The sequence below is a fragment of the Ictalurus furcatus genome, chromosome 8 (assembly GCF_023375685.1).
Source record: "Ictalurus furcatus strain D&B chromosome 8, Billie_1.0, whole genome shotgun sequence".
Lineage (NCBI taxonomy): Eukaryota > Metazoa > Chordata > Actinopteri > Siluriformes > Ictaluridae > Ictalurus > Ictalurus furcatus.
In genome coordinates, this window is record NC_071262.1 from 19,098,488 (window position 1) to 19,227,796 (window position 129,309).

At 39.2% G+C, this 129,309-nt stretch overlaps 3 protein-coding genes across 3 annotated transcripts; 2 read left to right on the forward strand and 1 right to left on the reverse strand.

The window, feature by feature from the left end:
- The first annotated feature begins 23,564 nt into the window (after positions 1–23,564).
- chst1 (carbohydrate (keratan sulfate Gal-6) sulfotransferase 1) lies at positions 23,565–25,472 on the forward strand. The gene has a single exon (XM_053631306.1). The coding sequence runs from the start codon at positions 24,207–24,209 to the stop codon at positions 25,470–25,472; it is 1,266 nt and encodes a 421-aa protein (XP_053487281.1). The 5' UTR covers positions 23,565–24,206.
- A 1,812-nt stretch (positions 25,473–27,284) lies between these two features.
- zgc:101566 (Transmembrane protein 263-B-like) lies at positions 27,285–84,228 on the reverse strand. The gene is made up of 3 exons (XM_053631307.1): positions 84,059–84,228; positions 81,293–81,404; positions 27,285–30,299 (listed from the first exon to the last, which is right to left on the reverse strand). The coding sequence occupies exons 1-3, from the start codon at positions 84,062–84,064 to the stop codon at positions 30,019–30,021; spliced, it is 399 nt and encodes a 132-aa protein (XP_053487282.1). The 5' UTR covers positions 84,065–84,228; the 3' UTR covers positions 27,285–30,018.
- Positions 84,229–90,865: 6,637 nt separating this feature from the next.
- On the forward strand, positions 90,866–98,420 carry acte1 (actin, epsilon 1). Its single transcript, XM_053631308.1, has 9 exons — positions 90,866–90,971; positions 91,482–91,621; positions 92,661–92,789; positions 92,917–93,027; positions 94,117–94,201; positions 94,963–95,124; positions 95,529–95,720; positions 97,576–97,757; positions 98,106–98,420. Exons 2-9 carry the CDS (start codon positions 91,493–91,495, stop codon positions 98,247–98,249), a joined length of 1,134 nt encoding a protein of 377 aa, XP_053487283.1. The 5' UTR covers positions 90,866–90,971; positions 91,482–91,492; the 3' UTR covers positions 98,250–98,420.
- Positions 98,421–129,309: the final 30,889 nt, after the last annotated feature.

Below are 129,309 nucleotides of genomic sequence, written 5' to 3' on the forward strand. Positions count from 1 at the left end.
AATTGGCACTTTCTTACTGTTTCTACAGTTTCAGTCTTAATATCATCAAGACAAAGGAAATAATGATGTTTATAGCTGCTATAATGTAAGTAATAACACGAAATAACTTGTTTCAGAGAAAAAAAGTATTTTCTGCTTATAAATATTATAAATAGTTAACATAAATGTTATTAAAAAAAAGGTTAGTTATAAATAATGTATTACCATGTCACACAGTAAATGTGCGACCTTTTGCACAAAATATTACTTCAAAGTAGAAGTTTAAATGTGTTTTTATATCAGAAATGTCAGATGGAACCATAAAATTCTAGGGTCTAAAAATATTTATTAAATGTTCTCCTGTGGTTTCAGCATCTGCCGGCAACAAATTGTTTTGTCGGAAATTATTTAGAAGACATTTATATAAGATGTGAAAGGTCAAGAAACAGCACAAAATTGAAGCAAAGTAAGAAAAATACACAGAGAACAAGAGAATGGAAGATTTCGGTTAAGAAGCCTACTTAGCAGATGTGTGGATACACAATTAATTTACTGATGTTAAATTTGTTCATGAAGAGACAATTTAGTCATCTATCAAAATGTAACTCAGTGTGAGTTTAACTCAGCTGATTTTAGTGGAAAGTCTGTTGGCCACAATAATTAGCACAAAGGTGTTTTATTTCCTCCGCAGGGTACATGAGGAAAAAAGCGGAAGAGCGAAATAGCAGCCAAGTTAATGATGTGTCTGAACACAAGGAGTGAAGGAAGGTGAAGCATCCCAAACAATCTCTCTCTGTGTGTGTTGCATTGGTGCCAAGTTTCTGGCCTTTAATTCAGGAACTATTGTAGAGACCATTCTTCAGAGACTCCAGAACAAATACAGAGGGCGTGAGAGCTTTGCTAAGGAAGTCTGTGCAGTTCACCTCAGGCAAGTAAAATATAATACAACCATAACCTTCTGGACCAGATCTGTATTCTCCAGTCAGGATTCATCACCACATTGGAATACACTTGGACCTAATGAACAAGAACGGTGATGATTGGTTAGAGATTGCAGTGAATCAATCACAGTTAGAGCAACAGATGCCATCGTGATGCCTATGGCATCTGCAACACCCTCAGCATCCAACAGATGTCCTGACTAATCTATTATAAACAATTATCAGACTATAAGTCAGAAATTCACAAAGCCTCTTTAGAGATGTAAAGCCATGCCATGAACAACTCAGTACACCATAATTATTAACTTAATACAAAATACAGAAAGCTTAATCCGAGCTCATGTGAAAGTCGGAAATTCAAATCTGACAAGATAAAAAAAATAGAAAGCAGAATCAAGCACGAGAAATCAGGATGTAGGTTCGAAATGAATGGCTTGGTAATGAAACCCAGGTTACATCCCAAACACTAGTCATGTCTATTTAGTGAGTTATTTATTACTAGTTATTTAGACCATACTAGTTACTAGTTTTTATATCATTAGCCAATTTAGGAAAAGTCCAAAATATATAAATCCAAAATGGCTCCGATGAAGAGTACCCGAGATCATGGACTCGTGTTGATGATGACATACTGTACAAGTGCAGCACTTTTGATCAGCTGGTGCTGGTTGTTGTGCCTCACCCGTCTTCAAAGACATTGACCTCAGGGCAGCAGCAATTTGGTCAAATTAGGATGTGCTCCAAAATACTACAAGGCATAGAATCTGTTCTAAGAAAAGTCTTGGATGGCTCCATTTTATATATGTGTAGTGATCTGGAAAACTCTTTGAATTTTGGCAAACAGCCAAAAATCAAGGTTAACTAAAATTGGGCTCTGCCTATGACATGACATACTTTGATAAGTCATGTTTAAGACACCATAAATATATTGCACTAAAACAATGTGGAACTGTTTTTATTCAGGTTACTTTCGAACATTTCTAAACATGCCTTAGCGTCTTCCTGCAAATATCATATCAAGTGGAGCCAGTTTCCTCGCACAGCGAAGCTTAGCTAGCAGTGTTAGCACAGTGATTAAGACATTGGACAACTGGTCAGAAGATTGTGGATTCAAATATCAGCACTGCCAAGCTGCCACTGCTGGGCCCTTGAGCAAGGCCTTTAACCCCCAACTACTCAGTACTCTAAATGAAATCAATGTTAGTTGTTCCCCATAAGGGTGTCTACCAAATGCTGTAAATGTAAATGATGTTCTTGCCCCACAATCGGAACGAAATCTTTAAATGATATTTCCTCCCTATTCAATTTAAGCTCACTTTAAAAAATGCTAGAGTTAACACAGGCTGTTACACATATCTTTCATATTTATCTTTAGTAAATGCTTTATCCTGGTCAGGGTAGCGGTGGATCCGGAGCGTCTCCAGAGAACACTGGGCGCAGATTGGGAATACACCTTGGATGGGATGCCGGTCAATCACAGGGCACCATGCACACACTTTAACACCTAGGAACAATGTAGAGTAACCAATCCTCCTGGCATGTCCTTTGGGAGGTGGGAGGAAACCAGAGCACCCAGGGGACAACTTGTGAAACTTCACATAGTCAGTAAGCCAATCAGGATTGAACCACGGAGCTTGGACCACTCTGGAGCTGGGAGGATTTCATTTAAAATTGTGAAATGTTTTCCATCAGTCCATATACAGTATATCGATCCATTTTCCTTGCCGCTTAAATCTACACAGGGTTGTGAGGGAGCCTGGAGCCTATCATGGGGAACCGAAGCACAAGGTGGGGGACACCATGGACTGGGAGGAACTAGAGTACCTGGAGGAAATCCCCAAAGCACAGGGAGAACATGCAAACTCCACTCACACAGGGCGGAAGCGAGATTCAAATCCCCAACCCTGGAGGTGTGAGGTGGGCTTGCTAGCCACTAAGCAACCCCACCCCATTAAAGCTCAACGTGTTCATCTTGCTTTACTGTATCATGTACCTTTGACAGAAAAGAAACAGAAGATTCCATGTAGCCAAAACAGACAAACAAGGACAGTTTAATTGAAGTTAGTTAAACTTGGGCCTAAGCTTGATGATTACATGATTGTAGTGTTGAGAATTTCATACAATAGTGGAATGTTGTGGTTCAGGTAGTAGAGCGGGTTGTCCACTAATCGTAGGGTTGGCGGTTCGATTCCCGGCCCACATGACTCCACATGCCAAAGTGTCCTTGGGCAAGACACTGAACCCCAAGTTGCCCCCAATGGCAAGTTAGCTCCTTGCATGGCCGCTCTGCTACCATTGGTGTGTGAGTGTGTGTGTGAATGGGTGAATGAGATACAGTGTAAAGCGATTTGGATAAAAGCACTATATAAGTGCACCATTTACCATTTACAATAACAAATTGTATGGGCAGTGGGAGCTCAGTGGTTAAGACCTTGGACTACTGGTCAGAAGGTCAGAAGTTCAAATACCAGCACTGCACTGTTGGGCCCTTAGGCAAGGCCCTCAACTGCTCAGTTGTATAAACGAGATAAATGTAAGTCACTCTGGATAAGAGTGTCTGCAAAAAAATAAAAATAATAAAAAAAACAAAACAAAAAACAAATATTGAATAGGGCTGTTTTCGCATTGTTAGAACATATGAAATATGCATCTGTCTTTGTCCCTCAGCAATGATAAATTACCCTGACAGCATGAATTAGTAGTACATATTCAAAAATGATGTTAATTATAATCTAAATAATTGATTAGATGCATTAATTTAATGTGATGATGGAATCTTCTGGGATTTATACAAAAAAAAAGTTATGGCTAAAGTGAACACATATTTATCTGCAAGCATGCTGTACACAAGGCAAACAAATGTTTCAGCTCGGTAGCTTGCTTGCTGATCCCTGACCCAAACCAAAATGAAAGAGTTGTTTTTTTTTGTGTATTAGTGCTTGGTTATGGGCTCAGGGCTATGTCCCTGTGGTCTCTGAGCTCAGTGTGTGAACTCTCTGAGTGTCTGTGTGCTCATGCTGTGAAATATCGCAGCAAAACAAAGGGCTGAAACTACAGTGGGAAATATCCCAAGTCCTGAGGCAATACGCTTGTTGTTGGAAAGCAGTGGCAGGACTATAACAATATTATCTTACAGCTTGACTCCAATACACTTATATAATTTGTAGCAGTTGATTCCTGCTTTATGCTTGAGGGCTATGAGAAATGCATTGCACTCTTAGAGACATTATATTCTTATTAAGGTATTGTTATATTGTGCCGGTGGAATGAACAGAAATTTATTAATTTCTGTTCAAATGGAATGAGCAGAAATTCTCAGAAATTAAGTGTCATGACAATATACCAGCAGGCAATGAACTGATATTACACATGTGCTTTATAATAGGCTGGTTGTTGTGTGCCAGAGTTGTTTGTATGATAATTTGTCTTTTAGAAATTGCCAAATGACTCATTCTACTGTAGTGAGAAATATGAATACTTTCATAGTGAAGACAAACATAATTTAATGTATTCAGTGTCTACATTATATTCAGTATTTCCTTTATAAGAAATTATAATACTTTGTCTACATAAGAAAATGTCCAGTGTTGAAATAACATCTACATGGTCCTGTTTATATTACAATTATGATTATAATACCAGTGAAAAAATAAGGTATGAAATATGTGGCTGTGGCAGATATAGTATTGGTATATGATACAGTTATATTCAGTATAGCTATAGTATACGCACTAATTCTTCATTTCTGTGATGGTAATAAATTTGGGGAGTCTGGTATTTCATTCACCTTAGGTTGTAAGAAATGGGCCAGAGGTCTTGGAGTAAGTAAGGTGCTCAGTTGTACTGAAAACAAAAAGTCAATAAACTTCCTGTCACATGTTGATGAAGTGTTATAGATTTGTCATTCCAGCTTCTGGATATCAAGGCAGCTGTCTGCAATTTTAGACTTATAACTTTAGAGGCAGCTTATTTTAGATGCAGACTTGCTGAGACAGTAATTCAAAACAATCTTCACAAGGCAGTATTTATCCAGCTAATTTAACTAGCGCTTTCCATTCTGTTAGAAAGAGTAATGCATAATAGTTATAAAGAAGGCACAATAACTCTTTTCCCTTTCTGATACCGATATTGATACTGAAACCTTGAGTATCAGCTGATACCAATACCCATCCAATACTGTTTATTCTTATAGTGCTAAGATTTAATAATAATAAAAAAGAAGCACTTCACAGATAAAATCACTCTTTCACATTAAAAAGCACTTACACTGTAAATATAATAAATATAAATAACCAATCTGTTTATATATGAAATACACTTCTTCTCCAATTCCAATCTTTGAAATTTGTTACAGGATCTGCTATGTGATATGTTTTCTCCCATCTCTGATCCACCATTTTTGCTGGTATTGGCCCAATACCAATACTGGATATTGGATCAGTGGCATCTCTAAATGATACTTTACTTTTAAATCATTTTCAACATTTAATTGAAGAAAACGTTCATTTAAGCATTCATTAAAAACATGAGTTGTCTCATCAGAGGCAACAATATCTCAATTTACAAAGTTTTGTTCTTTGCTGTCATTGGAGCTCATTTATCAATCTTTTAGTAAAGTTGTGTGTAAACGAAAAGTTGTGCGTAAACGTAAACCGAAACAAACAGAAAATTTCCGCCAGATTTACAAAAGTGTCAGGCAGCAGATACGGACACAAGTGCATGCAAACAGCAGTTTTATTGTTCAAACCAGCAGACAAACCCCTGAATGTAAGACAAGAGTGTATACAATAATCACAATACTAAGGCTTGGTAACGACTCGCGAGAACCACGACGTGTATACGTCACGAAGAGAGTGCGTGTTGAAAGTCCTTATATACTGTGAGGCTGTAGTTGTGCACAGGTGGGAGTAATCAGTACAATGGCGAGCTTGAACGTGATAGTCTCTGCTGTTGTTGGGAGGTGTAGAGCATGGTGGCCATGTTTGTAGGCCGCATTGTACTCTGGGTAATGTTTCCAGTTATATCTAGAAAAAATATTTTCTCCGTACTTGTGTGTACGTATGTTGATAAATGCCAATTAACTCAACCATCAAGGTAAAGCCAGAAAAACAGAAATGGAAGTTATTTTGACTCACTACTACACCAATAAAAATATTTAACAGTATATAATATTAATAATAAAAAGTGATTGCTGGGGCATTTGTTTATGGCTTACAGCTATTACTTGCCAGAATTGTTGATTAGTTTTATGTCTTAATTTATTTAATGCCAATAATATAAAATCACCGGTTTTCACAAACTTTTCTCAATGCTACTCTTAGTCCCTGTCTTAATGAATGTTAGAACACAGACTCGGAGTAGGATGCAAGTGCAGATAAGTGTGTAGTTTTATTAAGCGAGAAGACAAATCCAAAGCATTAAGCAAAATCAGCACTGAAAAACAATCCAAAGTCGAGTGACCAGCAAACAGTGTATCCAAGGCAAAACAGTAATCCAAAACCAGGGAACAAATAACAACATAAACGACTTGGTAAACACAAAGGAAAGTGAGCAATTACTTCACAGTGAAGCTGTAACAAAAACAGGCTTAAAAAGGTGCACAGTGTTGAGTGTGTGATTGAAAACAGGTGTGTGTCTTTAGAAGTCAGGTGACTGTGAGTGTGGAAGTCTAGGTGTGTTTTTGGAATTGGAGTCTGGGGCGGCCATGTTTGTAGGCTGCTATGTGTGCTGGGAAATGGAGTTCGTGTTGCGGTTTAACCTAACAGTGAACTAGCATGAGGATGTGTTTTGGAAAGAGAATACAAAGCACTTATTTAACTCACTCTGGATAAAGGTGTCTGCTAAATGCTATAAATGTAATAAAAATAAACATTTTAAACTCGACAGTATTCCATAGGCTATATAAACGGGGCGGGCGGCTGTGGCTCAGGTGGTAGAACGGGTTGTCCACTAATCGTAGGATTGGTGGTTCAATTCCCGGCCCGCATGACTCCACATGCCGAAGTGTCCTTGGGCAAGTCACTGAACCCCAAGTTGCTCCTGATGGCAAGTTAGCACCTTGGATGGCAGCTCTGCTACCATTGGTGTGTGTGTGAATGGGTGAATGAGACACAGTGTAAAGTGCTTTGGATAAAAGCGCTATATAAGTGCGCCATTTACCATTTATAAAAGTGCAGTAATCCATGCAAATTATATGTCATATAATTATATTATATATAATATAATAGTTAGAATAGTTAGATTAGTTAGACTTTTTATGCGTAAATTTTCACACAGGAGTAGGATACTACCATTTGTCTGGCTTGTATATATATGCACTAATTCCTTATTTCTTTGATAGCAATACATTTGGTGTGTCTGGTATTTCAGCAATAGGTTGCAATACATTTAACATCTTTACTTGGTATCATGTTCACACTATTACAGGAGATTGCGTGTCCTGACGATGCATCCTCCATCTGTGACCAGGGAGGCAAGGGATCTAAATTGGCCTTGCTCTCTGGGTGGGAGGGATGGCATACTCTCTCTCCCATATCCTCAATCTTGGGTGATGTGAGCTCATCTATGCAGAAAAGGGTAGGTAGCACTTTCCTCCAATGCAACAAGAGCGGCAATTCAAAAAAGATGTGGTTGGCTGGCTTGGAGGAAACATGTCTTAGCCTTCACCCTCCATGGTTGGTAGCTGTAATAGAGCCGGCGGGTGGGTAGATACCAAATTGGGTAGAAAAGGAGGAACAACCTTGTCTTGTCCTACCTTGTCTGATCTCAGAAATTAATCAAGTTTGGGCCTGGTTAGTACTTGAATGGATGGATGACTGCCTGAGAATACCAAGAATGTAAGTTTGGCTCATCTCGCCTTCCAGACCCGCCTGATCTATCCTTATTATCTACTTCTGCTTGGAGCTTTCTGCACTTGTGACACACCTTTCTGCTGCTGTGGATGGTCCCACATGGATATCCTAAATATTGCACTTCCCGTAAAAAAATGTATAGCCTTGTTTCAGAGAATAATCTCGCCTGGGTGCTGTAGATTTGTACATAAGATCTGTTGTTATAAGCATAAAGACTGGCATGTGCTCTTATTCACAATCTGTTTATACTGAACATCCTCTTAACAGATTACTGTTTGTCTTTTTGCTGGATCATTGGATAATTTTGGTTAAATATATGTTGAATTAACATTTCCTATGTAATTAATGGTCATGTATGTGTGATGTTTGGGAAAAAAATGCAGTCACAAAAGTAATTGTGAAGGTTATTTGGTTCCTGTATTCTCAGAATGTAACTAATTGATTCATCCACTCTTGATTCCAGCTCCTCATATCAGTACTGTATATTGAGCCTGTTTTCTCACTGAGGCATGGCGTCATTATGGTCGTACAGCTTTTTTATGGTATCGCGGTCAATATGGCTTTTGAACTTTTCAATTAAGGGCAGAAGCATAAGGCTAGGACACCGATTGCTTTCCCTTGAAAGTGATTTGCTTGCTGTACGTTATTATTACAGGCCATAAGTGTCACACACATTAAGGCTTTGATGGCATTTGCTGAGAAATAATATTTCCTCGCTCTGTGTTTTATGCGTAAGTTGAGTGTGTTGATGGCTCCACTGGGTTAATTAGCAGCAGAGACAAGACTTCAATTTTAATTATCAAAGGCATTTAATTAAACCTTGACATGCCAAAGGCGAAGTCAGCGCCATCTAAAAATCTGCTGCTTCCCACAAAGCCAGCAGTCCAACTGATACTACCTATACAAAGGAAAGCACATTAACTTTGCAATACTTTCACTCAAGTGATATAATTTCTTTTGATTTTTGAAGCAATAAGGAGGTTTTTCTTTGGTCTTGATTGGGTTTATGACCCTTTTGCTTTTTCAGCTTTTTCTTAAGAACACCCTTGTTGCATTTGTGTTATATTTCCAGGCTTGAAAATGTAATCATAGTTGTTCTGTGAAATAAAACTGAAATATTAAACCATTTTAGTTCTGTAGTGACATTATCACAGTCAAGGTCGCTTTACAACTCAAACATGGATCAAATGATTTCTCTTTAGCTTTATTTCAACTATACGTCAGCAAAGAGTCCTTAAGAGATTCAACAGGAGGTTTATAACACTTCCGTAAAATCAACTACATTATCTGACATATAGCTTGAGGTCAATGTGTGCTTTGCATAACTCTGTCAGACTTGAGCTATGTTTGTTGATTTATTCAGAGCACTATGACAAATTTGCTAATTAGCCAATTAGCTGTAACATGCTATTGAATAAGCAACAATATCGCTAAGCTATGATCTTATCCTTTTCTAGCCTAAAGTTTTGTCTATGTACTAACAATGTGCACTTTCATCATAAGCAATGTGTTATTTCTATGCAAGTGTAGAATCGAGGAAGCTTGAGGAAAGAGATAATTACATTAGATAGCTAGACATTGCCTTGTGAAGATTGGTAGCTAACTTGTGAAGATCATTAGCCTGTTTATTACATGTCTCAACTCCTCAAACATCATTCATTCATTCATTCATTTTTCTTATGACCCAGGAAAAAGCTGAAGAAAAATGAATGAATTAATCAGTGAAGATTAAGGGGTTGAGAGAACGCTAAACAGGCTAACAATCATCACATGGCAGTGTTTAGCTATAAAAAGTAATTATCTCTTTATGTATGCAATAATATATCGAAATTTATATATATATATATATATATATATATATATATATATATATATAGAGAGAGAGAGAGAGAGAGAGAGAGAGAGAGAGAGAGACCCACATACATACATACACACGTATATACATAAACACAAATACATAAACATACATACATAGACATAAAAGAGTAGAGCAGGAACTACTGAGAGCTGGCAGTGCGATAATGTAGGGTGAATAGGTGCAACTTAAGTTTAGATTTAAACAATGAAAGAGTTGAACATTGAGGTATTGAGGCAAGGTGTTCCAGAGCTTGGGAGCAACAGCACTAAATGAAAGGTCACCCATAGAAGACATGGATGTGCGAGGAACAGAGAGAAGACCAGTATCAGAGGAACGGAGTGAGCGAGACGGGAGGTAGGGATGGAGAGGTTCAGAAAGATAGACAGGAGCAAGACCGTGCAGTGCTTTATATGTTCAAATGAGGAGCTTAAAGTGAATGCGGGTGGATATGGGAAGCCAGTGCAAATGGTACAGAACTGGGTTATGTGAGCAGATTTTTTAGTGTGAGTCAGTAACCGGGCTGCTGAGTTTTGCACATACTGTAGCTTATTTAGGGAACGTGATGAAAGACCAATGAACAGAGCATTGCAGTAATCTAAACGTGAGGTAATGAAAGCATGGACCAGGGTTTCAGCACCACAAAAGCTAAAAGAAGAATGGAGACAAGCAATATTATGGAGGTGAAAGAAGGCAGTTGTGGTTACAGATGAAATATAAGAACTAAAGTTTAATGATGAGTCCATGATAATGCCAAGGTTGCAAATAGTGTCAGATGGAAATAAGTCAGTGCCATCAATAGTCAGACAGAGGTCATTAACCTTATTTAGAGCAGAGCTTTGTTCCATTGATGAGGATTTCGGTCTTTGAACTGTTTAGTTTTAGGAAGTTAGCTGACATCCACTGTTTAATATCATAAGCAATAAGCAGGAAACACAAACAGACATATTCTCAAACAAACCGTAAAGCCGGTGAGCAGCGGCAGCCAAATCAAGGTTGCCATTGTGTCATTTGATGAGGAGAGATGAATAATTATATATTAGTTTCAACTAACATACCTCATTGACATTTATTTATTTATTTATTTTATCAAAAGCACTGATATGAACCAAAAAAAAAATCTCACGTGAAGTGAGTGATGTGACTAATTAGCCTAACTCCAACCTTTTATTTCATTAAAGATTATCTAAAGATTGGTTTAACCCTGACAATAAGGAGGCTGTTTATAGTAGCTTTGGAGGCAGCTTCCTATAGGATTACATGTAAAACATGCAAACACCCATAGCTAGGTAACAACAGCTGTGCTATCTCACTTACACTGTGTTACTTTGTTTTATTTAAGACTAATACAGTGTCTTGTGGTGGGGGCATGGTGGTTAAGTGGTTAGCATGTTTACCTCACATCTTGAGGGTTAGGGGCTTGAATCCATCCTCCTCCCTGTGTGCACAGAGCCTGCATGTTCTCCTCATGCTTTGGGGGTTTCCTCTGGGTACTCCAGTTTCCTCCCCCCAGTTCAAAGACATACGTTGTAGGCTGTGTGGCATTTCCAAATTGTTTGTATTGTGTGTGCGATTGAGCCGTAAAATGGGTTGGCAACCCATCCAGGGTGTCCCATGCGAGTTCTCTGGGAAACGAGTTCTCAAGGAAACGGCTCCCCTGTGACTGTGTGTAGGATAAGTGGTATGGAAAATGGATGGATGGATTGACATTATCTTGTTTTTCCTCCACATATGAATCTTTCTTCTCTGAGCTGAGGATGCAGAGCTCAATATACTATTTTATCTACTTCCCTAATTAGTTAATTATTTAAAATATACATACTGGCTTTAGAATATTCCATTTATTCCTCTGTTAACATTCTTACTCTTAAAAAGTCCTTTACATTTTTTAATAATCTGCATTCCTTTTGTGATAGTTGTTTTGGAATGAATCAGGTCAATAACCCCAGACCCTCTCCTGCTCTCTTGAACCTGCAGTTATTCCCTGCAGTATAATGGCTGCAACAATTTTTTTAATCAAGACCCCATCTTTGTAATTATTCCCCCACCATCTGCCTCCTCCTGTTTAGGATTCCGCCTGTGCACTCCCAAAATCACGCCACCATGCTCAGATGAGCGCACCATGTATTACAAGGCCCCACTTAACGCAATAGGCCATCCTCCCCCTCAGCAGGGGCACATGAGCAGCCCCCCCAATAACCCGAATCATAGTGCATACAAACTAGGAAATGGCTAATGTTCCTCTGCTCAGATACTCTGGGGGAGCCACTTATTCCTGACATGCCCTGTGCTCTGGGCTGCCATCCGCATCAGCGCCTCACGGCCCCTACAGCCCTTCTAACAGTGCCAATTGGAACAGGTCCACTAAAGACCTTCTGGCAATACATATGGCACAGTGGAGCAGGGCTGAGTGTTCAAGTTCTCAGAGATATCTCTGAGTGATATTTGGTGGAATCTGGAGTGGTTTTTAATGGAATAATTAAAAAATTATAAATCAGGAAACACACAGAACAATGGCTGACGTTACCAACTGACACAAATGACTTGGCATGACTTGATACAAGTCCATTTGCCAGACAACTTTAGCCAAAAGTAAATTAAAAGTGATGCAGAATCCAATCCAAATACAGAGTTAAATAGTTGAACATTTGCTCAACGTCTAGTCATGGCCTTAAAGGAAAACTCCACCCTGAAACACATTAAAAATGTTTATAATGAAATATTTGCAACGTGCTTAGTGTGTCCAATGCTAATTTGTTGGTTGGTGCTGTATTTTCACCATTCTCGTGAGAAATTGCCGATCGTCTGCCACATTGCTAGTGCAGTAGGACTGGAGTTTAATCTCAGAAAAAACACTAATCTCAAACAGAATGGACAACAGCCATGTTTTGCTGTTAGCTCTTAAAAAGAAAAGAGCAAGAGCTTCTTTTATCCCTCACCATTTTCCATATTAATGAGAAATCCAACACAGAAGTAGTGGAGACACCAAACACTGGAATCAAAGTCCCAAATGCAATGCAGCTAGTTAGCGGTCTACAAACATTTTTTGAAACTTGATCTGTTTGAGCATCTCTGTATGCTGTGATGAAGTGAAGGTTAAATCCCACTACACCACAGGTAGTGAAACGGCATTGTGGGTAATGTAAGAAACTGTTAACCGAAGTTAGAATGAGTCAACATGTCAATGAAAGAGGTTTTGAAGAAAAAAAAAAAACTAACAAAAAAATATCATGAGATAAAATTTTGGAGGCCATTGAAGATTAATACCCACGTCTTTCAAAGTGGATTTTAAAAAAAATTAAAATACCACTGAGTGATGATGACCCCAGTAACCTGATTTTTGAGAAGTTTTCTGAATTACGAGATCAACACAAGGGATTCACTTCTTATCTTATTTGATCACCGTTATTAAGAATATGTGTCATATTTTGAAATCATATTAGCTACTTATCTATTCCACCACTTAACTATGTTAACTATTCATGACTGCTTTTTTTTTTAAACTCCATTTAAGCCTAAATGCCAATTCTATTTTCTCATAAAAGGATTTACTCTCTGATGTCTCACTCATACAGTTTCTGACTCTATGTGTGCATAACTCTAATATGCTCCAATTTACTGGTGCGCAAGGATATTAAAGTATCCCTGAACGTGTAAGTGTAAACCATTAAAAATGAATCAAAGTTAAATAATAGATTACTTAATATGTTTTTAGTAACCGAGAAACTACTAAAGAACCTCTCTCTCAAATTCCGTCCACGTTCAGTCTCGTGTGTTGACATCCAACAGTGAGCATCAGGAAATTTTTGCCACGAGAAGTCGGTAAGTTATTGACGTGCATTTATTGACATTGCTCACAGCTACTGTATAAATGAATTTTACTGAAGGCTATATTAGCATAGCTGACATAACAGAACATATTAAACTATCACATTATTCACAGGACACGTAGGATTTCGGTATCTATGTCACAATTTAAATGGTCCTACTCTTAATAATTTATAGAATGCTTCCTGAATTAGTTTAAGTGTAAGTGCTGGGATTTTTTTAATCCAAGCATGTTACACATTACACAAGGAAAATCATGAAAATGACGTGTTATAATTCTATCAAATAAACTCCCTGGAATTGTAATGTGTGAGTTGCATTCTCCCGAAAGAAGCTGTATTTGATCTGCATCATATCACGAGACATGATCATATTGCAAGCAACACATTTGAGAAGATTCCTATTGTGAAGTCGGTGATGTTTCATTATAGGGATTTGATGAGTTTCACCAACCTCACTTGCTCACTTCGCAGGGGTCCCACTCTGGTTTAATTACGCCTCAGCATGACAAGAACAGACAATAACCTCCAATTGTTCTCTGAACACTATAGAAAATAAAGATGTTTTCTAAAGAAAAGCTCTAAGACCACAGGGAGAATACAATACCATTCATTTTCCCATTTTATAGTCCAGTGCATGCATGCTGTTGTATAAGTCTCAATAATTTTGTTGTATATTTGCATACTGTATGTCTCATTATTTATATATTCAATATACTCTATATACTTTTAAAAGGAATGGGTGCTTGATGTTACATTCTTACATTCTGGTACAGATAACAGTTCTAAACAGATACCGTACAAATGCACAGTTTTAAACAGACCAGCACTAAACCCATGTACTATTTCCAAATAAGAAGGAAGAATCTGAAATAGGGATTATTGAGAGAGAACCAACTTCATAATCTTAGCATATATCTGAAAGAAATTCACCCACGGCTTTGGTCTGAGAATAAAGCAAAAATTAAATCACTACCCTAGTCAATATATTGTAAAATAAAATCTACCTTTCTTTTCTCCTCCTGCAGTAACCCGCTAATATGGTAGAATTTTTTTTACATTACATTTTATTGCATTTAATGCATTTAAAGTGTCAAACTACTGATGATTTATTTGGTTGTTTGTGGTTAAAATAAGTCATGCATTTGTAACAGTGACGGATATAATGAACTATGCTGCATGTGTATGTGACCACTAACACTTCAGCTGAAGAACATTGATTTCCCTGTTCCTATAAGACGTGTATTCAGTAAATACACTGCCTAGAAGTAAAGACTGCAGAGGGACACTTTATAGAAAATATCTCAATATTCATACGAGACTTTGTTCTCATTTGATTTGAATTTGACATTGGCAAGCAAGCTCGCTGCTAACATGTTTGCTTACATTGTTGTAGGCTCACAGTGCATTGTGGGTAATCCACATCGTCACACAACCACCAGTAACAACACTGCAGGGCTGCACAATATCAGTATACTGATATCACAGAAGCTTATAAAATACACATAAGCCCTCTAATAAGTCACCATCTTAAAATGTCTTTTGTAAACATTCTAACCAAAGAATGTTATAGAGTTTCATAATAAATGTTCTGCTGGTGTTTTGATAAATCGTGGCATTGTCTATTATGGTCAAATTAATTCAGACCAATCTTTAACCCCAACACATTACAGGTTCACTAGTTGTGCAGTGTGTAGCAATATAATCTCAATACTATATTATGTCATTATGACACACCTCTGAAAAGAAAAAGAGGACTGATATGACACTGGATGTTCTTGCATTTGGGATATTTCATAAAATGGCTGACTTTATAACAAGTCCTGTAACTTGACATGAACTCTACCTTCGAAGAAAGAGCTTTAGCCTCAAATTCCTCCCTGACATGCTAAAGAGGGTGATATTGAAACACTCACACACTCTGAACCTCTTCACATTACGGCTCACTCCGAAGGGCAGCACAGAGTTTAATTGGCCAGCGGCATGGCCTTATTTCGTGTGGAGAGCTTATTTGCAACCCTCGCCAGGCTGGATTAGACATCGGACACTCATTTTCACACCAATACTCAGGGTCTGACATCTTCCAATGCTTGAGCACACACCCTGATTGAAACTGAAGTTACGCTGAACACACAGAGATAAAAACTGATTTAGCTAAGCCATAATCTCACATTTGGCAGCTGCTGAGACTGCATAGGCGGCACAGACTGAAAAAAATCTTGCTTTAAACGGAGGAGTCTGGCATGACCAAGAGGAAAAAACACAGCATGACAGAGTAAGGAGACAGAACAGGAGAAAAGGCAGAAGACTTTATACTGGAAACTTGCAGCTCTCCATCTGAAGTTCTAAAGGAAGAATTAATTAAGAGGAAATGTATTCCTCCTGCTCTAGGCTTAGTACTCTATGCCACTTAATAGTGAGATAGTTAGCATATTAATCTATTTCATATCAGTTCAGTGATCAAGACACAGAAATCCAGGCTATGGACAGGAGGAAACATGCTCCAAACTATCATTGAAGAAGTTTGAGGTTTTGTATCAGACCAGCCATTTCACTGCTGAGATAAAATTCAACATTCAGTTCAATGTTGTTTTCATAGTAGAGGTCATCACCTACCCTCCTGGAGGGCCACATCTACTAACCCTGGAAATTAAAGGTCTGGACAGTGATTTTAATTCAGAATGCTTTTGTAAGTTAATAGGTTCTCCTTATATTCAATAAGATATCTGCTCAGAGACTCTGGTCTCTATGGTGGCTTTGTTGATATCCAACCAACCAGGTCAAAGATGCAGATCTGCTCACCTGTCAATCATGTTACCTGTAAGTTCAAAACTCCTCAGGAGGTTTTAGGGAACTCCTCAGCACATGTTCTGGGGTGTGGAATAAGAGGGACACTGGAGCATCAAAGAGAGGTTTACACACCTACCTTCAAGTTAAGTTATGCCAAAATTATTGACTTCACTTCATGCGAATCAAATCGGGTGTATATGAATGCCGGTATTGGTGTCTCAACAGTTAAAGTTCTGGGTTACTGATCAGAAGGTCACCAGTTCAAGCCCCAGCACCATCAAACTACCATTGCTGGGCCCTTGAGCAAGGTCCTTAAACCTCTCTGCGTTAGGGGCACTGTATAATGGCTGACCCTGCGCTCAGACACCAGCTCCCTAACAAGCTGGAAAAAAGAATTTCACTGTGCTGTAATGTATATGTGACAAATAAAGGCTTCTTCTTCTAAAATACAGTATATATGGTATCCAGAAAAACCTTGGAATCATTTTATTATTTCTATTCAATTTTAACCTGCTATAATTTCATATTCTGCTTTCCTTGGTGTCTAGGAGCTTGGAGCCATTGTCAAGGCTAGTGTAGTGCATATTCCCAAAGTTAATTAAACCAATAAATGATCAATGAACATCTCTCCCTCCTGTTTTGCCCTCTAGGCATTACAATATCATTTCATTAATTCTTTGAAAATTTGGTACTTTATTTCAATGGTCTCTGACCCAAAAACATAAAAGATGCCTCCTGTTTTTGTCTCAGGTGTGAATGAGTGTCTGAAAGGGTGTATGCTGCCCAGAGATGGGCTGGCAACCCATCCAGAATTTGTCCACCTTGACCCTGAAGATAAATCAATGAATGAACTATTGACACATTCTCCTAATCTATGTAGTGTCAGTTGAAATAGCAATTTTTTGTAAAAAAAAAAAAAAAAAAAGAAATGAAATTGTGATAACTTTCAATACGATGGGCATTTCCTGAATAATGAATAATATATGATGCATAGTTTCTTGCCAACATTTAAATGTGTCATTTCATTTCAACTTACATTAATACATTTTTTATAAGATAGATTTTTTTTAGAAATTAGCCACCAAGACTCTAAAGACTTTTCATATCTTTTATCATTTTAGTAGCCTATCCAGGAATGCTAATTTCCTTTCATTTATATTCACTAGAATTCAAGGGTCTTTAAATCGTCACTCTTATGTCTTTTCAATGTCGTGACAGTAATGTGGAAAATTGTAGGATATTATGTGACTCAGCTTTTGATTTCATGAAGATATTTAAAGCTGGTCTGATGAAATAGGCTATCATTGATTCTGTATCACCATATAATTGTGTAATTATGATTTGATTACAATGCCATTATATGATTAGGTAGCATTATGCATTTTTTTGCCTACTGGCATCTGCTAATTTCTCATTTTTCATCACTAGATCCACACATTTAGGTTGTTGTTGAGTAGTATAACCTTTAAAGATCTTCAGTCATTAGTTTTGTCTGTCTTTATGATAAAATATGCAAATTGGATGAATGTAGGGAACAAATCTCAGCCAGGGAACAAAAGCTATGTTAGAGGGAACATTTTGTCCACATTTGTTCTTGCTAAGCAAGAAAAAAAAAAGTTTTTTCTTGTGGAAAAAAGTGGAAAGGGTTTTTCAGTGTAGGGAGTAGTGACACTTTGTTTTTTACACTTTGCTGCTGCAATCAAACGTTCAATCAAATTCAACTGTGACCGCATTTGTTGCTGACCTTTTAAAGTGCAGCCACTGAGATAAACCGCAGTATGAGACCTGCCAATAAGCATCTCCTTTTGTGCAAACACAGAGGAAAATTTATGTTTGTTTTATTTCATAAACATTTAAAATAACGTAGTGCAACTCCAACCTCCCAGTAAGTATAATTTATAGGCAGCCACATAAAACTGGGGGAAGAAAAGTTGCCTACAACCAAGTAGTCTGACCTTTGGTGGATGATATAGATTTCACACTTTTGGTTCTTAAATGGAAGAATACTTATTGAATACTTATTGAATAATGAATTATTATTAAATAACACTAAATAAACAATTAGTTTACTATTCAGGTTTTTGAAATTTTCGAAAAATACAGACTCATTATTGATGTAGTACACAAAACAATTAATAATTTAAAAAGATAAGTTGCTTTTCTTTTTGGTGACAAATATTAATTGAAGGTGCCAGATCACTTCAATGTCCAGCAAGAAAAGTACATTTTTAAACTTTTGACCAAGTGTGTGACAAGTTAAAGAAGATACTATAGTGCAAAAAATAAAGAAGCACTTACATGACAAATAGGCCTGTGTTCAAAATACATTGGTCAAAAACTCATAATATCATCCCCCAAAAAGTAGAGTTGATAATCGATGGGGAAAGAAACAGTAACTCTGTGTCACATTGGCTCAAATTGTTGTGTAAAGCCAACAATGTGTTTTATTCCTTATTAATAGTAAAATAGAGCCACAGTCAGTATGCAGGATCCAATTACTCCTCACAAATAGCGCCCCCAGTGGTTAGATCTAGCCAAGATATGTTGAACCATAGAGACCATACATGAACATACTTATCAAGTTTTGTGATGATAGCTCAATGCTTAAAACTGATTACTTCTACAGAATGTCTTGTTCATTTCTATTACTTTCAAACTATTACATGTGATCCAAAAGTTCTCCCTATAATTACAAGAAACCAGAGCATTCATAGAAAATTCAGGAAATATATCACTTTTTTGGTCATTTAGTGCAAAGTGTCAATGTACTGTGTATTTTGAGCTATTTGAGTTGCAGTAGGTTGCTGTAGTTCTCAAGCAATGATGGGTAAGGTAGTCTTCCAGTGAGTGCTGGCGGGAACAAAACCCCCGTGTATAGATGCAATTGACTCTATGCATGAACGCTGCTTACAGTGAGGGAAAAAAGTATTTGATCCCCTGCTGATTTTGTATGTTTACCCACTGACAAAGAAATGATCAGTCTATAACTTTAATGGTAGATTTATTTGAACAGTGAGAGACAGAATAACAACAAAAAAATCCAGAAAAACGCACATCAAAAATGTTATAAATTGATTTGCATTTTAATGAGGGAAATAAGTATTTGACCCCTCTGCAAAACATGACTTAGTACTTGGTTTAAAAACCCTTGTTGGCAATCACAGAGGTCAGACGTTTCTTGTAGTTGGCCACCAGGTTTGCACACATCTCAGGAGGGATTTTGTCCCACTCCTCTTTGCAGATCTTCTCCAAGTCATTAAGGTTTCGAGGCTGACGTTTGGCAACTCGAACCTTCAGCTCTCTCCACAGATTTTCTATGGGATTAAGGTCTGGAGACTGCCTAGGTTACTCCAGGACCTTAATGTGCTTCTTCTTGAGCCACTCCTTTGTTGCCTTGGCCGTGTGTTTTGGGTCATTGTCATGCTGGAATATCCATCCACGACCCATTTTCAATGCCCTGTCTGAGGGAAGGAGGTTTTCACACAAGATTTGACGGTACATGGCCCCGTCCATCGTCCCTTTGATGCGGTGAAGTTGTCCTGTCCCCTTAGCAGAAAAAAAACCCCAATGCATAATGTTTCCACCTCCATGTTTGACGGTGGGGATGGTGTTCCAGGGGTCATAGGCAGCATTCCTCCTCCTCCAAACACGGCGAGTTGAGTTGATGCCAAAGAGCTCCATTTTGGTCTCATCTGACCACAACACTTTCACCCAGTTGTCCTCAGAATCATTCAGATGTTCATTGGCAAACTTCAGACAGGCATGTATATGTGTTTTCTTGAGCAGTGGACCTTGCGCGCGCTGCAGGATTTCAGTCCTTCACGGCGTAGTGTGTTACCAATTGTTTTCTTGGTGACTATGGTCCCAGCTGCCTTGAGATCATTGACAAGATCCTCCCGTGTAGTTCTGGGCTGATTCCTCACTGTTCTCATGATCATTGCAACTCCACGAGGTGAGATCTTGCATGGAGCCCCAGGCCGAGGGAGATTGACAGTTCTTTTGTGTTTCTTCCATTTGCGAATAATCGCACCAACTGTTGTCCCCTTCTCACCAAGCTGCTTGGCAATGGTCTTGTAGCCCATTCCAGACTTGTGTAGGTCTACAGTCTTGTCCCTGACATCCTTGGAGAGCTCTTTGGTCTTGGCCATGGGGGAGAGTTTGGAATATGACTGATTGATTGCTTCTGTGGACAGGTGTCTTTTATACAGGTAAGAAACTGAGATTAGGAGCACTCCCTTTAAGAGTGTGCTCCTAATCTCAGCTCGTTACCTGTATAAAAGACACCTGGGAGCCAGAAATCTTTCTGATTGAGAGGGGGTCAAATACTTATTTCCCTCATTAAAATGCAAATTAATTTATAAAATTTTTGACATGCGTTTTTCTGGATTTTTTTGTTGTTATTCTGTCTCTCACTGTTCAAATACAACTACCATTAAAATTATAGACTGATCATTTCTTTGTCAGTGGGCAAACGTACAAAATCAGCAGGGGATCAAATACTTTTTTCCCTCACTGTATGTGTTTCCGGTAGAATCTCAGCCAGCGACTTTACTTCCGTATAGCGCCTCACTACAGTGAAGTGTAGGCCTACTAGCATCAAAACTCTTTCATATGATTCATTTGACAAAGATTAAACTATAATAGTATTATTAGTATATATATATATATATATACACTAATATATATTTTGAGTTACATTACTATTATATATATGTATATATATATATATATATATATATATATATATATATATATATATATATATAATAGTAATGTAACTCAAAATATATATTTTGAAGCCCTTCTCCTTCACTACTGTTGGGTGTAACAGTTGACTGCTTCACCATGCGATTAACATCATTCATGGTAATCTGGAGAAGCTCTTGTAAACAGCGAGTGTATAAAAAATAAATAAATAAATAACGCGGAAGCGATCGTGCATAGAGTATATATAACTTGGTAAACTGGGATATCATATGCATATGGTAGCTAATACTTGGGAGGGGGAAAATAAAATGAAAAAGACATAGAAACATTTGTACCTCTTGAAAATGGACAGCAAGCAAGCCCCTGACAGCGGTGTAACACTGCAGCTTCCCTCTGGATTAATTGATTATTTTCCAATTCAGTGACATGAAGATTATCACAAGGTAAGACTTGGCTATATTGTTATTGTTTGTTGTTCATTTATAGAACAGTGTTACGAAACAGGAGGTGTTGCAGATGCAGATCAAAGTCTTTATTCAAATACTTCAAGCAATAAACAAGCAAATGCGGTCTAGGAGAATCTGGCTTTAAACATGATCACTGGATACAAGGCAGGAAACAGAACAGGACACTTTAACAAGACCGCTTAGCATGCGTCGCGTATTCACACTCATTCATCTACTAACGCAACCATCTACGAATAATACTGCGCGAAGTGCACAGCAACACGAGGGGTTTAAATAATCAACATACTCAAACTAAAATACAGACACCTGGGGTAAATTAAGACACACCCTTGAACATGAACCAATGCTTAAACAAGGAGATAATCAAAACAAACAATGGCGCGTGTCCATACACAAAAATCTCGTGCACACACGCACTCAGAAGCCGTGCCGTGCCGTGCCATCTGCCGGCGAGGGCGTAACAAACAGCACTTTTCCACTGGGTGATAGAAACACATGCCTTCAGATGCATCACGTTGTGATATTTGCTGCTGCAGCACATACTGCTAGGGAATGAATGAATGAGGAATGAGTAGAAAAATGTGGTGTTTGATGCTGTCATGTGGGGTAGAAAAGAGAGAACATAATCTGGAATGCCAAACCAAAATGACTTTTTCACAAGTCACTGTCTTCAAGTCCAAGTCAAGTCTCGAGTCAGTTGTTCACGAGTCCAGTCACAGGCCATTTTTTTTTTTGGCGACTTAAGCGTGACTCAAGTCCAAGTCGCAGAGTCGAGTTTCCATTGCTGCTCATGCAAAAGATTGCACTCTAGCGCCACCATTGGGCTGATCTGGGAAGATCGCGAAGTAGTGGGAGGGTGTACTACCTGCTGAGAAGAAGAAGAAGAAGAAAAAGCCCTAACAACTATAATAGGTAATTGTTAGGTAATTCCAGTACCTTCGATGTTGGACCCCTAAAATCATAATATATATATATAAATTCAGTTTTTAAGACAAGCTATACCATGTATTGATTACATGATTCATTGGGAAGGGAAATTAGAAAATAGTTTTGTGAATTAGCTAAACACCCCCTCCCAAAATGCCCGAATGTATCTGGCACTCTGGGTAAGACAGAATGAAAACTTGCCTCCTGTTTTTCACCTCTCCTCTGACTCACGAGATCGTTGTTTCAGAGTGGGAGGAGCCTGCATGCGTCCTTATAGGGGTTTGAGGTGGTTTTGACGGGGAGCTCGCGCAGCGCAGTCCCACGCCTCACTTTACCACACACTCAGGCACTGTCTCGCTCGCGCCTCACTTCGGCACGCGCACTCCAACCTCCATCCATCCATCCATCCATCCTTCCACCCACCCATCACGCGCGAGGAGAAATCAACAATTTGAAGCTTTCAGGACTGAGAGAGACAGGTGCTGCGCGCGCGTAATCATTTTTATCTTTAACCTTTTACCCGAGCGTTATTTTATTACTAGTTTTGTTTGTTTGTTTGTTTGTTTGTTCCAGTCTGGAGAAATGCATGTCTGATATCATTTCGTTGTGGGCCGTCAGGACGGATTACAGCATGATTTTTATTCATATGGACAAATCTTCGCATCTCTCCGACCTGCTATAACAACATAGCCTAGACACCGGAAACAGTCATATTTTAGCTCATACACCTTCTCCTCTTCGCACTAACTTCAATAGGCAAGTAAAACAACTAACCCTTTTATTCATTATTCTTTCCCCCCTTCTAACCTGCCATTCTCCGCAGCTGTCTGTGGCTCAATTCCAATTCTTTCTTTCTGTTTTCTGTAGTGCACTACATAGGGTGCAGAACGCTGTTAACTCATACCCCGCGCAGAGCACTTATATAGGGAGCACGCAGCCATTTGAGATCAGACCTCTCGTTTATTTATTTTGCGTTCTCCAAGGGTAGCTAATTCCGTTACACTGCGGTAAAAATAATAATAATAATAATACTGCTGCAAATGGTTGGCTACATAACCCATAAAATAGGAATATTTATTGACCCTTGGTTTTTTCACTATATGCATGGTCCACACTGCTTGTACAGTATATGCAGTAGCTATTAAGCGTTACAAAACCTCTCCACAGGTGCTTGAAGTCACATCATTGAAGGGTCTTTGAAGAAATCTGGCAGGCAGGACCTCTCCACTTTAATTGTAGAGCAAAACACACACACACACACACACACACACACACAAATCTTTATTTATTTATTTATTTATTTTTACGAAAATGGTGCAGCTCTGCTCCCCAGTAGGTTATATCTCAAGAGTGTATATTTTAGAGTGCTTTCAAAATGTTGCAAATATGTGCAACATGCAGCTGGTATCAGTCACTGAGGGGTTTATAGGAACAAATTTTTTAAGTAGGCTAGGCTAGTCTAATTAATCTTTCCTTGCTTGTTAGTGGGGCACATACACAGCTAAATCCCCTGTGTTGAATTAACTCTGTGTTAGATTAATACCTGCGGTGTCAACCCCCCCCCCCCCCACATTTTTATCATTCCTGAGTCCTATAATATGCAATAACATATTCCTAGACTAATTAATGGCCGGAAGAGGGTTATACAGTACTGTCAGCATTAATATAGACTGTAATGTTGCAGAGTCGTGTGCAATTTCACACTTATCATTTGTTGAATTTGTTTGTGTGTTTAATCAAGTAAAACGTGACAGATGTTTTTACGCTCCTCTGTTTGTTAATCACTTTCTGTTTCCCCTCAGCTGCCCCTTCGCCGATGGGCTCCGAATCAGACTGCATCATCTAAATGAAGTTCCTCAGCCATGCAATGTTCCTGGAAGGCTGTGATTCTGCTCGGCCTGGCGTCCATCGCCATCCAGTACACAGCGATAAGGACGTTCACGTCCGAGCCCTTTCAGATCTGCCCCGTGCCGAGCTCGGTAAACTGCAGCCTGGCTCAGGAACCGGAGACGTTCGACCGCTTCTGCGATGACTTCCCTTATTTCCCATACAACGCCTCCAGAGCCAAGACTCACATTCTCATTCTGGCCACAACTCGCAGCGGCTCGTCTTTCGCCGGCCAGCTCTTCAACCAGCATACGGACGTGTTCTATTTATTCGAGCCGCTCTATCACGTACAGAATGCCCTGCTTCCTCACCTCACTCACAGCAGGTACACTTCAGATCGCAGGGTTATGCTTGGAGCAAGCCGTGACCTTTTGCGCAGCTTATACCACTGCGACCTGTATTTCTTGGAGAGCTACATCAAACCTCTGCCTGCTAATCACACCACAGATAAGCTTTTCCGGCGAGGAGCGAGTCGGGCACTTTGCTCGCCACCTGCCTGCGATGCTTTCAACCTCAATGAGGTGAATATAGATGAGGGCGAGTGCGTGAGGAAGTGCACCCTCCTCAACCTGACCCTGGCGGCCGAGTCTTGCCGCGAAAGGCGACATGTGGCGATCAAGACGGTGCGAATCCCAGAAGTCGGAGATCTCCGCGCTCTAGTGGAGGATCCACGGCTCAACCTGAAGGTTGTCCAGCTGGTTAGGGACCCACGAGGCATCTTGGCATCAAGGATCGAGACTTTTAGAGATACGTATCGCCTCTGGAGGATCTGGAGGGCCACAGGGCGCAAACCATACAACCTCGACCTGAGCCAGATCATGACGGTATGTGATGACGTCTTGCGTTCCATTAACACAGCCTCTGAGCGTCCGGCATGGCTTCGTGGCCGCTACATGTTGGTGCGCTACGAGGATTTAGCGCGCCGGCCCCTCCAAAAGACCCGTGAGATCTACGACTTCCTTGGATTGACCATGGAGAAAGGGGTTGAGGAGTGGATTCGAAACAACACCAGAGGAAGCAACGAAGGTTTGGCAAAGCATAAATACAGTACTCTGAGGGACTCTGCTGCCAACGCTGAGAGCTGGAGGCTCAAGCTCTCGCACGACATCGTCGATTACACACAGACGGTATGTCAGCAGGTTTTAGAGGAGCTAGGCTACAGAGCTGTGAACTCGCCCGAGGAGCTCAAGAACTTGTCCCTTTCACTGATTGAGGACAAGACCTTTGCACCCTTTTTGTAGCGAGTGATCCCACCTACAACTGTTTTTCTACACTTCAACTGTTGCCTTAATTCGACACGTTTTGCACTATCAAGTTGGGAAATCGCCCGCAGTCACAGTAAAAACAGCACAAAAAACAAACCAACCAAAACATTCACTTGAGCTTGGAGTAGACTTGAGAATGACAGATGTGCTCATTATGTTTATCCGGCTATGAAGTCCCTGTATTCACCCCATCGCTTTGATAAAGGTGGATGTTTGTGGGTGGAGAACTCAAAAAACACATCCATGTGCTAAATAGAGGTCTGAAATGGTAACACCATGCAATAAACCTGTGAATGTCGCAGTCTCATTTTCTCAGCATTTCTCAATTACTACAGTCTGAAATATAATGCTGAAGTACAGTGCTTTATTGTATAGTTTTAACACAGAAACCTAGCTCCATTTTGTAAAACTAATCCCCCCCCCCACATTTTTCCTCCCCAGAAAGCATTAACCTTTTATTCAGCATTAATGCACACTAGGCATTTGACAGAAATCATATTTTCTCTTCATTTCCTCTTACCTTGCATCAGGAGGATTACAGACTCCAGTATGCATATTTACACAGTGCTGATGTAAACAGTCGAGTATCAGTGTAGATCTCTAATGGATCAAATGCAAATAGAAGACTCGCAGATTAGGAGCTTATAACATTTTTTGTGCAAATGGAAAAACTGCCAACATATTTAACACAGGCTACATATAATGAATCTAGATTTTTATGTTTTGTTTACAAATGCCACCCATCAGAAACGATAAAATGCACCAAACTGTAATTGTAATGAGATTAATGGCTCATTAGCACTTTTCATGATATACATGGCGATGCAGCAGGTAGGGTTTCTGCATCATAGCGCCTCAGTTTGATCCTGACTTCAGGTTACTGTGCATTTGTTTCCCATGTCCATGTGGGTTTCCTCCAGGTTCTCCGGTTTCCTCTCACCTCCCAAAAACATGCAGGTATGTATATCGACTAGTCTAAATTGCTCCGAGGTGTGAATGAGTGTGTGAATATATGTGTAGGGTGTGGTGCACTGTACAGGCGTCCTATCCAGAGTGTGTTCCCGCCTCACACACAGTGTTCCTGGTATAGACTCCGGATCCACTATGACCCTGACCAGCATAAAGCATTCACTGACGATGAATAAACGTGTCTCATTCTATACATAAGGCTTGGGGGCTGTCACAGCTGCCTGATATAATCTTCATTGTGTTTGTCTAAACTGTAGCTCAATGGTGAGGTCTGTTGATGCCCGAGCATGCATCAAGCGTAGAAATTGGGTCTGTGATTTCTAAAAATATTTTGAATAGGGTTCAATCCAAATCTCAATAATTCAAAAACAAGTGGGCTTACAACAACAACAACAGTTGTTGTTGTTATTCTTCTTTGTATTATTATTATGTCCACTGGGACCTAATGTGTTCTGTTGGTGGAAAGCTCAAGAATAAAAAGCTCTATGGCACCAATAAAGAGCCAGATTAACATTATACGCATTTAAATAATGAGCCTTATAATATTCAAATTTTTGGATTATTAACAAAATATTAATCTGTTCTGATGGGGACAGTTGAATTACAGTTAAAAGGGTTGAAAAAAAGTTTGAGAACCCCTTCTACCCTGCTACAGATGTCACAAAATATCACAACATGAACGAACCCCATCTGTATTTAATGTCATTTCTCATTTCTTGAAGTTGCAACCATTTTTTATATCTTGTAAAATGTACGAGCAAATATATAGATAGATAGATAGATAGATAGATAAATAAATAAGCAAGCAACAGACATCTCTAAAATACAGAATTGCTTTAATCGAAGAATACAGCATCAATTTAGCAAAAATAGTTCTATAATAGACAAAAAAATCTACTTTTCTAAAGTTCAGTTTAGAGTAACAGAGCCTCCAGCACAACAGCTCACTCACCAAAATCATGGAGATGGATAAAGACAGATGGATAAGACAGTTCAACAGCATACAGCAGAGGAGGGAGGAGCATGCAACACGTCATGAGAAGCTAGGAACTGTGCACACGAAAAAAAAGCAGACATATCAGATAAATACGAGTATGAAAAGACAGAAAGGAGGAGAAACTATTTAAAAAAAAAAAAAAAAAAAAAAAAAGTACCCTTAAACACATTGTGTAGAAGTTCTACGTAAACTCCGATGGATGGGAGAAAACATATTTTGAAAAATATATTGGTGCTGGATTTGTGGCCCAATTATCTCCCCTAACCATCATGGCAGGTCAATTTCAATATACTGTAACTACATCTCATTCCACATGGTCTACCTGATTTCTGTTGCATTTTCATGCATTACGATGCAAATCTTGTTGATGTGCCCTGCAGAGGGGACGGATTACTTAGAGCCTAACAGCTCAGTGATGAACTAAGCATCCCAAACCAAATTTCTCTCCAGATTAGATACAGAGTAAATGTGGTCTCTTGGTCTCCTGTAAACATGCCAGGACAATTTTGCTGATAAACGGCTATAAAAACGTAACACAATAAACTTAACACGTACCATGGTTGAGTAGATAGAGTTATATGTATGTAAATTACCAGAAATGATTCTCTTGCTTAAATGTAATCATTATGTAAGGCAACATATGATACAGAGCTAATTTCCTGTCAGAAGTAATTGCGTGTGAATGAAGTGGCAATTTTACGAATTACAAATCGATAGTCAAACTTATGCTACAGTAGTAAATCTGCAAGTTGCAAATCTTGGAACTGAAATTTCAGTACTACATTTATGATTCATTATTCCCATGTTTACATTCAGCTCATTCGGCTGACGCTTTTATCCAACTGAGACAGGATACAACAAAGCAGTTCAGGGTTAAGGGACTTGTTCAAGGGCCCAACAGTGGTAGTTTGGTTGTGCTAGGATTTGAACTCACAACCTTACGATCAGTAGCACAGTGACTTAACCACTGAGCTACGTCTCACTTTTTTCAGAAAACCAAAAGGCAGAAAGTCTTTGGGTAACATTTCAGCTATGAGCTGTCGAGCAACCTTATTGTACATAATAAACATTATTTGAGACTGAGTCTTTAATTTTTGCTCGATGAAGTGTTTAAAAACAAGGTGACTGCATTTTCTAGTGTTAGAGTCACAGTATAGGACACTGCACTCTATTATGCCCTGTTTCACATTCCCTCACATTCCTTATCTCGGAATTTTAACATCCCTAGTTCCTAATGACAGTCAGATGTAACAACCGTAAAATGTTTGTTAAAACACTTGTAATCCTTTTGGACGTGTAAACAGTAATTCATAAACGTACCTTTGTGACTCCTGATCGCAAAGAGAACATTGTAAAGACTTAAATTTGGATTTGTAACTGTAATGAAAGGATTGTATATGTGATACACTTGCAGATTTACTGATCTGATTAAAGATCTGTGGGTCACAAAATTATAATGTATAATACATACAACTACTTTTACAGTTAGTTTTTTTTTAAATCAGCTAGCCAGCCATGTAAGTGCTGCCCAGTGAGACCGGTACAGGTAATACGAGATCAACAATTAAAATGACGGGTTAGCCAATTATCACAATATGAAAATGTCGGGGTTGCATGGGAGTGTGATTTTCTTTTTTCTGTATGCAGTGTGAAGAATAATATTAGTGTCCATGACTGATGAAATGCATAGAAATGACATTCAGCGTCTCCTTATTCATTCATTGCTAATCTGAAAGAAAAATATCCCATTTAAAAGAAAATAATCATATAGCATTTGGCTCATGCGGCTCAGCAGTATTAGGGAACGTTAGTGTCACAACATTCCTTCATTCAGTCGAAGACACGACGTTTCAAGACAATAAATGCTCCGTGTCTGGAACATATACGCCTTTTTTGTTCATGAAAATGATCAACTACAGGATTTATACACAGCCTCTGATTAAAAGGGGTGCTCTCCAGGATTGGGACCTGCATGCATTTCGTTTTAGTTTCCTGACCCAGACATAATTAAATTAGGAAAATGATACAAATGTTTTGTGACACCTCCCTCCATCCCGCCCACAGAGAAGAGAGAGAAAAGAAAAAAACAACAAAAAAGAATTCCAGTAATACTTCGGTTTCACACTGGTTGGTCCTAATGTACAAATACGCCATATATTCACATTTGGTCTGTTTTTCTTAAGGATTGGACGTGCAATTCATAATGGATCTGTGATTTCCTTTCGTGTAAATGGAACGGTCCTGTCCCTCAACTATAATATTAGCAAAGCAAAAAAATAAACAAACAAAATAGAAACTATTAGACAAACAGTAGGAGAGCCCAATCAATCATCAAACCCACACCAGCAGTAAATGGAGAAGTTGCTCTTTTTTGCCATTTGTAGTGCTAACTGTGTTTGTAATGTCAGGCACAAGAGGGCAACTTCAGCCAGAAACATTGATCTTGATCAGCATCATGTACTGTTTGGTAATGCTTAAACCCAACAGAGTGACCATACACCTGCTCAGACAGTAACGGAAATGTCGACGTAAACGTGCACCAAGCCGTCAGCCATGCTAATCTGATTTGTCTTTCTTCTTCGTCGTGACTTTACTGGCCACGGCTGACCCAACCGCCCCGACTCCACCTGTTACCACGGAGACGCTGCCCTTGACCAATCCCACCCCGGCTGCTGGGACGCTCGTCACGGCTGTTTTGGTCAGCTCGAAGCTTTTGCTGCCCACCCAGGCCACTCCTCCAAGAGTGGCTCCCACTGCTCCTCTGGTCAGGTTAAAGAGGCCGCCTGTCATTCTCCAGACCACGCCCCCTTCACTCTTTGGATGGTCCTTGTCCAAATCTGTATAGAAGGAAAGTATAAATTAATCGATGAGATGCTGTTGAAGATTACTGATAGAGCACATTTCATTGATTTAAATCAGAGCTGTCCAAACATGATGTTGGAATGAGAGATGAAACAATATGACAAATTGCATGGTTGTTAACCACAAAACGTCAATGTTTTCCTAGTTGAAACACTTCACACTTTCAACAAAGCTCAACGACATTAAATTCAACACAACACTGTAGCAGCAGTAATAAAGTCTATTAAAGTCTCAACAAATAAGGTCTAAAGCTACATTTGCATTATAAGCTTCTTTGTACGAAGATTTTTTTTTTGGATCAAATCAAACCTGTATATCTTGAGGGTTCACATTTTTAACACATCTGTCTTTAATGTGAAAGTTATCAAAACGTCTCACACTCCTATACTTCAGTATCTATCCAATATCCATATTCTAAACCAAACCTGTGAAGGTGAATGAAATCCAGAGCTTATTTCTTGCCCAACAGAGGTTAATTAGCCATGTGATGCTAGAGCTTGCCCGTCAAAGTGACATCGAAATTTGCTTGCTGCCAAAATAAAAGGTCTGTATGACTTTGCAGCCTGCTCCCCGCTTTATAATTTCACTTTCTCCTGGTAATGAGGGAGGGAATGTAAAATTACCAGCCAAAAGTTTCCAGCTTGATATTTGGACTGGAGAAGAGAGATTAAAAACTTAGCTCAAGGACAGAACAGAAATGTCACAGTCTGCGGTTAAAAAAAAAAAAAGAAAAAAAAAGCCTGGAACACTATTGTGATGGCTCAATTTTTTTTTAATATTATTTTTTTAACCAGACACCAAAGTCTCACAAAAACAGGAGATAATTACACAGGAAATTAAGCAGTTGGACACCTTGCATTTATAACAAAATGCCAATAAATGTCAGTAATTACTTTAACATTTCAGGACATATTTAGTTTGTTTTGTAAAATATATTCAGACCCGTTTCTTAAGCTGTGGTGAAGAATGAGTTAATTCTGTGTGTAATGCAGCATACAAGAAACCATCTTTCACACAGAGAGTACTATTTAGCATAAAGTGAAGAACTCTTGCAGATGTATGCTAATCTAATCAGAATTCACGCAGCCGTATGGGAAATCTTTCCTGCTGTGATTTTTATCAGAAATCCACTGAGGTTGGACTTGGACAACATTAAAGTGGGTGTTGACTAAATCCTAAATCCCAACTTGGGACAAATGAGAAGCAGATGGACAATTAATATGTAATACATCAAACATTACACTGAGCTATGCAGAATACAACATGGTTTGATTTTTTCTATGCTTCTTATTGATATTCTTTTACTATACACAAACTACCTAGTTGTGTATCCACCTTTTACCCATCCACCATTCTACCAGTTCACTTAACATTCATCCATCCATCCATCCACCAACCCTTCCCACCCATCTATCTTTCCATCCATCTTAAAACTCACCCACTGACTCATTCATCCATTCCTCTCCCCTTCCATCCAGTCATCTTCCTTTCCATTCATCCATCACCTATTCACCCATCCATCCAATCCTCCAACTCTTCCTTCCACACACCCATCCATCAATCACCAACTGATTCATCCATCCACCCTCAACTTCCCACCTATCCATCCACTTATATTCTCAACCATTCACCCACCGACTTATTCTTCCATTCCTCTGCCCCTTCCATCCATCCACCATCCTTTCCAGTCATCCATCACCAACTAACCCATTCTTCCAATCTTCCACCCCTTCCTTCCATCCATCCAATCACCAACTGATTCATACTTCCACTCAACTTCCCACCAATCCATCCACCCACCTCACCCACTGACTCGGTCTTCAATTCCTCCACCTCTTCTTCAATCCAATCCTTCATTCCCTTCTTCATTCATTCCACCCATTCACCCATCAATCTTTCTTAAAAATGACTCACTTACTTATCCTTCCATTGCTCCATCCCTTCCATCTATCCACTCACTTTCTCATTTCATCCATCCATCTAACTATCCAGCCACACATCCAATGACCCACCTTCTCAATTCCTCCACCTCTTCCTTCCATCCATCAAAGCATCCACCCATTCAACCATCCATCCATGACTCACCAACTCAGCCCTCCATTCCTCCACCCATTCCATCAATCTATTCATCCACTCACCCACCTCTTCCTTCAATCCATCAAAGCATCCATTTACCTTCCCATCAAACACCAACTGAACCACCCTTCCATTCCTCCACCCATTCCTTCCATCCATCCACATTACTGGTAAACCTGCAGGGTGGTTTTTCCCCCAACCAGACCACAACCAGTTTCTCTTCAACCTGCTCAGAGTTTTACTTTCCCACCAAAAAAAAACAAACAAAAAAACAAAAACACAACAACCCAAAAACAAAAACCTTTTTTGGCCAGCTCTGTGAAATCTTTCACCTTCACATACTGTGTAATAGGCAGACCAGATTCAGTCCCACACACACCTCACGAAGCATCATCACCACCTCTGCTTCCGTTAATTCTTCTGGCACACTGTACCAGCAGACATGTGAACTGAATGCACTGAGCAATACAAAGCACTGCACCAGGGGGAGTAAACAAATCTGATATCTTTGCATGGGACCAAAATACTGATGGGGACACATTGTGCGTGTGCGTGCGTGTGTGTGTGTGTGTGTGATACAGAATCAACACACTGCCTTATATTTACTAAAAAGTCTCATTTGATAAATGGCACGATCAGCACAGTCTGAAAGAATATATTGTGATGCTGGAGTCTTCTCAATCCTTCAAAAATTTTAAATTGTTTTATATATTTATGCACCGGAGTGACTTCCAGACTCAACCACACCAAACGTGCGACAAACAGAAAACAGACGCGCACACACAAGTTCGTATTTCTGAAACACACCATTTTTTAAAATCTTTTCTTGCTACTTCACTGAACTCTTTCTGACCAACACATTCGAGCACAGTGGAATAGCAGGCACAGTCTGCGGGAGGTCAAAGTTGTTGAGCTGAGGAGAGGTGGGCCTGCTGTGTGGACGCTTCACTGCTCTCTCACTGGTGTTTACTGCATGCAGCGAGAATGAAAGCAGCAGGCAAACAAGTTTATTGCTAATAAGCGAAGCAGGGTCAGCTCATTTGTGTGTGCATCCTGTATCACATTAGTCTTGGTTTGCTTCTATTATGTTTGTAATTATGAGTGTGAAGTGACCTTGGGTTTTTGGAAAGAAACTACAGACTAGGTGTGTTTTTTCTGGCCTTGGACAGGCGGTCAGGCTTATACAACACATAAATCTGCTTTAAAAAAAAAAAAAATTAAATAAGGAGATTTACAATAAAACAAACCAAATGCGCAAGAGATGACACCTTACAACTGTTATAAAAGGTGTATATGTACACCTTCCACTTTATAACTGTTGTCATGGTTACACATCAGCATAGCACTCTTGCTCTAGTCTTGCTTTTATTTAACACACAAGTGTTAATGGCAGTCAATTACAAAGGGTCTAAAAGATATATCCTTCATATTAGAAGTCCTTGGGACGTAATTTAGAGTTTTGGCCAATGCCCTGTGTATTAAAAGATCTGCAGTGGCACTGTTTTTGTTGTTGTCTGTCGTAGCGACGAAGACCATTTTGTCATCAGAGATGATGCATGCGTAGATGGCTGGTCAGGCCAATCTTTGCACGGAAAAGGCCTATGGCAGGTAGGGCAGGGGGTGAGGTGGACGTCTCCTGGAGGGTTGCTGGCAAGGGTTTTTCCGGCTTGCCTCTTTCGTTTGGCTGCACCTGTCCGATTTGTCTCACACAGCAAAGAACCCTTGTGGATGGAGGAGCGCCGGGCGTCACAATCCATTGCAGTCTGTTCCCATTAGGCAGGATTGATGTTAAACGCTTTCAGTGAAACTTTGAGGGTATCTTTGAAGTGTTTCTTTTGGCCTCCTTGGCAACACTGACCTTGCTGGAGCTCGCCATAGAAGAATCTCTTTGGTAGACGCTGGTCTGTCATGCGTACCACATGTCCTGCCCAGTGTAGCTGGGTCATCATCAAGATGGTGAAGATGCTAGGGAGGCCTGCTTGATTGAGAACCACAGTGTCTGGGACTTTGTTCTGCCACTTGATGTCAAGGATTTTCCTGAGACTGGTGGTGTGAAAATGGTTCAGTTTCCTGGCATGACGTTGGTACACTGTCCACGTTTCGCATGCATACAGCTGTGTGGGGAGCACAACTGACCTGTACACTTTCAGCTTGGTCTGGATGATGATGCCTCTTTGGTTCCCGAAAGCTGAGCTGGCTCTCGCAATGCGGACGTTAACTTCGTCATCTATTGTGACATTTTGTGACAATGTGCTGCCGAGGTAGGTGAACTTGGTCATGTTTTCAGTCTCTGACCATTGACAGTGATGTCGGCCTTTGTATAGGGCTTCCCTGGGGCTGGCTGATGCATGACCTCATTCTTCTTGGTGCTGATGGTGAGAACCAAGTTTGTGCAGGTACTGGAGAACCTGTTAACACTGTGTTGCATGTCCGTTTCTGTGCTAGCGTTAAGGGCACAGTCATCAGCAAAGAGGAAGTCCCTGATGAGGTCTGTCGAAACCTTGGTTTTCGCTTGAAGTCTCCTGAGGCTGAACAGATTACCATCTGTGCGGTACTTGATGCCTATCCCAACATCACCGTCTCTAAAGGCGTCAGTCAGCATTGCGGAGAACATGAGGCTGAACAGGGTCGGCGCCAGGACACACCCCTGCTTGACGCCATTGGAAACTGGGAATGGCTGAGACACTCCTCCGTTGTCTTGGACTCTTGTCTGCATGCCATCATGGAACTGCTGCACCATGGCTATGAACTTCCTTGGGCATCCGTACTTGACCATGATTTTCCAAAGGCCTTCTCTGCTGACGATGTCAAAGGCCTTGGTCAGGTCGACGTAGGTAGAGAAGAGGTCGGCGTTCTGTTCCATACATTAGGTCGGCGTTCTGTTCCATACATTTCTCTTGTAGCTGTTGTGCTGCAAACACCATGTCGATGGTACCGCGCTCTTTCCGGAATCCACATTGGCTCTCTGGTAGAAGCCCTTGGTCGAGGTGAGCGTTCAGGCGGTTCAGCAGAACCCGGGCAAGAATCTTGCCTGCGATGGATAGTAATAATATGCCACGGTGGTTGTCGCAGGACTAGCGGTTCCCTTTGCTCTTGTACAAATGAATGATGAAGGCATCTTTGAAATCCTGGGGGATCGTCTCTTGTTGCCACATCAGTAGGAAGAGCTGATGAAGCCTCTGTATTAAAGCTGTGCCTCCTTCCTTGTAGACCTCTGCTGGGATGGAGTCTGAGCCGGGAGCTTTGCCACTGGAGAGGAGACGTATTGCTTTCTGAGTCTCAGAGTGGAGGTCCTCGTAGAACGTGGCCTTCACTTCCTCTGGGTTGGTCATGGTCGGAGCATAGCAGCTGATGACTGTAAGGTACTTTCTTCCAGACAGGAGGGGGAGTTTCATGGTCATGAGCCTGTCGTTGACTCCCTTGGGAAGGCCTGCCAACTTGCCAATCAGCGCTGATTTTGCTGCAAAGCCGACACCAGCATCACGGCGCTCGTCGTTGTCTCGACCACTCCAGAAAAAAGGTGTATCCAGAGCCCCTTTCACAAAGTTCACCTTTGCCTACGAGCTGGGTCTCACTCATGGCCGCAATGTCGATGTTGTATCTGAATAGTTAATTTGCTATCAGAGCGGTTCTCTTCTGGGGTCTGTCCGTGTCATGCCTGTCCATGAGAGTGCGCACATTCCATGCACCAAAGGTGAGAGGAACAATCCTCGTTTTCTTCTTTGTGTTTTGACCGCTGGATTAGGGCCCCCACCAGCCGCGGTAAGCTGGTTAGGGAACTTTTGGAGCAGGCAATGTTAGGGCACCTTTTCTAGCCCCTTCCTCATGCCTGGAGGTGAGCAGTGCAATCCTAAATAGGGCTGCTCAGTTGCTCAGGGGGCTGCCGGACTTGACTGCTGCACCATTTTGTGAAGAACGACCATATGGCCTGGGCCGCCTGTGTGCAGGGTTGCGGCTACGGCTGCCACTGTACCTACACCTGCCGCTTTGTCGCTTGCCTGTCGCCACAGGACTTGGAGATCGAGATGGATGGTAGATGACAAAATGACTTGCACGGTGACTTGGTTTAAAGTGAGGAAGAGTTGCGCATTTCGTCGACCTCACTCTCCTGCCCAAAACCAACTGGGTCCAGCAGCAAGACAAGGTCAAGATGGCTGGAGTCGGAGTTGAGTGCAGTGGATGACCTTGACGACCTTGGTGACTCGCCATGCTCTTAAAGCGCTCCACAACGCTTTGCTGGGAATCGCCTTTCTGCCTGTTGGTCGGTTTAGTGGTTCTTCCGCGCAGATTGTCGAGTCCAGCCTTTACTATTTACCCATAGCTGGGAGGCTCATGGAGGACGGGAGCGTCTGTCTTCCCGTGCAAGTCCTTATGACTTGCCCACTGGGATGTAATTTAGAGGTTTGGCCAATGCCCTGTGTATTAAAAGATCTGCAGTGGCACTGTTAACTAGCTAGCTACAACATAACGGTCGAGATAAATACAGCCAGCATGTAGCTACAAACGCATTCATGCCACAGTACATCCTCACACCCCTTCATTAAGTACAAGTTATCTGCTACAATAATATTTCAAATCATGGACACACACCTTTATGAAACAACACGACTTCAGTTAACCTAACTCTACTCTCAGCGACTATGACACGGAAGTCGGCTACAGCGGATACATCCGAATAATTTCCTGCTGGTTAGCTAATGATATCTACATTAGAATGTGACTAACATTAGAGAGCTAGCTAAGCACAGAACATGCATTCATGTAAGTAAATGGCCTAACGGTCGCGATAAATACAGCCACGGAAATCTAAAATGTGTTTTTATGGATCAATAATGCAGAAGTCATTATCATCATCAACAAACATCTCGAAGACAAAAATTGTATTAAAAACAAATTAGGGTGCCTAAGACATTTGCACGTTACTGTACATGTCTAAAAAACCAGAGGAATATTCCCTGAACTGATTTCCCAGTCTAGTGAGACAGGCGAGCTTACATTTCTTGACGCACCTTTTCAACAAGCCAGGAATGAGTTTGAAGGGCGCGTCACATTTTCGCTGTCACATCCAGTTTTAAATGCTTCGTGAGGAATAAATCACGCGAGGAATGCTGTTATAGGAAAATAGTCTGTGCTGGGGTGGCGTGATATGACCATCACTGTTCGCCAGGTTTCCAAGTCAAGCTGTAAAATGTTTAGTGATTTCATGCACAGCAATGATAAACACACTGATGAGCTAGGTCTCTCCTTAAAACTGTCAAGCTTCAAGGAACAAATAAGGTTCATTAATTAGGAAAATATCACTGCTAGTCATTAAGATGGTACAGATTTCTGAGATGGTTATTTAGTATTTAGTTTCCATTGTAGTGTTTTATAAACAGTCAGAGGTAAAGCTGTAGCTTTAAATTTTCCACCACGGGATACTCTCAATGACAGATGGCTTTGCGCTTTCTCTGGAACATGACAAGCTTTTTTATTTATTTATTTTTTTATTAACTTCCAGAGAGGTTGTTGAGGGAGCGACTGATTGTTGACACTACCTCTGCCATCCTTGACCCATGAGCGCATACGTTTAGGATCACGAGCAGAATCATTCTTTCGCCACACTTTGGCCTTTCCATCACTTTTGGAGAGGTTAATTTTGGATCCAAACCTTTGTGGCTCATCTCTGTATTTCTTTGCCAATACAAATCCAGCCTCTCTATTTCTGCTCTCAAAGTCTTCGAATGGTGGATTGTGATACCTTCACCCCTGCCCTCACTATGTTTCTGTCATCAGCTGCTGCTGTTGTTATCCTTGACTAACTTATTTGATGTTTGATTGCTAGTACACCAGTGCTTTCTTTCTTTTTCAGGAGAATACAAATTGTTATATTGGCAGTGCCCAATGGCTCTGATAGATTTTCCCTTTTTTCTCAGCGTCAAAATGCCTTGCTTTTCTCCCACAGACAGCTCTCTCATCTTCATGTTGGCTTATCCTATTTAACAACAAATGCGCTCTTCTCATACAAACCCCAGGGCTCAAACCAAGAGTAGACATTCAGAGCTATTAAGTCAGTACGTTTACATAGACAACAATAATCCAATATTAACCCGATTAAGACAATACTCTGATTAAGACACTACCATGTAAACAGTGATTTCTGATTACCTTAATCCGACTAAAGTCATACTCGAAGTAAACACAAATCGAATTAAGACATGTGGAGTATTACTATTTTAGTCGCATTATTGACGTGTATTACAGACATGTAAACACCTTAATCACACTTAACGTCGGGTGGGAGTTTTCACCGCATTTTGCGACAGGACACGTGCACACACGGCAGCGCTCAACTGTTTGACGGCAAACAAGAGACACAGCTGCATACTTGCCTACTGCAGTATATATTAAGTGAAATGCATGTATTTCAGCTACTATATAGTAGGTAAGTATGCGGTTTCGGACGCAGCCCACGGCTTCAAGCAGTCGTCTATTTGCACGTACAGCATGACAAATAATTAACTGCACTCTAAGCTTTCGTAAAATTAAAAATGAAACACCCAAAACTGTATACGGTACCATAATGAAGACGAACTGTATGTTGATACGTGAAATTCTGGAGGGAACATCGGATGGCGTGGCGATGTAATGACGTGTGCCTTTAATCGCTCTATGTTCTATAACATGTAAAACAGGAACATGAAAGGAGTATTCTAAAAGCAACTCATGTAAACACCTTAATCACAATATTGTCTTATTCAGAAAAATTAGATTATTGCTGTCCATGTCCACCTGGACAACAAGAAACACCAGTCAGTCACATGCTCCAATATTTTTAAGTACTTGAAAAATGGGTGGGTTCAAACAAAAGGTGCCATGTTCTAAGTTGTTTAATACATATAGATGTAAATATCAAGAAATGAAAAGTGAAATTCTAAACTGTCGTCTCATTCATATTTTGATCTCAAACCCAAATGTCTTCCGTGTATAGTAAAATAAAAACAAACAAACAAACAAACAAACAAACAAATAAAAGAAATAATAATAAAAAAAGAACTGGCCTTGCTGTTCCAATACTTTCAGAGGGGACTGTATATGCTGTGAGTTCTGTCAACTAGCTGCTTATTTCTACCACTAAAAATCAATATGAAATGTCACTGCACACACTTTGATAGTGTCATTTATACTGTACAATGAAGCATTAATACATGAGCTCTCGCTCGGATTTCCAATTTGATGTAAATCCAAGCACTGGCCATGAACTTTAAATTAGACTAAATATGCTGCATTAGATTATACATTATACACACATTAGACAGCACATTATATAGAGTATAAACATAAAATTGCATGCTGAAATGCAAAATAAATAAATAAAAAAACAGGAACAGAAAACCTTCATATATAAATGATTCAATATTAAGTATGAAATATGGCCACTTAATTGCATTTAACACTGCTGCAAGGTCGCATCTATACAGAGCACGGACAGAATATAATTGTAAAATTCAACACAGTATATATACACACACATCCCACTCAAGTCCACACTGTGACTCAGAGCAGAAATGAGAGAGAATTTTCCTTTATAATGGATGGTTTCTTTAGATGTGTGCTGTTACTCCAGCAGGCAGTAAGACACAGCACAGTGTCTCTAGGTGCTGGATAACCGCTACTATCCCCCTCCCTCATGCCTGGTGTCAGAGGGACATGGCTCACCTGCACTCGCTCTCACACCGGCACTCCTGCAAACTAGCTAAGTCTGAGCACTTATGAGTGTTAATGATGCGTTCGACTACTTTGAGTGTTACTAAGAACACACACACACACACACAAACACACACACACACACACACACACACACACACACACACACACACACGTAAAACAATAAAACCATTCTGTCAATCATATATAAAGAAGGTAGAGAGGGAAGAAAGTGAGGAATGAATAGGCAGGAAGGAAGGAAGGAAAGGAAGGAAAAGGAGGACTGGAAAGAAGGAAGGAACATACAAAGGAATGAAAGGGATGAGGAAATGAAGAAAGAAAGAAAGAGGGGGGCGAGAAAGAAGGGAGGAAGGAAAGAAGAACGATAGGAGGAAAAGGAGGACCAGAAATAAGGAAGGAAGGAAACAACAAACAAATGGAGGAACAAAGGAAGGAAGAAGGAAAGAAAGAAAGAAAGAAAGGAAGGAACAAACATACAAAGGAATGAAGGGGAAGAAGGAATGAATGAATGAATGAATGAAGAGGAGGACTAGAAAGAAGGAAGGAAGGAGCATACAAAGGAATGAAAGGGAAGAGGGAAGGAAAGGCAAAGGAATAAAAGAGAAAAAGAAAGAAAGAAAAAAAAAAACTGTACAAAAACACCTTTAAAAAGACGTGCAGAAACACATGATGCTCAGAACAGCAGGAGATGGAGTGGAAGAAAAACTGCAGCATTATTTGCATCTTTCCAGCTTGTTTGGGTCTCAGGAGCTGAAACCCTCCCTGTGCTTTTTCAAGTCCTGTGGTGCTGTAATTAGTGAACACATTCAGATCAGTAACAGGAATTCTTCAATTTCTCAGACTACAACACACACACACACACACACACACACACACACACACACACACACACACACACCTAGCCATTTCCTTCCTGCCCTGCAGCGCCCAGTTTGCTCCTCCACCAGGAAGCTTAAGAATCGATCAAATTCTGCAGCAAAGCGGAAAACTACCGAACAAGAGCGGTGGCATTTACAGCTCAGATGAAAAGGGCACAACATTCTTCAAGATGTTTCTAGGAACAGAAACCACTGCTGATCAGTCAAATGACACTGGTGGAGTAAATGTGTGAGACAAATGTGAGACAAACGTGATCAAGCCTGAAAAAAACAAAAAAGTGTTACACACATCAGAGCATACTTCTTATTCTTCTTCTTATTACTGGGATGAGGATGTAAGCAGTTTTATGTAATGTACTTGTCGTTTTAATGAAATGTTTCTGATTATTAATAAATAAACAAACAGTAGGGTTCATGCTCTTCCTTACAGCAAATCTTTCCAAAACAAACCCAACCTTTAACCAGAATTCATATTCTGACCTGCTCCACTCCGTCTCATCCATGGAGACGAATCTATAGCGAGAGAAGTTGGGAAAGTGGAGGAATCTACATGGCATGCTTAACATTTTCATGCGCGTCTAGATCCCGCTGTGCTGGAGTCATCAAACTCCCAGCAGGAACGACAGCCATGAGCCGAGAGTGGGAACTACAGAAAGTTAGTTAATATGAGAGAAGGGGGAAAAAATAAATGAACTGATGTATAAATTTAATCAGCTACTTGTAATATGGAGAAAGTTGGTCAGCGCTATAGAGATACTGACTACACAGTGTAATGTAATTTATCACAATATTGAGATCGTATCCATGGACGGATAAATGATCATTTTATTAGTTAAGTGAAAACTCCAAAGTGCTGCCCAGTTACATAATTTGGTTGCCTGGAAACCTAAAAAGGTAGTGTAATAAACTATGGTGAACTAGCCAGCTAGCATTAATACATTCTCACAGGGCGGACAACTTAAAAGATACTACTGGACTTATAAAAGTAGGATTGTTCTTCATTCAAAACCACAAATGACAAAACATGAATAAATGCAACAAAAAAACCCCCAAAACAAAAACAAATTTTAAATTAAATTTAACTCATAAATGGTCTTCACTTGAATAGCGCTTTTATCCAAAGCGCTTTACACTGTATCTCATTCTCCCATTCACACACTCACACCAATGGTAGCAGAGCTGCCATGCAGGCGCTAACTTCCCATCGGGAGCAAATTGGGGTTCAGTGTCTTGCCCAAGTACACTTCGGCATGTGGAGTCATTACGATTAGTGGACACCTCGCTCTACTACCTGAGCCACAGCCACAACTCGTATCATTTCCGTTTCTACATGGACTATCAACACCAAACAAATACACCGAAGTTTCAACAAAAGTTGGCCATATTGCTCAGAACGGTGTATTTTTTGTAACATTGTTATGAACAAAACAAAAAAAAGGATGTGACAATCATGCAGGCGTGATCAGTGACCTCAAAAAGTAAAGCTCGTTGCTGATTCTGAAAAGATCGTCTGTCAAAAGTCAGTAGGAAGTAGGGCTGTACAACTCAGGCTTCCACATCATGCTATACGATTTCCATTCTCAAGGAAACAATACCACACAAGGGTCACAATACTCTACACACAGAAACCCAACACTGTCCTGACTAGTCTTATAACAGACTTGCCGCTATAAAATAATTCATTTGTTTGTATTGATTGAAAATGTCCGATAAATCACTTTCCATTCCAGTGTACGAAAGGCAATGATTTGATATTGAACGAGATCGTCCACTGGATCTGCACCGATATGTTATGATTTCACCCACTGAATCTGCTACATGATATGATACAATCGATTCTGAAGGCAACAATGCGATATTATGATGATACAGCTACCATACTTGCAGGCTAATCACTTTGATAGCCTATTTATACATCATTCTAAAAATATGAAATTTATTTACACAACAGTTGCCAGTCCTTTTTAGATAATAATCAATTTACACTCAAATCAGTAATATTCGATTTATGACTGTTGCCTCGATTCATTTCAATCACTGTCTTAAATCAATGCACTGATCCAAATGGTTGGATTATTACAATGTTAACGGGAAGGAGGGTTGTTTTCTTTCTCTGGATGTTAAAGCTACTTGACCATCGGGCAACTTAAATTGAAAAACCACTAGCCTGGACATGATATCTGACTAACCTACTGATCGGTCCACGTCATATTGCCCCGTCCTAATGGCATACTCCATGCTAGTTATACTTGAGAACGTTGACTGCTCCAAGGCGAATGCAAACATCTCTGATGTTCAAATTGATACAACACCGTGAACGCTTCCTCCCACATCCTGACCAGTCATACAATTTGCAATGCACAGCACCAATCTGTGCCCCTGCATGGAAATTGATTACACACATACACTTAATACACAAATACGACAGGTGTGTTTGATTTAAACCGATGAACCAGATGGCCCGAGATCCCATACTCCCAATCACCAGCCACTGGGTTCTAGTGTGAGCCAGACAGCCAGCTGAACGCGTTAATCTCCCATCTACTGAATTTATGACTCTGAACCCACATCATCTCTCTGTAGTGCTGAGAACTAATGGGCAAAATATTGTGCTCCTCACTTGGCGCGGAGATTTACAGAACTCGAGGGGGATGGGGGAGATGAGGGACAGAGACAGATGCTGAGAAAGAGACAGAAGCACTTTTTCACCTGCTTTTATGCTAATTCTGAATAATAAAAAAAAAAGAAAAAGAAAATACCAGATGTGAAACAGCAGAGATTTGAATAAATGATGAAATATCATCCAATCATTCCCATCTTATCTTGTTGTGCATGGAACAAGATAAAATGGGAAAAAAACTGATTCAATAAATGATGACTCTGTGCTCCAGTCCCTCCTTTGACATAACTGGCCAAAAAGAATGTCAAAATAGTACAACAGCTATAAAAAATAAAATATGTCAGAAAGGGTTCTTTGCAGGAATGCCATTAAAGTATCATTTTCGGTTCTCTAAAGAGTTGCTCATGCCATGGTTATTTAATCATTTTGCTGTTTACACTGTAAATAATCCTTCCATATATTGGTTACATTTACAGTGGGAATATTTCAGTGGCACAAAACAAAAATGGCTAAAAATCCATGAATCAAAAAAGGTTTTTGTTCCCCCACACCCCTCTGGAAACCAAAATAATGGTTTCTGGGTTTGAGTGTACTATTTTACATGCTATTTTATTTAGTAAAAATTTAAAACTTACTTTAAAACTTAACATTTTTTAAAAACTCTCTCAATACCTCTGTAAAAAGGAACACACAGAAAGAAGAAACCAAGTCATGGTGCTTTACCGTTTAGCGGAGTTAGTTATGTCATAATATAGGTTTGAAACTGATATGCAAATTAGTAGAGCATGATACAGAATTAGCTAGCCAACTTATGATTAAAATAGTCGATATTTTAATAGTGTTTTTGTAAATAAATAGCTAAGATTGGACAATGCAAGTCAGAGTTTGAACAGAGTTAGGAGTTAATAGTGAAACTGCAGACCTCAGTATTCAGACCCAAGTACAGATTTAAGTTGAACTCAGAAGTTACGCGTGATTCTGGCTCATTTTTCTTACATTATACTGATTTAAGTGAGGAACACTATTAAAGCCAGTGCCAACAGCTAACATTTTGATGTAAGCACAATAAATCATGCTGAACCGTATGTACATTTTGGTATTGTTTATTTGAATGCTTGCCATCTTGTTTATTTTAAATTCATGTCTTGCTTTTGTTTGATACTGCATTATAATAGACAAAATGCTATCTGCTTCTTCACTATGCATTTCCTATCCCCTGTTTCTAGCCCCTGTTCAGGCTTAAAGGGAACCCCAACTTCTACGGCCTATTAGATTAACGCGGACATCTGCTATATAACTCCGCTATACAAAAACACTGTAGATGGCAGTTTAAAAAAGTTGATGAAAAAAAATCCTTGCGCTTGTAGGCCATCATTGCTGTTTACGTCACAATGCATTCTGGGTAGTGACGTCAAAAGGTTGCAACCGTCTTGATTCTCCAGTGACCCTACATCGATATAAACATGTCTTCAGCCTTTTCAATTTGAACCCGAGCGTAACATAAGCGAGGAGGCTAATATAGAAGACATTACTCAAAAGGTACATCGAAATGAAGACGATCAGAGAGGTGAGGAGGCGAGAGTGGGGCAAAATCCATGGTGTCTGTGTAGCAACCGCACGTCTATGCCAAGTGAGAGCGTCTGTTGTTCAAGGTAAGAATATGGATTAAACTGTCGTTTTACGATGAAAAGTATTCTAATATCAATAATTTTAGAGATTAATCGGCCATCTCGCCGTCATATACTTTATCCTGTTAAAATTCCGACGACCCGCCAGCGCACTGTCGCCATGTTATGAGCAAATCTATGCTATCTACACAGCTTCTGTGTGTACGAAGGTACTCATATCTTTGGAAAGCTAAGATTCTTGTGATTCGATTGTATCTCAGAACAGTTTATATCAATCACAACAGCAGCTACAATCAATGTCTCTGTCAGACCACCGACATACAAACCAACGCTTACGAAACTGAGGCAGCTCACCTCATATGAAGCCTCTTAATAATCCACTGATCCATAACATCCTGACAAAAACAGTCTTGTTACACTGGCAAAGGTCCAAACAATCCAATTACATAAAAATATTTAGTCCACCTTTCAAAAGAGACCAAAACCATGCAGGTTCTCCAAATGGTTCAGGAACAGCTTTAATTTTACTTTGGGTATGCCCTGGCTAGGTGTTTTACGTTAATTCTACAGGAGCTTTATGTTATGAGAATATACAGCGGGGGTGGGGGGGGGGAATAAATAAATAAAAAGGCACTAACAAGATGCTTACAGGTTTGATTATTTTTACAGATATCCCCTGTACCACAGCACACAAGAACTAGAAAACTACAGCCAAATGCACCACGCTGTGGTGTTCTTTACCTGCTGCGTGTGCTAGTAGCTAATTCTTTTGAGTGCTCAAGTGCAACCATTTTACGTCATCGACTCAGAGTGCATTGCGCATGTCACGTAACGGCGGCCTCCGTAGGTCAAAAGATGTATCAAATATTAAGGATTTTTAAAGTAATGAACATATTTCATGTGTTTCTAAAACATATTTTAGTAGGAGAGGGCAATTATTGCGTGTTAAGGCCTACAAGTCTTCATAGTCGGGGTTCCATTTAAAGACAAGTACTTATGTTTCAAGGCGGTAGATTAGGTGCTATTGAAAAACTCTGTGTTGGATGTTTTCAATCTGGCAGCATGGGATTTTAATAATCTGAATATGCTGCTAAGAATCAACCTATCGCACGCAGCTGTGGAAGTTGAATCCCTGCTCAAATAATGGCATAACTTTTGGATTGAAGTTGTCATCTCTGAATGCAGCAACATCAACAGGAAGTGTGTACAAAATACACTTCAGTGAAATTTTAACTCCCATTTGTGTAAAATAAAAGCTGTGTGAAAACATTCCTCTAATACAAAACAAGATTTACGGCTCATTGGTGATTAAAATCACAATGAGGTTTGGTCATTATGTGAAGCCTTGACCAACCAAGAACGTTCAGGACAGCGAGATCAACCTTAATAGTTCCTGCAGAATAGTACCTCCTCTGAAGCAGGAACTAAAAAGGTTACAAGAATGCCTCTGCTGAATGGGAGTATGAGAGTAGTCAACACAACAGCAGTAAACTTGCACAACATTTGGATGAAGAGAAAGAAAGAGCAGAATCAGGTCTTCCCCTGTGATGTTAAAGCCTCAGTGGACTCGAGTTAGTCACCGTTCTGCTCTCTCTACAGCAGGAAGCGTGTCAGCCATGTCCCTGCTGAACCTGCTATTTTTAATCCCTGTGTCCACAACGTTAGAGACGTTCAAGACGCCATGGGGCGAAACACAGTGTAAGGTCAAAAGTGTGGGAGAGTGGGGGGGGAGAGAGGGGAGAGAAAAAAAAAAAAAAAAAAAAAAAGATGAATTGCTGTTGAAGCATGTTCCAATTTAGTGTTTGAGGCATGTGCTAAAAGAGGCTACAATGCATCAGGTTCAGTATACAGCCAATCAAACAATATAAGCTGAGTGGTAAATAATTAACGTCTTAAACGTTTTTCTTGGTCACTTACTTCTCTACGACATTTGCAGCCATCTATTCAAACTACAGGCCAGAGAACATCAAACAGCACCACGAGGATGTACAGCAGTCTTGTGCCATGTAATTTGTTACCAAACCTTATTAAACTGCATTTTGTGATGCGTAACATTTGCATTTCTTTGTTTTTTATTTCACAAAAAAAAAAAAACCTTCATAGCATTCACGTTAAATCACATAAAAAGCTCTTGTATTTCTTCTTGTTTTTCCATCATTTCAGATTCATTCTGAGGCTACAATTAACGAACGATCTTGAACGACCTGGATGTGCATCAGCAATTACTAGGTAGCTATTAGCAAGAAGGTTTGATTAAAGATCGTCATTAGTGCTTGACGTAATGCTAATTTGCTTTTTAAAAATAGCAAGAGGATGAATTTAAAGGAGGATGAATATAAAGGGGGACGACATGGTGGCTGTAAAAATAAATAAATAAATAAATAAATAAATAAACCAAGCAGGTCCTTAATTTCCAGGTGGTTCAAGTAAAGAATCTTTTGATCCCCCAAAATTTATTTCTGCATTTACTGATGACATTATCATCTTTTTTTTTATTTTTATGAAAACAGAATAAGGCACCAGTGCACACATCTTGACCAGAGAATAGTCTGTACTGTAGATTAGCCTAGTTCTACTTCCAGGTTGACTTCTGAATGTACTGCAGTGGAAGTTTTTTCATGTTTGGATTCATGAATATTTGATTTCTAGACTGTGTGCTGTGAAACATGTGGATATTTTTATGAAAACCCCCCGAAACTTTATGAATTATTTTAGGGGATGCCAAGAAAAACTACATTACAAACCTAAACCAAAATGCTGTCTATTCGAAAAAACAAAACGATTAACACATCATACACGGCTCGTTACACCAGACACCTGTTGAATTCTCAAATCCGATTGGTCAGCAGGTGGTGATCATTACTGCACTCCCTTTGCAAAGCATAACAGATGCAATGCTCACTTCAAATTTGGCCAAAATAACAAACCTTAAATAACAGCTGTACTTATTCTGCCTTCCAATAGCACAGGCTTACCTTGGAGTGCAATTACAGCATGATAAAATGCTGCCTATTTACTTAGCATCCTTCTAAATGGAACTCTACATTAAAAATACATGTATATGGAGTAACCAATTATTGGCCAGCGGTGGATTTGGAAAATTGAAGTCTCCACAAGCAGACTAGATTTGTGGTTTAATCTTGAAGACATTCATTCGAGAGGCTCGACTCAGCCAATGACCTTCGGTATAACAACAAATCAATAAGCTACTAGATATCTGAATGACCTGGCTGACTGAAGACCCTCTCAGACAGTAAATCGGCATCGTTCCCTAGCCAGTAGCTTTCTCCTCAGATACCCCGCCGCATGGCACGGTTTGGGACTTGAACCTGAATCCTGAAGCTATAGAGTGCTTTTGTGGGCTCCTAAACAATGCCTTCAGTGGCTACATTCTCATGAGACTGTTCACTCAGCAGGGAGCACAAAAATAAAACCCCCGTGTGTGAATCGGAACAGAAAAATGGTCTCAAAATCTCACCTTGAGGAAAGTAGAGTAAGAGTATCTCGTGTCAGAAGCTCTCCTTATGGGAAACATTGGAGTTGCTAGGATTAGAAACGCCGTCAAATGGCAAACTCTAGCGGCGGAGGCAAACACAGAGGCCTGGCTGTAATGAAAAACCTGACGAAAAACAATATGAGCCTGTTCGGCAGCTCGGGGACATGACGGGTAAGATAATGGCCTCGACGTGGCTAATCTAAAGGGACAAATCCCTAACAAGAGTGCTATTGTTGCTGGTTTTCTAGGAGAAGCCACACAACCTTGGCAGCGACCAAAGTGGCCTACTCTCTTCACACACAGAATTAATCTATCCTGGCCAAAGGCCAATCCTGCATCCAAAATGCAATTTACTGAGTTAATGCTACCGTGCATTGCAATTAAATCTTGGAGAACGTGGCCAGGTGTGTTTAAATCAGCTTTCCTTTTAGCAGATTGCACACACTCCAAGTGGAATAAGACAAGCCAGACTTTTATTTTCAGTCTAAATTCAGATTCAGGACAGGTTGGTGAGCACCTTACTGAAAAGGTCAGTGTTTCAACTCTGTGTTAGAGCTCACTCACTGCTGACCTTTTAGGAGCGATGGGTGCGACCCTCTGATCTACGCGAACATGCCTTCTCTTCTACCATGTAAAGCTAAAAAGCTCAAAGTATCTGACATGGAGCGCAAAAGACAATTTCAGATGAACCTGTTTCTGCTGAAACATCGCAAACACTGATGATGTATGGTGGGGTCGCTGTATGTTGTATACATGGCTGGGAAAAAAAAGAAAGAAAAAAAAAAGTGCATATACTGTAATTATAGCTCCATTTTCAGCTTGTACCTTTAGGAGGACGTTCTAGGAACCTACAACAGAGGGGTTCCCCAAATAGTGGAACCCATTGGTGGCTTGTGCATTATACATGTCGCCTACAGTGTGTCTCACATCCTTGCTCAGAATTATGGTTTAAATTGACTTGACTGCAATTGATGTAACTCCATTTTTTCCCCCGTTCTTAATTTCCAATAAAGTTGATGTAAAAATTGGGCAAATGTTAAAACGCTTCGTCTTTATCTCTCGAGTTCGATGATATCGAAAGCAAGCTAGTGGTGCAGTTCGATCTGCGATCACAGCCTTGGCCTACACACTACAAAGGTTAAACCTTTCACCGTGAGAACCCTTTCAAGTGTTCAAATTTACTTAATGCCTTACTTAGTGCCATCGTTGAATGAACAAGTCACTAGCCTTTCCACCTGGGACAAGCAGATTCTTTGTCCAGGCTATTATGCTGTTATTCGCAGTTACGTGGTGGATAAATAGGATCAACAACCAGAAAAATCTTTTTCTGGTTGTTAATGCTAATTGTCCACCACGTAACTAAGAATAAAAACAGAATACTCCAGAGTGCTATTTGGAAGATCGCAAGTTCAAATTCCAGTAATGCCACAGCTATCCATGGCCAGAAGACAAGAGAACACGACTGGCAGTGTTCTCTGTGTGGAAGGGATGGCATAGTCTCTCTTCCGAGTCAATTACAGCGATACTAGCCAATCACTAACGTTTGAGAGCTCATGCATGTGGAAGAGGGTAGATAGCGCTGCCCTATGAGTGTGTAATGCTGCCCTGTGATGTAGCATGAGCAGCAGTTCGAAAAGATGTGGATGTTGGCTTCTTAGGTATCGAAGGAAACATGCGTTTGCCCCAACCGTCTTGGCTGGTAACAAAAAAATAAATAAATAAATAAAAGATGTCCTAAAATGTTCACCAACAACTCCCTGACTTTCTGTAAATACCACAAACATGATGTGCTGCATTAACTTTGTTAAGGGTATAGAAGAGCTTGCTATATATTATGTCTTACTGAATTAGCTGGGTGACAAAATCATTGGACTGGACAAACAAATTGGAGCTTTTACTTGAATGATAGGCTAGCTAATGAGGAGTCCACCCCTGGGCATCCTTTCTAAAGGCTAAGCCATATTGTTGCTCTGTCACATAATCACTGCTGCACACTTTATAGCGGTACACCAGTTTGCTTGTGAACATCAGTATTGAGGAAATAAAAGGCAGAAATGCTGACTTGGATTTGACATTTCTATCCAATCCCCTGACATATTTTATGACATGTTGACTAATACACAAATATTGCACAATTAGCACATGACAGCGTGTCTTAAAGCCATCGTTGTGCCTTTATATAACTTGGTAACAGAAGCTTAGGAGGATTGACATTTACATTTACTCCCTGGGCTAAAAGCGACTTACAATTTAGGACACAGCTGAGCGGTTAAGGGTGAAGGGTTTTCTCACGGACCCAGCAAGTGGCAGCCTGGCAGAGCTGGGAAATAAAAATCAGTATCCCAAACAGTGTAACCACTGACTGATTTTCCAAAACCTTCAAATGTGAGTATATGTAAACAGATTGTCTACGAAACCCACAGCGTAGAGGGCTCAATTATTATGCTTGAACAGGACTGTACTAGTCTACACTGGCAGTATGCTGACTGCAGATCATACAGTGGGGGAAATAAGTATCGAACACATCAATTTCCAATGAGGCTATTCACATGAAATTTTCACCAGACATCAGTATTAACTCAAGAAATCTGGAACTATAAAGAATTCACAACATTAAAGTCCATAAAAAAAAAAGTTATGCGTAATAAAGTGGAATGACACAGGAAAAAAGTATTGAACACGCAAAGAAAAAGCAGTTCTCCAAGGAAAGGTAAGGCAAGGAACCATCTGAAATCTGTAAGTAATTATACCTCCTATCTGTGCAAATTAATATCAGCTGGGTTAGTAAATTGATGGTCTATAAAAAAGCTTTTCATTACCAAGGTGTCACACAAGAAACATCTCATGACGGGTAAAAGCAAAGAGCTCTCCCAAGACCTTCACAACCTTACTGTTGCAAAACATATTGATGGAATCGGATACAGACGTATTTCAAAACTTCAGAATCCTCCAGTAAGCACCATTGGGGCCATTATCCGCAAGTGGAAGCAGCATCACTCCATCATCAACTGGCAACGCACAGGAGCGCCTCGCAAGATTTCTGACCAGGGAGTCAGAACAGTCAGAAGAGTAGCCCAAGAGCCAAGGACCACTCAGAAAGAGCTCCAGAAACATTTGGAGGCAGCAGGTACCATCGATACAGAGAAAACAATAGGCAATGCACTCCACTGCTCACGCTCACCGCACAAGACTCCATTACTAAAGAAAAGGCATGTCGAAGCTCATTTGGACTATGAAATAAAAGTCTATGAAATACTGGGAGAGTGTAACTTTTTGGCTGTCATACTATACACCGTGTTTGGAGAAGAAATGGCACTGCACGTCACCCTTAAAACACTACACCAACAGTGAAGTTTGGAGGTGGAGGCATCATGGTGTGGGGCTGTTTTTCATCACATAATTAATTTCATATAATTGAAGGAACGATGAATGGAGCCCTTTACCGGGAGATTCTTGAAAAGAATCTGCTGCCATCCACCAGGATGATGAAGATGAGACTTGGGTGGAGCTCCAGCATGACAACGATCCAAAGCATAGAGCAAAGGAAGCTCTCAATTGGTTTCAGAGGGAAAAAATAAAAAAGGTATTAGAATGGCCCAGTCGATCACCTGAATTGAATCCAATTGAACAAGATTTAAAGACAATATGTTTAAAAGAATAGGCCAAAATCACACCTGAATACTGCGGCCCATAAATTCCTTCATAGAGGAAGCGTCTTGAAGCTGTCATTACAAACAAAGGCTTCTCCACTAAGTATTAAATAAATTTCAGTTAGAATGTTCAATACTTTTTTCCTGTGTCATTCCACTTTATTACACATAACTTTATTTATGGACTTTAATGTTGTGAATTCTTTATATTTGTGGATTTCTTGAGTTAATACTGATGTCTGGTGAGAATTTCATGTGAATAGCCTCATAGGAAATATATTTACTGAAAATAATGTTGAGGTGTTCAATACTTATTTCCCCCCACTGTAAATACAAACCTCACCATCAGCAAATAATCCTCTCTTATGAAACATGAAAACGAAAACCCATGCAGGTTTTTAAATCACTGCTGCTTGCCTTTATATAAAAATGCAGATTGTGCAAATGTCATATTTCACTTAGGGAAGCAACAAAGCCCCTATGAAGATGAAATTGTGGTCGCACTCACATTCTCCAAAATTGAGGCGAGAGCTGATTTTTCCTTTTTAAATAAAGTGACCAGAGGATCACAGGACTGCTTTAGACCAACAGGAAGTAAAAGAAGTTGAAGAATTGCAATCAAAAAATATCTCGGACCAAAAGTAGATGAAAGGAAATTCTCTTATATCATGTACTCTCTTATATTATGAACTGCTATCAAATATCTATGATGAATGTATTCATTTAATTACCTCTTTGAATAAGCTGATCACCTGCCATCCTTTCTTATAGCTGACATGTATTTTCTGTCTCTTGAAAAGACTTATTTTCATAGTGTGCTATCTGTGTTTTGTCCATCTGTCTGGCACCTGCATAAGTAGAAACCCGCCTACAAACTACTGCTTACCTACGTATATAACTATTTCTGTTTTGCATGAATAAACCGGAAGTCTATGTGAACAGCATGTGTGTCAGTGCGTGTTCATTCAGACTCTCCAGGCGCCTGAACTCTGAGGTAAACCACACTTTCTAGCTCATAGCAGCACAGAACTAAGAGTTAAGTGAAATATAAGGCTGAAAGGGCTGACAGATCTGAAGATCTCTAACAGCAGACATGACTGATAGACGGACTGGTCAAAGACCACGCGAGAGAGGTGATACCGGTCTTCTACCAAGTGAGCCCTAGAAAGGTTCAGCTGCAGTGAGAACATGATTCAGCCCAATTGCAAGAAGTGAATTAAACATGCAGTACATTTTGGGTGGCATTTTTTGAAATGCAAGCTGACAAACGCCCACCTTAAAGTGAAGTGCAAATGAAGCCTGTAGTCCTGCACAAATACAATGTGTTCTGTAAATCTGAAACAAAGCACGCACACACACACACACGCACACACACACTCATACACAAAAAGCTGGCCAAATGTGTATGGAAACCTGACCATGACATCTGTGTGAGCTTGTTGAACATCCTATTCCAAAAGGGTCAGTGATGGCTCAGTGGTTAAAGGTTCTGGGTTACTGGTGGGGGTTCAAGCCCCAGTACCACCAAGCTGCCTCAGTCAGGCATTTGAGCAAGGCCCTTAACCCTCTCTGCTCCAGGGGCACTGGATCATGGCTGTCCCTGTGCTCTGACCCCAGCTTCCTAACAAGCTGGGATATGTCAAGATAGAATTTCACTGTGCTATAGTGGAGATGTGACAAATAAAGGCTTCTATTCTATTCTAATATAGAGTTTGATGCTATAACAGTCAGCCTCCATTCTCATGGGAAGACTTTCCATTAGATTTTAGAATGTGTCCGTGGGGATTTGAGGTTATTCAGCCTAGAGAGTAGAGATTTTTTTTTTATAAACAGATACCGATACCTTGCATGTTTATGTGCTCGATAACCGATATGCAGAACCGATATTTATTTATTGTCTTACTTCTGTTTTTGGCACAATGATAACGCCACTGAACAGAACAAACCATTTTATATATAACAATTTTGTCAATTTCACCTCCTCCTTGCATACCAAACAAAACAACTCTTATTTATACACCAATAAATAGAAGGGTCTGAAAGAGTGCAAAAATAAAAAAAAAATAAAAAAAAAAAAAAAAAACAAAAACAAACAAAAAAAACCTTAAGTGCACTGTTACTAAAGTGTCTTTTTTTTTTTTTTTTTTTTTTAAATAGAGGCTTTGATGAGGTAAACAAATAAAGCAAACAAATAAACAAAAAAACAGATGCCCAGTGCTGCAATGGCGGTCCTGCACACAATTCTCAAAGCGGCCACTTTTATCGGGGGAGCTGAAATTACAAAACCGATATCCGATGATGGAAAAATGCTCATATTTTGGGAAGAATATCAGTAAAACCGATTATCGTCGATCTCTATTAGTGTGGTCAGGCACTGATGTCAGGTGAGGAGGTCTGGGGTGCAGTCGGTGTTCCAGTTAATCCCAAAAGTGTTCGGTGTTGTTGAGTTCAGGGCTAGGGCCACTCGAGTTCTTCCACTCCAACCTTGGCAAATTATGTCTTCATTGAGCTTGCTTTGTGCACATGGGCACTGTCATGCTGGAACATATTTGGGCCACTTAGTTCCAGTGAAGGGAAGTCTTGATGCTACAGCACACAAAGATCTTATCCGGAAAAGGCCGGTGTTGGTGCAGGTTTTCATTCCAACCAAGCAGGAGGCACACCTGATTCCACCTGTTTAATCAGTTGATCTTGGCTTTCAATAGATTCAGGTCTGGCTTCTGCTTGGTTGGAATGAAAACGTGCACCCACACCGGCCCGGTCCTAGACAATTATGTGCCTCCAACTTTGTGGCAAAAAGGCCCAGTATGGATGTCATGCTCAGGCGTCCACAAAGTTTTGGCCAAAGAGTGTGTCAGCACAAAAAGCTGGACACAGTTAATATCATTCAGTACAATTATTTAATCATTTTATTTCATACAGGCTCAGTTTATAATTTCTACCCACACTTTCCAAATACCAAACTAAGTATTGATTTACACTCAGACAAAGGACTAATGAGAAAGAGAATGCTCTTGGATTCCCTCAGTAGTTAATCATGATAACATGGTGAGTACAATTTCATTTAATTTTCTAGAACAGCAGCTTTGGCAGTCATTCTGGATGTGAAGGAAATCACAGGTATGTATTAATGCTCTCTCTAATGATAACATTATTGTTTATAGTGACATCACACCCACTCGGACTTGTATGTTGGAATCAGAATTTGCACTATTTATTTGACTTGACCTACTTAGTTCTTTTTCTTTCTTATTCTACTCTGAGTAGAAAGCAACTGCCAAGTTTCTGCTAAGTGAATCTTGGCTGATAATACTGACTCTGATTCAGCATCAGAGCAAATCAAGACAACATGATCTCACAATAATACACTGAAACCTCGACACAGGAAGTGAAGTTTAGAGAGAAATAATAAAGATTAAGGCAATGTGAGTAATCAGCAGCAGTTGGCCGGGGGATAAAGGCCGTGTCGGCTAGTCTAATACATAAACATTCAGTTGATCAGTTACCTTCACTGTTCAGTTTTAATATTACACCCACTTCAGGAACAGAGATCTGAACATGCTCGCGGAGGAGAGCCTGAAAAAGCAGAAGGTCAAAATCAAAACACAACCCTCGGGCTCACGCATGGCCCTCTGAGAATGGATATGAGCTGACCTTTCGCTCTGAATTCTAACACCGATTTAAAATTCAACAATGCAGACAAACCGGGACACAAGGCTTTTGTTTTATAAAAAGACTCTCTTCTTCTGTGCATTTGAGATCCTGTGAACCGACAGACTGATAGACAAACACATGCTTGTCCTCTGTCCGAAACCGATTGTTCTCATATTCACAGAAGGAAAAAGTTCTCAGACGCATCGCAGAAGGTACAGGGGAGCTTAGTGGCCAAGTCATGATATTATTTTTCTAGCCTTTAGAAACAGAATACGAGAGAAACGGAGCTGATCCTGAGACAGTCTTCACCCTAGTCACACAAATTTGTCACTCCAAACTGATCAGAAGCCAAAGTCTGTGAACACTCCCCAAAAAAAAACAAGCCAAAAAGACTATGAACACACCAAAACTCCAGTCCAAGAAGAGAAAGCAACAGTTCAGACAAAAATGAAACCTTAGGTATGCACTGGAGATACAAAGCTAAAACATGGCTAGCAAGAAATGGAAGCTTATAGCTAGCAAGTGACAAAGTCACCGGTGAATGCTCATTTCATCTGTACATGCGACTGCATTTTCAGCTACATGCAAGGCGCTAGCCTGCCATCGGGAGCAACTTGGGGTTCAGTGTCTTGCCCAAGGACACTTCGGCATGTGGACAGGGACCAGGGATCGAACCGCCAACCCTGCAATTAGTGGACAACCCGCTCTACCACCTGAGCCACAGCCTCCCAAATAAAGTATGATGTTAAGGAACAAATCCGAACGACTGTCTCGAAAGATTCCTCGGCCCAAATCCTACGTTTCTTCAGTTCCACATTTACAACTTTAGTCTCTACCTGCAATTAATTCCCATTTCCTTTTTGACATTACAACAGACATTACAAATAAAGGTTGGAAGGACGTAGCAGAGATTGTTGGAGCCTAGTATACATAGCCAGTACATTTAGCTCAAAGCATAGCATGTACCATGTAAATTAAACAACCAATTTTTCACACTGATTAGTGAACTATTTCATTTGTGTTTAACTAGTTAGTTTTAAAAACCTTTACATTTTAACTATTACCATTTCTCATTGGGAAAAAAAAAAGAAAGAAAACACAAACAGTGCATGCCCACAAGCAACAATAGCAGCAATCGCTACATGCCCATAAGAGAATCTACAAGCTACTTGTCACCTGTTTAACTCACATGTGAACACAAGACAATTCATCACGCACAGCTTTGTGTGAGTTTCTTGCTGATTTTTTCCCCCCATATCTCAGACATGTTATGGTTTCTGAAACACTACATGAGACATTGTTATATACAAAAATTGACAGAAAAAAAGGTCACAAAGCGAGAAACGGTCATATCCCCATCTTAAAGCTGACTCACTTTTGTTCCTCTGCACTTCGATTGACGTCATTCTGCTCGAGCAACAGATTCGGGTAGTATGAATGGTCCAAAGCTTTTTAAGCAATGACTAATGTGTAAATGGTGTTACTGAGTCGAATGACATTTTACACATTTAGCTCTAGTTAAATACTAAAGAAGCAAACCTGACACACCAAACATGTCTTGGGTGATTGAATACATTTGGGATCGGGATGAAAAAAACCCCCCAAAAAACTGGACACATCTATCTAACATTTATCAAACTAACACTTGAAGGTATTACAGATTCAGCATCATTTATAACAGAAAAATAGGACAGATTTTCAAAGTGCAACAGCTTTCTGAGAGGTGAAAAAGTCCATCTACTGTTCATCATACCCTATATCTGAAAAGAGAGAGAGAGAGGGAGAGAGAGAGAGAGAGAGAAATGGAAGGTGAGAATGGAAGGTGAGACAGATGTACAATGAGAGAGGGAACAGGCAACAATACAGGATAGAGCATCTCTATATGAAAGGAGTAAGAGGGTAGAGAGAAGGAAAGTGACAGCTCACTTATACAATGGCTAGAGGGGCTCCAAAACTAGGGGTCCTGACCCAATGAGTGGGTCACCTGATCTACAAATGTGAGAGAAACTCACGATTTTCTCTTTCGTTTATTTCACAAATGAATATTATGAATATAGCTTTAACCATGAATAAAGATGTGTGCTGTTATTTTGAAAAGACAGTGGGACCCCACCTTTAAACAAGCCATGTTTAAATTAAGAGTTTCGCAATTCTGACATGCTGCACTAGCATAGGAGTTATCAAAAATATTTACAAATATCCCCATCCGTCTACCTCAAACTATTTCATCAAGAATACCGAGTTACTGTGACTCAGTGGAACAATATTAGTCAAGAATACAAAAACACAAAAATATGCCAAAATGTTTAGTGACTATGGAGTTACAAGCGTGATGGTAAATAACAAGGCGAAACAATAATGCCTCATTTGTGCTTCAAATGATGCATTTGCGAGCTCCTATCCGATTAAAGATGGACCCAGTGTGCATGCTGTCATTAAATCAAAGTATTGTTCGAAGCCGGATATGACGGCGGAAATGAGTTGCGCCCTTTCAACGCACCTCCTGAAAAGCTGTGTCAAGAAATGCAAGCTCACTCTTCCCACTAGACCGGCAAGTTCCAGGAAAATGCACTGCTTTTTAGTAGACACTTATGTTACACAAATGTTACAGACGTATGATAAAACTTGGGGTGTAAGGATTCAATTTGAGTCTCAGAATATTTAGAAAACAATTATGAGAGAATATATTCCTTTTTTATTTTGAATCATAAACAATGCAAAACTATGTGCATTTTAGTCTGTATAACACTAAATGAATCGAAGATTCCTACCAACAAAAGGCTTAATATTGCAAAGTAAAATGTTCTGTAATTTCACTATATTTTAAAAATAATATAAATAATTGATTGAAACATAATAAGCTCCGTAGCTGTGCCTGAACACCATTTTCCCCTGAAATAGAGCTCCAAAGTTGGCTCAAATGACCGTCATTTGACAAATGACGAACTGTCATTTGAAAGCTACCAGAGTTCTTTTTTAACGATTATAACATGGTCTTGTAACCGTATAATGTATAATGCATGTTGTTCGTTGGGTTCAGGAGCCATCAGCTGCTTCACAAGCGCAGATGATTCCCGAAAAGACTGATCATTTGTCCAACGCTTTCCCTGTACATTTTAACTCTATAGGCTGTGCAGAGTGAAAACTCAGTTGTTTGAATGTTATAACATTAGAGGCATAATTTATAGATTGCTAATTTCCATGATGTGCTTTGCACATTTCCGTAATGCACATGGTCACATTTCTGCATCGCGATGCATCACAACACCCCGTCACGCAGCGTGTTGTATGGCTGCGACGATTAGTCGTAATGATGATAGTGAATTATAAATTGTAGAAATTTTAATAATTGCCATTATCATTCATAGTGAAGGTGCTGGGGGCAGCAGCAGTGCTGATACTACTGCACCACACAGGTCTGTGTGCAAAACTGGTTTCAGGTCCAACACTTTTAATGCAGTTTTAGAGAACACAAAAACAAAAATCGACAAGCTTCACCTGCTCCATATAGATTACAAGAAGCAGAACGGAGCCGGAAAAAGATTTAAGGTCATTTCCCCACAGTGCACAGTATAAAAAAAAAAAGTAAATAAAATAGAAACCTAAAATGCTGGTAGCTCCCCCCCTCCAAAAAAAACCAAGACAGTAAAAGTAAAAGCAGGGTACAATGCAATCTGCACAAAGTAAATAGCAATAGCTTTCGCAGCAGCACGAGCATAAAAAACAAAAGCTCCCTATATACAGTGGAGGCTATAGCTTCATATTACATTACATTACATTGCATTGAAGGGGCTTGATCATTTTTCTGATTAGTACAATACATGTGCAATTTCATAATTTACTGAGGCTGGTTAACACCAAAACAGGTGCCAAGAACTCCAGATAGATTGCATTCAATCACTGAAAGAGCAGCTCCCTGGACAATAAATAAAAATAAAAAAAAATCAATCATGTGACATTTTCTCTCTAATACTTGGTTACGATGCATCCTGTCAGGTAAAGATGTCAGTCAATTTTAGCCCAATCTCCCACTAATATATGCAGTGCTTTACAAAAGTATTCCCCCCCTTGAACTTTTCCACATTTTGTAGTGCATTAGAAACTCTAACTGAAATGGACTTAACTGGGATTTTATGTGATGAATCTACACAACAGGTTTGACAGAAGATGCTCACCACAGTTCTAAAGAGTGGTTATTTAAGTTATTGTAGCCTTCCTATTAGCTCGAACCAGTCTGGCCATTCTCCTCTAATCAACAAGATGTTTCCGCACGCAGAACTGCGGCACACTGGATTTTTTTTCTTGCACCATTCTGATCATGCATCAGTTGATACAGTGTGCTGCTGCTACATGATTGGCTGGTTGAATTTACTATAGAGGTCGATCGATTGATCTGTTTTGCCAATGAACTACTGCTTATTGGCAAAAATCCACAAAGATAGTTTTTCGCGGTTGTGTCGGTTGCAGGAGCAGCTGAGAAGTGTCTGCTGTCATTATACTGTACAAGAGTGACCTCTAGAGGTGAAATAAGAAATAGCACTGATGCCTACTGGCGTTTGTTTTTGACATGCGAGACTACACTCTGCACAGAGCGGGATACTTCAGATGCGGTTTTAAAACATCAACGATGAAAAGGAGTTATTAGGAGTGCTGCCCAACTTAGTTATCGGTATCTGTAAATATCCAATATTGGTTGACCTGTAATGTACTGTATGCATCAATAAACAGGGGTACGGGTGTTTGTTGACTAAGTAGTGACCCCTGTTGAACTTAGTGTCTTGAACAGAAGTCATATAATCAGTTGAATGGAGTAAACCTGCATGCAATTAAATTGTCATGTGATCACAATATAAAGTACACCAGTTCTTGGAAGGCCCCAGAATTTGTTAGAAAACATACCTAAACAAACAATTTGGTTATATGCCTTTGGTTATAAGGCAAAACCCAAATTTTGAACATCTCTCAGAGCACCATTAAATCCATTATTAAAAATGGGGACACATTTTTTACAGCACAAACGTGCCTAGAGGAGGTCATCTACCAAATGTCAGTCACTGGGTAAAGAGAGGATTAATAAGGGGATTAATTAAGAGGCCAAGGGTAACTCTTAACATAATATGCAAAACAAAACAAAAAAACCCCAAACAATATAAAGCATGTTAACTTGTACCTTACGAATAAATATGAATTATGGTGGCTGTGTATGGTGAAAAGAGAAAGAAAGGAAAAAAGAGGAGAGCGCGAGAGAGATTCATCAATCCTTCGAGAGCTCTGCACAGTGCCTGCAGTCAGAAGCTGCACACTGGGGGAAACGCCAGAGCGATGAGGATGATGCTTTCCATTTTCTGAGCATGTCACTTAGGGAAAATCGGGTTTGTCGTTCCGCCCCACATCCTGACATTTCATCTGCACTGTTTGAGCTTTAGGGGCTGAGAGAGAACGAAAAAGAGAGAACGAAAGAGAGAGAGAGAGAGAGAGAGAAAGAGAGAGAGAATGTGTAGTGTCTCAGCCTGCAGCGACCGGTCACGCTACTGAAAGTGTATTCAAAATGCAAAAAATTCATTCTATAGCTTCTGTCATGCTTTTCCGTCTTTCAGTTCCTTCTGAATGTGCACCAGTATAATCTCAGAGATGTTTCACCATATTAGTGTTCAGTCAGGTATGTTAAAGGAATGATACTCAATATGAAGAGAGTAGGTTTGCTTTAGGATTTCCGTCTAGATGCAACAAGGAGAGGTAGCTGTATCCTAGATTACAAAATATCAAGGCTACACTTATTAAAATTGAAGAGTTCAATATATAATTATAATCATAAAAACTACCAAGTGTGCTCATTCATAAGTCAATGCTTTAAATATTGTTAACAAATAAAACTAGTTTTGAAGTCGATCAGATGGAGCGATCGGTTAAACTTGCATTAGGCAAGATGTGTCAAAATTGTGTCGAAAAGTATCTCTTCTGGTTTTTCTTGCTTTTTCAAAGCACAGAGTGATTTATTTTTTTTTTTTTCCACAGGAGAATTAATTGGCTGCTCTGAGCTCTTGTCGATTTCAGACTGAAATTTATAAAAATGACCGACAAGAGGCTCATCCAAACACAAACGAGCCTAAATTAATTGGACAAATTAAGCCAAGTATGTTGTAAATAAAGAAAAACAAATTTAAATAAATGAATCAGAATGAATTTTTAATTCAAAATATTGAAGGCAGGAAAAAACCCCAAACATTTTAATTATGTTTCAATGAATAGGTTTATTTTAATTAGATTACGTTTTTTCATGTACGATTTAGTCTTTTTAAACGAGTCATTATGGTGAATGAATCGGTAATGTCCACGGTCAGATGGATTCATTCCTTTCATTCAGTTGCTGCATGATGGGCTTCACTGCTATCAAACACAGATTTGCTGTATATGTGTACATGTTATTCAACTATTATTAATATTACCATTAATAAATGAACTATTTTATTATTAACTTTTTTTTTTTTTTAAATGCATGCCTATATAGTCTTATGCAAAGCACCTTGAGAGGCCTTTTTACAGGCACTATATAAAACAATGTTTATTATTATTATTAGGGATGCACCGATACCACTTTTTTTCAGACCAAGTACAAGTACAAGCACTTACATTTGGGTACTTGTCGATAACAAGTACAGATATGAGTACTTCACACTTTTCAGAACGCCCCATGTCTGAAGCATGTCATCAAACGCACCCGCTATGGCTTGGCCAGTGTGCGAACCCCTAAACTGGGTTGCTTGTAAAACGACTCTCTGGGGATTAAAATCCTCGTCAATCTACTGTGCTGTTAAACTTATAAGACACATTGGGCTGACACTGCTAGTCCAAATATCAGTGTTGAAGCTGAAGGCGGAATGTCCTGCAACAGGTTCCTGATGTGCTTTTTCACCAAGTCATGCAGCTTTGGTAATGTGGTATCAGTAATGTGGTGACGGCTAGGAATCTCATACTTCGGCTCAAATACACCAAGAAGACGACGAATCCTGTATTATCTACAACTGACAACGGTTGGTCATCAAGAGCAACGAACTGGGTAAGAGCTTCTGTTATTCTTATTGCCCGTGGGTTGTCTCTGGACATTTTCTCTCGCTTCTCCAGCGTTTGCGGCAAAGTTGTTTGTTGCAGTTTCCCGCTGCTAGCATTAGCAAACTCTTTGCACTTGACGTTATGTTTGTTCTTTAGATGTTTAATCAAATTACTTGTGTTAAATGAGCTATTTTTTTTTTTACCCCTCCTCTTGATAGTTTAGCAGAGCATAGTTTGCAGTCTGCTCTACGTTTATCATCATCACTTATCTTAAAATATCTCCAAATTGCTGACATTGCTCCTCTTCCGACTACCTGCTCAACTGACGAGAGGTTAGGCTAGGTCACGTTGTCATAAAGTGGTATTGGTGCGGTTGTATCGGGGGAGTTTTACGAGTACAGGAGCACAGTATCAGGCCGACACCTGAGTACTGGTATAGGTGCATCCCTAATTATTATTATTAGCTTATGTTATACATTTTTATCACTCTGTGTTTTCCAAAAAGTGAAAAATGTTGTAAAAGTTATATTTGTAATTGCGCGTATGCTGAACCTGATCCACGCTCCTGAGTCACTTAATGTTTTGATCATGAGATTCGTTCCTCTCTCGTTCAGAGGATAAGATGATTCAGTGAGTTCCACGAGTCCGGTTCAAGCCGGTTCGGTGTACACACTCCGTATTGGGCTGGGTGTGGAAAAATTATGATTTTTCTAAAAACAGACAGAGCAAGCATGTTGAAATAACTATTTTTACATACTCAAGCTGTTTGCTGTCTGCCTTAAATAGCTACATGCTGCACATTTGGCCAAATCACTCAAAAGACTGAATCAGCGAATCAAACTGAACAGATCGTTTAACTGATTTAAATAAGCAAAAAGCCTCGCACAGTATAACGCAGCCACCAGTTTCTCCATTAATTTGTCACCATCTGTGCGTGTGTGTATACGTACACTGTATATACATGAATGTGTTCTGTAATTTGTAGTACAAAAAAAAAAAACAACAACTAACTACTAACAAGCCACTAGGCTTTAAAAAAAAAAAAAAAAAGAAAAAAAAAAGTATGTAATAGGTATGCATTTATACAGAGCTAGCTATCTAGTTTAATATAATAATATGGACATGCATATGAATAAAAAAATTTAAAAAGCATATAAATGACGTGGTAGGGAATGGCTTATCTTTAGTCATTATTCTTTGGACTTTATTTTACTCGTGTTGTTCTCACATAGCTGACAATATACTTTTCTGAGATATGGCAGGTATTGTGATATCTTTTTCTATGTTTTTTCCTTTATTTAACATAAATAATTATTTATTTATTTATTTCTAAAAATTGGAAACATTAAATAAAAGCATCACGAAACAAATTATTTTTTAGATTTCATATACATTATTAATATTCTATTATATTTATACTTAAATGCAACACTACTGTTTTGCTAGCAGTTGGCTAGGAAACCTAAATATCGTGACACATATAGGGTACCGTAGAAACGCCCCAAAATATCATATGATATGATATATTTTCACCCACCCCCTAACTACTTAGACATACATCGATCAGCCATACCATTAAAGACCACCTGCCTAACATTGTGCTCTGACCTGTTGAGGCATGGACTCCACAAGACCTCTGAAGGTGTGCTGTGGTATCTGGCACCAAAACCCCAGCAGCAAATCCTTTAAGTTGCAAGGTCGGGCCACCATGGATCAGACTTGTTTGTCCAGCACATCCCACAGATGCTCGATCAGATTGAGATCTGGGGAATTTAGAGGCCAAGTCAACACCTTGAACTCTTGGTCATGTTCCTCAAACTGTTCCTGAACAATTTTTGCAGGGTGGCATGGCACACTGTCCTACTGAAAGAGGTCACTGCCTTTCGGGAATACCGTTGCCATGAAGGGGTGTACTTGGTCTGCAACAATGTTTAGGTAGGTGGTACGTGTCAAAGTAACATCCACATCCCAGCAGAACATTGTCCAGAGCATCACACTGAACATTTCCCCCACACGCATCAATGAGCCTTGGGTGTCCAGGACCTTGTCATTGGTTCACAGGTTGTCCATCCTTGGAATCCTTTGATAGGTACTAATCACTGCATAATGGGAACACCCCACAAGACCTGCCGTTTTGGAGATGCTCTGACCCAGTCGTGTAGCCACCACAATTAGGCCCTTGTCAAAATCACTCAAATCCTTACGCTTTCCCATTTTTCCTGCTAAACAAATGTTATTCACTTCACCTGTAATGTTGTAATGTTATGGCAGATTGTGTGTATTTTGTCAAGTACTAGACAATTTTATACACATACTGAGCTACACATTACACAGTTCTGTTCACAGCTCATTGTTTCTTGATATTTTTTCCACTTATGTAACAAAAGGTTGTAAGTTACTTTCCATAATTTTTGGCATTTTAGGGGTTAAGATCCAATGTTTGTTTTCACAACACAGTTTTTAATAGTTGGCCATACCCCTCGCCTCTCCCCGAACGCATTCTCTGTAAACACTTTGTCTTGCAGAACAGATTTGCGCAGAATGCTGATGAGCACTAAAAGAGTTTTGCCGACCACAAGCAAGTCGTGAACAAAATAAACTTCGAAGTCATCTTTCAGGAGATTTGGCTGCAGCTCTGCTTATGCCTGCGAACTCATACTGAGAGCAGCTGTTTGAGTTTTCCCGATCTTCATTACTGATACGACTCTGACGTGCATCTCAGCGTGTCTTCACCTGCCTTCACATTTCCTCTGTCCTCAGTGAAACGCGTGAAGACGTTCGTGTTTTTGAAGATGCTGTACAAAGCGTCCGAATACTAGTGAATGGGTCTTTGTGTATTTGCTCCCCCATGGGAACCTACGCCAGGTACCATTATGGGCTCTACTAACAGGGAAGAGATGAGTGCATGGAGGACAAGAAGACATCTCAAACACCTTGAAAAACATCTCGACACGTCTGTCAGACCCTCATTTGTCTATTAATAGCATGAGAGAAAGAGACAGAGCATTCTGTCACTATTCTCTAAAGAAAGAAAGAAGAAACATGACAAAAAAATGAAACTAGGAATAACATGGACCATGAGCGAGAGAGAGAGAGAGAGAGAGAGAGGGGACCAAATTTCTTTTTGTGAACGGCATGAGTGAGTGAGGGAGTGAGAGAGAAGACATATAGAGTGATCCAGTGCGGATAAAGGAAAAGGGAGGCGTAGATAAAGTCAAATGTCAGCATGAATAAACAGAAAGAGCAGGTAAAGAGACAAGGTGTGAGACGACCACACAGAGATACAGGACAAGGAAATAAATAAATAAATAAATAAATAAATAAATAAATAGAGATGGATAGCCAAGTAAGTAAGATAAATATAACACTAACACACACACACACACACACACACACACACAATATTGATTGTACTGTATATAATATAATTTAGAATGGAAATGAAGACTGAAAATATAGCTAGAAAGAAAGACAAGGAGAGAGAGAGGGGTGAGGACACGAAAGACAGACAGAAAGAAAAAGAAAGACAGAAAGAAAAGGGAGGTCTGAAAAAGAGTGACACTGAGATAGGGGAAGAGAGAGAGGGAGGAAAAGCCTGAAGAAAGACAGTGAGAGAGAGAGAGAGAGGTGAGTGTGAAAAGGGAGAGGAGATAGAGGGAGAGATGGAGAAAGAGTAGGAAAAGAGAAAGTGATAGAGAATAGTCTGAAAAGACAGACAGAGAGAGTGAGAGAGAGAGAGAGAGAGAAAGAGAGAGAGAGAGAGAGAGAGAGAGGCTAGTGAAGTGTCATCATTTCCAGCTTCTATTCAGACTCAGCTCTGCTCCTTCCTGCTCCGTGCTGAAAAGAAAGTCTGCAGTCTCTCATCCCACTGAATAAAAGGAGCGTATGATGAGGACGATCCTTCACGCCTCACACGCCGCTCCTGCAATAACACATAACTACACCCTGTCAGCATTAAGAAACAACTGAAGGTGAAATGCACAGCTAAACGGATAAACAGCATTCTACCTTTCTTCAGTCGAGAGCTCACGTCATTTGAGTCGCTCGATCAAACAGCCTGCGTCATGTGGTCGCTGCCTGGTGTGCTCTCAGAGAACACACTTACTACACACAGAGATGACAACACGGAGTGTGTGTGTGGGTGTGTGTGTGTACACGTGTATAAAATATACAAGTGGATCAGTGATGTTTTGTGATGCTGTGAGCTCAGGGGCAGATCGATTGCATCATGAATACCAGGATATTTCTGCACAAAACCTGCTTGCCTCTGCCAGGAGGTTATGATCAGAAACATACTATATCATATGCGATGGAGCAGTATTTTGTACAAACCTAACTGGCCACTTTAATAGTAACACATGTACACCAGCTTATTCTTACAATTATCCAATCAGCAAATTACAGTAGTTAACGTTCACATGGAACATCAGAATGGTGGGTTAAAAGTGATCTTTAACCACGGTATGGTTGTCAGTGCCGGACAGGTTCACAGAAACTGGACAGTTGATGATTGGTAAAAGACCAAGAAACCAGTTTCGATGAACCTGTGCCATGTGGAGCCTCAGATTCCTGTTCTTGGCTGACAGGGGTGAAACCCGATGTGGTTTTCTGCTATTGTAGCCCAATTGCCTCAAGATCTGACATGCTGTGTGTTTTGAGATGCTTTTCTGTTCAGCTCGATTGTACAGAATGGTTATACGTGTTACTGCAGACTTCCTGTCAGCTTCCCATTTGGATGGTTGATGTGAACAATAAGTGAAGCTCTTGACCTGTATCTGCATGATTTTATGCACAGCTGCCACATGACTGCATCATTACATGAATGAGCAGATATAGTACAAGAATGTATCTAATAAAGTATACACAAGAGTGCCAATAATTCTGAAATTGATTGTTTATTTGTGTGCAGAGATGTTAGTTAATATTATTCACTCCCACGACTCTATATGTCATGGACTGAAAAATACAGTTCTCTCTCTCTCTCTCACACACACACACACACACACACACACACACACACACACACACACACACATCTTGAGCTCAAAGCAGGAGCCTTGAAGTTCAGCCTCGGAGTTTATTTTCCCACAAAGTCCCCTCTCTGCTCTCTGGCTCCGTGACGAAGCCCTGATAACAAAGCAGACAGCAAGAGGCGCTGACGTGTATCGGCCCTGACGCGCTGCGAGCCGCGGCCCCGAGTGTGTGTGACACCGCAGTGTGACTGTGCGGTTAATGGATGAGAAGCTGCAGGACGTTTCCTACAGTTCAGCAGAAAGCACCATAATGACACAGATTTCCCAGAGAGCTCACGGCTCGAAAAACAACCATAAACTGCGAGCTGGAAAATGATTTGGACAGTAATGTATTTGTTGTTATTCTGCCTCTGTGCTGTAACTCGTTACTTGAATGAGATTTGTATTTAGAGTATGAACAGACCAAAACTTTTGTGACAATTTTTTGCCACGAAATCAATTTTCTTCCCAGTGTAATTATTTTAGATATGGTGTTTTTGATGTTTTTACTGCAATCGGATTCTGCGGTCTGGAGTCATTTGTTGTTGTTTTGCTGTATGTTTAAAGATTTATGCCGTTTTGTAGCACAGCAAATGTTTATAGCTGCTATAACATAAATGATAACTTGCTTCACAGTATTCCACAACGATAAATGTAACTATAAAAACGGAAAAAAAAAAGTACGATGCGTCATTCTTTAATAAATAAAAAAAATGGTGATCTTATTTATTTTCCATTTTTAACACTTTATGATCAATGGGTTTTCCCTTTCTTTGAACACTTATGTTGAAAAATAAATTAGTTTTATTTTCTCCTTCTTGTAATGTAACATTTCTTCTATTCTGAGACGTGCTTTGAGACGTAGTTTATGTATAAAACGCTCTTTAAAAAATAATGTTTATTACTATTAATGAACACTGCTTCAGTTCTGATTAGTCATCATTACATATTTCCCAATTGAAGTGACGCAAAGAAGGCGTGGCCTCCGTGCCCATTGGATCAAGTGAAGGAGGCGTGGCCTCCATGCCCGTCGGATCGAGTGAACGAGGCATGGCCTCCATGCCCGTCGGTTCGACTGAAGGAGGCATGCACAATGGAGCAAAGAAAAGATGAAATTTCCACTCCTGGCAGGTGTTCCTTTCTACCCTGTGCCATAATGGCCGATGAAAATTTGACCGTACAGTATGTACTCCATGCCTCTCCCAGTAATCCATCACCGGACTCGCACACTTTGATTGCTGCATATGCCGATGTAGCATCTTTCTGTCTGGGGCCTGATTTAAAAAAAAAACCCACTCTGGCCGAAAACGCAGGTGGACACTGTGCCTCGCACCTCGTCCGCCCGCCAGCCCATCCATCATACTTTCACAGAACATCACACACACCACAGCACACACACGTCCATGTGCACTGGATCTGTCAGGATGATGGAGTGGCTCACGCGCCCCCAGCAAACAGGACACGAGCAGGAAAAGTCAATAAAACTTCATTTTACTCTATTAATAGCTCATCTGACTTCCAAAGTCCTCTTTGGTGGCCACTCATAACAGGACACTGCAGACCAGAGGATTTGTTTAATTTCAGCTCGCTATGGAAGGAAGGAACACTTCACTTGACAACACTAGCATTCATAATAATGATAGCCATACAATGTTAATGTATGCTATACTATCTGTGCCCATCAGCTATTAAAAGGTACAATCTGTATCTGATGATTTCCTCTTTCTGGCTCTGCAGACAATTAGGAGTAATTATTTGATTTGAGTCGAGGTACAAATGGAGTCTGGCCTAAGAGTGGAGGAAATGTGTGCGAGTCTAAGTTCCTGGGGGGGGGGGGGGGCTGCGTCTTTCAAAAGGTAAATCTGTATGAGAATGAGAAAATAACATTTTAAAAGCATGGCTGAATCTCTGTTGCCATCTTAATGGATGTTCCAGTACTTTATCAGCACAAATGAAGCGTTAGATGAACCCACGGAGAACCAAAGGATGAAATAAACAGAAGAGAAATAAAAGAACAGAAACAGAAACAACAGAAGACATTCAATCTGAAGCCGTTTATGTACGCACACAAATTACGTCTCATTAGTGAGGCTATTCAATAAATGAGAGTGTTCAGTGGGGTTGAGGGCAGGGCTCTGAGAAGGACACACGAGTTCTTCCACTCCAACCTTGGTAAATCATGGCTTCACGGAGCTCGCTTTGTGCACAGTGACCCGGTCATGCTGGAACAGGTTTGAGACTCTTAGTTCCAGTGAAGGGAAATTGTAACACTACAGTATACAAAGACATTCTATACAATTGTGGCCTCCCAATAGTCTGGTGAAGAACCACATATGGGTGTGATGGTCAGGTGTCCACAAACTTTTGGCCACCATGTATATCTGTTTTTTCCTAACTGTGTTTTACAGTAACAGGTCTGTCTTGAATCTCACAGAAGATAAATAGAGGAAACTGAGACAGGGCAATCTCAATGAACTTTCTAGCTGACTGAACGAGATGGGAAATAATCTGTTCAATAGAAACCTTTTTGTTTGAATCATGATGTGCTCCTAGTGCAGTAAAACTCCTGTTAGAAAACACAGCTCGCAATATAATTCTGAATCATTTTCATGAGGTTGGATGAGAGGTCAGATTGGCAGCAAATGAATATTTTGAGGCAGATGCGAGACGTGAATTGACATCATTAAAGTCCATGGTTTTGGGTTTGAAAGGCTATTCATTCAACGAGGATGCAGCTCTTGGTAAAAAAGTGGAAAAACTGCAATATTGGTAGCATTAGAAGATTCATAATAACGGATAACGTGTATTTTATGTTGTGTTGTATGCTAACCAGGAGTAGCAGTGGTGGTATTCTACCATCAACCAATCTTATCATATTAATAATGTTAATTGGCATAGACGATAAAATAGCTTTACGCCCATTCCACTGAACGTGATTAAAATAACATGCTAGCAATAGGGAGAAATGACATCTTACAAAACAACATGGATATTTCTTTGAGCCTGGAACCTGTGCCCCCTTACCCATTAACCAGTTTTCCTGTGTGCTAAAGTGTGCATCTTTTCTGAACTGTTGCTTGCTGCATTACAGGGCAGCATAACTCAGAAGAAAGAGCTATTTGCCCTGTTCTGCATACATGAACTCACAAACTTCCACGATTGGCTAGAGGTGCTAAGACTTACAGGGGGGACAGGATACCATCCTTCCCACCTTGTCTGGATTTGAACGCCTGATCTGCAGAGGATATCGTGAACACTTTCTGTTGCACCACTCAACAGCCACCAGACTTACCCCACCTTTCCTCTTCCTGCACTTAATCAGCTGTCATTATGATATCTCTGAGCTCAGAGTGCAGCTACTGGGCCAGAAGCTTTCAAAAAGAAATGGGAAAAATCCATAACCTTGATTGGTTAATCCGAGATCAGCCGGTAGCCATCAATCCATTTTCTGTACCGCTTACCCTACACAGAGTCGCAGGGAGCCTGGAGCCTATCCCAGGGAACTCTGGGCACAAAGCGGGGGACACCTTGTTCACACACACACACACACACACACACACACACACACACACACACACACACATACTATGGACAATTTAGAGATGCCAATCAGCCTACAGCACATGTCTTTGGACTGGGGGAGGAAACCGGAGTACCCAGAGGAAACAACCGAAGCACCGGGCGAAAACGCAAACTCCGCGCACAAAGGGCAGAAGCGAGAATCGAACCCCCAACTCTGGAGGGACATTTGTTTGAAGGCTGGGAATTATTATGATAACTTCATTGATGCTTGTTGAACATAACAGAGCAGATCCTGTACAATACAATGTAATTTGATAGCATGAGTGCTACTGAAAGATCCAAAACACTCCGTGACCTCAGAAAGAATGCTTCAAAAGAATCATGAGACAATCTAACCCATAACTGAACCTTGTTTTTACCAAAAAAGCTAATCCAACCATGCAAGTGGGGAACATTAATATCCACCTTTGGCTGTAATGCTCACCCACTGTGCTTCAAGTAGCCACTTGTAGATTTGATGTGGATTTTTAGGTCATGATGCAAAGTGAATGGGGATTTATTTTAAACAGCTCAGAGGTGCACAGCAGGACTAAGTTTCTCTGCGAGTCAGCGGGAGAGCCACTGTGTTCCGCTCGTGCCAATTATTTACGCATACTCGACATTACCCATTTTTGACAGGTGCATCTTTTAGAAACATCCATGAAGAGCACTTGGGGGGAAAAAACAAAGTCAGATGAAGTAGAGGGGGGGGGGGAATGCAAATTCATCTGACTATGAGAGATGAAGTAACGGGAAGCAGCTGCTTTTACACCTCCACTCGGTTATCTCTTCCTCCTACTTAATTAGGGATGCAAATAAAGCCTAGACTTCCTCATAAGGGCGCTCTATCAGAGAGCCAGTTAAAACACAGTGTGTTATCAGGTACACATTCTGCACCTGTGTAAACCTCTGATTTTTTCCCCCCCTGCCCTTAGTTGATTCTTGAGGAAGCTGCAATTTGTTCAGGATGTTCAGAATTACTCAAAAGGTATAAAAGTCAATGAAGATTCAGCTACTTCTCTAAATCCAAGACATAATATAGCTGAGGTAATAGCACTTACTTATACCACACAACTGCTGAATTCTCCATTCTCATTAATCAGAAGGTGATCACTTTCTAGAACAGCACACCCCCAAGTGTGATATTCCTTAATTATTCAATGATTTGTTATTTTAAACTGAAACAACTCAGGGTTTAGACTGCGTGAGAAACTGAAATATCTATAATATCTGTTCACACCTAATCTCTGTTATTTTTTCATATTGCTGTAACATCTATAGGGTATAGTCTAGTCCCATATACATATACATACATACATATACATATATATATATATATATATATATATATATAGAGAGAGAGAGAGAGAGAGAGAGAGTCTAGTCATCTATAGTATTTGCGTCTCTTGATGACCGACACCCATTATTGACTCAATTAATACGCTAATGTCTACGTCTATCTCTACGTTTTTCCATCCTAACTGTTCTCAGATAGAATGGTGCTAGAGAAATTGCAGATGAAAAACTACAGTGAAATCAAGATGTATCCTCTCTGTGATCTTCCAGAGCTGCATTAGCATGCTAGTTGTTCACAGTATTGATGCCAGTTTGTGTTTTCAGTTTTGTCGCTACTAAACAGCTCATCTCTGTTTGTCTATGTAACAGCAGTTTCTGTTAAACTTCTCTTTTTTTCGCAAACGGAATCATTTGCCTACAAAGTGCACTGATTTAAAAAAAATTTTGAATAAATATTTAAATTCATAAGACTTTAGGTTTGGATCAGCTTTCAGGATATCAACACTGCTGCTTCATTACATCTGAAGTCAGCGTGGATGCGCCGATTGCGTTTTTAATCAGACATCCATTACAAATTATGTACAAGCCCAAATATCTGCACATAATAAACACCTTTTCAAACTGCACAAAAAGCAAGCTCTATATTTGGATGTATTTTTCCCCAGCTGAACAAAGACAAAACACCCATCCATCCATCCATCCATCCATTCACCCAGACAGGATCTAGAGTCAGAGTAACCAACAAAAGAAACAATATAGCCAACTTCCTCAATCACTTTTTTGTTTTTTAATAAACTGATGCAGCCAGTTGAGAGTTGGTTACTTTGCAGTTTTATTAAGAGCCTCATGTTACCCCACCAAAAACTGTAATGTCGGCACAAAAACAACCTCATTACCAACAGAGAGAGAGAGTGGGAAAAATAAAACAACAACAAAAACAAGCAAGACTGAGCTCCATTAGTTCACAATTTGCCTCTGCCCAGATATATACAATAATGAGTGTGAGGCAAAGGGAGACTGACAGAGATAAACTGACTGACGCAGAAAGACATAATGACTGAGACTTACAGAGAAAGACTAACAGACACAGACTGACAGAGACCATCTTGCAGAGAGACATACAGAGAGAGACCGACTTACGGAGAGAGACCGACCGGGACCAACTTCTAGAGAGAGAGCCAACAGAGAGAGACCGACAGAGAGAGACCAACTGAAAAAAAATGACAGAGAGAGACCGACCGAGAGCAACTTACAGAGAGCCGACAGAGAGACTGACCAAAAAAGACTGACCGGAAAAAAAACGACAGAGAGAGAGACCAACCGAAAAAGACCGACAGAGAGAGACCGACAGAGTAGAGATCAACCGCTAATCAGTTTTACCGATATTTTTCCTGATATTTAAGCATTTTTCCATAATCGGTTATCGGTTTTATAATATTGGATCCACCGACGAATGGCCCCATCTTGTGGACGCTTGGAGAATTGCACACAGGACCAAATCTGATGGGAGACTGAGTCAACAACGGTGTGCACAGGTAAGTATACTTGCTTTGCTTTAATTAATAAACTTTAACATAACAGCCTTTAAATGTACAAATTAGATACATTACATAAATGCTTGATATGTAGTTTAAGCAACTTGCTGCTAAAAAATAGGGGAAAAATAACTGACGGAGTCACATAATCTGTTTACCTCTCTGAAGCTTTGGGGGGGGGGGGGGGAAGTCACTTTAGTAACAGTACACTATTTTTTTATTGCACTCTTTCAGACCCCTATATTTATTGGTGTATACGTAAGAGTTTTGTTTTGTTTTGTATGCAAGGAGGAAGTGAAATTGACAAAATTGTTGTAAATAAAACAATTTGTTCAGTTCAGTGGTGTCATCATCATTGTGTCAAAAATAGAAGTAAAACAATACATAAATAAATATAGGTTCTGCATATCAGTGATTGGGCAAATAAACATGCAAATGATCGTATCAGCAATAAATAAATAAAAAAATCAATATCAGTCGATCTCTATTACAGAGACAGACAGAGACAGACTTACAGAGAGACTGACAGACAGACACACAGTGACAGACCTACAGAAACAGACAGACTGACAGAAAGATGGACTTAGAGATACACTGGCTGACAGACAGAGGTACGTTGACTGAGACAGACAGACTGAAAGAAAGAAACACAGATACAGCAGACAAATAGGAGACAAACATATATATAAGCAGGTATGTAGACTAGCAGAAAAAAAAAGAGACAGCTAGCCAGATGACAGACACATAAACAGATACAGTAAACAAAAAGGCTGAAAAGACAGACAGACAAACATTAATAAAAATGTAGACAAACAGAAAGACAGGCAGACATATAAAGAGAAAGCTAGACAGATAGGCAGCTAACCAAAAAAAAACAAACAAAAAAAAAAAAACAAAGAGAGAGACAGACAAATTAACCGACAGATTTTCATAGATCGAGTGAAATCTTGACAGACAGTCAAGAGTTATTCCTTTATTCTTAGACATTTTAAATACAGTGGTAATTCAGTGATAACCATTTTAAAAACACAAGAGTGTATTAATTGAATGCCTCATTGCACAAAGTCAAATAGGCTCGAGTTAATATATTAAAGTGCCAAGTCACATGACCAATCAGAAACCAGACTGCAGGGGACTGTTCTCATATAGAAGGAAGAATGGCAGTGTGTGTGTTCTGGCAGAGCAGCCATTCGGATCTGTATGACCGAGCAGGAGCACGGTGTTTTTCCTCTGTATGTGATGAAGTGTTTTGACAAAAAAAAAAAAAGTTTGTCCACAATACCTCAAAAAAACAAAAACAAAAGTGTTTGCAGTTGGCCTCTGCCTTCTCAAGTGGACAGAACTGGCCACTAGTAAATTTGGATGAACCTGCCAATAAATAAGACAAAGGCATCTACACATGATGTGCTCAAAACTGCATAGGTAAAGCACATCTGTATAGATGCCCTAGTCTTATTCATTACATAACAGCCTATAACATAAATGCCTTCGTCTGACAGCATCTCTGGGCAAATTAAACTTTCCAGCAGTCTCAGTAATGAATATGCTACATTATTTACTATATAATAAAAAATACATGTGCTCCGAGCAGTTTCAGGACTGAGTGGTCACAAAAAAGAGCAATTGATTCAGTGCAGCTTTTATTCATGATAAAAACAAGCATCTGACCTGCCAGACAAGGTTACACAACCACCTACGCATCACCACCCTACCGAGAGCAATTTATATAAAGTTTAAGTTCAAGGAAGTTACTTGAAACACAACTGTGTGATCACTGGTCTGTACACGGGAGCGGCAAAGAAAATGCAATAACTGATGTAAAAATCCGCAGGAGAGTACAAAAAAGCCCAGGAGTGCTAGAAAGCATCGTTTTTCATTATCAATAATGGATTGAAACAGGATTAATCCAGCTATCGCTGCTTAACACATCCACAGAGCAGATGCACCAGACCTCTCAACGAACGGCGATGTGCTTTCAGAGAGGAGCGGAATATAAATAACCAGGTTTCTTATTAAAAGAGACATTTTCACTTTTAGCCATTTTGCAGCTTGTCAAGACCGAAATCTGAGCAGGGACAGAATCAAGATCGTGCTCAAGTTAATGCACTGCATCCTCCAAAATCGTCACGGGTTGCTACCTTTTGAGTGATTTTCCTTCTGATGGGTTACAATTGGAGTCTCACTGGAGTCCCAAACTTATTCACTTGAGAATCAGACCTGAAAGTCATGACTTGTAACTCAACTAGAGATGCACTGATGTATCGCTGATAAAGCCGATAAAGGCTATTTTTCCCCGCTATCGGCCATCGGCATCTTCTTTACAGGCGGCATGAAATCGATGTATTTTCCCACCCTCTGTTGATTGACAGGATATAATCAGACCTGATTATCGGAGGTTTTTAAACTATCGGCTGATAAAGGCTATTTTTCCTGCTATGGGCCATCGGTCGATAGTTTAAAAACATCCGATGATCAGGGCCGATTATATCCTGTCAATCAAAAGAGGGAGGGGGAAAACACATCAATTTCGGGCTGTGTGTAAAGATGATGGCACTTGTGTGGAATGATGACAAAACTGCAGTTTGTAATCTCTGCACTGCTAAAATTTTACGCCGGAAGTGAGCAGCAGTGAAGCGGGAGTTTCAGTGTCAAGTCAATTTTTTTCCCCCGAGCTGCTCGCACTGAATTAAAGCGCCAGTACATGGTTGAAAGATTTTAATGAAGAGGAGTTCACAAAAAAAGTATATTTTATATACATCACAGAAAAATATATTTGTAGAGTAGTATATTTCATATCCAGTTAATGTTAATATTTAAAAAAGTTGATATTATATATTACCAGTTTGTTGTTCAGTGATGAAGTAGAAATGCTTTTGTTTGTGGTGAGTGAATGTGAGACTAACAGGAGGTTTTTTAGAATTCAGTCACTTAATTCTGTTAATATGAATTAATAACATTCAATAAGTTAAGAAATCTTACTTTAATCTTCAGAATTTAGTTCATGTGTTAATGTGAGTAACGTGTTTTCTGTTTATGAGACCAGTTACTGTGAAACAACTTAAAATGGACAAAGTATTTATTTACATTTCATTCGGAATTAATTATTATTAATTTTTAAAAAAAGGCATAAAAGGCAGAACTATCTGTATCGGCCGATATCACTCTGAATAATCGGTTATCGGTATCGGCTGAGAAATTTAGTATCAGTGCATCTCTAAACTCAACGTGGACTTAAAAGCTTAAAACGTGGTATTTGTATCATTGAGTTATGACTCAAATACCTTCATGTCTCGCAAATTCATTCAGACTTCAAAGCTTAGGGCTCACAACCCAATTTGGACTTTAGTGCTCATGGTGTACAACTTAATTTGGACTTCAATGCTTAGGACTCTCGATTTAATCCAGACTTCAACTTGAACTTCAGTATCTACAAAGCACAGCTCATATTGGACTTTAATGCTTATGACTCGCAACTCAACTTGGACTTCAATACTCATGACTCAATTTTATCTGGACTTTAACTTGAACTTCAGTGCTTATAAATCACAACTCAATTTAAACTTCAATGCTTATGACTCTTAATTTGATTAGTTTCAACTTGAATATCAGTGCTTATTACTCAATTTGAAATCAGACTTCAATTTCAGTGCTTACAATGCACAGCTCATATTAGACTTTGATGTTTATGACTCACAAATCAACTTGGTTTAATTTCTCTCAATTTGATTTAGATTTCAACTTGAATTTCAATACTCATGACAAAAAAACAAAAACAAAAAAAAAAAACCCCACAACAACTCAATTTCGACTTCAACCCTTAAGACTCACAGCTCTGCCTGGACACAGCAGTAGCCTCTAGCAGTGCTTTAGCTGAGTCATAAATGCATTGGGTCTTAACACTAGGTTTACTTGGGAGTCAGAACTAAGGGACGACTTGCAACTTGAATCAGAGTCGTAAAAACTCTGTACCAAATATAGGACCACTACTAACCAAAGCGAAAAATGAAAAGAAAAAAAAAAAGAAAAAAAAATAGGCTACAGCACCCAATATGATCTCATGCAAATTCACCCTTGCTGAATTGGTGTGAAATCCAACAGCATCAGCTTTGTTCATTCTAATTCAATCCTACATTCATTTATAAACAAAACAAAACAACTCATCCACTGTTTATTGCTGGTTTTGAAATGAAAACTGAATTTAATCACAAGGTCTTCCGGTTAAAATCTGCTCCTCACCTCCATCGCTGATATTGATTCAAACTGTCCGGCAGCTAATGAACTTCATGTGAGCTGATAAAGTGATTCGATGGCTTTTAAGACAGTGACAGGAATTCATACAACAGTAATGAACTGAAAAATTCAATAAAAAAAAAGAATAAAAAAAAAAAAAAGGAATGTAGGCCTGGTATGTTTGCTTTGCATTTAGTGCCTCTTGCGAACACACACTGCCATCTTGTGCAAGAAAATAGCACTACATATCTCCTCATTAAGCATTTCGCCCCCTTCACCAGATCTGAAAATCCTTTGATCAATGCATTTGCAATCAGCATTAGGCTTCAAACAGAGAGATCTAACAAAGTGAGATACACAGAGGATACGCACATAAGAGCTGCTGTGTTCATTTTGTATACTGTCCTAGAAACTTATGTCAGAGGGTTTATAGTTGGTTAAACACTAGGCTTGCTGCGTTAGTCGGTGTTCCCGAACACCGATTACATCGCTTACCCACTGCAGCACCGCCCCACCACCATTTTGCCTTATTATAGTAATAAAAATGATTTAGTTCCGTTAGAGACAGGTCGCTACAATTGAAAACTGAACGCGTCTGCTAAATTCAGCATGAGCCGAATGAGTCGGAGTCGCAGCACAGATCAGCAAGAGTCAGATTTCATTTAGTACGAGTGAGAGTGAGGCGAGCTGACTGACGACACAATGGCGGAAAATCTGGTTTCAAAACTTCTGTGTTTATTATAAGTGAGTTTGTCATTGTACTGTTTTGTTGTTGTTGTGTATTTCATTAAGAATAATAACGAACCCACCATTAAAGCAATTGCCACCCCAGAAATGCCGCTAATTTGAAAGCGAAATGCCCAACCACACGGGCATTCATAAGCGAGGGGGAAACCAGGGTTACCGGCATTAACCAGTATTTTCACACGTCGATTAACCAGTGGGAAAATTTCCTCACCATCACATCCCTATTAAACACTGCTCTTCGGGAAACGTGTAGTTAGATCTCCACCTGTTTTCGGATTCATTGTTTACAGACTGTAGGAACGCCCTCCAGAAACCTACAACCATGCACTGAAAATACAAAGAACCTTCAAGAATTAAAGGGAAAATCCACCCTGAAAAACTTGATTGATTATCAATATGCAATCTTTAATTCTGAATGAAATTATGACTGTGTGTTATTCTGTTCTCATTTTGGTTAAAACGTTTCCTGCATTACCCACAACACCACTCGACTACCTGCTGATCGTGGAAGAGAGTGATGCAGCAGAGCTTTAGTCCTTTCTTCTGTCCAGCTCTTTCACCACCTCATCTGTACTTTCTGCTCAAATAGCTTCTAAAGCTTCAACTTTCATGCTAATATCACCGCCACCAACGTCATCATGCTCGTCGTTCCGTAGATCACTAGCTGACCGAGATAAGTTTTTGTAACTGTGCTATATAGCTACATTGCATTCAATCTAACCTTTTCTGTCTGGGTTTCTAATTAATATGACTTGGAGCTTCACTGAAAAATGGTGAGTGGGAAAAGAAGCTCTTGCTCTATTTTTTTTTTTTTTTTTTTTTTTTTAAAAACGAGCTAACAACAAAACCTTAGGTTTGGGATCATTTGCATTTTTCCTCCGATTAAACACCATTGTAGAGTAATTATGCTAGCAATGTCAGCCTGAGACGTGAACGTGGCAGACAACTGCTAACGAAAACCAACAAATTAGCACCAGAACCATTAAATATACAATATTACAAATATTTCCAAAATAACCCCAATTAATGTGTTTCATGGCAGTTTTCCTTAAAAAAATAAACAAACAAACAACAACAACAACAACAAAAAGCCCTACAGCAGTCTGAGAAAAGCACATTATATTATAATATAACATACACATGTTCATTCCTGTCCTGTACCAACCCGGTCTAAAAAGCTTCCACACTGATGTCTAAACATGTAGGACGAGCCTCATCTTATAGCTTGTGGTTGTTCAACAGTTTGCCCATTCTTACAATAAACTGTATAAACAATATCATATTGCTATGGCCTTGAGACTGCAATAATCACATGCAGCTTTGCACTCAGGTCTCCTTTAGTGAACAGTGGACTAGTTCAACAAAGACTTCATGTAAAAACCATAATGAACTTTCTTTTACTTTCACACTGTCTGTTATTACCCAGATGAGGATGGGTTCCCTTCTGAGTCTGGTTCCTCTCAAGGTTTCTTCCCCATATCATCTTGGGGAGTTTTTCCCCTTGCCACCATTGTCACCAGTTTGCCCAATAGGGATTAATCCACACACTTAAAATCTGTATGCTGTGTTTATACATCTCTGTAAAGCTGCTTTGAGACAACGTCCATTGTAAAAAGCGCTATACAAATAAAATTGAATTGAACTGAATTGAATATCAGCTGGGATTAAAGGTTACACAATTATAACGATCCCAAAAATTTCCCTGTGGCCCAATTTTTCCATATTTGAGTGCAAGCTGTACGTTTCCAACTATTTGGAAATTACGATCTCCTGGCTACTGAGACGAAATTTCAGGAAAAAGAGAGAACGTTCTAAGTTTATGCCGTACCTTCTGGTGGATCTTCACGCAGGTACGGTGGGAGGTCGTCGCTGTTCGGATCAGTGGGTGATGTAGTGCTCTCATCCATTACTTCCATCGTGCCACTCTCTGCGCTGGGGCCCTGCAGGAGGATCAGTCACCACACCCGACATTTAAACGAACGGTTCAGCCAAAATTACATAAAGTTTCCTCTCACACCCAATGACAACCAGTCAAGCTGTTGAGAATAATGTTGCTAACAAATAAGAGTAGTTCAGTGACACGGTTTCTACCTAAACAGTTGCATTAAATAACACATTATGTCTTTAGTAGGAATGCACCAACTCTCCTTTTTTTAAAAAGTCTTATTAGTTCTTTAATCTGGCTCTAATCTGGCTTTAAGCAAAACCAACTTCCTTTAAGAAAAGCTGTGTGTTTGTGTGCAAGATCAGTGTCGGAACAATACGCCAAAACTGATCAGATACCGATCTAGTATTTAAGGATAGTATCTGTCCTGATATCATTCATTCGTTCATCTTCAGTAACTGCTTCAGCCTGGTCAGGGTCACAGTGGATCCGGAGTCTATCTCGGGAACACCGGGTGCAAGGTAGGAATGCGCACACACGTGCACACCTAGGGGCAATTTACTAGAGAGAAAGCTCGACCGATATTGCTTTTTTATAACCGATACGGATCATTTGCATGTTCATGTACCTGATAACCGATATGCAGAACCGATATTTATTTATTGTTTCACTTCTGTTTTTGAAATATGATAAAATGGTTTGTTCAGTAGTGGTTTTGTTATTTATAATAATTCTGTCAATTTCACTTCCTCCTTCATACGAAACAAAACAAAGCGATTATTTATACACCAATAAATAGAGGGATCTGAAAGAGTGCAAAAAATAAGTTAAAAAAAAGTGCACTGTTACTAAAGTGTCCTTTTTTTTTATAAATATAAGCTTCGATGAGGTAAATGTGACTTACATGAGTCCGTGAGTTTGTCTCGATTTCTGAGCACCAAGCTGCTTAAACTATACATCAAGCATTTATGGATCATCTCATTTGTACATTAATGGCTGTTACAGCGGTTCTGCATGCAATTCTCAAAAATATCAGTGGATCTGTTATTATAAAACCGATAACCGATTATGGAAAAATGCTTAAATATCGGGAAAACCTATTATCGGTCGATCTCTACAATTTACCATAGACAATCTATCTACCTGCATGTTTTTAGACTGTGGGAGGAAACCAGAGAACCCGGAGGAAACTCACGTGGACACAGAAAGAACATGGAAAACACCATGGAGAGGGTAAACTGAGCTCAGGATCAAATCAGGGACCCCAGGAGCTGTGAGGTGGCAACGCTACCTGTTGCACCACTGTACCACTCAGTATTAGTTCAATACTTTTCTATTTATTGAAAAACTGAATATACAAATCAAACGGGAACTATATTATCATCCAAATGACCTGTTACATACAAATGCGCCTTCAGATTTTGGAAATCTGAAATTCCGGCTTCAAGTTGGCTTTGACTTTAAATGACTTGAGAGCATTGTACTGATTCTGTATGCTGCAGTATTTCCTTTTAAAACAGGAAGTGCTTAAGGGGGCACAGTGGCTTACTCACACCTCCAGGGCTGGGGGTTCGATTCCTGCCTCCGCCCTGTGTGTGCAGAGTTTGGATGTTCTCCCTATGCTTCGGGGGTTTCCTCTAGGTACTCTGGTCTCCTTCCTAAAGCCATGCGTCATAGACTGGCATTTCCAAACTGTCCGTAGTGTGTGAAAGGGTGTGTGTGATTGTGCCCTGCAGTGGGTTGGCACCCCGTCCAGGGTATCCCTGCCTTGTGCCATGGGATAGGCTCTAGGCTCCCCCACGACCCTGTGTAGGATAAGCAGGATGGAACGGATGGAAATGTTTGACTGAATAAGCGTTTGAGATACACCACATCCCAGCCAAATCTAAACGAACTTAGCAAAACATGTTTTTTTCTTGTCACATTAATGCCCAGAATACGAACAGATTTTAGGACTTTGATTCTAGGACACTATGTGTTTTTACACACAAACGTGTGTCTGAACATGTCCTGGATGGCGGGACTACATTTTAAGAAAAGGAGGAATTGTATAATTTATTGTTTTTTAACATGTTTAGGTTCTTTTTTTTTTTTCTTTTCCTTTTTCTATTTTTAAAGGAGCACCCAGTCTGGGGAAACAAATAGCAAACAATCTTCCTCAATTACTCATCAGTGCTGGTCTTTGTTACATGTGAGGAAAACAAAACTAAATATAACGCATGGACATATTTTTACTTTAATATCCGCCAAAAATATATTAAAATATATACATTTTGTTTTATTGGCTATGCAAATGAACTCCTTGTGAGTAAATGTTGTATGTTGGCTGTATGTTTGAGGAAAAAGACTGAGCCCCTTTACATTTGGAGATTATATCACAGGCTGCATCCCCAATACCTCCCAACACCCTACAAAAATGCACTCCGTACGCCACGGAGTAAGCCACCCTTCCTAGTGCACTACATTTCCGAAAGGGCGGCATTGGGAATTGAACTTACTGTGTCAATATGGTAATACGATATACTTGCGCAACATCCTAGAGCACAAAACAAACTAAACAAAAACAGGCACGCATATTTTCAGTAAATATGTAAATATACACTTTATGCTATTAAGTAAAGAATATTCACGAAAGCTATATCGAAATATTAGTAATGCTAACGTCGCAAAGCCTCGTAAATGCGCACAAAAACAATTCCTCAGACTCACCTTCATAACTGAAGTCGCAGGTAATAATTAGCGGTATTTTTTAACGTATCTATATCAGAAACAAAACGGAGGACGAGGACGAGCACGAGCACGAGTTATAACATAAAAATAATGCACTGCACGAAATATTGCCTGAGACCTAGTACCTATGTTTTGCAGCTGACTGTAACAGGAAGTGACGTTTAGGATGTTTACGGAATTATTGATTATAAAGATTTTTTTTGTCGCTAGAGGGCACCAAACTACTAACTATAATTAAGTACAACCGCTTTACTTTTCACTTTTATTTATTTATTATTAATTTAATTGCATTTATTTTATTGATATATTTGTGTCCCCTCTTATTAAGTACACAGTAGTCCAATGCTCATGGCTACGTCCCAAATCGAAACTAGCGCACTGAATAGTGTGTGTTAAACAAAGACGCCATCTTTGGTAACCATGGAACCTTCTGGTAGTTCTTTCACTTAACTGTACCCTTTAGTTAGTACGCGATGGTAGCTTGAGATTTGGGACACAGACTTTAATGTTGTGAATTCTTTATATTTCCAGATTTCTTGAGTTAATACTGATGTCTGGTGAAAATTGGAAAATTTCATTGGAAATATGTTTACTGAAAAAAATGTTGATGTGTCCAATACTTATTTCCCCCCACTGTATCATGTTGATCTTGTAACAGTAATCATCCCTCTGAAATGGTTGCATGTTTGTCATTACACGATTAAATGATCAAATTAGCATGTAAAGCCGTAATGTAATGGTGCATTCACTTCAGCTACGGCCACATGTGGCCTCTTCAGAGGCAGATTCAGAGAATAATTTCATTGAATTTCTGGGTATGGATTTGCTAGGAACAATAACTGTATGAATAAATAAATAAATAAATGAATAAATAAATAAAGACAACCCAGAGGTGTGAAGATTCAATATTTTTAATGCACAATTCAGTTGTATTGATTCAAAGTAATCTATATGTAGAGAAAATGCCAGGAGAGTAGCAGGATTGGCATAACAGCTCAGGATTGGCATGTCTGCATCAGCAAAAATCACACACACACACACACACACACACACACACACAAGTTTCAAATTCAGAAACGTTATCAAATGATTCTGCGTCAATGTATCCTAGTGAAAATGCTTTTGTGTATATTTCATACACGGCACTAATGATTATGTATAAATATCTGCATCTCAGAAGCATAACTACACAATAGTGTAGTTAAAGTGTAAGAGTTTGAATATGGTATATAATCATACCCCTCCAAAAGCCCCTGTTTTCAGCTTCTAATTTGTTGTGATATCCCCCTTTCTTAAAGCCTTAATGGATTTCACTATGATCTGATTTATGAGCCTCTATATGGTTGTTAAGCCATAGCACATAGAGCATAAAAAGATGGTGTGAGCACACAAATTGGTTACTTCTGTAAAGTTTAAGGAGCATAACAAATGTTTCCTGTTTTGCAGATCATATATCGCTGTCTGAGTTTATGGTTGAGGTGCACAGGGATGCCTCTCAAACTTTATGTGTGTGCCAGCAGCTGGCTCAAAATCAACTAAAGCAAAAATAAATGACTTCAAAGAGTTTGACAGAAAAATCATTTGGCCATACCAACTCTTGTAAAGGTACAGTGGACATCTTGATCTAGAAGTCACATCCTTCTCCCTCTCTGTTAGCTGGAATAAGCATAATGTCCAATATCTGACGGTTGCAAAGTTCTACAAATATTGTGTAGTCAGCACATGGTCCATATGGTGCTGGCACAAACACAATGAGTAGTTCTACAAATGCAGTCGAATGAAAGCAGTAGATCTGTTCTGAAATGTGAATAGAGCTAGAATATTTCATCCAAATGAGTAAAGCATTAATTGAAGCTCATTGAAGTTAATTGAAGTTCAACAGTTTTCTTTAATACTTTAACCACTTATTGAAACCACTGGCTTGAATTTTTATTTTTTTTTTCATCTGGGGCCACACGCTAAGCGATGGTGTAATTGTGAAGTACCACGGCATCGGTTTAATTAAACAGAGTGGGATGGTACGACTGATTGACATCTGTGCATATTTTTCCATTTTTAATCATACAGATGGCTAATAGTGTGATGATACAGGTGTCACAACATTCTGTATAAATATTTGGAAATGACTTAATTAATTTCTTCTATACCACAGTGCTGCTAAATTCACAGTTTTATATTAATGCATTAATTCTGATACATTATTGTTCCTACAATAACAGACAATTCATAGGGATCATGTTGATGCTTTCTTTCACGTTATGACTGGATATGACTTCAAGGATCTGTGTTTGGAGTTCTCCTCTTCTTACTGTATACCACCTTATTGGGAACAGTTATTCATTCATGCAGCTTCACTTATGATATTTTAAATCTAAACCATATCTGCCCCTACCTCCAGAGGTTACCTCAGTCATTCAGTCCAGAGGACACCTCAGCTGTCATTTTGGTTTGCCTTACAGATATCTCACAACCTCTAACTCAACCTTTTAGAGATTTTTTTTATTATTATTTTGATGGGGAAGTGTGTGTTGATATGTATCCATACATGTTCACTACATAGCCTCAAGTAAAATTAAGTCGAGAAGCTATCACACATGATTTATGCTATTGGCTACCCTCTAGTGAATTTTTAGAGTAACGCTGTAATAGGCAGTTGAGAGTCAACAACATACAGGCATACAACACAGAGACTAGCAGCTTGTTTAAGAAGAGGTAATAGCATTAACCAGGGTTTACAAGTTTCAGGAAAATTTGCAGCCCAACTACAGCTCAAAAACACACAAAAAAACCTGAAACTAGCAACAGCAACAACAACAACTAAACAAAATTTCCCCTTTTTCCTCTCAGCCTTTGTGTGGGAAACAAGATCAGCATGATGCACACACATTTCTGATGTACAGACATTATCCATGCCATAACCCCCCTAAACCTCTCCCAATCTTTGAAATATATCTTGCAATAGAAATGTTTCTGTACATCATAGACACTGTCTGCATGTACACATTGCCTTTGTTTGCAGAAATGTATTTGATTTAATTCAGATTATTTCTTCTTGGCAACTGCTGAGTAATTTTAACCTCTCCCAAATTAGTGAGATTAAATAATGCGACCCTGGCAAGCCTATCATTAACTGTCCTGCCTACTGCGCCTCCTTGTGTATGGGGCAGCATGAGACTTTCCCCGATGGGCCTGTAATAGTGATATTTGCAGTTCCCATTTTGACCACTAGGAACAATAATAACTCTATGGAGTTAAATCAGTCGCAGAGCCCCACAATTGCACAACAATTATACACATTAGCTTATATCCATCAAACTACAGCATTTTATTTTACATTCAAGGCATTTATAAATGTTGGGACATTACAGATAAATGCTGTTTTAAAAAAAATATTTCCTTTAACCAAGTACTGCCAATGAGGTCTTAGTTTATTCTTAGTTTGTTATAGGAGCTGCTACCTAAAATGGAGCTCTCTGTGCAGAAGCTTCCAGCATGTGTTTCGAATAACTCGCGCAACTAAACACATTTTCTTATTTTTTCCTGCTGAATTTTAAACCTAGTTCTTCCTTTGGCAGCACATAATTCAGCTCCTCATATATCATTCTATCATGACCTCTGACAGGAACATAGCACGAGTCCAAATGCTCTGCTTTTCTTCTTCAGTGTTTACTCAGGATTGTTTATTTATTTTGTTTACCTCATGTGAGAACTGCCGAACTTACATTTTATTAGCATTAGTATGCTGTAGGCCACATAACCTTTTGCACCTTTTGCAATAGTTGTGAGCGAGTCCCTCAGTTGTCCTTAGTGTGAAAAGATGGATCTTAACATCATATAGTCACTGTTAGAAAGGGGTCAAATATGCAGAAAATGCTGGAAAAGCAAAGAATGTGCAGGACCTGGAGGAATTTTCTGAAGAACAGTGAGCAGTTTAACTGCTCAGGACAAACAATGGATTCATGAACAACTATCACAAAATTAAAAAAAAAATACAGTCGTTGATCATCTAGGTAACAACACACAGTATTAAGAATCAAATGTATGTAAACTTTTGAACTGGTTCATTTGTGTAAATTCAGTTATTATTGTGTCCTGTGGACTATATATAAACAGCTGTTATGTGAAATAGCTTATTCAGGGCAGTACTAATTAAACAAAATGCAATTTTAATGATCCCTCTTATTAATTTTTTTTTTTTTTTTTTAACATTTTGCAGATTCTGGAAGGGGTATGTGAGCACAACTGTAGTTTACTAGCAGTTAGCTATGCTAGCAGTGAGCAAATATTTGGATGTTATTTTCTATTTTCTATGTTTGTCTACTGTTAAATAAATTGCTGACAATGTTACAAACAAGTTCTCAACTCAGGTACTGAAATCCCACTCTTGTCTACCTCTGACAAATGCAAATTAGCTTACTAGCAGTTAACTAGCTGGCTAGCTATTTGAAAATGATAAAAATTGTTCATGTACAGTAAGGCTTACACATGGACCCTGGAATTTTTTTCAAGAGTAAAGATGTAACAATTTTCCTAGACTGTGTTAACATAAATATTAACACTTTCCGTCTTCTTTACACATCAAGGTGTTCTTTACTCACACACTCATTGCTGGCTCTTAAACCTGGGCCAGTTATTGTCAAGCCTCTCAGAATTACTCATAAAAGTCAGACTAAAGGTATTCTTATGAATAAATTAACAAAATTTCAAAATTTTGATTCAAAATTATGTCACTCTGAGAATTTTCCATGTAGCTGTCATCGATTTTCTAATCTGAGATTATTATGAACCTTTATACCAGTTGGGCTTCATACAAAGGCCCACATTTACTTGAACTGTTTCCCACTTCTCTACAAAGATCAGTACAGTCGAACACTGAACATTAGTGATTAAACACTAGTGCTTTAGTGATTTATCATCTGACTGAGTGAACCCATTCGACTGTAAACCTCACACTAACTCATCCTCATCCATATAGTAACCTTCAGTTCTGCCCCATTAATATGTATGGCTGCAGCCACTGAGAATGGAGGAGCTGTTTCTAAGTTTAGTGAAGAAGAATGTGAGCTATGGGACAATAGCATTGCCACCAAAAAGCTGGTCACATGACTCTCTGGCCACAGGGGAATCCTAATAGAAGGGCTCACTTGTTTGCTTAAGGTTAAGTGTGTGTGTGTGTGTGTATGTGTGTGGGTGTGTGTGTGTGTGTGGGTGTGTGTGTGTGGTGGGGGTGTACTCTGTAGCTCTGAAGCCCCTTAAAAAGACATTAGGTGTGGAGATAGGTCAAGGATCACAAATGTAAGGCAGAAAAAATGTCAAATGTTTGACCTTTTACAGTTTTCTTTCCTAGTGAAAGGTCATGAAATGTCCAAATCTGTGGCTTACGGTTTGAATGGGAACATTTTAGCTAGCTCCGCTTTTCTATTTATGTACTTGGCTTGGCATTTTAATCAAACTTTAATACATATTTATTTATTTGTTTGTTTGTTTGTTTGTTTGTTTGTTTATTCATTTATTTATTTAAGCACTAAATGTTTTTAATTGTATTTTCTGTGTTTGGAAAATGCATGTTTTAATTGTTTCATGCTGCCTTTTTGTTGGTTTGTTTTGTATTTGTTTCGTTTTTTCATTTCAATTTCATTCTCAATTTGAATTTATTTATACCTCAGTGGTTGTTACAAAGCAGCTTTAAAAGAATCTGGGTCTGGACCTCTAAAAGCAACCTGATAACTTTATAAAGACGTTAGGGAAAAAACATTGAAAGGGACAAAGATTCAAAATTGGGAACTCTCTAGTTAACACCAACTAATTTATTCTCAGGGGGGAAAAAGGTAATAAACTTCACCTTTCCTTGTCACTGGCATGGTACCCTCAAGGGTACATCTTTTTTCACTTTTACTCTGTATCTTTCACATGGTAACGTGACCGTAGTGTACATATAAATGATTCAAGTACATAATTGGACTTTAAGGACCCCTATAGTACCTTTAGTTTAGTTAACTTTTAGAGAAAGATTTAAGGTACAGTTTTTGCACCTTTCCAAGTAAAAGATACACTGAAGGTACTAAAGATAGACCCTTAAGAGTACCACCCCAGTGAGAAGGAAAAGTACCGGTTAGTACCAATAGTATTGCTATTAGAATTCTGTCAGAAACCTGATATCAGAAAAAAATACCCTCGTTAAAATGTTGTCATAAAATGAATATGAGAACACTGAAGCTTCCAACTGCCAAATGGAGTGCGTGTATGAGTTTATGCCCTCATATAGTTACTATTCCAGCTCAAAACTGTCTCGATTTGTCATTTGTAAGCCGATTACTTCCTGTGCGAGATCCTCCCCTTCTGCTCTGTAGAAAATAGATCTGGCTTTCTGGCGTATTCTCCACACCCATTGTACCCGTGTCGAAAAATTTCCTTTGAAGGCCTGCTGGCCGAGGTTGCACTCATACCCGTGTTGGAATGCCCGAACAGTCAACAGTCGTCAGACAAACGGCCACATCACCATTATGACCATTGGCCATTGCTTTATTTATAGCAGATACCGGCATGCCATTCTCTACCAGTGCACTGTCCACCTCTTTTTTTGTAGGGACGACTGTCCTACAGGGCAATAAATTACCTTCTAATATTAAATGCCCATGGACAGCCGCCGTGGTGGGACGGATTCCAGAATTCCTGGGACACCACGGACAGTCTACCTTTGTGTACGTGGGTGTGTGGCTGGGGTGCATCGTGTCCTAAAAAGGCGCGAGGTCCGGCAGCCGTGTGATGGCCCGGCTGCATTGTTGGGTTTAAATAGAGGGAGGAGGTGAACGGCAGGCTCACTCTCTCTCTGATTCAATCCCTCTCTCTCACGGGAGTCGGCGATCCAGGCCACTTTGTCTAAGTCACCTAGGTGAGTGTATGAGATTGTCTTTTTATGCTAACGGTTTGTTCCGCTGCTGGCCCAGGTAAGATGGATACATGAGTGTGTATGTGTGAATTAACAAGCTACTTTGTGTATAAAGTGAATACACACTGAATATCAAAGCTCAGCTTGTTTTATGCCTTTTATCAATCAAGCTTTTTGAAGTGTTATTTAGCTTTTTCTGCTCAATTCCTCTCGCTTATAACTACACAAAACTTTTTTTATTTGTTACGTTGTAGTTACTGAATAATATGCTTTAGGATAAATTACTGAATGATAAAACAAGACTTTAAGGAGTTAAAGGAATAAAATGTCATAGTGTAATATGGGGTCAGGACAAGGTCAACACTTATCAAACAGGACAAACTTCTGCTTTCTTAATTAACCAAGGCAAACAAAATAATTGTTTTACAGTTACTACAGTTTTATACAAATTACAAATTGTGTGTGTGTGTGTGTGTGTGTGTGTCTGTGTGTGTGTGTGCGTTACATTGACAGTGTGAATAATCATGTGCGACGAGGAAGAGACCACAGCTCTGGTGTGTGATAATGGCTCAGGCCTGGTGAAGGCAGGGTTTGCCGGAGATGACGCTCCCCGAGCTGTGTTTCCCTCCATCGTGGGCCGTCCTCGCCACCAGGTAATCCTGTTCACACACTCTCACACACTTTTATACACTTTTACACACTTACACAGTCTACTATTGGTCTATTAGCTTGGTCTGTCTAATCAAAATACAAATCATTATTTTAAAATAGGTACATATATACTTGAAATACTATGAGTCTGTAAAGTCTCTTGAAAAGAAATACAAAATAATTTGATTTAAAGGAACAGTTTGACCAAAATGTACACAATGTCTCCTCCAGCGAAGACTTTAGAAGCTTCTTTAGTTTTGCACTTACAAGTAAGCAACATTAAGCTACCAGTTTGCGCACCATGCAAACGCCTTGCAAATCATCACACATGGCCATGGATTAATATATTGAGGCCATGACGTAATATTTTGAGCACTTTATGGCCAAAAAATGTGCATGTTGTGATAGAATCATTCTAAACACATGACCTCCAGTTAATTATTTTGACGAAATGGGTAAAAAAGTATATTGAAAATTTGCTTATGGTGATGTGAGCAATCATTCCAAGATCAATTTAAAGTATAATATTATCAATCATCTCCATGCTTATGTTCCTTTGGTCTGATTCAAATGGTCTCTATGCTCGATTTCTCATTGATTTTAAAAATACAATAGATGAATAAAATTATATATATATATATATATATATATATATATATATATATATATATATATATATATATATATATATACACTAAGTATAAACAAAGTAGAAAAAGATACTAAGCAAATCAACATGGGCTGAGAGTGTGATAAGGTTGCCAGTAATTTGTACAATGCTAAACTGGAGGCTCTCATTTTTACATTACTCATCAGCACCATTAGCCTCATAGTGTAATACTAAAGAAGAACATCGAATGGATCTTGGTTGATTGGCTGCATTTGTAGGATTGGTGAAACTTGCTGAGTAACCTGATTTATTAATACTTCTATAGGTTTCACCACATGCTTTTGTGTGTAATGATTTATAGCATGAAGAAAACAGAAATGAGTCGAGTGAGAGATTGCGGAGTGGCTAACCGGGTGTTATCTTCCTTCTAGGGTGTGATGGTGGGTATGGGTCAGAAAGACAGCTATGTAGGAGACGAGGCCCAGAGCAAGAGAGGCATCCTCACCCTCAAATACCCCATTGAGCATGGCATCATCACCAACTGGGACGATATGGAGAAGGTACGAGACTTGCATGTGACAAACAGATGGTGTGAAGATGTACGACAGAGTTGCATGATTGAGCGGTTCATAATGAATACTGCTGAATAATAACGAGTGATAATGGAAGGGTTCTGATGAATTTTAGATCTGGCACCACACCTTCTACAATGAGCTGCGTGTGGCTCCTGAGGAACACCCCGTCCTCCTGACTGAGGCTCCACTCAACCCCAAAGCCAACAGGGAGAAGATGACTCAGGTGCACGATTCAGAATGGCACCCATGTCTCTTTTTACATTTAAATGAGTAGCATAAGAGAGAGCTGTTAGAGGAGTGACAGTGAAGATGTTTTGAGGTAGAGTTTCCATTAAAAAAAGTAATCATGAGGGATGAAAGAGCATCTAACTATCATTTCAAAGCAGGGGAACAAATTTCTCTTAGTGTTGCCTTTTTTTTAATAAGGACATTAGGAGGACATTTTTTGAGACTAATGTGACTTGTTTAAAAGGCATTTTTACCACATTGTGATTTAATTCTCAAAGCTGATTGGTCGTAAGATGTTGAGTCATTTTCTATAACAGCATTTTATATTAATCACAGGTTTATGTGGTTTATTCTATGGCAGACAATCTGCATAATCTAAGACTAATAAGAAGTAGATTTTAAAAACTGTTGTTATTTAAAGAAAAATGCAAAGTTTATATAATTAAACTATCTGTTTTGAGACATTTATTTAACATTTATGGAAAGAGTCTCCAGTGTCAGCACTTTGTAATTATCAGTAAGTCTTCAGGACAGAGGACTTTCTGTCAAATTTTCAGTTTCTAATTAATAAGAAATGCTGCATATTTAAAAATCTTATAAACATCAAAAGTCTGAAACAACTGGAGCTAACTTCTGTTGTGGACGTCCCTGTAACTATAAACAGATAAAAACTATGACGTCGTTTTATTATTACTGAACAATAAATTGTAATCGTTGACAAACCGCTGCAGTATACACAGTATAAAAAACTTCAGAAAGTGTAATTATTGGAAATTTTTGGAAAAATATTGAAAAGTTGATTATTTTTCTACTAAAGCATGTCCCAAAGTGTTTTATTTCTTAAATATGAAACACTGACCTAACATATTAAGCTAAAATTAGCTACTCAGATGTCTCTAATGGACTTGAAAAGTGTCAGGATTGTGTTGATTTAGGTTAGGTTAGGAAATCTTGACAGTATTTTTGTAATTCAGCTCACAGGCAGCAGAGCGCTCTGTAATTACAAACTGCCCCTTTACCTACAGTAGACTCAAATGTGCTCAGGTCAGCTGTTGCTCAATGCGTAAGCTTTGTGTGATTTTAGATCATGTTTGAGACCTTCAACGTTCCTGCTATGTACGTGGCCATCCAGGCGGTGCTCTCGCTCTACGCCTCCGGCCGTACCACAGGTCAGAACATGATTCCACACCAAACTTTCTACTTTTCTGTTCTCACAGACTTCCTGATGAATAGATCATATTTTAAGCGATGGGTTTTGGGTTTAATAATTTATCAGCTCTTGACTCGAACTTCTCATGAGAAGCTGATGAAGAACTTAAAACTAGAACACAGAGGCACTGTGCTGTACATAATGCTGCATTATATAACATGTATAAGTGCAAAAAACCTAATTGCACATGCTTCACTAGATTTATTTTTGGACAAAATTAAAAATGTACATTCACTACAAATTTATTTTCCTAAAGAATTTGCTTCAATAATTCCTCATTATAAAAAATAAATACATTTGGAAGTATATCATGTGACTTATTTTTGCATTTATATTTATATATGTTGTATCATATTACTGGAAATTATTTTGATTAACTTTGAGTAACAACAATAACAACCACAACAACAACAACAACAACAACAATAAGCACCATCATCCCCATCACCACTTCTTCTTCTTCTGCTAAATTCTCAGGATAATGTGTTGCCTCTTCATGTTTCTCCTGCTGTAACATATTGTGTGTCCTTCTCTCTCTCTCTCTCTCTCGCTCTCTCTTGCTCTCTCTCTCTCTCCCCCTCTCTTTCTCACTCTCTTTCTCTCTTGCTCTCTCTCTCTCTCTCTCTCTCTCTCTCTCGCGCTCTCGCTCTTTCTTGCTCTCTCTCTCTCTCTCTCTCTCGCTCTCTCTTTCTCTCTCTTTATGTGCATGTGTGTGTACAGGCATTGTTCTAGACGCTGGTGATGGTGTGACCCACAACGTGCCGGTGTATGAGGGTTACGCTCTTCCCCATGCCATCATGAGGCTAGATCTGGCTGGCAGAGACCTCACCGACTACCTCATGAAGATCCTCACTGAGAGAGGCTACTCCTTCGTCACTACAGGTGCTGCTCACACAATGTCTCACACACACACTAGCCCACAAACACACCCCTTGTCCCAAATATTCACACATTAGATATAAGTTGACATTATTTATAGGCATACATTTTGGATTAATCTCATTAAAATCAACAGCAAAAAAAATCATGGACCCTAGCAAATCTTCATGGACCCCACTGTCCTAAGCCATATAAGTAAATCTGAGTGACATCACTGAAGAGCTGAGGAAGAGATTTAGTGAAATAGACTTCCACTATAATAGCTTCCTAGCTACAGTTCAATATGAAATGAGCAAATACTACTGTAACTGTATGAATATTAGTAGCCCTGCATACACTGCATTCACTAATAATGTATTAAGTTTTTTCCAGATGTGTTATTTATCCATGTTTACGCTCCTCCACAGCTGAAAGAGAGATTGTGCGTGACATTAAGGAGAAGCTGTGCTATGTGGCCCTGGACTTTGAGAACGAGATGGCCACGGCCGCCTCCTCTTCCTCTTTGGAGAAGTCCTATGAGCTGCCAGATGGTCAGGTCATCACCATCGGCAACGAGCGCTTCCGCTGCCCCGAGACGCTCTTCCAGCCTTCATTCATCGGTCCGTGTGACAAACACACACACACACTCACACACACAAACACACACACACACAATATATATATTAGCAATATCAACAATATTTATGAACATAGACACTGGGCAGATGGGAATAAAAGTAAGAGATAATCATGGCACAGGGCTGCGAAATTAAATAAGATTTCGTATATTTATAATATTCAGTAAAGAAAATGAAGCAATGTGGATAGAGTTTTATGTTGGAAAAATCCTTTTAATGACAATGTAAGATCTTTCTGTCGCAAAACTCAACAAAAAACAGTAACTATGTATGAATGAATGATGACAGCGAATTTGATACATTTGTGACTATGATCAGCCGATCATTATTTGCCTCATAGCAGTCTTTTACTCTCAGAGGGATCACTGAAATACAGGCATAATAAACCTCACACACACAAAGTCTGAACTCAGATAATGAGGAATTTACATCATTAATAATTTCAGTCATCTCTCTGGACTGAATGTGTGCAATGTGATTAAAGTCACAGGGTAGGCGAGGCGCATAAATTTTTTTTTTTTTTTAAACTTTAAGAAAAATATCATATAATGATCTCTGTTTCACCCCTCCATATTTCTTGAAGGCAAAAATGCATTTCCTGAAATGCAGGAAATTGTGATGAATATATACATTACATACATGTATGCCAATCACATACACACATTAGATATGTAAATATATCTCAATGACATATTTTACAAATACACATACACATGCACATACACACTGTATACATTTTAAACATAATATACATGCAGGTAAATTGTGTAATCTACAGTATACAATGCATATTATATACATTATTTATTCACCGCTTGTTTTTCTTTCACCATTTACACATACCGCTCTATTGACTCTACATGCTTGAGTCAAAAAAAAGAAAAATAAAGTAGTTTAAATGGGGTTTTTTTCCCACCTTAAAAGCACTTGAATGGACACATAGCTGTAGATGTGTGCCAGCCATCTCAGCAGGACAGATCTGGGTGACAGATTACCTTTTTGGTGGGAGTTCATTCACAGCAGTGCCGTATAACCAGAGGCTCAGGATCTATTTAAGGGTCAGATAGTCTCTGGTCTTCCTGAATCCAAACATCAATCTTTGTCAGCTCATGCGAGAGCGCTGGAGATGTGCTCATTTCCTCCTTTAATTAACACTTCAAACTTCTGTTGTAGCTTTGATGAAGGAACGCTAGTGTTTGTGAAAGCGAATGCATTCTCAGTCATTAATTAGTTATATGACACAAATTCATAGAACATAGAATGGAGTCCAAAAGTCTGAGACCACACTGAAAATCTGGGATTATATAATTTTTGTTTTTTTCATTTATAATAGGTTTAAATTATTCATCGCTGGTAAACATCTATGTGATGTTTCACTAAACATAATCACCTGACATGACTGTCACTGATAGGCTGCATGAAACTACAGTCTGGGCTAGATAGAAATCAGCCCTAGCTTCGCTTATTCATACCATTTTGTGTATTTTTACTTATGACCCGGTGTGCTTGTTGTTTTTGGTTCCACAAAAGTTTAAATTCCCATTAACACATTTGTTAACAGCAAGTAAAATAATCCATTTATACCAAATGGCCCTGCCTAAAGAATTAACTACCTAAAGAATTCTTGAAAGATATTTTTTTTGTAAGAGTTAACATACACATACAGCATTATACTACTTAATTAACACCTACAGTCAAATACTCTAGATGTTAATTCAAAGTGTATGTGTTCAACACTGTAAAACCCAATGGAAGTGTTAATTCTGCACTTTAGATTTGGCTTTGTACCTACAGTACATACACCCTGTCAGACTGTCACTCCGCTGTCTATCTGTAGGCATGGAGTCGGCCGGCATCCATGAAACCACCTACAACGGCATCATGAAGTGCGACATCGACATCCGTAAGGACCTCTACGCCAACAACGTGCTGTCCGGCGGCACCACCATGTACCCAGGTATCGGTGACAGGATGCAGAAGGAGATCACAGCACTCGCCCCCAGCACCATGAAGATCAAGGTAAGACCTACAGCTATGATTAGTGGGTTATGTCAGTGCGTATATCCTTTCCCCATTTTTATCTCTGACCTTTATGAGAACATTGTTGCTGTTGTTTTTTAAAATCTGGGACATTTTTTCCTAATAATAGAGAATAATGTCAACTGTCAAATCCTGTATTTCTCATTTTAAAGCAAAATAATGATTATTTCTTTAATACAGATTTTTTTCATTAAGTTCTTGCATTTTTATAGAACAAAAGTTCATTTTTATATTCCATCCTAAGCTTATTTCCCCAAAAAGAGACCAAGCAAATGTGAGCATGTGCTAAGATGCTCCCATTGATTATACCTCTGTGTTCCTGTGCAGATGATCGCCCCTCCTGAGAGGAAGTACTCCGTGTGGATCGGAGGTTCCATCTTGGCTTCACTCTCCACCTTCCAGCAGATGTGGATCAGCAAGGACGAGTACGACGAGGCCGGACCCTCTATCGTCCACAGGAAGTGCTTCTAAACACCATGTCCTCTCTGTCCAATTCCCCTGGACTCTCCTGTCTCCTGTCTTTCCTCCAGGCTCTCATTCAGGAATCCACAAAGTGCTGTTTTGTGTTCAGTGGAAGTGCGCATGTTCAAAAACTCCTGCCTGCAGTACATTGCTCAATAAATGTATTTCGTGTCTTTTGGACCATGTTGGGGATGTCTAGCATTATTGCTTTAGAAGCTTTAGAGGCTACACAACTCTGAAAAACAAACTAGTACAACAGTGTTGAAAAAGTATCATAAACTCTTTATTTTCACTAAATATAACTGGGATTTAACTTGACAAACACTAACAGCTTAACATACAGACCATATACACAGCATGTAATATGTGTATTATTAAGTCCTGAGACTGGAGATTTTACAAACAAAGTATTAAAAAGGAAGTTTTTAGTATTGACAAAAACATTTTTTTGGTTTGACTTTGGTTTAGCAGCTAAACTGTAAATCAACTCAATGCTTGAAATATTGCAAAGCAAAATTACCACATTTTTTTGCACATAAATTTAGTGCCATGTGTCAATGGATTTTCATTACTGGTCCTTCCTACCAAATGGCAGAAATACTGTAACAGGATGGTGGCAGAGTCTATTTCATGGAAGACTGCGACACAAAGGGCAGTTCCTTGATCACGGTCATGTGACCTGTTGCATAATTTCTGTGTCGTCATCTCAGGATGTGCAGATTAGCTGAGATGATAAGAAGCTGGATAATATTAGTAATGAGTGAGCTGTAGATTCTGTCTCCTAGAGAAAATATCTACATAATTTATGGCGTAGGCTACAAATCATTTTATATTGGAAAGTAGCAAACACGCTTTTTTTTGTTTGTTTGTTTGGGGGTTTTTTTTGTACCAAATAACATCAATATGTACAGTATTTTTACCAAGGGCATTAGCTGAACTGTTAATCATCCAGGGCTGAACCCAGATTCTTCTCCATCAAAAAACCTTTTTAAATGTTCTTCTAAATAGACTGTTTGCATGCATTTTTTTTTTCTTTCATGTGAGGGCTAATTGCTTAAAAAATGTGAAAATTGGACAAAAAGTTGGATTTATTATAAAACTTGCCTCCGGGTTGGCACCCTGTACAGGGTGTACCCCGGCTTGTGCCCGATGCTCCCTGGGATAGGCTCCAGGTTCCCCGTAACCCTGAAGAAGGATAAGCGGTATTGAAGATGGATGGATGGATAGATGGACTTGCCTCAGGTGTTATCACTGTTTGCAGGACTACCAGACAGATAAAATATCAAACATTTTGGCTATCTAACACGATACTGGGCTAGTTTGGTGTCGCTAGCCGTGGGGAGCTACAAGTAAGCTATCACTGTATGGGTTTAGCTACTATAGTGCCATCCATGCGGAGTACCTTATCTGTCCTTATGCTCCGCTTATGTCATGTTAATGTAACTTATAAATATTCACAAACTCATATAGACATTTACCCACCTTGTTTTCCTGCTCAGCATCAGAGGATGATAGTGTTTCAGTTTCAACCCATTTACTGGATAAAAAAAAAAAATTTTTCCTCACACTGACTGTGTGAGCTAGCGTTTGGCAGAATTGAGAGACTGTCAGCCAATAAGACATGAGTGTTTCCACGTATTTTCCTGTAAACCCAGTCTGATTGGTCTCACCTCCGTTCACTGAAGATGTAAAATTACAGGCGTCTTCTTTTACTTACGTTCAGTTATGTAATGACAAACCACTCCAAATGGAGAATTATTCGGGGCGGAAGAAAAAAATCTTCAGTGCTACAGCCCTGAATGCCCAGGCTAGGTTACACCCCTGGTTTTTACTGCATTTTAGTACATTGTGTCTGAAGTCTATTTCCAAGGCTAAGGTAGTTAACAATTAAGGCAAGTTTATAGCTACCAGTTTTGGTACCAGCATTGCGCAAACTGCATGTTTAAATCATTACACTCACCTTTAAAAAAATTATCTGGCTCATTAATCTCATAATAAAACAACTGTTTTGTGCTTAGGAAGAAAGTGATTCAGCTTCAAGATGGCTGCAAGAGGGATTTTAGCTATGTGATTTTTTTTTTTTTTTTGGTGGGAGTAGTTATTTTTACATAATCTCAGGTGGATTTTTCTCCATGAAGACCACTGGATGGCAGGCTACTGCAGGGTTTAAGACACCAGATCCATTGGACGTAGCGTAAACATCAGTAATTTAACTATAAAACAGAGTATTTTATACACCTGTAAAGTGGCAAGTCATTAAAACCTGAATAACTGTAAATTTGATCAGTAATGATTTCCATTACTAAATGACTGACATGGTTCAGTTTCACATGCTGGGATGACTCTAGTCTTTTAGAGAAAGTGTTCGAATTACTACTGTTTTCTTGTTTAAAAAAATAATCTAAGAATCAATCTTTCTAAAAACTATAATAATGTAACCATAAAATAAATAAGTGATTAAAATAAGATAATATAGGAATAAGGAAGTGGGTAAAGACGGGAACTGTAGCTTAAAGTGTAATTATTATTTCAACTGTAAATAATATAAAAATTAATTCCAAAATTGAAAACAAACAAACTGATAAATCAACCAATCAATAAATAAATAATAGAACAGACATAAAGCTTGAGAAAAGCAAAAGTATAAATTTTAAAATATTTATTTATTTATTTTTACCATTTCAGGATGATGTAACTGTTGCTTTGGGTAAATCACACTCGGTTGTTTTATTGCAGTTTACTTCACATATATTTAAATCCCAGATTTTGAGGCTGAACCCTTATTTACAGAGTTATGCTGCCAAAAAATAGAGACAAAAATTGACATAAAAGGAACAGAATGCATAACATCACCAAATAATACATGAGCAGGGTTTATGCTGGGTTTTGGTCTTCTCTGGTGTTTCTGTAGGCAAAATTTTCATCATCTCCCCTGTACATCAGAGAAACGAGGTCAGCGCAATGTAGGCCAGAAGCATAGCTGCCATTCTGTGGGCAAACTTAAACACAGAACACTCTCTATTTCTCTCTCATACACACCGAGGGAGACAGCATCGTTTTTAGACATCTCACAGGTCAAAATAAGGAGATCAATGACCCAGTGCTGTTGTGATGAAGGATAGTTTTATCTCACCTATAGAAATATTTTCAGCTGACACTTTGTTCTTATAAATCTCATCGCTCAAATGGAAGAAAGCGTCTATACACAACAAGGTTCCAGAGCTAGTGATGCCTGATACAAATCTTTGTTTCTATTTGAAAAAGGTTCTATCTTGATTCGGAGAAACACATTTGTCAAGGAGTGAAAACACATTCCAGCCATTTACTGAAGACAGGCCCAATATTAATGGGTAGAGATGGTATATAATACACAAGGCATTTCTTATTGTACTACTTCAAATGACCCCCCATCACCTGTGTTTCTACACGCACCGTCAAGACCTACTTTTGAAGCTTGAGCACGTTGTGAATAATTACTGTTGTAGTGGAGGAATGATTCTGTCCCAAATCTCTTACATCACGTCTGACACTGACAAAGCTAGGTGAAGGTAAAAAGAGACAAACAGATAAAGAAATGTGAGTGTAAAGGAATGAGGGCAAAAACCGATCGACAGTAGGATCAAACCGAGCTCAGGGTGATTGCCAGTGTGCCAAGGAAGTCGAGTGAGGAAGCTTGCTCCAGCTGTGTAGTGTAAATTTCCAACTCCCATCTGTCATACACACAGTCTGTCCTTACAGTGATTATCAAGTATGATCACACAGGCTTATCTGTATTAAAACATCAAGCCAGAAAAACAATAAGAAAGAAAGACAGATTGCTAACAAGTGTTTATATATATATATTGTGTGTGTTTATATATATATATATATATATATATATATATATATATATATATATATATATATATATATATATATATATATATATATATATATATGTGTGTGTGTGTGTGTGTGTGTGTGTGTGTGTGTGTGTGTGTATACATATGGCACATGATGGAGGTCCTGAAATTCACAGGTCAAATATCATCCAGATAAACTCAAGTAGCTACCAGAAGCAAATCAAAGACATGTCTTTCAAGTCCCATGTCCTGTCCCCTTAAGTGAATAGTTTTTTCTGCCATTTTATTTGTGTTAGGTCTAACTGCTGTTATATCTAAAACAAAAACAAAAAAAAACATAAATGTGTAGTTTTTAGGTATCTCGCATATAGCTAAAAATCGTAAATGCTATGACTAAACAGTAAATATTGGTGCCTCTGGAACAATTAGAGCACTTTTTAGATTATATAGTATGATGTTGCACCAACATTAAAATGTAAATAAATAAACAAATAAATTTGCACCTAGTGCTGTTTCTTGAGTTCAAGAGTGACAAGGAACCTCTCCATTTTTACAAGGCATTCAAAATCGCAGCTTTGTTCTACATCACAAGTAGGATACATTTGCATATTATGTGCATACTCACTATGTTTTCAGTCAACAGAGTGCAAGCAAATGGTTCGTGTTGGGGAAAAAAACAACTTATGTACTACTAGTGTAAACCTTGAAGTGTCAATAAACAACATGCAGATTTAAAAAATCTCCTTGTGAACATGTGATTATATATAGTTTATGTGACTTTTCTGTAAGGAATTTGAACAACTTAAGTATCCAACTCCAATTAGGTTGGAGTGAATGTAAGTCTTAAGAAAAAAACAGTCTTCCACACACTATAACATTTTGCTTCTTCTTTCTCATAATATACATCTAATATTGTCCTTTTGCACATTTTTCTGGGCACAAGCTTCAGAATCCTGATAGTTGCAATCTGTGTGGCTCTCTTGATGCCAGTTTCTGATTCAAACCTTTTTTTCACATCTTGTCTCTAAAGGTTATCCAACAATTTTGTTTAACACAGCACCCGGCAAACAAGAAATTCTACCACATTTTCCCAGCATGCTCCTGAAAAGGTATGTGCTTGGTCGTTTTCAGCGTCACTCAAACACCCTCTCGCTGTAAAAGTAGGCAGGGCTTGGCCATGTTATGTGATGAAATGTACCAGACTCTCTGGTAAAAGCTAGAGTCCTGGTTTGTGATACTACAAGGTCACTTGAGAAGCAGCAGCTATGAGTGAACTGATGATTATTAATGAATATAGGAGTGGTCTGCTAATGGATATCAATGTGTAGTTAGAGGACCTAGTGGACATGAAAGCGAGAGGCAGAGACCAACACAAATTGCCAGAAATCAATACAATATAGCATTTGAATCTCAGGTGTATCCTATACTGTGTGTGAGTGGGTGTGCGCGTCCTTCTGTGCTGTTTATATTTGCTCTAGATTTTCTTTTTAGAGTTCATATCCCTCCTCCTCCCTCAGTGCATATCTAACTCTCACAGTATCTGGGCATCACTCCCTCTAACACCGCTGAGCGCTCCCTCACTCCCTTCCTGAATCCCTCCCTCTCTCACATCCTCCCTCCCTCCCTCCCTTGATCCCTCTCTCCACACAGACCCTGGCTGTTCGCGCCCAGTTTTGGTTGGATTTGTGGACTTTGCGCTGCTTGTCAACGCAGGGATGCTGTTACCGAGTGTGTGAGAGTGCCTGCAGCTGTGGGTGAGTGCTGCTCTTCTTTTACTGTATCTAGCTTTCCTTCTTGGTCTTGATGCAGTAGTTTGATTTCACAGCAATATCATTATCACAGTGTTGAATGAACACCTGCAGTACTGTATTAGAGCCTACACTTGTAGGTGTTCATTCATCACTCAGGATCTTTACTGCACTGTTTGCATAGCAGCTTGTGTACTTTCTCCACATGTAGTTTGCTAATCTACAAAAACTTACCCCATTTCTGCCCAGTATAAATTGCAATGCTGCAAAAGTGCAGCACAGTTTATAGTACATCCATACAGTAACTTTATACTGTTGTGGCACATGCTTTGTTTCATAATTCCTATTTTTATCCTGAATCGATTGATTCTGGAAGGTCTTCAAAGTCTTCATTATTTATTTTGCACTGTTTATTGCAAAGTGATATCAAAACATTGTCATTTTTCTGCATAATCTCCTTTTCGTTGATGCAAACGTACCAGAGTCTACATTCCTTTAGAAAAAAAAAAATCAATTGAATCTTAATTTATGTCACACTTTTAAGGTTTCCAGTTGACTCACCCTCCTACTTTTTGTCTTAACAATCTTATGAAATATGATCTGGACAAGGCGTAGAAACTGTATAGTAGGCTTAATTTTTTTTGTGCTAGGAAAGATCAGTATTTGTTTTTTTTTTATCGTGTTGTAAATTGTGTTTTGGAGTCTCTGGGTCTATAGCTTCCCTTATTTACTGTCTCCTCCTTAGGGAATAAGAGGAAATGAGCATCCTGCTGTGCTGAGGATGGGGAGACTAATTTAATACTGATTCAGTGATATTGCAAGATAAATTGCTTAAATTGCAGATACATTTTTTAAAAAAAACTGCTTACACTGCGCGGTTCATTGAGAATGCTTTTAATGAGACATGTATTTACTATTTTATCTATTTTTTTTCATATATTATTACTATTGCTGCTACTATGCTGGATTACAACATTAAACATGATCAAGACGTCATCAAGGCTTATTAAGTGTCATAGCAGTGTTTATGTGTTGATGTAAAACAAATATCAGATCATTAGTAAGTCTCCTACATTGTTTCTTATTTAACCAAGCTATATACATATGCGTACATCTTTAGTGACTGATTGTAGTTGACCACATTCCTTTCAAGAGGCATGCAAGGGCGAAAGTTGAATAATAATTTTAAAAAATCATTTATTTAATCACCTACCCTTAAAACAATATCCGAGCTTCATTTCCTTTCAGTCAATCAGTCATTTCAATCATTAGATTTTAAAACACCTGTAGTTTATTATGTGTTATTATGGTTTATATCGCAGCACTGTTGAAGTCTCGGTTCTGATTGGTCAGAAGGTGTTGATTCATTTTCATTAAAAGCAGCTCAGACAGCTTTTCTGGCTGCAAGGCAAACCATACGTTTATATTAACGCGCTTGTTCTAATGTGTTATTGTTTCTATAGTAACCACATTTTCCAAGGGACTTGTATGGTGGAAGCTCCACATAATCTAAGGCTAATACTTAACAGATTAAATACTTGTTATTTAACAATGAAAAACTCATAATCGTTGATATGGTTTAGTTTTCTGTAAGGATATGTTTATGTAACTTTTACGGAAGGAGTCTCCAGCGTCAGAGCTTTGTAACAGTCAGTAGGTTTTCAGCTACAGGAAAGTCTTCAGGACAGAGGAGTATACGATTTATGGTTTACGATTTGAGTATACGAGTTACGATCTTAGTAACATCATGAGATAGATAGATAGATAGATAGAGAGAGAGAGAGAGAGAGTTGTTAATAATAGCTGTTATAAGTGAGAACAGGAACTAACTTGTTTCATGGGGGTTCTACGACATTAAATGTAACTATAAACAGATAAAATGTATTATGACATTATTTAAGTAATAAAAATTGAAATAATGGCTGCAACTTGCTGAGGTTTAAGATTACTTTGTGACATGGTGCTATCAGAAAATAATCAACTTTAGAGTGGTAACAGTAACTCTGTTTTGTGTCAGTCCACATCACACCACCCCGTCACTGATTATTTTTCTATCACAGCATGCCCCCAAGTGTGTTATTCCTTACTTAATCACTATTAATGCCACATACCAAAGCAAAATGATACAGAATTTCAGTCAAATAAAATAAGCTAAATCTTTATGGATCTTATGAACTAGTCATGATCAGATTCTCATCTGACTCTAAATGAATGCTTTAATAAAGGCAGGTGCAATTGGAGGGTAAAACTATGTAGATAAAATACTCATAGACTGTGCTAAAGTTAACTGTAAAAAAAATAAAGCAAATATATAGGGATTTTCAGTTTAGGTGTGATTTTGATTGTTTTATTAGAATAAAGTCATTACACACGGCGGGATCCGGATCGTGCTTTTATATGCTGGGGTAGTGTGATACAGCTGATCAAGCTGGAAGTGTGTTATTCCACTTATAACACAGTGATTTTCCAAGATTACATTTTTTAAAATATACTGTATTATTATATTGATGTTGTTTATTAATATACAACACTTTGTGATTTTAACTGTATGTAGTTACATTTAATGTAATGGAAGGTCCATGTTCCTGTCATCACTTGCATTATAGATAGCTCTAAACAGTCATTCAGCTCTCCAGCTGAATTAATCTCTTGACGTTAATGAGACCCCGGCTTGTTATGTGACTGAGAAACCAGAAAGCATAAACTCCACATTCCACATTAGGAAACCACTGACTGTTACAAAGTGCTGACACTGGACACTCCTCCCGTAAATAATTAATACTGTAAACCTCCCTTTAATGAAAATGTCACCATATACAGTAAATTATATGTTTTCTTTTTTTTTTAATGTTTATTATTAGACTTAGATTATGTGTCCCTGTGAGCTGTTACTATAGAAACAATATAGAAACATAATTTTAGAATGAAAGCGTTAATAGAAACCTTTGATTTGAATTACAGCTGGCACTGCTGTCAAAAAACAAAAATCAACACCTTCTGATTCAAGAATTCAACCATTCTGCGGTATATTTAATTATCGTTTCTGGATTCATTTATACCTATTCCTTGGTTACATTTTCTAAATTTAGAATATTTCAAATTATGTAATTTAAACAATTTAAAATGCTAATATATAGGGTTTTCAAAAAAACTTTGACTAGCAGTGTAAATGATAAGCGTGATAAGAATGAATATAAATGTAGATGTGTTTCATGTACATGCTATGCATTTATGTTAAACCAGGCATGTTAAATGCATGTAAATAAGGGGCTGTTGGGTGAGCAAATTCATCCGCTCTGCTCAAATCGGCACTTATTTTGATATCTAATCAATCAGCTGTGGAATACTTCATCCATGATTCTTATATATGCTTTAATTTATGATTCTTTCCAGCCATTTCTGCTGGTTTTGGACCTTCAGAATTTCTTTCAAGGTGTTCAGTTCAGTCCATTATAACACACTGCATCCTTTGTAGAAGGTGAATCCCACAATTTAAAGCCTCTCGACGTGTTTATCAGCGTCCTCACAAAGTCACCCGTCCTGCTGTGACGCATATAGCTTACATGTTATAAACCTGCTCATACTAAAGCCAATTCAGGTGATTAATACTCAATTTTACAGACATCACAGTAGATAAATGATAAATGATTCTTATCTGATTTAGACATTTATGAAGGTATCAGATGATAAATGACTGTATTTAAATCAAGGGCTGCAGTATCTTGTTTGCACCTTCAGAAATAGTGAAGCTTAAGCATGATATTGGAGAGATGTTTGAGTTCGCTGTCAATTTAAGCACGCTTTGTTCTTGCTCTATATCTTTCCCTGTTATGTAGTACGGCTTTGATAGTGATTGCGTGAGCCCCTTTAGGGTTTAAAGTTGTTTTTTTTTCAGTATTTTTATTTGTTGAACAAACATTAGGAAAATAAATAAAGCTAGAGAAAAATTTATGAGACATTTACCATGAAATCTGCTTCGTACATATTTAATAGGAGTGTAATGATTCATAGTGAAACGATGCATCGAGATACAATAATGTCACAATGTTCAACATGGAAATGTGCAATCTGTAGTGTAGAAATCAGCATTCTTCAGCAATCAATTTCACATGTAATACACTAGCATTGTTTGAACAGAAAAAGGACCTATGTTCCACAACCCAAAGTTGACATATATAGAGTGCATGCTGGTCATGTGATCATGTTCTTTTATGGAGAGCCTGTGAGCTCTGCAATTCTTTGATTGCAATGACCACCACACATTAGACTTTATACTGTTAAAAAGGGCTCTTCAGTAGCTTTCAAATATCACCAAGGACCCTGGAATAAAGCCAGTTTAGCTGACTTTGGAGCTCTATTTGTGCTACAGGGCTCATTATGTCATTTTCCCTTTCTTTACTGAGTCAAAATTTTTGGGAGAATTTATAGATTTATTTTTCAGATATGGTGAAGCTAGCTGTAGTACATTTTGTTTCTAATATTAAACCTTTGTTTCTAGCGATTTTTGATTCATGTAGTTTCATACAGACAAAAATGCACACTGTTTTACATTGTTTATGATTCAGAAATGAAAAATACATTTTTGCAGTCATACACTTCTTTCAGATTTTGTTCAAAATATTATGAGAATCGAATCGAATTGAAATAATGAGCAGATTGTATCAATACACCCCTAACATTTAATATAGCTTTAGTGTATGTGATAACTATTTGATGGATAACCTCCTGTTTGAAATTGCACTGAAACATTCCGATTGCATTTGACTCTTTTGGTATCCCAGAGGGCTGCACAACACATTGGAAAATTGATGCTTGGTCTTTTTAAGAGACTAGTTTTTAGGTCAGCATTATACAGACACAATGTATTATGCACACTGTGTTTCCTTCTCCTTCCTCCTGCTTGGGATGTGGGTCTCCTGGGCTTTCTGAGCTGTAACTCCATAGCAACGAAGGAGACAAATGCCACCGGTGACATCTCGGAGCGTAATCAGAGTCACATTGCATTGTGCCGCAATGTTGAGCCTCTGGAGTTCAAAGACATTTTAATTGGGTTTCTAGCCACCTGGATATGTTGTACCAATTTTGAATTTGCCTGTAAGAAAACTTAAATGGAACAGACAAAAACTCAAAAAGCACCTACATTTTGCAAGATTTTGCATGATAAAAAAAACTATACAGAGACGATGATGTGGATGATGTTTGTAATACTCTTAGTGTGTCATTCACACTAATAAAGTGCATGGCAAGTCTGATAAAAGAGAATAATTACAAAACGTACACAAATTTAATGTACCAGAGTACACAATATAAGGAGCTAAGACCAAGAAAGAGAAATGGAAATAGATAAAACAAAACTAGATTAGGGAAAGTCACAGCTTGGTAATGCAGCTTTGGAGCTATAGACATACAATAGAGTGCCCTCTACTAATATTGGCACCCTTGGCAAATATGAGCAAAGAAGGCTGTGAAAATTTTTCTTTATTGTTTAACCTTTTGATCTTTAAAAAATTTTTAAAAATTTCCAAAAATACTCTGCTCTCATGGATATCAAACAATTGCAAGCAAAACACAGGTTTATATATATAAAAAAATTTGTTAAATATAGGTGTGCAACAATTATTGGCACCCTTTTAGTCAATACTTTGTGCTACCTCCCTTTATAAAGATAACATCTCTGAGTCTTCTCCTATAATGCCTGATGAGCTTGGAGAATACATGGCAAGGGATCTGAGACCATTCTTCCATACAGAATCTCTCCAGATCCTTCAAATTTCAAGGTCCACACTGGTGGACTCTCCTCTTTAGTTCACCCCAGAGGTTTTCTATGGGATTCAAGTACAGGGGACTGGGACGGTCATGGCAGGACCTTGATTTTGTGGTCAGTAAACCATTTTTGTGTTGATCTTGATGTATGTTTTGGATCATTGTCCTGCTGGAAGATCCAACGATGGTCCATGATGCAATGTATCTTAACAAAATGTCCAGGTCCTCTGGCAGAACAACAGCAGCACCATATTTAACCGTGGGCATGAAGTACTTTTCCATATGGCTAACTCTCTGTGTGCACCAAAATCACCTCTGATGTTTATTTCCAAAAAGCTCTATTTTGGTTTCATCTGACCATAGAACCCGATCCCATTTGAAGTTCCAGTAGTGTCTGGCAAACTGAAGACGCTTGAGTTTGTTTTTGGAAAAAAGTAGAGGCTTTTTTTTCTTGAAACCCTTCCAAACAACTTGTGGTGATGTAGGTGACTTCAGATTGTAGTTTTGGAGACTTTCTGACCCCAAAACGCAACTAACTTTTGCAATTCTCTAGCTGTGATCCTTGGAGATTTTTTGGCCACTCGAACCATCCTCTTCACAGTGCATTGAGACGATATAGACACATGTCAAATTCCAGGTTGATTCATAACATTTCCAGCTGACTGGAACTTCTTAATTATTGCCCTGATGGTTTAAATGGACATTTCCCATGCTTGTGCTATTTTCTTATAGCTACTTCCCATTTTGTGAAGCTCAACAACCTTTTGCCGCACATCACAGCTATATTCCTTGGCCTATGTGTTACCTCATATTTATACGCCTGTGAAACAGAAGTCATGGTTGACTGCAAAAATAAGAAGCAAGTGCGACAGTCAGAACTGTGTATCCAGAAGAACTGTGTCTCCAGAAGAAAAGTCTCCAGAAGAACTGTGTCTCCAGAAGAAAAGTCTCTAGAAGAACTGTGGCTGGTTCTGCAATATGCTCAGTAAAACTCATTAGCTAATTTCCTTATAAAACCGCACAAATTGTTCACATCAAATGTTGACTTTGTTTCATTTATAATTTGTTTCTGCTCTTTATAGTATTTTTTAAATGTAGAAACATTTCATTTTATTTTTTTGAAGGTATCTTTGCTCTACAGCATGTCTTTGCATGTGCCTAAGACTTTTGCACAGTACTGTATCTTGATGACGTATCGGTAGAACTGCTTCAAATTTACGCTGTAAAAATGCTTATTATTTGTGCATCTCCCGTTGTAGTGAGCGTAGCACAAAATGTTGATCATCTGTCATTGCAATCACAATCTAAATGAAAGAAACATCATTATTAATCAAATCTGCTGCAGAACAGCCACTGCATCTGACACTGAATTAGGCAAAGGGCAAAAGGCCGAAATATTGGACACGCAGACTTTGTTATCCAATGCATTCAATTAATGACGCTGTTTTTAGCCATACCTAATTCTTTTTTTACTTTATGTACTTCATACCTGCTTTTAGCAGACCCATATCCATGTACTCAGCCCTTTCTTTGAAATCTTTGAACAGAGAAGTGTTCTCTGAAGCGGCCCGGTGATTGCATTAATGCTGTTCTTAAAAATAAATAAATAAATAAATAAAAAACCAATCCGGGGGAAAAAAAGCTTTTTGCAACATTATGATAATTATCATTAGTGTTGTTTTTCAGAGGACAAAATCTCTACCAGTTTTGCTGCCAATTTTTTGGCACACTGCAGTTACTGGTCGATGTAATGATTCCCTCCAGCCATACACGGATCTCTTATAATTACCGCACCAGGACAGGCACTCAGTGCCAGCATTGTCCCTCAAGGATAAGAAGAGAGAGAAAACACTTTTTCTGTGCTGTAGTGTCCACTTTCCAGCCTCGGCTGATTGATGAACCTACTGGACAGCCAGTCAGTGGCCCTAACACACACACACACACACACACACACACACACACATACACACACATACACAAAAGGCTTCAAAGCTTCGACTTTTCCTCTTCTCCTACATCTCCACAGAGGATGGGCTTCGAGCACCTTTTACAGCTGCAGACTGTTTTGTGCTTTACATTGATTGTGGATGCCAAATAAATCATTAAAACAGATTAGTGCGAGGTGTAAATTGATAATGTATTGTCAAAAATGAATCCGTGATGAGGAAAAATAAAACACCTCGAGATCAAAAGCTGAACGAAAGATTTTGATTATGAGGAGATAACCAGAGAACAGCATTCAAGTAGCCATACACAAATTTTAAATAATTAAAAAATAAATCAGGGTTGAATAAAAAATTGTTTAATGTGCCTTTCTTTTTAATTCCCAACAATGAATCAAATCTGATTGGTCAGAAATCTGTGCATTAACATGAACGCTTAAGTTTAAGTTAACACACAAATTCTAAAATGTTATCGTTTCTTAGTTAACAACTCATATACAGGGTTTTATACATTGGATGCACCATATAATCTAAGACTAATATATATATATATATATATATATATATATATATATATATATATATATATATATATAATTTATTTTTTAACTGTGTTGTTTAACAAAGTAAATGTAAAATTCTTAATGTGTTGACGTTTTTTGTTAGGAGATGTTTATTTAAATTTTATGGAGGGAGTCTTGGGTGTCATTGCTTTCTAACAATCATGGTGCTTTATACAATTTCCGAGCACATGAAAGTCTTTTGGACAGAGGACAGACAATTTTGGAGAGAGAGAAAGAGAGAGAGAGAGAGAGAGAGAGAGAGAGAGAGAGAGAGAGAGTCACTTTTCAGAAAACTCTCAACCAATGTTGGTGAAATAGCAGCTGTTTATGATTGATATAACACTAAGTGATAACAGGAAGCAACTTGTCCTGTGGATGTTCCATGACATTAAATGTAACTATACACAGTTAAAAACTGCAGTGTGTCATTCATTAACAACTTGGCAACTCACTGTGGTAGAAGTGGAATAACACACTTTGCAGTGTGCTCTTATACAAAAATAATACACTTCAGGGTGATAACTGCCCCATGCATTATTTTTGTATATATAGTAAGCACGGTCCTTCTTGTGTTATTCCTTACTTCTTGTACACTGTCATGTTTTTAATAATGACTCAGTATATTTTACATTACTCTGTGAAAGTGTGTGAGATTGGAGTTTACTGTATTTCCTGCCTGCAGCATGGGGAAGCTTCAGGATGATGCGTTTCTGCTGCGCCACCTCAGTGTTGCTGTGTGGTGGAGTTTTGAAGTCTCTCTTTTCTGTCCTATTTTAAAGCTGCAGTCTGTTGCTCTGAATCCACCTGGGGAAAGGCGAGCACACACAGATCCAGGCCAAGTAACCATCTCTCTCTCTCTCTCTCTCTCTCTCTCTCTCTCTCTCTTTCTCCTCCCTCTCTCCCCTACTGTTTTAGTTTTTCAATTCAATGTACTTTACTGACAAGTCCAGTGTTGCCAGAACAATTACATCTCAACTGTGATAATAATGCTAACAGAACTCTCTCTCTCTCTCTCTCTCTCTCTCTCTCTCTCTCTCTCTCTCACACACACACACACACACACACACACACACAAAGCTGGAAGCACTCAACTGTCTAGAACGTCTTTGTATGATGTAATATTTATTATGATACCTCTTCACTGGAAAGGACCCACATGTTCCAGCATGTCAAGGCCCCTGTGCACAAAGCGAGTTCCATGAACATGACATGGTGTGTCAAGGGTGGAGTGGAAGAACTCAAGTGTGCTGCACAGAGCCCTGACCTCAACCCCACTGAACACCTTTGGGATGAACGGGAACACTAACAGTCATGTTCCAAAATCTAGTGCAAAGCCTTCCCAGAAGAGCAAACAAGACTGACTCCATATTAATGCCCATGGTTTTGGAATGGGATGCTCGACAAGCACATGGTCAGGTGTCCACATACTTTTAGCTCTATAGTGTATATCCTTAGCTAGCAAATGAAATATCTTGTGGTTGTCTTCTTATGCAGGAAGTATTCTACCACCCACTTCTCTCTCTCTCTCTCTCGCCATCTTTTACTCTCTTTACGTCTCAGTCTGTTTCTTTCATTCTCACTGTCTTTCTTAGCCTTCCTCTGTTTCTCTTTCTCTACATCTCTCGGTGATTGTCACTCTGTCTGACTCTCTTTTAGTCTCTCTCTCTATCTGTTTTTCTCTACATCTCTCTGTGTATATCACTCTGTCCGACTCTCTTTTAGTCTCTCTCTCTCTATCTGTTTTTCTCTACAGCTCTCTGTGTATATCACTCTGTCCGACTCTCAGTCTCTCTCTCTATCTGTTTCTCTTTCTCTACATCTCTCTGTGATTGACACTCTGTCTGACTCTCTTTTAGTCTCTCTCTCTATCTGTTTTTCTCTACAGCTCTCTGTGTATATCACTCTGTCCGACTCTCTTTTAGTCTCTCTCTCTATCTGTTTTTCTCTACAGCTCTCTGTGTATATCACTCTGTCCGACTCTCTTTTAGTCTCTCTCTCTATCTGTTTTTCTCTACATCTCTCTGTGATTGTCACTCTGTCTGACTCTCTTTTAGTCTCTCTCTCTATCTGTTTTTCTCTACAGCTCTCTGTGTATATCACTCTGTCCGACTCTCTTTTAGTCTCTCTCTCTATCTGTTTTTCTCTACATCTCTCTGTGATTGTCACTCTGTCTGACTCTCTTTTAGTCTCTCTCTCTCTAGCTGTTTTTCTCTACAGCTCTCTGTGTATATCACTCTGTCCGACTCTCAATCTCTCTCTATCTGTTTCTCTTTCTCTACATCTCTCTGTGTATATCACTCTGTCTGACTCTTTCAGTCTCTCTCTGGTTCTCTTTCTCTACAGTTCTCTGTGCTAGTCTGTCTCCCTTTCTTACTTTCTGCTTCTTTCTATTTCTCTCTGTACTCACACTCTATGACTATATCTGACTTTTTTCTGTCTCTCTCTCTCTTGTTCTCTTTTTGTACATCTCTCTGTTCTCATCTTTCTCTCTGTTTCTCTTTTCCGACATTTCTCTGTACTCGTCTGTCACTCTGTCTAAATCTCTTTCTCTGTCTCTGCTCCTGTCTTTCTCAGCCTTTTTTCTCTTTCTCTCTCGTTTTTATGTATCTTTCAGCATCCATATGTCTTGCTCTCCATCTCTGTCTACCTTTCTTCTCTCTGTCTGGCCTCTATAAATCTTTTTCAATCTCTAACTCTCCTCTTTTATCACCTCTGTCCCTCTTCTCTGTTTCTGCACACAGTATATCCCTTCTTTTCTCACATTTCTCTCTCCTCTCTTTCATCTTCTTATTTTTGTCCCCTCACAAACTCTTCTCTCTCTCTCTCTCTCTCTCTCTCTCTCTCTTCAAACGTCTCTCGTTGTTTCTGTATTTATCTCTCTATGTCTATCTCTGATCATCTTTCTATTTTGTCTTCCTCTCTGTTCCCCTTTTCTCAGTTTCTTGTTCTCCGCCAGGCTTCGTCCTTCATCTCTCTCCTTCTCTCTCTCAATATTTATTCCACCTTTCGTTCCATCGTCTTCTCTGTCTGTCCATCTGTCTTTCCTTTTCAAGCCTCTTTCTCCTTTCCTGTTCCTTTATCACCATTTTGCCATATATCCCTTCTTTTCTCCATTTTCTCTCTCCTTTTTTCAGCTCTTCATTTTTTCTCGATTATTCCATTTATTTTATCTCATTGATCTGTTTGGCCTTCGCTCTCTCTCTCTCTCTCTCTCTCTCTCTCTCTCTCTCTCTCTGTACTGCTTCTCGAACTCTAGATCTTTCTATGGCCCCAATCAATTCTTCCCTCTCTCTCTCTCTCTCTCTCTCTCTCTCTCTCACACACACACACACACACACACACACAAACACACACGCTGATTGTTCAGCCTAGTTTTTATAATCATCCCTGCTTTCATTAGTGTTGTCCTCTCACTTCTGTCTTTATGTTTTACAAGGTTGTTAAACGTGTAATACTGTGAAGACATCTTCACTATTGGATCTGCAGCACTCTTGGGTGATGCCGTAACTTATTTATGAAATATTAAAGGTTCTCCTTGGCAGATGGTTCAGCCTTGTCGATTGTTTCCTCTCTGAGAATCTTCCTCCTCTGGCAAGTGCTGTCAGAGATCACGGCTTTCTGAAAATGACACATTTCTGCCCTTAGGGCGTGTGTGTGTGCGTGTGTGTGTCCTTTGCCCCTTTTGGCTGGCGCTGGGCATTTTCTCTGTGGCACTGCTTTGGAAAGTGAAAACTGATGCTTTTTTTTTTTTTTTTGGAAAAGTCGTATCTTTCGTACAGGGAATTTGAATAGTAAATCTGTTCATGTGTGAGTTTTCCATTTTTGGTTCCTCTACTGACTTGTGATTTTTCTCCTCCAAACAGAATCAGCAGGATTCAAGGTACAATAAAAAAAACACATATACTATGCATCACACTCCACTCTGTCAAGGTACTGAATATCACATTTACAAGCCCCTAAGGTACATTTTTAGATAATATCTGATTCTTGTGAGTCTGCAAAAGTGCTGTAGGCTCGATCGATGTAATGGCACAAGCAGCGGTTGCTAAGCAATAAGGCAGCATTCATGATTTGTCAAGATTGACTTATTCACTTCAAACAAGTGAGGTACGCTTAACACCAAAACGCATGTGAGGAATAGTGATGTAGAGCTTTCTAAGGTTTCACTTCCTCAGCAATAGTGTGTCGAGTTTAAGTTTAAGGTGTGCTCTGTGGCATGAATGTTAAATAACACGTGAAGAAATAAAAAGCTAAAAATTAAACAACTGCATTAATAAATGACAGTAGAACAAGTGAGATAACAAAACTAATGGGGTTGTAATGGGATTATTTGTAATTTTTAAGATTGGTAATTGTGAATTACATTCAAATACTCTTTATAATGGAGTTTTTTGTCATTTAAATTTTATGAGGTTTCAGTTAAAAAAAATATCACTAAAGAACAAATAGTATAAAGTCAAAAATGATAAGATGATAAGATAAAATAAAAAGAGCTCCCCTCTGTTTGTAGTAATTATCAGAGCTGCTAGTGTTTACTGATGCCAATTCTGAGGAAAAAAGTCATTGTCTTGAATTAAAAATAGATCAAATAAAACAAATACACCTTTTACAGCTTCTCTTGTTGTCATGATCGAGCCAAAAGCCCATGCATTTTCCTGTGTTCACTGTTTTCCCTTCCCCATGTTTCCATTGTTTTCTCTCCCTTATGTTTTTGTTAGTGTGTGTGTGTGTGTGTTAGTGATGTGTCGTTCATTAATGATTCGATCATTTTGAATGAATCTTTAATTTGAATCAGGAATAACGAGTTGTCTCAGAGAGTTACTTGTTCATTTTTGACCGCGCATGTGCTGTAAAATCCCCATAGGTTCTGTACCAGAAACAGAAATATTAGTTCAGCTCTCAAGTCTTCGGGTTCGAGTCTTTCTTTCAACCGGTGACCGCCGCATAGGTAATGCACCATGCAGTACCTGAAACGGAAATGATTAGTTCATCTCTCGAGTCTTCGGGTTCGAGTCATTCGTTCATCACGTCACAGCCCCACTGAAGTCAGCCTAGGGGCGGTCATGGTATAAAGGAATGACTTGAACCCGAAGACTCGAGAGGTGAACTAATCATTTCTGTTTCTGGAACAGAAGTGACAAATGTGACATGAAAAAAGAACGACTCGGATCGGGACGTGAGGTGAACTAACAGACTGCATAACCTGATGCTAACCAATTAATGAATCATTTCTGTTTCTCATAATTCAGCCTTGGTTGCATTATCCTATAGTTTATTAAGTACTGGATGTGTTGGGGAATTTAACATGTAACATTTTAATTATATTCTGCAGAAATGAACGAAATGACTCGAAAAAATATTTGTTCATTTTGCTGAATGAGATTCAAAGATCCGAGTCAGTAAAATGATCCGAACTTCCCATCACTAGTCTGTGTGTGTGTGTGTGTACACGTGTGTGGTGGCGCTTCACCTCTCAGGCTGTCTGATTGAATCATTGACTCACCTGCTTCACATCAGCTCATGAATCAGCAGTGTATATAAACCCCGGTTCTTCAGTCACTCATCGCCAGATTGTTCCGGCTTCAGTACAATTAACTGCTCATGCTTCCTGCCTGCTCACGGTCAGCTCACTTCCTGCTATGCTATGCTACACTACGCCCTGCCCTGCCCCACCCCACCCCGCCTCACCCCACCCCGCCTCACCCCACCCCGCCTCGTCGTGGATCTCCTGCTCTGCGCTCAGCTCTCACTCTGCCGAACTGAGTTTGAGCCGCGGCCTCGATAACACTCCAACCTGCTCACATTCCTGCTTCCCCTTCCCTAATAGCACGTCGACTGTGCACTTATCTCTCACGCAGCACACCCCGAGTTCGAGTCCCGACCCTGACAACTTATTATCTCACTCTATTCCCATTTCCCCCATGCTTCTAAAATAAATCCAGTTAACCTTCAGCCTGTGACTGTGTTCTGAATTTGGGTCCCCTCGTCTCTGGCTTCAAGGCTAACAGAACAATCTGGCCACCATGATCCCAGCAGAACCAGTTTCCCTACAGCTCCATACCCTCACTGCGAGCCATCAGGCCATGATGGTCCTTCCCCAAGTGGTCCAGTCTGCTGCCTCACCCGCAGTCCACCACAGCGTGAAGCACATGTCTCAGACCCTAAAACCTATGTGGGTGACTTAGGAACGTGTAGGTCCTTCCTCTTCCAGTGTTTTCTCGTGTTTGTCCAACGTGCCTTTAGCTATGCCACTGATGAGGCTAAGATGGCCTACATCATGGGGCTATTGAGGGGAGACGCCTTAGCCTGCGCCACTGCCATCTGGGACAGGCAGCCAGCTCTGTGGTCCTCTGTCATCTCCTTCACTGATGAGCTTCGGAGGGTTTTTAACCACCCAGTCCAAGGGAAGGAGGCCGCCAAGCATCTGCTTTCCTTCCGCCAGGGGTCCTGTAGTGTACCAGAGTATTCGGTTTAGTTCTGTGTCCTGGACACAGTGTCGGTAGAACGAGGAAGCACTCCAGGGAGTGTTCGTGAATGGGCTCTGCGAGCAGTTGAAGGATGAGCTGTCTATGAAAGATCAGTTGGACTCTTGACATGCTGATTTCCCTCACTGTCTGTCTGGATAACCGCATGCAGGAGTGGTGTCAAGAGAGTGCCATCTTGGAGTCCCTCTCTGCTGGCATCCTCCTCCCGCCTGGATGCTGGCTTCTTCTTTGTGGCCAAGAAGGACAAGACCCTTCGCCCTTGCATCAACTATTGGGCCCCCAACATCAGTCAAAAATATTCCACAGGATATTATTTCTGACGGCGAGCCACAATTCATTTCTCAATTCTGGAAGGCATTCTGTAATGCTCTTGGGGCCAGAGTCAGTTTGTCCTCCAGATTCCACAACCAGACCAATGGCCAGGCAGAGCAGGCCAACCAGGAGTTGGAAGCTGCGCTGCGGTCTATCACGGCGAATAACCCCTTCATCTGGAGCTCGCTGTTACCCAGGTGGAGTATGTCCACAACTCCCCACCAGCACCACCACCGGCAAGTCCCCCTTTGAGTGCTCCTTGGGTTACTAGTCTACCTTATTACCTATCCAGGAGAATTACATTGCGGTTCCCTCCGTGCAAGCCCACCTCCGCCATTTATGCAAGGTAGGCTGAGAGACCTGTTCTGCCCTGCTCTGCTTCACCGAGTGCAGAAAGATGACCACCCTGCCTACACCGTCAGAAGACTGCTGGATGTGCACCGTAGGGGACTGGGCCTGCAATATCTGGTGGACTGGGAGGGTTACGGACCAGAAGAGCGAACCTGGATACCACGATCTTATATCCTGGACCTCTCTCTCATTTGAGAATTCCACCAGGCCCACCCTGACAAACCTGGAGGCTCTCATTAAAAGGGGGGTACTGTCATGATCGAGCTAGAAGCCCATGCATTTTCCTGTGTTTCCTTCTTTTCCCTGCACCATGTTTCCAGTGTTTTTTCTCCCTTGTGTTTCTGTTAGTGTGTGTGCGCACACGCATGTGTGTCTGGGCGTGGTGCTCCACCTCTCAGGCTGTTTGACCGAATCATTGACTCACCTGCATCTCATCAGCTCATCAATCAGCTGTGTATATAAACCCCATTTCTTCAGCCAGATTGTTCCGTCTTCAGTACAGTTAACTGCTCAATCTGCCTGCCTGCTCACTTTCAGGTCACTTCCTGCTATGCCTAGCCCTACCTCGTCATGGAGCTCCTGTGCCGCACTCTGCTCTCACTCCACTGACCCAAGTTCGACCCAACTCAGCCCTGCATCCCCCCCTTCTGAAGTGGCATGTTGGTTGTGCATCCGTCTCTCACGCAGTGGACGAGGGATCAGATCCTGATCCCAACAAGTCATTATCTTGCTCCATTCATTTATACAATGGAATACATTTTTCCATTTAAAACCAAAGAAATGAATCTTTTGACATAGCACAATATAGAAAGCTCCATGATTATAGATCTGGTTCTCTCTTGCCAGTCGTGGCTCACATAAGCAATCTCCTGGAGCATGCACAAATAAAAATAAAGCTAATTTGGTAGAATTAATATAAATTGTTCTCTGAAATGCTTTTGTTAGGGTGACCTTACGTCCTCTTTTCAAGGACATGTCCTCTTTTTCAGACCTTAAAAAATAAGGACAGGATTTCTAAATTTGAGAAAATGTCTGGGATTCGGCTTTAGTTTCGTTATGATATGTTTATGGTCTAATACTGCGTCATGTGTGCACATGTTTGCATTGCTTAAACCCTCTCGGTAATTCCTGCCTTCTCGCACACCAACTATCAGTTCCCACCACTCAATTGAGCAAAAAGCTCAATATTAGTTTATACGATAAATTATGTATTTAGACCAACATGCAGTGACCTGAAATCATTATTGTTGTTTTTTTTTTGCATTTATTTATGTCCCTGGTATCTCAGTTACTAGTTTCTTATGTAAGAAAAGAAAATTAATTACAATTCAAGATAATAAAGCAGCAAGTGAGTTCTCTGCAGAAGAAAACAAACAAAAAAAATGCTACGTGAACATCAATTTTGCATTAACATACAAGTGTGGACATTTACTAAATGATTGAGGCCTCACTGAAGGCTTGGTGCAGTCCAGTTTAGGAACATGCCTACATGTTCTACTATGGTCTTCAAACCATGCAAGCACATTTTATGCTCTGTTTCTTCTTACAAGCCCAAGTTCTTGATACTTGTCTATAGAGCAACCAGACGATGTTCTCACACCTTTGGAGCCATTTCATTGTAATCAAATCAATCTATCCACTTTGATTTGCCCTGCAGATTACCTTACAACCTTCATAAAACACCTGGAGACTGAGCTTCTCTGAGAATACCTGAGCATTGATGCAAAACCATAAAAATGAGAAGGGAGGGATCTAGTGACTGTTGAATAGCATCTTAGATGCACTAGTAACTTAAAAAGTAAAAGCACAAAAAACTGTACTGTAGCCTCAGATTTCTGTTTTTGTCTGACAGAAATGGAACCAGATGTGGTCTTCTGTTGCTGTAGTCCATCAACCTTAAGGTTCCATGTGTTGTGCATTCTGAGATGCTCTTCTGTTCACCATGGTGGTAAAGAGTGGTTATTTGAGTTACAGTAACCTACCTGTCAGCTCAAACATATCTAGCCATTGTCCTCTGACCTACAGTCCCCTCCAAAAGAATTGGACCAGCAAGGGCTATTCTATTGTTTTCACTATACATTGAAGACATTTGGGTTTGAGAACAAAAGATGAATATGAAAGGACAGATCAAAATTCCAGCTTTCATTTCCTCAGATTTAAATCTAGGTGTGTTAACCAACCTAGAACATTTCACCTTTTATTTGAATCCACCAATTATTTCAAGTGATCAAAAATATTGGAATGTGTGACTGATAGGTGTGTCTTGCTGCCCAGGTATACCCTGTTACATTGATTTTTTAAAAGAATTAATAGCTACTCTTGGTTTTGCAAATATATTTACACTTTACAACATTTGTCAGACATTCTTATCCAGAGTGACTTACATTTATCTCCTTTATACAACTGAGCAGTTGAGGGTTAAGGGCCTTGCCCAAGGGCCCAACAGTGATAGCTTGGCAGGGTTGGGACTTGAACTCCTGCCCTTTTAATCATTAACCTAGAGTCTTTAACCACTGAGACACCACTGCCTACCTAGTGATATACAGAGATGAGCCACAAAATTCTGGAACCACATTTATGGAAAGGCCAAAGTGTGTTTCAGAGGGGACTGTATCTCATCATGAAGGCAATTCCACCTAGAGAACTGCCATTCATTGGATGTTTTTTTGTTTTTCACACCATTCTGTGTGAACTCAAGAGACTGTTGTGTCATAGGTCAGCCATTTTTGAAATACTCAAACTAGCCTGCCAGGAGTCTAATTCTGATGTTTGATGTAAACATTATCTGAATCTCTGACCTGTATCTGCATGATGTTTTGAATTTTGCTACTGCCACATGATTGGCTGAATGGGTAATTGCATGAATGTACAGGGGTACAGATGTAAATGTGGCCAGTGAGTGTCTATACACTCAGGTTAAAGCCATCCACATATTTGTCAAGCAAATGTTGCAAAGAAGTTTTTATATCAGGTTTTCCTTTTTCAAGTAATATTAAAAATAAATAAAGAATGAAAAAATAATACTGAGGTCTTCCAAGACGTGGATGAAAACTACATCAATGCTAAAACCCAACCAAGTACTCAAGCAGAGATTCTTACAGTCATGCTGTCATCCTTTGAGATGGCCAATTATGTTTTCCTCACAGTTTCATGAGTTACTTTATAATAGTTGTTATTGTGTTTACTTCTAGCTTTCTTCCATGTGGAAGATAGCATTTGATAGACTGCAGTGTGACTTGCAGCCCTTTTGACTCCAGTAATTCCTGATGAAATGTCAAGCTATCAAAACACTAAATTGCTCAATAACACACTTTATAAACCCTTTTAGCATGAACTTGATGCTGATACTGATATACAGTGCTATACACACAGTCAAGTGCACTTAATCCGAGAGCTTCAATATACCACGTCTGTGAGAACATTGAGTGAAATTCACTATGGCCATACAATAGAAAGAATTTCTTTTATCCGACCATCTCTATTCTGATTAATACTAGAGATTTGCAAGAGGTCAAAAGATGTTACACTAGTAAGTTTGACATTTTTTAGGTCACATGAAATCAACAAGTGGACAGATAAAGCATTTAAGCAAAATGTTCAAAAAGTTAAATGTCAAAAAGTAGGGGTTTTTTTGTGCTTATTATAGTTACAGAGACTTTTTTTGCTATGAACATTCATGTTTTCCTGAGTAGAAGCAGTGGAATACAGTATATTTATGTCCAAAGTACCCGACCCTGAAATATCTAACTAAGTGTGTACAAATATATAAATATCTAAAATGATTAACAGGCACAGAGGCCATGCCTTCTTCACTGGAACTGACACAGAGACTGCTGAGAGTGATAGGCACAGAAGCCACACCTCCTTCACTAAGACTGACAGGCACAGAGGCCACTCCTCCTTCATTGAGACTGACAGGCACAAAGGCCACACATCCTTCATTGAGACTGACAGGCACAGAGGCCACACCTCCTTCACTGAGATTGACAGACACATAGGCCACACCTCCGTCACTGAGATTGACAGACACATAGGCCACACCTCCTTCACTGAGATTGACAGACACATAGGCCACACCTCCTTCACTGAGACTGGCAGTCATGAATATATAGTAATACATTTAGATTTCAGAACAGTCTTTACACCCTTTGAATAGTTTAATACTTGTAAAAATCCACTTAACATACCTTCAATTCACAACATTAACCTTTGTTCTTGTTATTAATAATCTATCATTAGCTGGAAATTATACACAAAGCTTTGTTTCTCTCAGTGTAATACACACACAGGATTTAATTTATTTACAAACTATTAGACTTTAGTGAGGCATGCAGCAGTTTCCACATATGACTAGAATTTTCATTTAACCAGCATTTATAATGAGCATCTCCCCAGTATGGTTTATGACCAGTATTATGAGTGAGAGAGGAAACTGTGTGTGTAGTGTATACTGTATGTATATGTGTGTGTTTATGTAACCTAATGATGGCTTCTCTATGCAAAATCGCACATTTCAGCGTCAGTGTTGAAAGTCTTAATTGCCGAAACCCTCAGTGTGAAAGTGCTGACTTCTCGTTCCTGGAGAGAATCGATGAGGGAAGAACAGCTGACAGGCTTGATGAACGACATGTTTGTGTGATATGAACTCAGGGGACAGAAGGATGCCAGCATGGCCCTATTTTACTGTTTTTACTGTTATGGTTGTGGGCTACTCCGGCAGCTCTGACATGAAGACGACCATGTTAAATGTTTAGGAATGTTTTCAGTGATCCTGTCTAGTGTTGGTAAATCAAGGTAACATGACCTATGACATAATCTTGAAAATGGTGAGAATGTTTGGAAAGATACCAGAAAACTGGAGCTTTCTTAATTAGTCTCAGGTCCAAATTCAGTGGTTCCAGCTATGTGGTTTTTGGTACCTGCTCAAGTTTGGCATTAACAGTAACTAATTGTTCTTAGGGGCAGTGGTGTTTATTGACTGGTTACACATACATCATACATTATATAACAATTGAATCCATTCCACTAATTTGATTTTACATGCGGCGTTCCAAGAGTGCTTATATTTACTATAACCAAACTGAGACACTTCCCTGTTTGGATCACTCTGCTCATCTGTGTTTGCTACATAAAATTGCAATAGGTTGTTACATTGAAACCATTATTACATTTATTACACGCTGTCAGGTTGTCAGTCACTGGCAACACACAATTCTCTGCCCACCTTTTTTGGGGACTATGATTTCACTGATGGCGCAAAAATAAATAAAATGTTTGGCCATATTGTGTCTGAAATGTCAGTTACTCAATTAATTTCTTGTTTATAGAACTGTTACAGTTGTGAGGTCATACTGAGTATTATTCAGTGGACGGGCCTGAGCCCACCCTCCTTTTATTCAAAGGCATTCATAATTGAATGACTGTTCTTATTTGTCTTAAGTTATGGATTTGTTTTGGCTTTCTTTCTTTCTTTATTTCATACTTAATATTTCTTTAGTGAAAGGCATTAATGGATTTCACTGGGTCTCAGTGGGTTTCAGAAAAATTTCATTAAATTTGTGCACATAACTGAAAATATCCAAGCTGTTTGAACTTGATAGCTCTATAATCCATATTTACTATATAAAAGTACAGTAATTCATTGCAAATTATGATTTTATTATGATTTGAAGCCAATCAGTTGAGGTTTACATTAGTTAGTCTTCTTTTGTGTCAATTTACACACACTTAGGGGCAAAAGAAGGATAAGAAAGTTGTTCTGAAATTACAGGATGTTCATATAGAAGCCCTAAGCGGCCCTGCATTATTGTTTTTTTCTTTCTTGTTTTTTCGTGACCTCGACTTAATTTTTTCTTGACATAACAAAAGTTGCTTTCTCGTGATCTTGACATAACGACATTTTATCATTCATCTTCCCCTTTATAAATGTAATTAATTATCTCAGATTAAGAACGAGGGGTGTCCCCTTCTCACTAATGTGGAAGTTGTCAATCACTGACAGACATAGAGCTATTTTAGCTCGAGTGAGTCTCTGATCAAAGTAAAAATGAATCTGTTCATCCGTGATGCTGAGGGATTGCATTAAGCTTTAACTGCCTCCACAACAATAAAAACAACATGATGTTATGTTGAGAAAACAGAGAAAAAAGTGATCATGAGAAAATGGTTTGTATCCAGCTTGACAAATGAGGTCCATTGTTACAATCATTTATATTCTTAACAATATTCCTGATGACGTTTTGCTCACTGTTGTCAACTTCTGAACCAGTTTCTTGAGGGAGCTTCACCCAGGAGACATTTCTTAAAGTTCAAAAATAGGCCACGCTCTTCACTGCTTCTCCTGAGTGGATTTCGACATGAAAACTGCTTGTCTGGGGGAATCGATTAAGTTTTAAGTAAAAACTGCTTAAACAGTGCAGAAAAAATTATATCTTTTCATGTGACGATATCTTGATTAAAGGAAGAGTTATCGTATATTTCCTATTATGAGATTATTATATAAGAAAGATAAGATCATTAAGCCTATTTCTACATATTTACTCATTTCAAGCTTTAAATTGCTGTATTCTATTGGCAGATCATTTGGCTTCTTTCTAGAAATAAGTGCTTGAAATAAACACAATTATCTGACAAGAGAACAAGACGGTTTTAAGCTCAAAATCAATTAAAAAATTCTATTTCTTGAAAAACAATCTAATAAAAAACAAATATTAGTTAAACTTGAATAAATTCCTGATATTTGTACTTGCTAAGATTTTTTATTTATTTATTTATTTTTTGCAGTTAAAATGCATTTAAGACAATGAATAATATATTTAATCTTGCTAATACAAACCTTTGACTGGTAGTTTACTTTTAAATGACATTGCAGATATGACCAGGGTCCCTGGTTCGGTCCTTTGCTAAGGTTACTGTCTGTGTGGAGCACCTATGCATGTTCTCCCCATGCCTGTTTGGGTTTCCTTTGGGTTTCCTTCCAAAAACATGCTTGTAAGTGGATTGGTTATTCTGAATTGGACCTAGCTGTCAATAAGTGTGTGAATAACTACAGTAGACATGCCCTGAGATGGACTGGTGTGCTATCCAGGGTGTATTCCAGCCTCACACACGGCGTTCCCAGGATAGACTCCATATACATTGCGACCCTTACCAGGTTAGTTCTTACTGAAACTGAAAAAATGAATTTAATCACAATGCAAATCACTGTCTTGTTGTCATCATGAATTATTGATAACCCTGTCTGTACATTTTGTTTTGGCTAATATGACCTGGTTAACCAAATCACAAAGGAGGAAGGAGCAATGGTAATCTTCCATTTTAACTTAACAATGGTGACATTTATGATGGTTCGGTCATTTTTGACAGTTCCAGCTATCTCTTATGTTAGAGAACCCCAGTTCTGTTGATTCCTGCTTGTATTTGTGCACTGTAAAATCATCATTTGTTAAATGAGATTTTATATTTTCCGCAAAAACAGGCAGTTGTTTTTTTTTAGGAGGGAGCATGAGTTGAAATTGTAATCATTTGTCAGCAGTTAATAATTGATTGAGGGGCTCCTCCAGTCAGACATTTAACACTTGATCTGTTCTTGTAGCTTTAGTTATTATAGTCTGTGTTGATCTGTATTAGTGGTCTGGTGCAACTCCTCCAGCTCTTTCTTTCGACTCTACTCTACCTTTCTCTATCTCTGTCTTTCCTCATTTATCTTTCCCATCCTTCAAAATACACTACACACAATGGGCCTTCATTACTGGGTCCTAGGTAATAACTCTTCTGAAATTCGGTTTGTCTTTTCCACCTTTTTGGAAAATCAGCTGTATTGTACACGAGACCTGTGAGTGCTGAGTAAGCTTATTAGGACTTCCAGGAATCGATGACATAAAAAGAAGAATAGTAGCAAAAGCTTAGCGATATAGTCAGCGATTTTGGTGGAAGTTAGCTGTAGCTGGCTGTTTTGTAACTCAACATCCAAAGTAAATGCAGCCCCTCATTTCAGAATTCCTTTTAAAAACTTGTCTCCAAAACACATGCACATCCTATGTCTAGGCTAGAACGCCTAAATAATAGTGCACATTGGGGGTGTGTTTTGAACTGACAGGCAAAATGATTGAGAGGCAAATAAAGGCGCCTCCTCAGAGGTGTCAGCATTGCTAACAAGAAAGTCTTAGCAGGGAGAGAGGGGGAAACAAATTGAATTTTACCATAACAACTCTAGAGTATGTCAGTATGTGACATGGCTCCATGCTATTGGCATAAATGATAAAATATATAGTGTAAATAACTGTTATTTAACTGCAATCTGCAGAAAAGTTTGGATTAACAATTTACACCAAACATCCTGTTCAAAAGTTTACACCCCCCGGCTTTTAATGTATCATGTTGCCTTCTTGCGCATCAGTAAATGTTTGCACCTTTTGTAATAGCTGTGTACGAGTCCTTCATTTGTCCTTAGTGTGAAATGATGGATCTCAACATCATATAGCAACTGTTGGAAAGAGATTTGAGAAAAGCAAAGAATGTGCAGGACCTAGAGGATTTTTTCTGAAGAACAGTGGGCAGTTTAACTGTGGTTCATGACTCATGAACAATTATCACAAAACATAAAAACAGTCGTTGATTATCAACAATGTGAACATCATTGTCTGCTTGAATATGAACCCAAAATAGTAAATATATTAACAAACAAATAAATAAAAAAGTAAGAAAATGATATCCTACATCATGAAAAAATACACATCCTACCCTGCACTTCTACACATTTCTGAATGACTTATAAACAAAAAGCACATTCCATCTTTTTGGATACTGGTATCTGATTTTGGTTTCCCCCACTCAGAGCCAGATCCATTTTTTTGTAGCATGTAGACTAACAAAAATAAATGAATCAAGGCAAAAGACCCACTAATTATGAACAAGCAGCTCCTCCATTTTTTTTCCACCCAGCGAGACCGTTGTTCTGCCATCTTGTTATCCATTGGTCTGCAAGACCATGGCTCACAAAAAGATCATGTAGAAGTCAGAGTCAAGGAAAGTAACACTACCCTAAACAAACATGTGTCTTTCACACCGCACAACTTTCCCCTTTCAGGGAATTCTCATTTCCTTTCCATGCATGTTACAGTTAGCTCCTTTCTCTAAAGAAGTGGAAAAAGACCGCAAAAATAGGAAATGAGGACAGAAGGAATTCAAGAACAATTAAATTCACCAATTGAGACGTTATTGCTCACTGAAATGTTACTCTAAAGGAAGAGTGTCCAATCGTATCCAGAAAGGGTTGGTGTGGGTGCAGGTTTTCATTACCAACAAAGCAGAAGCCACACTAGAGTCTATTGAAAGCCAAGATCAACTTATTAAACAGGTGGAGGCTTATGTCAAACACTTATGTAATAAGCATCTTTGTATCACTGATCCAAACACCTCCATCACCTGCAATGGACTGGCATCCCATCCAGAGTGAACCCATCTGCGTCCCATCCCAGAGTGAACCCATCCGACCTGCACCCATTGTTCTTGGGATTGGCTCTAGACCCATCACAACACTGACCAGGATAAAGTGCTTACTGAAGATCAATGAATGAATAAATAGCATATGTACTTTTGTGAACTGTACACAAAATTTATTTTTTGATGGCCCAGATATCTAGAATACATCGTTCTCCTGCAGCACTCCAGCTCTGGCCTCTGGGACTCATTTTGCCATCTGTTGTTTAGTCAACTCTCATGTCAGAAAAAAAAAACAGCCTGCAACCCATAATACACAACATATTTGATTCACTCACTTTCTACAGTTGGTTCATTTTGTGTTTTCACTGCAATCAAACTGCACACACTAAATGTTGGGGCCTGGAGCTGAGCTTTCTGCAGAACAAGCTGCTCACAACATGCTTCATGGGCAAATCAGAAGTGTTAGGAATAATTCTGTAGTTAAATGTTTGGATAATTTACATAGTCTCACCATTTTTAATCATGTGACATCTGTAAACACTGTTGCATCATTTCCTGGACTTGGGGACAATAGCTCTCATTAGGAAGGTCGACTAATGCCAAACATTGTTGAGCAAA

Coding starts and splice junctions, on each gene's coding strand:
- chst1 (XM_053631306.1), top strand. CDS start 24,207: ATGCAATGTTCCTGGAAGGCTGTGATTCTGCTCGGCCTGGCGTCCATC.
- zgc:101566 (XM_053631307.1), bottom strand. Junction 30,300..81,292: donor GCGTGAAGATCCACCAGAAG/GTACGGCATAAA, acceptor CCTTCTATACAG/ATTTGGACAAGGACCATCCA.
- acte1 (XM_053631308.1), top strand. CDS start 91,493: ATGTGCGACGAGGAAGAGACCACAGCTCTGGTGTGTGATAATGGCTCA. Junction 92,790..92,916: donor ACTGGGACGATATGGAGAAG/GTACGAGACTTG, acceptor GATGAATTTTAG/ATCTGGCACCACACCTTCTA. Junction 95,125..95,528: donor CTACTCCTTCGTCACTACAG/GTGCTGCTCACA, acceptor GCTCCTCCACAG/CTGAAAGAGAGATTGTGCGT.